The 108,441-nt window shown below is 40.8% G+C and overlaps 2 protein-coding genes and 3 pseudogenes across 2 annotated transcripts; 4 read left to right on the forward strand and 1 right to left on the reverse strand.

The window, feature by feature from the left end:
- Positions 1-1,312, forward strand: part of LOC137216480 (serine/arginine-rich splicing factor 3 pseudogene) — a 1,382-nt pseudogene extending 70 nt beyond the window's left edge.
- Positions 1,313-36,804: 35,492 nt separating this feature from the next.
- LOC137217578 (small ribosomal subunit protein eS4-like) lies at positions 36,805-37,603 on the forward strand (annotated as a pseudogene).
- A 4,016-nt stretch (positions 37,604-41,619) lies between these two features.
- On the forward strand, positions 41,620-43,012 carry LOC137216673 (ubiquilin-1 pseudogene; annotated as a pseudogene).
- Positions 43,013-52,886: 9,874 nt separating this feature from the next.
- Positions 52,887-78,958, reverse strand: GNL3L (G protein nucleolar 3 like). The gene is made up of 16 exons (XM_067724602.1): positions 78,839-78,958; positions 76,539-76,607; positions 70,063-70,103; positions 69,125-69,232; positions 68,274-68,390; positions 67,451-67,534; positions 66,785-66,920; positions 65,759-65,862; positions 63,881-64,025; positions 61,759-61,846; positions 61,099-61,273; positions 60,870-61,012; positions 60,425-60,561; positions 58,546-58,673; positions 54,808-55,027; positions 52,887-53,193 (listed from the first exon to the last, which is right to left on the reverse strand). Exons 2-16 carry the CDS (start codon positions 76,555-76,557, stop codon positions 53,111-53,113), a joined length of 1,728 nt encoding a protein of 575 aa, XP_067580703.1. The 5' UTR covers positions 76,558-76,607; positions 78,839-78,958; the 3' UTR covers positions 52,887-53,110.
- On the forward strand, positions 78,922-104,830 carry LOC137217580 (uncharacterized). Its single transcript, XM_067724605.1, has 7 exons — positions 78,922-79,040; positions 80,077-80,180; positions 81,302-81,395; positions 88,892-89,615; positions 94,346-94,413; positions 100,928-100,973; positions 102,221-104,830. The coding sequence occupies exons 3-6, from the start codon at positions 81,336-81,338 to the stop codon at positions 100,931-100,933; spliced, it is 858 nt and encodes a 285-aa protein (XP_067580706.1). The 5' UTR covers positions 78,922-79,040; positions 80,077-80,180; positions 81,302-81,335; the 3' UTR covers positions 100,934-100,973; positions 102,221-104,830.
- The last annotated feature ends 3,611 nt before the right edge of the window (positions 104,831-108,441 follow it).

Consider the following 108,441-nt stretch of genomic DNA (forward strand, 5'->3'; position numbering starts at 1 on the left):
GGTGTGTGGATTTGAGCCTACGCGTTTCTAACCCGAGATCTCGAAATGCATCGTGATTCCTGTCCGTTGGACTGTAAAGTTTATGTAGGTAATCTTGGAAACAATGGTAACAAGACTGAATTGGAACGAGTTTTTGGCTATTATGGACCACTCCGAAGTGTGTGGGTTGCTAGAAACCCTCCCAGCTTCGCTTTTGTGGAATTTGAAGATCCTCGAGATGCAGCCGATGATGTCCGAGAGCTAGATGGGAGAACACTATGTGGCTGCCGAGTAAGAGTGGAACTGTCGAATGGTGAAAAGAGAAGTCGAAATCGTGGCCCACCTCCTTCTTGGGGTCGTCGCCCTCGAGATGATTATCGGAGGAGGAGTCCTCCACCTTGCCGCAGATCTCCAAGATGGAGAAGTTTCTCCCGCAGCCAGAGCAGGTCCCTTACTAGAGATAGGAGAAGAGAGAGATCACTGTCCCAGGAGAGAAATCACAAGCCGTCCCCATCTTTCTCTAGGTCTCGTAGCCGATCTAGGTGAAATGAAAGGAAATAGAAGACCAGTTTGCAAGAGGAGTGGTGTACAGGAAGTAACTTCATTTGACAGGAGTATGTACAGAAAATTCAAGTTTTGTTTGAGACTTCATAAGCTTGGTGCATTTTAAAAATATTTTAGCTGTTCACATTTGTTTGTCTCTTGGAACAGTGACACAAAAAGATGTAATTCTCTATGGTTTGAAATGGATCATATGAGGCATGTAATATCAAGAATTGTTACTTTACAATGTTCCCTTAAGCAAAATTGAATTTGCTTTGAATTTTTAGTCTTGCATAGATTGATAATAAACCTCTAACTCCTGCCCAGCTAAAGTGTGATGTTTAATATTACGGAAACAAAACTGGTAAAAATTGAAAAGACTCTGTAGCTGGGATATGGTATGCAGCTGTAGTTAAGCGGTCTTTAAAAGCTGCTGTGAACACAAGCCAGCAGGTAAAAATTAAAGTTGCACCCTTAAACTAGATTAGAGGTTTAAAAATTCCACTAGTCTTCACACTGGACAAGAGGTTGTCCAGTGGGTTTAGAATCTAAGAAGTTTCAAGAAAGTTAGTTTACCTTCTGTGATTGCTGAATATGGATACATAGCTCTTTGTAATATTATTTGGAAATTTGACACTATTCAAGATACCCATGTCCTGCCAGTTTAAGGGTACATTGTAGAGCTGAACTATGAGTTACTGTGCAAGATTTTTTTTTCATGCTGTCATTTGTAATATGTTTTGTGAGAATCCTTGGGATTAAAGTTTTGGTTACAAAAAAAAAAAAAAAACCTAAATGAAGTGAAGAAAGAAACCTTCCAGAAAAAGAATTCACAATAATGGTAGTGAAGAACATCCAGGACCTCGGAAAAAGAATGGAGGAAAAGATCGAGAAGATGCAATGTTTAACAAAGACCTAGAAGAATTAAAGAACAAACAAACAGAGATGAACAATAACTGAAATGAAAATTACACTAGAAGGAATCAATAGCAGAATAACTGAGGCAGAAGAATGGATAAATGACCTGGAAGACAGAAGTGTGGAATTAACTGCTGTGGAACAGAATAAAGAAAAACGAATGAAAAGAAATGACAGCCAAAGAGACCTCTGGGAAAACATTAAATGCAACAACATTCGTGTTACAGGGGTCCCAGAGGGAGGAGAGAGAGAGAAAGGACCCGAGAAAATATTTGAAGAGATTATAGTTGAAAACTTCCCTAATATGAGAAAGCAAATAGCCACCCAAGTCCAGGAAGCATGGAGAGTCCCATACATGATAAACCCAAGGAGAAACATGCCGAGACACATAGTAATCAAACTGACAAAAATTAAAGACAAAGAAAAATTATTGAAAGCAGCAAGGGAAAAACGACAAATAACATACAAGGGAACACCCATAAGGTTAACAACTGATTTCTCAGCAGAAACTCTACAAGCCAGAAGGGAGAGGCATGACATACTTAAAGTAATGAAAGGGAAGAACCTACAACAAAGATTATTTTACCCAGCAAGGATCTCATTCATATTCGATGGAGAAATCAAAACCTTTAAAGACAAGCAAAACCTAAGAGAATTCAGCACCATCAAACCAGCTGTACAACAAATGCTAAAGGAACTTCTCTAAGTGGGAAACATAAGAGGGGAAAAGGACCTACAAAAACAAACCCATAAGAATTAAGAAAATGGTAATAGGAACATACATATTGATTATTACCTTAAAGGTAAATGGAATAAATGTTCCAAACCAAAAGACACAGGCTCCCTGAATGGATTGCAAAATAAGACCCATATATATGCTGTCTACAAGAGACCCACCTCAGACGTAGGGACACATACAGACTGAAAGTGAGGGGAAGGAAAAAGATATTCCATGCAAATGGAAATCAAAAGAAAGCTGGAGTAGCAATTCTCACATCAGATAAAACAGACTGTAAAATAAAGAATGTTACAAGAGACATGTAAGGACACTACATAATGATCACCCTTGATCAATCCAAGAAGAAGATATAACAGTTATAAATATATGTGCACCCAAAACAGGAGCACCTCAATACATAAGGTAACCGCTAACAGCTATAAAAGAGGGAATCGACAGTAACACAATAATAGTGTGGGACTTTAACACCTCACTTACACCAATGGACAGATCATCCAAACAGATAATTATTAAGGAAACACAAGCTTTAAATGACACAATAGACCAGATAGATTTAATTGATATTTAGAGAACATTCCATCCAAAAACAGCAGATTACACTTTCTTTTCAAGTGCACACAGAACATTCTCCAGGATAGATCACATCTTGAGTCACAAATCAAGCCTCAGTAAATTTATAAATGTTGAAATTATATCAAGCATCGTTTCTGACAACAATGCTATGAGATTAGAAATCAATTACAGGGGAAAAAACGTCAAAAACACAAACATATGGAGGCTAAACAATACATTACTAAATAAGCAAAAGTTCACTGAAGAAATCAAAGAGGAAATCAAAAAATACCTAGAGAAAAATGGCAATGAAAACACGATGGGATCCAACTCTATGCCACTAAAACGGACAACCTGGAAGAAATGGACACATTCTTAGAAAGGTATAACCTTCCAAGACTGAACCAGGAAGAAATAGAAAATATGAACAGGCCAATCATAAGCAATGAAATTGAAACTGTGACTAAACATCTTCCAACAAACAAAAGTCCAGGACCAGATGGCTTCACAGGTGAATTCTATCAAATATTTAGAGAAGAGCTAACACCCATCCTTGTCAAACGCTTCCAAAAGATTGCAGAGTAAAGAAAACTCCCAAACACATTCTATGAGGCCACCATCACCCTGATACCAAAACCAGACAAAGATACTACAAAAAAAGAAAATTAAAGACCAATATTACTGATGAATATAGATGCAAAAATCCTCAACAAAATACTAGCAAACAGAATCCAACAACACATTAAAAGGATCATACACCATGATCAGGTGGGATATTTCCCAGGGATGCAAGGATTCTTCAATATAGGCAAATCAATCCATGTGATACACCACATCAACAAATTGAAGAATAAAAACCATATGATCATCTCAATAGATGCCGAAAAAGCTTTTGACAAAATTCAACACCATTTATGATAAAAACTCTCCAGAAAGTGGGCATAGAGGGAACATACCTCAACATAATAAAGGCCACATATGACAAACCCACAGCAAGCATCATTCTCAATGGTGAAAACCTGAAAGCATTTCCTCTAAGATCAGGAACAAGACAAGGATGTCCACTCTCGCCACTATTATTCAACATAGTTTTGGAAGTCCTAGCCACAGCAATGAGAGAAGAAAAAGAAATAAAAGGAATGCAAATCAAAAAAGAAGAAGTAAAACTGTCACTGTTTGCAGATGACATGATAGTATACATAGAGAATCCTAAATGTGCTACCAGAAAACTACTAGAGCTAATCTATATATTTGGTAAATAGCAGGATACAAAATTAATGCACAGAAATCTCTTGCATTCCTATACACTAATGATAAAACATCTGAAAGAGAAATTAGGGAAACACTCCCATTTACCATTGCAACAGAAAGAATAAAATACCTAGTGATAAACCTACCTAGGGAGACGAAAGACCTGTATGCAGAAAACTATAAGACACTGATGAAAAAAATTAAAGATGATACCAACAGATGGAGAGATATACCATGTTCTTGGATTGGAAGAATCAATATTGTGAAAATGACTATAGTACCCAAAGCAATCTACAGATTCAATGCAATCCCTATCAAATTACCAATGGCAGTTTTTACAGAAGTAGAACAAAAAATCTTAAAATTTGTATGGAAACGCAAAGGACCCCGAATAGCCAAAGCAGTCTTGAGGGAAAAAAATGGAGTTGGAGGAATCAAAATCACTGACTTCAGACTATACTACAAAGCTACAGTAATCAAGACAATATGGTACTGGCACAAAAAAAGAAATATAGATCAATGGAAACGGATAGAAAGCCCAAAGATAAACCCACGCACCTATGGTCAACTAATCTATGACAAAGGAGGCAAGGATATACAATGTTGAAAAGACAGTCTTCAATAAGACCACCATTCAATAAGTGGTGCTGGGAAAACTGGACAGCTACATGTAAAAGAATGAAATTAGAACGCTCCCTAACATCATACACAAAAATAAACTCAAAATGGATTAGAGGCCTAAATGTAAGACCGGACGCTATAAAACTGTTAGAGGAAAACATAGGAAGAACACTCTTTGACATAAATCACAGCACCATCTTTTTTGATCCACCTCCTAGAGTAATGGAAATAAAAACAAAAATAAACAAATGAGACCTAATGAAACTTAAAAGCTTTTGCAAAGCAATGGAAACTACAAACAAGACGAAAAGACAACCCTCAGAATGGGAGAAAATATTTGCAAACGAATCAACGGACAAAGGATTAATCTTCAAAATATATAAACAGCTCATGCCGCTCAATATTAAAAAAACAAACAACCCAGTCCGAAACTGGGCAGAAGACCTGAATAGACATTTGTCCAAAGAAGACATACAGATGGCCAATAAGCACATGAAATGATGCTCAACATCACTATCAGAGAAATGCAAATCAAAACTACAATGAGGTATCACTTCACACCAGTCAGAATGGCCATCATCAAAAAATCTACAAACAATAAATGCTGGAGAGGGTGTAGAGAAAAAGGAACCCTCCTACACTATTGGTGGGACTGTAAATTGATACAGCCACTATGGAGAACAGTATGGAGGTTCACTAAAAAACCAAAATTAGAGCTACTGCATGATCCAGCAATCCCCCTCCTGGGCATATATCCAGAGAAAACAATAATTTGAAAATATACATGTACCCAAATGTTCATTGCAGCACTGTTTACAATAGCCATGACATGAAAGCAACCTAAACGTCCATCGACAGAGGAATGGATAAAGAAGATGTGGTACATATAGATAATGGAATATTACTCAGCCATTAAAAAGAATGAAATAATGCCATTTGCAGCAACATGGATGGACCTAGAGATTGTCATACTGAGTGAAGTAAGTTAAACAGAGAAAGGGAATCTCTTATATGCAGAACCTAGAAAAAATTATACCAATGAACTTATTTACCAAACAGAAACAGACTCACTGACTTAGAGAACAAACTTATGGTTAGCAGCGGGGGAAGGGTTGGGGCAGGGATAGTTAGGGAGTTTGGGATTGACATGTACACACTGCTATATTTAAAATGGATAACCAACAACGACCTGCTGTATATCACAGGGAACTCTGTTCAATATTATGTAACAACCTAAATGGGAAAAGAATTTGAAAAAGAATAGATACATGTATATGTATAACTGAATCACTTTGCTGTACACCTGAAACTAATACAACATTGTTAATCTACTATACTCCAATATAAAATAAAAAGTTAAAAGAAAGAGGGGCCTTAGTTAAATAAATTCTGTTATATCCATACAATTTAATACTATGAATTTGGGCTTTTTTAATGAAGTAGTTAAGTACTGACATGGAAAGGTGTTAATGATAATTTGTCATGTGAAAAAGCAGGTTGCAGAACTTCCATTGCCGTTAAAAAGGAATATATGCACATTTATTTTTATATAAGAGAGGTATATGTTTGTATATGCACAGAAAATATCTGGGAAGATGTAGAACTGTTGAGTTACTGTCTCTGGGAATTGGTATTGGGGAAAAGAGGGTTGGATAAAGGTTTCTTTCTTTAGTTTATACATTCATTCATTCACTCATTCAACAAATACTGAGTGAACTTCTATTATATGGCAGCACTGTTTTAGGTTCTGGGACTACAGATGAGGCCTCTGCTCTGTGTTGAAGGAGAGACAGACGATAAGCAATGACATAAATGAATAGCACAATTTCAGACACAATATCAACACAATAAGGTCTGTGGAGAAAAAAACGGGGTGATATGATGGAGAGAAGTAGGGGGAAAGGGTTGGGTGGGCTATTTCACATTGCATGGCTGGGCAGGGCCTCTCTGAGGAAGTGACAATTGAGCTGAGACCTAAATGACAAGTAGGAGCCAGCCACCAGAAAATCAAGAAGAAAAGCATTCCAAGGAGAAGGAAGATTCGGTGCAAAGGCCCAAAGGCAAGAACAACCTTGATGTGTTCCAGAAACGGAGGCCAGTATAGCTGGAGCTTAGTAAATGTAGGGGAGAGTTGGAGAAGCTGACTGAGAATCAGACACATAATCTCTGTATTGATTATTTTTCTTTTATCTTTTTTTGTAACAAATTTGTGGTAATTTTTAAAAATAACAATAACACCTTAACACTTTTAAAAGAGAATAAGAGAATCACATAGACTAGCTCCATCACCTACTGGCTAGGTTACCTTAGTCAAGTTAATCTCATTAAGCCTCAGTTTGTTCATTTGTAAAATGAGGAAAAATACACTCACCTCAGAGGGCCAAACCTATGTAATGGGTTGTTTTGGTTAGGGCTCTTTTGGACACAAGGAAGAGAAACTCAGTCAAGCTAGATCAAGAATCAGAAATCCAAAATCAGGAAGTTGAGCACAGTTAGAGCTCATTAAGCCTGGAGCTGTAGGAAAGTTCTGGATGAGGCATGGGCCTCTGCTCTAGAGCTTTGCTATTAACATGACTCATCTACATTACATGTCTGCTTCTTTCTGCACATTTCCCCCATGCATCGTGCTCAACTCAGAAATGCAGCTGAGGGACTTCTCTGGTGGTGCAGTGGGTAAGACTCCGTGCTCCCAATGCAGGGGGCTCGGGTTCAATCCCTGGTTGGGGAACTAGATCCTGCATGCACGCCGCAACTAAGAGTTTGCATGGCACAACTAAGAAGTCCACATGCCACAACTAGGAGCCCACATGATGCAACTAAAAGATCCCACACACCACAACTAAAGAGCCCGCACGCCACAGTGAAGATCCCGCATGCCACAACTAAGACCCGGTGCAGCCTAAATAAATAAATAATAAATAAATATTTTTTAAAAAAAAAGAAATGCAGCTGACACTTGACTTGTTCCATAATGCCCACCCCCCCACCAGCATCCTGGTCTGCTAGACCTGCCCGCTCAACAACTAACTGGCAACTCCCCTCTGCATCTCTTATTTCACTTTCCCAAAAGTGCAATCTGATTGGTCCACATCATCTTGTCAAGCAGGGCCATAAAACTCTCAGGTTGTCTGGCTGGGCTTGGATCAGATGCAATCAGCTGTACCTTAAGGGAAGGGAGGATACAGTACATAGTCAGGCCTGGCTTGCCCATTCAGCAGGAGCTGTAAGTAGAACAGATTCTCCCAGAACGGAGGTGTAAAGATGGCAGGCAAGAAGTGGCTTTTCTGATGCATGTGTGTAGCAGAGTGACTGCCATACAGTAGGTGTTCAAAAATGGTCACAATTATTAACAGTAACATTATGCCACCTCTTACAGGAAGCCTTCTCAGAACTCTCAAGCTTCTCAAATTTTCCCCCCAGAAGAGAAATCCTACTGCAGGAATTGTCCAGTTAAGAAATCATTGAAATTCCTTCATCTAGGGCAGACTTTTAAAGGCTCGTAGGTGTAATGCACTGGGAGGAGGGATATACAAATGAATCAGGCCCTTATCCTGGCCTCAAAGAGCTCCCAGGGTAGTGCAAGGGAAAAGGAAGGCTAAGCCATGAGAGATCCACAGATAGGAAACTCTAGGAGTTCAGAGAAGGGCAAATATTGCTGTTTATCCGTATGTATGCATGTCTCCTGGATACATCCCCTTAGATGTCCCAAAGGCACCTCATACTAAATGTATTTAAAACTGATCTCATCTGCCCCCACCCCCAAACCTGTTCCTCTTCTCAGATTCCCTGTCTCCGTGAGGCAAGTTCATCCACACCTGTTGCCCAAGCTTGAAAGCTGAGCTGCACCCTCTCTCAATGTCAGCTGTTGTAGTTGCTAAAGTTGTCCCTGAGCCTTTAGTGTGTGTTTGTCTTGCCCCAAAGGGCAGAACTAATAATAAACTTGAGAGTTGCTTCAGGAGGGAGAATTTTAAACCAGCCTGGAACAATACCTGGAGTTCACTAGGGTTGATTTCGGATTTGGCCTCTGGCATCAATGGGTACAATCCCTTTCAGGAAAGTGGGTCAATAAGAGCCTAAAACATTCATGCCATTTTCCCACTAATTCTGCTCCTCAATATCCACCCAACCCTACTCCGAAACAAGAAAAGCTCTAAGCACAAAATTATTCCTAACAAGGCTATTTTCTGATGGTCAAACAGAGAAGTAGTCTTAATATCCAACAAGAGGGGAAGGGTTAAGTGATTCGTGGCACAGCTGTCTGATGGAACATTCTATAACCATTACCGATGGATGATGGCTGTGGAGATTCTATAGCAACAGGGGAAAATTATTATGCTGTAACTAAGGACACAGGGTTATGTGTACACTCCGACTGCAACAACGTAAAAGCTGCGTAGGCTCAGGGTCTGCTGGTGAACATTTAAAATGTCTCATCTACAGGGGGAAAAAATGTCCTAAACTTAAGTAAACCATGAACATCTCTGAGGTTTTTCCTCTCTTTTTCCCCCTTTTCATTCAATCAGTCAACCATCTTAATTACGTGCCTTTTTTGTTACCGGGCCTCCCATTAGGTGCTGGAGATTCAACGAATCACCCATGATTCTTTTTCTCAGGGACATTAGGGCAGAAGAAGAAAGAGATACAAAAATAAACCGTTTCAAAATATATAGGCCAGTCTGTGCGGAACCATTTGTGGATGTGTGCAGGCACGGTCACCCCCTGGCGGCCACCCGACTGTCTTCGGTGGCTCTAACCTCCTCCTGGGCAGTGGCTTCCACCCTCGGGAGTCCAGCCCCAGCCTAGCTGCCTCCAAGACTCCTTCCTCTCCCCCGTTCTGGGGATCTCGACCTCTTAGTAGGTGCTTCAGCCTGAAGTTGGCCCGGACTGATCCCACCCTGCTACTCTCACCCGAGCTCCTCCCTCGCCCAAAGCCTCTCTCCGCTGGGATCTACAATATGATGTCATTCTCACTGGTTCGCATGCGCTCCCACCACTGGCCAATTGGTGCGCCGCTGCCGCAGGTGGGGCCGAGCTTCAGGTTCCTGAGTTCTCTCTTTTCTTTATTCCAATACTTTAAAAAGTGGCAACACCCTACTCGTAAGAAATGCAGGCAAACTCTTGGTTCTAAGAGCCGGATCCAAGAAAAGCTGCGAACCCTAAACTTCACTACTCCCTACTCTGCCTTTGTCGCACCCACTCCAGAGATAGATATCGCCCCTTTCTGACTCCTTCCACCTCCTTTCTCCAAGCGTGGGAATTGAAGCCCAGACCTGTGTGCGGCTCACACTTCTGAGATACTCTAACTGCGCCTGCGTCTGTTCGTAGCCGGCGGGGCTAGCGGGAGGCTGATGCAAGAAAGTCAGGGCGGGGCGCGTCAGATGAGATGGGAGCGGGATTGGAGAGGCCTGTTCCAGCCTTCCAAGTGGAAGTTGCCGTGGGGGCGGGGGGTGAGGGGGTGTTGGAGGGCTATTTGACAGTGTCTGTTAAAACTTTTAAGTGCGGGACTTTCATGGTGGTGTGGTGGTTAAGACTGCAGGAGGCCCGGGTTCCGTCCCTGGTCTGGGAACTAGATCCCACATGCATGCTGCAATTAAGAGTTCACACTAAGGAGCCGTTGAGCGGCAACTAAGGAGCCCCCTGCCGCAACTAAGACCAGACGCAACCAGATAAATATTTTTTAAAAAAACTTTTAAATTCATGTATCCTATTGGCTCAGCAATCCCATTTCCATGTATACACCCAAGAGTCCTAGAGCAGTGCAACAGAATCACCTAGTGGGCCTGCTAAAACGCAGGTTGTCAAGGTTCACCTACTATCAGAGTTTCTGATTCAGTAGGTGTGGAATGGGGCCTGAGAATTTGCATTTCTAACAAGTTGTGAGTAATGCTGATGCTAACTGATTCAGTGACCACACTTCAAGAACCTTTGCTCTAAAGGGAAAAATACTTTGCAAGGACCCATGCGTGAACAAGTATAAGCCTTACTCATTTGTTTGCAATAATGAAAATTGAAAGCGTCACTAGGGGGGTGATTTTATCTGTTAAAAATGGGCTATATCTTTATAAACTGACAGGGAAAGATACTGATGATGGTGGTGGTGGTGGTGGTGATGGTGATGATTATAGTTAACATTCATTGAGTGCTTACACTGTCCTAGGCACTATACTAAGGACTTTTATAGTCATTTAATTTTACAGCAACGCTCAATGATATGGACCATGTCTAACTCACCCTATATGTCCAGTCCAGAACAGGTTCTGGGACCAAGGATCTTGTCTGTAAATTTTTGTGGCTTCATATAGTCAGACTTACCCCCTGTCTGGTGGAGGAGACAAAAATACAAGTAAAGGAAGGCTGTAGGAGCCCAGAGGAATGGATCAGGCAGAGTTTCAGGAAGAGGTAGAACCTGAAATGTGGGTAAGTGTTTGCCAAAAGGGAGGAAAAGGCTGTCTCAGACAAAATGAGTGTGTGGCAAAACATCCCATTCCCAAACCATAGGACTTCAAAGGCCAAACAACATTTCAAAACATTATGAGGTGACAACAAATGCTGGTGAGGATGTAGAGCAACATGAACTCATGCACTGCTGGTAGGAATGCAAATTGGTACAGCCACTTTGGAAGACAGTTTGGTGGTTCATGCCAAACTAAATATACTCTTACTATATGATCCAGTGAACACATTCCTTGGTATTTACCCAACGGATTTGAAAACTCATGTCCACTGACAAAGATTCTTTGCTTGACCAAACTTTAGTCAGGCTTCCCTGAACCTTCTCCCCAGTAAGGCCCATCCATGTACTTACTTCCTTGTAGAATTCAGTTCTAGCTAGAATCCTACTAGGTCAGTTTAGTGAGAATTCCCCACCCTTGATATCTGATCAAACTGCTCATCCACACTATCCCCCAGGTGATACCTGATCACCTAGCCTATCGTCAGCAAGAATCCTGTTAGGTCAGTTCAGCCAGAATTCTCCCAGACTTCATGGCTCCTGTTACTAATTTTCCATCCACCAATGCTCCCCCTCAACTTGCTCCTTAGCTATAAATCCCCAGTTTTTCTGGTTGTATTCAGAATTGAGCCCAGTTCTATACTGGAGTCTCTCTTCTGCTGTTGCAATAATTTATTGAATAAAATCTATCTTCACCACTGTAACTTCTGTCCAACTTTGGTTCTCTTTAACAGTTTTTGGTGCCGCAACTCAGATCTGGATCAGAACCACCATCAGACCCTCAACTCGGACAACCAAGCTTCCCATCTCCCACCAAAAATTTTGTCTCCAGTCTGCTTGCTCATTTGGGTGTCCACTGTTGAGTCTGACTCCAACCAAAACCCGGTGCTCCAGATAAATGTCCACTGAAACACGGTGAGGATAGACTTTGATTCTTAAGATTCTGAGTATATTCTAGAAGCCAGGTTAGAGTCCCAGACAAGCAGAGGCTAGTTAGAGTCCTAGGTTTCTCTGTTTGTAACAAGCTGGGTTAGAATCCCAGGCAAGCATCTGTTTCTAAGTTGCTGGGTTTCTCTTTCTGACCCACATTCTGGATAATTTCTTTGGATCTATCTTCTAGTTCACTAATTTACTGTTCATCAAGGTTTAATTTGCTGTCTGATCTATCCACTGACTTTCTGTTTTCAATTGTTATATTTTTTCATATATAGTAGTCCTATTTGGTTCTTTTTCAAATCTACTTGGTCATTTGTTATTATCTTCCATTCTCTGTACATATTTTCAATCTCCTGTTTTATTTCTTTAAAACTATTATAGTTTTATAATATTCTGTGTTTGAAAAATTTAATATCTTTATATGTCCTATGTTTTGTATGTAACCAATATCCTCAGACAAAGGGCTGCCACCCTGCTCTTCTCCCTTCCTCAATCAGGCCCCAATCCCTACTGGGCCATGAACTCATCGTTTTTTTCTTTGCTGGGGCCCCAATGCCTGCTGAGCTGCCAACCCATTCTTCAGCCTTCTGTGCTTGTGCCCTGACCTCCAATAGGCCACTGTTTATCTCTCATTAATATTTCTTGAAAGAATGAATAAATAAATAAAGTGAATTAATGAATAAACAATATTCTCCTTGCTGCCTCTGCCACCCAAGTGCCAACTCCATTTCATTCTAGCTCTGCCAACAGCTCCTCTCCATCTTTGCAGCCTAGTTTAGGTCCCATCACTTCCAACCTAGGTTACTGTCCACCCCCAACCTTTATACTTCCTAACCATTCTGTCTACAAAATCAAGTCCAAATGTTAGGTCTGATCATACCCCACTCCTCTGCTATAGAATATTCAGCAGCTCACCAAGGCCCACTAGAGAAAGATGGAGCCTTCAATCATTGCATTAAACCCTTCTGAAACTGGCACTCCTGTCATCCTCCTCTACTTTTCCTATGCTCGGTTTACAGTGTTTAACACATCAAAAATAGAAGTCATCAGAAGAAAACTCCCAAAATCTCTAACCACCTTTGCCCACCTACTCCCATCTGTGCCAACACAGTCTCCCTGTAACTGTGGATAGCAGGTCACTGCTCCTATCTAAGACCAATTCTTCCACTTGGGCACCTGATCCCACTGCATCTTGCTTCATCAGAGAGAGAATTACTGCAATTCTCCCATCTCTTCCTAAATCCAGCAATATATAAAAATAGCAAAGCTCTGCAACCAAGTTAGGTTTGTGTTGGGAATACAGAGCTGGATCAATATTTGAAAATCCATCAATGTAATCCTCCAAATTAACAGGCTTATGAGGAAAACCCACATAATCATATCGATTGATGCAGAAAATCAACTGAAAAAATTCAACACCATTCATGATTTAAAAAAAAACTCAGCAAATAGGAGTAGAGGGGAATCTCCTCAACTTGATAAAGAGCAACTATGAAAAACCTACAGCCTACATCATACTTAACAGTGAAAGACTAGATGTTTTCCCCTAAGATTAGGAACAAGATAAGGATGTTCAATCTCACTACACTTTTTCAACATCTAACTGGAAGTCCTAACTAGTGCAATAAGGCAAGAAAAGTAAACAAAAGGCATGTATATTGGAAATAAAGAAATAACACTATACCTATCCACAGATGATATGATGGCTTATGTGAAAAAATATCACATGGAATCTACAAAAAAAAAAGCTATTAAGACTGCTATGTGAGGGATACAGCAACATCAGCAAGATACAGGGCTAGGAGGTCCCAATGTTCATCACCCCCATAAACAACAAATAAATAACTACAAATCAACAAAAATAGGGATTGCATTGAATCTGTAGATCACTTTGGGTAGTATGGATATTTTAACAATTTTAATTCTTCCAACCCATGAACATGAGATATCTTTCCATTTATTTGTGTCCTTTCCAATTTCTTTCATCAATGTCTTATAGTTTTCAGTGCAAAGATCTTTCACTTCCTTGATTAAATTTATTCACAAGTATTTTATTCTTTCTCATCGTACTGTGAATGGGATTGTTTCTTTAATTTCTCTTTCTAATAGTTCATTATTGGTGTATAGAAATGAAACTTATTTTTGTAAATTGATTTTGTATCCTGCAACTTTATTGAAATTGTTTATTAATACAATAGTTTTCTAATGGAGTCTTTAAGGTTTTCTATATATAATATCATGTCATCTACAAATAGAGACAATTTTACTTCTTCCCACTCCAAAACTATGCCTTTTATTTATTTTTCTTACCTAATTGTTCTGGCTAGGGCTTCCAGTACTTTGTTGAATAAAAGGTGTAAGAATGGTAATTCTTGTCTTACTCCTGATCTGATAAAAAGTGTTCAGCTCTTCACCATTCTTTCTGGTATTAGTTGTGGGCTTGTCCTATATGGCCTTTATTATGTTGAGGTATAGTCCCTCTATATCCAGTTTGTTGAGAGTTTCTATACTAAAAGGATGTTGAATTTTGTCAAATGATTTTTCTGCATCTATTGAGAAGATCATATGACTTTTATCCTTTATTGTGTTAATGTGGTGTATCACATTTACTGATTTGTGAATGTTGAACCATCACAGCATCCCTGAAATAAATTGTGCTTGATCGTGTTGTATAATCCCTTTAATGTATTATTGAATTTGGTTGGCTAATATTTTGTTGAGGATTTTTGCATCCATGTTCATCAGGGATATTGATCTATAGCTTTTTTTCTTGTAGTGCCCTTGTCTGGATTTGATATCAAGGTAATGTTGGCTTTGTAAAATGAACTGGGAAGTGTTCTCTCATTTTCTATATTTTGGAGGAGTTTGGGAAGATTTGGTCTTAATTCTTCTTTAAATGTTTGGTAGAATTCACCCAAGAAACCATCTACTGTTGGCCTTTTCTTGTTAAGAGATTTTTTACTGTTTATTCAATTTTCTTCCTAGTAATTGCACTGTTCAGATTTTCTATTTCTTCCTGATTCAGTCATGGTAGGTTTTATGTTTCTAGTAATGTATCCATTTCTTCTAGGTTGTCTAATTTGTTAGCATATAATTGTTCATAGTAATCTCTCATGAGCCTTTGTATTTTTGTGATATCAACTGTAATTTCTCCTCTCTCATTTCTGATTTTATTTATTTGAGTCCTCTCTCGTTTTTCCTTGGTAAGTCTAACTAATGATTTTTCAGTTGTTTATCTTTTTTAGAAAAAGTAGCACTTAGTTTTATTGATCTTTTCTATTTTCTTTTTAGTCTCTGTTTCATTCTTCTCTGATCTTTGTTATTCCCTTCTTTCTGCTAACTTGGGGCTTATTTTGTTCTTCTACTTCTAATACATTGGGTGTAAAGTTAAGTGTTTATTTGAGATTTTTCTTATTTCTTTTTTTTTTTTTTTTTTTTTGCGGTACGCGGGCCTCTCACTGTTATGGCCTCTCCCGTTGCGGAGCGCAGGCTCAGCGGCCGTGGCTCACGGGCCCAGCCGCTCCGCAGCATGTGGGATCCTCCCGGACCGGGGCACGAACCCGTGTCCCCTGCATTGGTAGGCGGACTCCCAACCACTGTGCCACCAGGGAAGCCAAGATTTTTCTTATTTCTTAATGAAGGCTTTTTTCACTAGAAACTTCCCTCTTAGAACTGCTTTTGCTACATCCCATAAGTTTCAGTATGTTTTGTTTTCATTTTCATCTATCTCAAGGTATTATTTTTATTTCTCTTTTGATTTCTTCTTTAACATGTTGGATTTTCCAAAGCATGTTATTTAATCTCCACTTATTTGTGATTTTTTTCCATTTTCTTGTAAATGATTTCTAGTTTCAGATCATTGTGATCAGAAATGATACTTGATATGATTTCAATCTTCTTAAATTTATTAAGACTTGATTTGTCACCCAACATATGATCTATCCTGGATAATGTTCCGTGTGAGCTTGAGAAGAATGTGTACTCTGCTGTTCTTGCATGAAATGTTCTATATATACATGTTTGTTCCATCTGTCCTAACATGTAGATTAAATCCAATGTTTTCTTATTGACTTTCTGTCTGGATAGTCTATTGCCAAAAGCAGGGTATTGATGTACCCTGCTTTTATTGTATTGATGTATATTTCTCTCTTCAGATCCGCTAATATTTGCTTTATATATTTAGGTGCTCCTATGCTTGGTGTATAAATATTTAAAATTGTTATACCTTCTAGATGAACTGACCCTTTTATTATTATATAATGACATTCTTTCTCTTTTTACAATCTTTGTAAAGTCTATTTTGTCTGATATAAATGTAGCTTCTCCTGCTTTCCTTTAGTTTTCATCTGATGGAATACTGTTTTCCATCTCTTCACTTTCACTTTATGTGTGTCCTTAAAGCTGTGGGGAGTCTCTTGTAGGCAACATAAACTTCATATACTTGGAACTTTCTAAAATTCTTAAATTCTTATTGATATTTCTTTCAAGATAGTCTTTTTTTTTTTTTTTTTTTTTTGGCCTCACTCTTCAGCTTCTGGGATCTTAGTTCCCTGACCAGGGATTGAACCTGGGCCCTCGGAAGTGAAAGCACAGAGTCCTAAAAACTGGACCACCAGGGAATTCCCCAGTTGGAACTTCTTTTTAAGCCATTAAGCCATTTTATGCCTTTTGACTGGAGAATTTATTCTATTTATATTTAAAGTGGTTATTCATATTATGGACTTACTGTTTCCATTTCATTCATTATTTTCAGGTTATTTTTTAATTCCTCTGTGCCTTTATTCCTTTCTTGTTCTCTTCATTTGTTATTTGATGTACTGTACTGGTATGCTTAGATTCCTTTCTATATACTGTAGGCATTTGCTTTATAGTTACCTTGAGGCTTACATAAAACATTACACTTATAACAGTCTACTTTAATCTGATAACTAACTTTTAACACGTACCAAACTCCTCCACCCCCAAATTGTATATTTTTGATGTCAAAATTCCACCTTTTTACACTGTGTATCCATTAAAAAATTATGTTACAGTTATTTTTAACACTTTGGTCTTTTAACCTTCATACTAGAGTTATATGTGATTGACCTAACAGCATTACATTAGAATATTTTTAATTTAATTATATATTTAACTTTACCAGTGAGCATTTTAGTTTCATATGTTTTCCTGTTACTAATTAGCATCTTTTTGTTTCAGCTTGAAGAACTCCTTTAATATCTCTTTTAAGGCAGATCTGGTGATGATTAAACCCTTCAGCTTTTATGTGTCTGGAAAACTTTTAATCTCTCTTTCAGTTCTGAAGGACAACTTTGTTGAGTAGAGTATTTTTGGCTGGCAGGATTTTTTTTTCTTTCAACACTTTGAATATATCATCTCACTCTCTTCTGGCCTGCAAAGGATTCTTCTGAAAAATTGGCTGATAGTCTTATGTTGGTTCCCTTCTAGGTAACAAGTTCTTCTTCTCTCGCTGCTTTTAAGATCCTCTACTTGTTTTTAACATTTGACAATTAATATGTGGATTATTATCCACATATTGTATTATTATATTATCTTTTTTTTGATGATAGAGAAATGGTTTATTCTTTTTTTTTTTACAATGGTGTGTTAGTTTCTGCTTTATAACAAAGTGAATCAGTTATACATATATATATGTGTTCCCATATCTCTTCCCTCTTGCATCTCCCTCCCTCCCACCCTCCCTATCCCACCCCTCTAGGTGGTCACAAAGCACCGAGCTGATCTCCCTGTGCTATGCGGCTGCTTCCCACTAGCTATCTATTTTATATTTGGTAGTGTATATATGTCCATGCCACTCTCTCACTTTATCACAGCTTACCCTTCCCCCTCCCCATATCCTCAAGTCCATTCTTTAGTAGGTCTGTGTCTTTATTCCCATCTTACCCCTAGGTTCTTCATGACCTTTTTTTTTTTCTCTTAGATTCCATATATATGTGTTAGCATGCGGTATTTGTTTTTCTCTTTCTGACTTACTTCACTCTGTGTGACAGACTCTAGGTCAATCCACCTCACTACGAATAACTCAATTTCGTTTCTTTTTATGGCTGAGTAATATTCCATTGTATATATGTGCCACATCTTCTTTATCCATTCATCTGATGATGGACACTTAGGTTGCTTCCATCTCCTGGCTATTGTAAATAGAGCTGCAATGAACATTTTGGTACTGACTCTTTTTGAATTATGGTTTTCTCAGGGTATATGCCCAGTAGTGGGATTGCTGGGTCATATGGTAGTTCTATTTTTAGTGTTTTAAGGAACCTCCATACTGTTCTCCATAGTGGCTGTATCAATTTACATTCCCACCAACAGTGAAAGAGGGTTCCCTTTTCTGCACACCCTCTCCAGCATTTATTGTTTGTAGATTTTTTGATGATGGCCATTCTGACCAATGTGAGGTGACACCTCATTGTAGTTCTTTTTTTTTAACACCTTTATTGGAGTATAATTGCTTTACAATGGTGTGTTAGTTTCTTCTCTATAACAAAGTTAATCAGCTAAACATACATACATCCCCATATCTCCTCCCTCTTGTGTCTAAGACCTGGCACTCCCAAAATACATAAATAAATAAATATCTTTTAAAAATAAAAGCAAAACTAACAAAAACAGAAAACAAAAATCAAAACAGGGACTTCCCTGGTGGCAGAGTGGTTAAGTTCTGCCTGCTGGAGCAGGGCACATGGGTTCGAGCCCTGATCCGGGAGGATCCCACATGCTGCAGAGCAGCTAGGTCCATGTGCCACAACTACTGAGCCTGTGCTCTAGAGCCTGCAAACCACAACTACTGGGCCCACGTGCCTAGAGCCCATGCTCCACAATGAGGGAAGCCACCACAGTGAGAAACCCTCACATTGCAATGAAAAGTAGCCCCTGCTCACTGCAACTAGAGAAAGCCCTTGCACAGCAACAAAGACCTAACACAGCCAAAATAAATAAATAAATAGATAGATAGATAAATAAATAAATAAATTTTTAAAAAATCAAAACAAAAACAGAAAGCAAACTAAGAAAAAAAGCAAAGAATACATAAAACAAACACAAAAAAACAGTGGAAAAAAGATAAAAACAAAACAAAAGAAAACAAAGAGAAAAACAAAAAAATGAAAGAACAAAATCGTAAAATAAAAATAGAAAAATAAAAAATATCTTACACAAATTTTTAAAAAAGAAAAGAAAAAAAATTTAAAAAGTAAAAGAATAACAGGAGAGCAAAACAAAAAAAAATTTCCTGGGGTCTCAGCTGTCAGTGTTCTTGCCCCCACAGTGAGGCACTGCCAACCCCCACCTCCCCAGGAGGCCCTCCAATACCTTTAGGTAGGTCTCTGGACCCACTGTGGGCACTGTGGGGGCAGTTCAGCCTCTGACCTGCCCCAACTCCTGCATGTACTTGCCCCCAAAGTCCATGGCTGCTAAAGCTAGACTGGTCTCAGTTGTGGGAGCACTCATTGTCTATTCAGATATTCCACAGATGCAGGGTTTACCAAGCTGATCATGGGGATTTAACCCACAGCTTGTGCAGCTGTACAGAGAGATTTCTGTTCCTCTCCCTTGTGCAGCTGTACAGCCCCTGGGGCTCAGCTTTGGTTTTGGTCCCACTTCTACGTGTGGGCCACCCTCAGGCATCTGTTCCAGGTGAGACAGGGTAAAAGGAACAGCTGACTGGGGCACACTTGCTTGCTCAGGGCAGGGATGGATCAGGTGGTCACAACTGGGGCACTCACACTCACTCTGATGGGATCCCCCTCTAGTGCATGCAGCTGCAGAGACCAGCAGGAAGTTGCAACAGTCTGAGGCACTCTGGTGGGCAGTTCCCGCAGAAGCAGGGGCTGGCGTGTGGGGAGAGAGTCCACGATGACAGCCCAGCCCCTTGCGCACCACTCAACAATGGCACCTCGTTTCCAAGGCAGACCACGCTTCCTCCAGGAGGATTCCCAACCACAGAACCCCTCACTCCTGTCCCCTCAGGTTGTCTCCGCGCACCTGAGCTCCTCATTCCCATCCCTTCAGGCCATCTCCATGCAGCCAACAGGAGCCTTCTCCCCAGGTCCACTCTCCTAACCCCACACTTTAGCACTCAGCCCCCGCCAGCACTGGCAGATTCCCGTCTCAGGTTGGGGCACCCAGGGCTGGTTCCCTGGAGGCTTTGGTTGGGGCAGCGCTCAGGACCCCGGACCCTGCGTGGGCAGAGGAGGCCTAGGCTTGAGGTGCAGGCCAACCTTCTCAGACGGGTGCCCCTCCACTGCATGCAGAGTCAGGGGCTGGAGGGTAGGGAACAGCATTGCAATGGTGGCCCCGCCCCTTGTGCACCACTCAACAGTGGTGCCTTGTTTCTATGGTGGCCTGGGCTTCTTCCACAAACATTCCTGGTTGTGGATCTCCTTACTCCCATTCCTTCAGGCTGTCTCTTCACAGCCAACAGCTGTCCCCTCCCTGGGTCCACTCTCCGAACCCCACTTTCCAGTACCCAGCCCCCCTCCACACCAAGAGACACACAACTCAAGGTGGGGTGCACAGGGCTGCAGCAAGGACCATGTGCATAGATCTTACTCTGTCCTGCTTTCCACAGACCTGTTGCTGTGTTATCCTCTGATCTCGCAATCCCCCAAAGGTCTCTCTCTGTCCCAGCTGATTTCTCCACCATGAGGGGGCTTCTCTGAGTGCAGGAAGCTCTCCTCACCTTCATCTCCCTGTCAGCGGTGCTAGTCCCTTCCTGTTTCCTCTTTTCTTTTTTCTCTTTCTTTCATCTTACCCAGTTGCTGGGGGGTTTTCATGTCCTTTTAGGTGTCCAAGGTCTTCCACTAGTATTCAGCAGGTGGTCTGTGAGAACTGTTCCATTTGTAGATGTATTCTTGAGGTACTTGTGAGGAGAGGCGAATTCCATGTCCTCCTATTTCACCATCTTGACTCCTAGAGTCAGCAATGATTTTTTAAATATGACACCCAAAGTATAAGCAACAAGAGCAAAATGAAGCAAGTGGGTTACATCAAACTAAAAACCTTCTTCACACCAAAAAAAAAAATGTAAAGGCAACCTATGGAATGGGAAAGAATGTTTGCAAATTATATATCTGATAAGGGGTTAATATCCAAAAATATATAAAGAATGCATACAACTCAATAGCAACAAAAACCAACAACCCAATTTAAAAACAGGCAGAGGAAATGAATAGACATTTTTCCAAAAAAGATATACATATGACCAAAAGGTACATGAAAGGGTGCTCAACATCACTAATCATCAGTGAAATGCAAATCAAAACCACAATGAGAGGGACTTCCCTGGTGGCACAGTGGTTAAGAATCCGCCTGCCAATGCAGGGGACACGGGTTTGAACCCTGGTCCAGGAAGATCCCACATGCTGCAGAGCTACTAAGCCTGTGCGCCACAACTACTGAGCCTATGCTCTAGAGCCCATGGGCCACAACTACTGAGCCCACATGCCACAACTACTGAAGCCCATGCACCTATAGCCTGTGCTCCACAACAAGAAAAATCACTGCAATGAGAAGCCCATGCACCACAATGAAGAGTAACCCCTGTTCACCACAACTAGAGAAAGCCCACACACAGCAACAAAAACCCAATGCAGCCAAAAATAAATAAATAAAAATAAATAAATTTACTTTTAAAAACACAATGAAATATCACCTCATACCTATTAGAACTGCTATTGTTAAAAAGACAAATGATAACAAGTGTTGGCAAAAATGTGTAGAAAACCAAACCTTTGTGCACTATTGATGGAAATGTAAATTGGTATAATCACTACATATAATAGAATGAAGTTTCCTCAAAAAATTAAAAATAGAACTCTCATATGATCCAGCAATCCCACTTTTAGGTCTATGTCCAAAGAAATGACATCACCATCTCAAGAAGATATCTGCATCCCAACGTTCATTGCAGAATTATTCACAATAACCAAGAGACTGAAACAACCTAAGTGTCCACTGATGTATGAATGGATTTTTAAAATGTGAATTTATATACATATGTGTGTATGTATACATATATAACACTCACAAATAATGGAATATTATTCAGCCATGAAAAAGAAGGAAGTCTTACCATTTGCAACAATATGGATGGACCTTGGGGGCATTTATGCTAAGTGAAATAAGTTAGACAGAAAAACACAAATACTTATGATCTCACTTATATGTAGAATCTAAAAAAGCCAATGTCATAGAAACATAGTAGAATAATGGTTGCCAAGGAATGGAGAGTGGGGGAAATGGAGACATGTTGGACAAAGGATACAAACTTCCAGTTAAGATGATTGAGTTTTGGGGATCTAATGTAGAGCAAGGTGAATATAGTTAATAATACTGTATTGAATACTTGAAAGTTGTGAAGAGAGTAAATATGAAATGTTCTCACCACAACAAAAGGCAATTATGTAACATAATGGAGGTGTTAACTAACCTTATTTGGTAACCATTTTGCAATATATACATGTATCAAATCATCATGTTGTACACCTTAAACTTAGACAATGTTACATGTCAAATATATCTCAAGATAGCTCAGGAAAAAATCAATTGTATTTCTGTGCGCTACCAAAATTCAACTGGAAAATGGAATTTTAAAAATTACCACTTATAGTAGCTCCACAAAAATGAAATATGTAAAAACCTAAAAACATGTACAGGATATGCAGGCTGAAAACTAAAAAATACTGATGAAAAATCAAAGAACACCTAAATTAACTGAGAACCATACCATGTTCATGGATTAAAAGACTTGTGGAGGTGCAGGAAATTTTTCAGCTCTCTCCAAATTGACCTAAGGATTAAACATAATTCCAATCAAAACTCCAGTGGATTAGTTGTAGATACAGACAAACTGATTTTAAACTTTATATGGAAAGGCAAAAGAACTAGAAGAAAAGAATATTAAAAAGAAGAAATTTGGAATAATCACACTAATTCAAGACTTACTATGAAGCTATAGTAATTAAGACAACATGAAATTTGCATTGATAAAGACATAAATCAACATAAGAGTCCAGAAATAGACCCATGTGAATATAGTCACTTGATTTTTTTTTTACAAAGATACAAAGGCATCTTGATGGTGGGAGAATAGTAATTCTTTTAATGGTTTTGAGAAAATTGGGTATCCATATTTTTTAAATGAACCTCAACTTAAACTCCACACCTTATATAAATATTAAGTCAAAATGGATCATAGATCCAAATGTAAAATTACAAAACATTCAGAAGAATACAAAGGAGAAAATCTTAATGGCATTGGTATAGGCAAATAGTAGACATGACACTAGAGATACAATCCATTAAGATATAATTGATAAATTAGAATTCATTAAAATTTAAAATATTTGCTCTGATATAGTCACTGTTAAAAGAAGGAAAACGTAAACCACTGACTGGGAAATAATATTTGCAAATTACATATCCAATGACGACTTGTAGCCAGAACTCACAAAACTCAATGCTAAGAAAATAAGTGACACAATTCATATGTGGGCAAAAGACATGAGCAGACACTTCACAAAAGAGGATTATAGGATGACAGATAAGCAGATAAAAAGATGTTCACCATCATTAGCCATTAGAGAACTAAAAGCTAAAACTATGAGTACCACTACACACCTTTTACAATATCTAAAGTAAACAATTATAACAACACCAAGTGCTGGTGAGGATGGAGCAGAACTATAGTTAGCAGAACTATAACTCTCATACCTGCATAGTGGGTGGGCAAAATGGTAGAGCCACTCTGAAACACAGTTTGTCAGTTTCTTACAAATATAATTCGTATCACAAAAAAAAGGATGAAAGGAAACTTTTAGAGGTGATGGGTAAGTTTATTACCTGATCGTGGTGATCATGGGTGTATGAATATGTCCAAACTCATCAAATTGTATACATTAAATGTGTGCCCTTTTAATATCAATTATAGCTCAATAAAGCTGTAAAAAGTTAAACATAAATGTACCATAAGGACCAGCAATCCTAAACCAAGTATTTGCTCCACAAAAATAACAATTCTGTACCTGCAAAAATCTGTACACAAATGTTTGTAAAAGCTCCATTCATAATCCCCATATATTGGGAACAACCCAAATAGCCTTCAATGAGGGAATGTATAAACAAACTGTGGTATATCCATACAATGGAGTACCACTCCAGAATTAAAAGGAATAAAGCATTGTTACATGGAACAAAATTAACTAATCTCAAAGCTGAGTGAAAATAATAGCTGTTCTCAAAAGTCCTATATTCTATTCTGTGATTCCATTTATATACTGACAGAAAACAGACCAGTGGTTGTCAGGATTTAGGAATAGAGGGGAAACATGAAAACAAAGGGATAACACAGGCAGTTTAAGGGGTAATAGAACTGTTCTGTATTCTGATTGTGTTTGTTTTTAACCAATCTATACATTTGAAAATTAATAAAGGAAACCTCAACTAAAATTAAAGTTGGGAATGACTCTCATGCATGCATTATCACTGGCCATCCTTTGCATGCACTGACCTTGATTTGCATGCCCAACAGGAAGAAGCATAAGTTGCACTCCCAAACAGAAAGTACAACTACTTTAGTATCCTGAAGGAAGAATTTTCCTTGCTCAGCAACAGCCCAACCAATAAGGAATGGGTGCAGCTCAGCCAATGAGAAACCATCACCACCATGAACTCCTACTTTTCTCCAATGAACTTTTATTTAGAGCTGTCCCTCTCAACTACGCCTGCTTCCCTATAAAAGCAGCCTCTTTTCCTTTGTTCTCTGGACATGTCTGTGGTTTGACGTAGATTGCATGTCTTAAAGTGCAATTAATTGCTGTTTCCCAAATAAAACCCATTTTGCTGGTAAAATAACTTCTGTTTTATTAGTTTTCAGTTAATACATGTTAAAATTCATATGACAGACAAATCTGAAATCCATGAGGTAGTATGCAAAAAATATATTTTAAGGTAAGTCTTTAAATATTGTACTTTATTATTTTACAGCAGTTTTAGGTTCACAGCAAAATTGAGAGGAAGGTACAAAGATTTCACATTCACCTCCTGTCCCCACACATGCGTAGCTTCCCCCACTTTCAACATCACTCACCCGAATTGTACAGTTGTTATAATTGATTAATCTACATTGACACATTATAATCACCCAAAGTCCATAGTTTACCTTTGGGTTCACCCTTGGTGTCATACAATCTATGAGTTTGGGCAAATGTATAATGCCATGTATCTATTATTATAATATCATACAAAGTATTTTTACTTTCCTAAAAATTCTCTTTGTTCCACCTCTTCATTCCTCCTGCCACCCCAACCCCTGGCATACACTGATCTTTTTACTGTCTTCACAGTAAAAATGGAGACAAATGTTGTCTTTTCCAGAATGTCATAAAATTGGAATCATACAGTATGTAGCCTTTTCAGATTGGCTTCTTTCACTTAGCAATATGCATTTGTTTCCTCCATGTCCTTTTATGATTTGATAGCTCATTTCTTTTTATCATTGAATAATTTCCCACTGTCTGAATGTACCACAGTTTATTTATCCATTCACTTACCAAAGGACATCTTGGTTGCTTCCAAGTTTGGATAATTATGAATAAAGCTGCTATAAACATCCATGTGCGGGCTTTTGTGTGGACAAAATTTTCAACTCCTTTTGGGTAAAAACCAAGGAATGTGATTGCTGGATTATATGGTAAGAGTATGTTTAGTTTTGTAAGAAACTGCCAATCTGTGTTCCAGATTTGGTCGTCCTAATAGGTGGGAAGTGGTATCTCACTGTTGTTTGAATTTGCATTTTCCTGATGACATAGAATGTAAAGCATCATTTCACATGTTTATTCACTATCTGTGTATCTTCTTTGGTAAAGTATCTGTTAAGGTTTGGGGCCCATTTTTAATCAGGTTGTATGTTTTCTTATAGGCGAGTTTTAAGAATTATTGGTATATTTAGGATAACAGTCCTTTATCAGTGGTGTTTTTGTAAATATTTTCTCTGTCTGTGGCTTGCCTCCTATTTTTCTTGGCATCTTTCGCAGAAGATTTTAATTTTAATAAAGTCTTGTTTATTATTTCTTTCATAGATCATTCCTTTAGTGTTTTATCTAAAAAGTCATCACCATACCAAGGTCATCTAGGTTTTCTACTATGTTATGTTCTAAGAGTTTTATAGGTTTACATTATACAATTCGGTCTATGATCCATGTTGAGTTGATTTTTTTTGAACTGTGTAAGGTCTGTGTCTAGATTCATTTTTATGCATGTGGATATCCAGTTTTTCCAGCACCATTTATTGAAGAGACTCTCTTTGCTCTATTTTATTGCATTTGCTCCTTTGTCAAAGATCAGTTGACTATATTTATGCAGGTCTATTTACGGACTCTCTATTCTGTTCCATTTATCTATTTGTCAGTTCTTTCCCTAATATCTCACTCTTGATGACTGTAGCTTTATTGTAGTTCTTGGAGTCAGATGATGTCAATCCTATAATTTTGTTCTCTCCTTCAATATGTGTTGGCTATCCTGGGTCTTTTAACTCTCCATATAAACTTTTTTTTTCCTTTGGCCAGTGGCTTGCAGGATCTTAGTTCCCCAACCAATATTTGAACCCCAAGTCCTAACCACTGGGCCACCAGGGAATTCCCTATAAACTTTTGAATCAGTTTGTCAATATCCATAAAAAAACGTGCTGGGGGCTTCCCTGGTTGCACAGTGGTTGAGAGTCCGCCTGCCGATGCAGGGGATGTGGGTTCATGCCCCAGTCCAGGAGGATCCCACATGCCGCAGAGTGGCTGGGCCCATGAGCCATGGCTGCTGGGACTGCACGTCCAGAGCCTGTGTTCCGCAATGGGAGAGGCCACAGCAGTGAGAGGCCCGCGTACTGGGGAAAAAAAAAAAAAGTGCTGGGATTTTGATTGGGATTGCATTGAATCTATAGATCAATTTCAGAAGCACTGACATCTTGACAATATTAAATATTCCTACCCATGAACATGGACTCTCTCATCATTTATTTAGTTCTCTTTTGATTTCATTAATCAGCATTTTATAATTTTTCTCATATAGATCTTGTACATGTTTTGTTAGATTTATATCTAAATATTTAATTTTGGGGAAGCTAATGTAAATGATATTACATTTCTAATTTCAAATTCAACTTATTTGTTGCTGATATGTAGAAAAGAAATTGATTTTTGTACATTAAAATCTTATTCTGCAACCTTACTATAATCAATTATTAGTCCCAAGAGTTTTTTGTTGATTCTTTCAATTATCTACAAAGACTATCATGTTATCTGAAAACACAATTTTATTTCTTCCTTCCCAATCTGTATACATTTTGTTTCCTTTTCTTGTCTTATTGCATTAGCAAAGACTTTCAGAAATGGAATGGTGAGAGAGGAAATCTTTTCCCTGTACCTGATCATAGTGGGAAAGCTTCAAGTTTCTCACCATTAAGTAGGATGTTAGTGATAGAATTTTTCATAGATAGTCCTTATCAAGTTGATAAAGTTCCCCTCTGTTCCTAATTTACTGAGAGTTTATCAGGAATGAGTGCTGGATTTTGTCAAATGTGTTTTCTGCATCTATTGATATGAACATGTGATTTTCTTTTTTAGTTTGTTGATGTGATGGATTTCATTTATCAATTTTCAAACGTTGAACCAGCCTTGCATACCTGGAATAATTTACACATGGTTGCAGTGTATAATTCTTTTTATACCTTGCCGGATTTGATTTGCTAGTATTTTATTGAGAATTTTTGCATCTGTTAAGCCAATATTAAAAATAAAAGTTAAGATAATAGGGTTCAAAATGGCAGCATAAAAAGAGCCTGAACTTACCTCCTCCCAAGGATACAATAAATATACAGCTATATAAGGATCATTCCACCTGAAAAGAATGTGAGAATTGACTTGAGATGTGGGGGCGAGCAGTCACAGCACTATCCCACCACCTTGCTGAAACTAGGGAATGTCTGTTGTTGCAGCACACACACACACACACACACACACACACACACACACACACACACACACACACACACACCGTTCCCTGGCTGGGGAAGGCGAGTATGACAAGTTGCAGTATTATTCCTCTCCCAGCCTAAAGCCAGCTCAACACTTCCCTGCCACCAGGCTGGGTCTTGCAAATATGAGCAGTTGCAGCATTCTCCTACACCTGGCCTAAAGCTGACATGCACTCAGACAAGGCACTCTACTGCTGTGTTGCTGAAGCCTGCAACTGTATGCAGTCATTTTCCCACTGCCTTTATGAAAAAAGGGAACAAGCCCTGCACCATACACTCTCCAGCTTCCTAGCCAAAGTTGTTGGGCATGTACAATTCACAAAAGGGACAGCACTTGATTGCCTGGCCCTGTTGACCAAGAGGGCTGGCATTCCAGAGCTCCATGGGACTGTAACAATCAGAAAGACAGTTCTCAGCAGGCCACCAACACCAGGGTACTGCACAGACAGCAGACTGAAACACAATCTCAGTCTTCCTGTGAAAAAGGCCTATTTACTTAGCCTGGAACTTCACCCTGAAGTAGAGGCTTCAGGTTTCCCACACATCTAGAGGTTAAGGAGGTGCTCCCAGGGTACATAAGCAGGGAGACACCATCCTTGCCCACCCTCTTGGCCTCACTAATGCTCAACAAGGCTCCCCAGAGTGCAACTTATATACTAGTCAGGAGCCCCAATGTTTGTAGCTGTTACCCAGAGGACACCTCCAGGTCTCCTCATCTGGAAGCCAGCAGAGAATACAATTATGGCTCCACTGGAATGTATATATCTGTGTACTTTAAAAGTACTGCCTGAGGGTCTGGCTTCCAATCAGACTGACACTGGGGTTAAATGAGATTCCTCCCCTTGGAACACTGAGAGGTCTCAGTACATCCTCAACATCAGGGGCATATCAAGAATAAATCAGGTGGTATAGACAACTGCAAAGATTTGTGAGACAACCAAGAGCTAGGACGAGGTTGAATGAGAAGGATCATCACCTACACAAGGTCACTCCTTCAAGAATGAGAGAGGTAGCAATATTGCCTAATACATGGAAATAAACATAGAGATCAAAGCAAAGTGAGGAAACAGAAAAATATGTTCAAAATGAAAGAACGAGACAAAACCCTCAGAAATAGATCTTAATGATATGGGAATAAGTAATATAATTTATAAAGAATAAAAATGGGCTTCCCTCGTGGCACAGTGGTTGAGAATATGCCTGCCAATGCAGGGGACATGGGTTTGAACGCTGGTCCAGGAAGATCCCACATACTGTGGAGTAACTAAGACCGTGAGCCACAACTACTGAGCCTGCATTCTAGAGCCCATGCACCACAACTACTGAAGCCTGCGTGCCTAGAACCTATGTTCTGCAACAAGAGAAGCCACCACAATGAGAAACCCATGCACCACAAAGAAGAGTAACCCCTGCTCATGGCAACTAGAGAAAGCCTGTGCACAGCAATGAAGACCCAATGCAGCCAAAAATAAATAAATAATAATAATAATAAAGAAGTGGTGGCCCCTTAAAAAAAAGAATTCAGGGCTTCCCTGGTGGCGCAGTGGTTGGGTGTCCACCTGCTGATGCAGGGGACATGGGTTCATGCCCCGGTCTGGGGGGGTCCCGCATGCCGAGGAGCGGCTGGGCCTGCGGGCCATGGCTGCTGGGCCTGCGCATCCGGGACCTGTGCTCTGTGGCGGGAGGGGCCATGGCAGTGAGAAGCCCACGTACCGCAAAAAAAAAAAAAAAAAAATTCAAAGTGATGGTCATAAAGATTCTCATTGAACTTGGAGAAGAATGGATGAACACAGTGAGAACTTCAAAAAAATTTATAAAATATAAAAAAGAACCAATCAGAGGTGAAAAACACATAACTGAAATGAAAAATACATTAGAGGGAATCAATGGAAGGTTAGATAATACAGAAGAACAGACCAATGATCTGGAAGACAGGGTAGTGGAAATCATCCAATCAGAACAGCAAAAAGAAAACAGAATTCTGTGGAATGAGGATAGTTTAAGGGAACTCTGGGCAACCTCAGGCATACTAACATTTGCATTATAGGGACCTCCAGAAGGAAAAGAAAGAAAGGGGCAGAAAACTTCTTTGTAGAAATAATGGCTGAAAACTTCCCTAACCTGGGGAAAGAAACAGACATCCAAGTATGGAGAGTCCTAAACAAGATGAACCCAAAGAGATCCACACCAAGACACATTACAATTAAAATGCCAAAAGTTAAAAATAAAGAGAATTTTTAAAGCAACAAGTGTAAAACAACTAGTTACATATAAGTGAACCCCCTTAAGATTATCAGTGAATTTTTCAGCAGAAACTTTGCAGGCCAGGAAGAAGTGGCATGATACATTCAAAGTGCTGAAAGGACAAAACTTACACCAAGACTATTCTATTCAGCAAGGTTATCATTCAGAATTGAAGGAGAAATAGTTTGCCAGACAGGCAAAAACTAAACGAATTCATCACCACTAAACCAGCCTTACAAGAAATGATAAAGGGACTTCTTTAAGCAGAATGGAAGAGTCCATAAATAGAAATAAGAAAATATGCAAAAGAGAAAATCTTGGTAAAAACAAATATATAACAAAGCCACTTATAAAGCTAGCATGAAAGGTAAAAAACAAAAGTAGTAATATCAACTAAAAGTACAATAAGTAGTTGAGGGATACACAAAATAAAAAGATTTAAAATAGGCTGTCAAAAATATTAAAAGGGGGAGTAAGTTAAAATATAGTGCTTTTAGAATGCATTTGAATTTAAGCAACTATCAACTTGAAATAATCTGCTTTATATACAGATTGTTAGATATGAACCTCATGGTAACCAAAAACAAAAAACTTATAATAGATACACAAAAAATAAAGAGAAAGGAATCCAAATATAACACTAAAGAAAATCATCAAACCACAAGGGAAGAGAACAAGAGAAATAGAAAAGAACAGAGAAGAACTGCAAAAAAAACAACCAGAAAACAATGAACAAAACGGCAAAAAGTATATACCTCTCAAAAATTAACTTAAATGTAAATGGACTAAATTATCCAACCAAAAGACATGAAGTGGCTAAATGGATTAAAAAACAAGACCCATATATATGCTGCCTACAAGACACTTACTTCAGATGAAAGGACACACACAGATTGAAAGTTAAAGAATGTAAAAAGATCTTCCATGTAAATGGAAACCAAAAGAAAGCTGGAGTAGCTATACTTATATCAGAGAAAATAGACTTTAAGACAAAGACTGCAATAATATACAAATTAGGTCATTAGATAATGATAAAGGAGTCAATCCAACAGGAGGATACACAGGCATACCTCATTTTATTGCCCTTTGTTTATTGTGCTTTACAGACATTGCATTTTTTACAAATCAAAGTTTCGTGACAACCCTGCATTGTCTGATGATGGTCAGCATTTTTTAGTACTTTTTCAAAGATATAATGCTGTTGCACACAGTAGACTACAGTGTAGTGTAAACATGACATTTATATGCACTAGAAAACCAAAAAATTCATGTGACTCACTTTATTGCAATATTCACTTTATTGAAGTGATCTGGAACCAAGCTCACAGTATTTCCAAGGTATGCCTATAATAATTTTAGATATTTATGCACCCAACATAGGAGCACCTATATACAAAGAAATATTAATAGACCTAAAGGGAGAATAAAAAGCAATACATAATTGTAGAGGGCTTTAATACCCCACTTTTATCAATGGATATATCATCCAGACAGAAAATCAACAAGGAAACATTGACCTTAAATGACAAGATGAATTTAACAAAATATACACAACATTCCATCCAAAAGAAACAGAATACACATTCTTCTCAAGAACACATGGAACATTCTCCAGGATACATCATATGTTAGTGCACAAAACCAGTCTTAATAAATTTAAGGGACTTCCCTGGTGGCATAGTGGTTAAGAATCCACCTGCCAATGCAGGGGCACGGGTTTGATCCCTGGTCCAGGAAGATCCCACATGCTGCGGAGAACCTAAGCCCATGTGCCACAACTGCTGAGCCTGCGCATCACAACTACTGAAGCCTGCATGCTCTAGAGCCCGCGTGCCACAACTACTGAGCCCACGTGCCTAGAGCCCATGCTCTGCAACAAGAGAAGCCACTGCAATAAGAAGCCTGCGCACCAAAACAAAGAATAGCCCCCTCTCGCCACAACTAGAGAAAGCCCATACGCAGCAATGAAGACCCCACGTAGCCCAAAAAAATAGATAAATAAAATAACTTAAAAAAATAAATTTAAGAAAATTGAAATCATATCAAGCATCTTTTTGGACTATAGAAATCAATTAGAAGAAGAAAAGTGGAAAATTCACAAATAAGTGGAGATTAAACATGTTACTGAAAAACCAATGAATAAAAGAAAAATTCAATAGAGAAATAAAAAATGCCTTGAGTCAATGAAAATGGAAATACAACATACCAAAACATATGGGCTACAGCAAAAGGAGTTGCAAGAGGGAAATTCATAGAGATAAATGCCTACATCATAAAATAATAAAAAGCTCAAATAAACAACTTAACTTTATACCTCAAGGAACTAGAAAAAAGAAGAACAAATGAAGCCCAAAGTCAGTAGAAGGAAGGAAATAATAAAGATCAGAGTGGAAATAAATGAAATAGAGACTAAAAGGACAATCAAAAAAATCAATAAAATTAAGAGCTCATTCCTTGAAAAGAAAAATAAAATTGACAAAATGTTAGCTGCATTCACCAAGAAAAAAAGAGCAAGTCTCAAATAAAATCAGAAATTATAGAGATGTTACAATTGATACCACAGAAATACAAAGGATGATAAGAGACTACTATGAAGAATTATATACCAACAAATTGGACAACCTATAGGAAACTGATAAATTCCTAGAAACATACAACCTACCAAGACTGATTTAGGAAGAAACAGAAAATATAAATAGACCAACCACTCCCAAAACATTAAAAGCCCTGGATTAGATGGCTTCGATGGTGAATTCTACCAAACATTTAAATAATAAATACCAATACTTCTCAAACTCTTCTAAAATATAGGAAATGGAGGGGGCAACACATCTAAATGCATTTTTTGAGACCAACATTACCTTAATCTCAAAATTAGACAAGGACACCAAGAAAAGAAAATTACAGTCCAACATTCCTGAGAGACATAGAATCAAAAATCCTCAAAAAAGTATTTGCAAACAAAATTCAGCAACACAATAAAAGAATTGTAACCATAATCAAGTGGAATTTTTCCAGAGATCAGTAATGGTTCAACATCCACAAATCAAACAGTATGCCATACCACAGTAACAAAATGAGTGACAAAAATCATATGATCATCTCAAAAGACAGAAAAGACATTTGACAAATTTCAACATACATTTATGATAAAAACTCTCTCTCAACAAGGTGAGTATAGAGGGAATATATCACAACATAATAAAGGCCATAGAAGACAAGTCCATGGCTAACTTCATGCTCAGTGGTGAAAAACTGAAAGCATTTCCTCTAAGGTCAGAAACAAGACAAAGATGCCCACTCTCTTCACTTTTATTCAACATAATATTGGAAGTCCTAACCACAGCAGTCAGACAAGGAAAAGAAATAAATGGAATCAATACTGAAAATGAATAAGTAGAATTGTCACTGTTTGCAGATGAAATGATACTACATAGGGAAAATCCTAAAGACACCACCTAAAAGGGGTGGGATGAACTGGGAAACTGGGATTGACACATATACAATAATATGTATAAAATAGATAACTAATAAGAACCTGCTGTATAGCACAGGGAACTCTACTCAGTGCTCTGTGGTGACCTAAATGAGAAAGAAATCCCCAAGGAGATATATGTATACATATAGCTGATTCACTTCACTGTACAGCAGAAACTAACACAACATTGTAAAGCAACTATACCCCAATTAAAAAAAAAACACCTAAAAGTTATTAGAAATAATAAATGAATTCAGTAACGTTGCAGGATACACAATTAATACATAGAAGTCAGTTGCCTTTCTATACAATAATAATGAATTATCAGAAAGAGAAATTAATAAAACAAGCCTATTTACAACTGAATCAAAAAGAATTAAATACCTAGGAATAAACCTAACCAAGAAAGTAAAAGACTCATACTTGGAAAACGAATAGGTATTGATGAAAGAAATTGAAGATGACACAAACGGATGGAAAGATATACCATGTTCATGGATTGGAAGAATTAATATTGTTAGGCAGAACACTCTATGACATAAATCACAGCAAGATCCTTTTTGACCCACCTCCTAGAGAAATGGAAATAAAAACAAAAATAAACAAATGGGACCTAATGAAACTTCAAAGCTTTTGCACAGCAAAGGAAACCATAAACAAGACCAAAAGACAACCCTCAGAATGGGAGAAAAGATTTGCAAATGAAGCAACTGAAAAAGGATTAAGCTCCAAAATTTACAAGCAGCTCATGCAGCTCAAGCAGCTCAGTATCAAAAAAAAACAAACAACCCAATCCAAAAATGGGCAGAAAACCTAAATAGACATTTCTCTAAAGAAGATATACAGATTTCCAACAAACACATGAAAGAATGCTCAACATCATTAATCATTAGAGAAATGCAAATCAAAACTAAAATGAGATATCATCTCACACCAGTCAGAATGGCCATCATCAAAAAATCTAGAAACAATAAATGCTGGAGAGGGTGTGGAGAAAAGGGAACACTCTTGTACTGTTGGTGGGAATGTAAATTGATACAGCCACTATGGAGAACAGTATGGAGGTTCCTTAAAACACTAAAAATAGAATTACTATACGACCCAGCAATCCCACTACTAGGCATATACCCTGAGAAAACCATAATACAAAAAGAGTCATGTACCAAAATGTTCATTGCAGCTCTATTTACAATAGCCAGGACATGGAAGCAACCTAAATGTCCATCAACAGATGAATGGATAAAGAAGACGTGGCACATATATACAATGGAATATTACTCAGCCATAAAAAGAAACGAAATTGAGTTATTTGTAGTGAGGTGGATGGACCTAGAGTCTGTCACACAGAGTGAAGTAAGTCAGAAAGAGAAAGACAAATACCATATGCTAACACATATATATTGAATCCAAAAAAAACAAAGGTCATGAAGAACCTAGGGGCAAGATGGGAATAAAGATGCAGACCTACTAGAGAATGGACTTGAGGATATGGGGAGGGGGTAGGGTAAGCTGGGACAAAGTGAGAGAGTGGCATGGACATATATACACTACCAAACGTAAAATAGATAGCTAGTGGGAAGCAGCCACATAGCACAGGGAGATCAGCTTGGTGCTTTGTGACCACCTAGAGGGGTGGTATAGGGAGGGTGGGAGGTAGGGAGATGCAAGAGGGAAGAGATATGGGGATATATGTATATGTATAACTGATTCACTTTGTTATAAAGCAGAAACGAACACACCATTGTAAAGCAATTATACTCCAATAAAGATGTTAAAAAAATAAAATAAAGATAATACACCTAATTTTCAGAGGTGAAGAAAGGATTAAATAAGATAATTCATTAAACATTTTTAGTTTTGTGACTATAAAATAAATAATCCATTAAAAAAACTTTCTGTTATAAATAAATAAAGTGGCAGAGCCCGGAGGTTGGCGGGGGGAAGAATTAATATTGTTAAAATGACCATACTACCCAAGATGATCTACAGATTTGATGCAATCCTTATCAAAGTACCAATGAAATATTTCACTGAACTGGAACAAAGGATCCTACAATTTGTATGGCATCACACACAAACTAAAACCCAAGTAGCCAAAACAGTCTGAGAAAGAAGAAAATGCTGGAGGTATCATGCTCCCTGATTTCAAACTATACTAAAAAGCTACACTAATCAAAACAGTATGGTACTGGCACAAAAACAGACACATATATCAATGGAACAGAATAGGGAGCCCAGAAATAAACCCACATTTATATGGTTAATTAGTCTATGACAAAGGAGGCACAAATATGCAATATGAGAAAGACAGCTTCTTCAATAAATGATATAGTTGGAAAAACTATACAGCCATATGCCAAGAAAAAAAAATCAAACTGGAGTACTTTTTCATACCATGTATAAAAGTAAACTCAAAATGGATTAAAGACTTAAATGTAACCCCTGAAACCATAAAATTCATAGAAGAATCACAGGCAATACATTCTCTGACATTAATCTTAGCAACGTGTTTTTGGATAGGTCTCCTCAGGCAAAGGAAACAATATGGGACTACATCAAAATAAAAAGCTTTTGCACGGTGAAGGAAACTATCAACAAAATGAAACGGAAATGAGAGATTTTGCAAATGATATATCCAACAAGAGGTTAATATGCAAAATATGAAAAGAACTCATACAACTCAACATCAAAAAAACAAACAACCCAAGTAAAAAATGGGCATGGGGGCTTCCCTGGTGGCGCAGTGGTTGAGAATCTGCCTGCTAATGCAGGGGACACGGGTTTGAGCCCTGGTCTGGGAGGATCCCACATGCCGTGGAGCAACTAGGCCCGTGAGCCAAAACTACTGAGCCTGCGCGTCTGGAGCCTGTGCTCCGCAACAAGAGAGGCCGCGATAGTGAGAGGCCCGCACACCACGATGAAGAGTGGCCCCCGCTTGCCACAACTAGAGAAAGCCCTCGCACAGAAACTAAGACCCAACACAGCAAAAATAAATAAATTAATTTTTAAAAAATGGGCATAGGGCTCTTTACGTGCCTAGTGCAGCCATGGCTCATGGTCCCAAGAAGCACCTGAAGCGTGTAGCAGCTCCAAAGCATTGAATGCTGGATAAACTGACTGGTGTGTTTGCTCCTCGTCCATCTACCAGTCCCCACAAGCTAAGGGAATGTCGCCCCCAATCACCTTCCTAAGGAACAGACTTAAGTATGCCCTAACAGGAGATGAAATAAAGAAGATCTGCATGCAGCGTTTCATTTGGATTGATGGCAAGGTCCGCACTGATATAACCTACTGCTGGTTTTATGGATGTCATCAGCATTGACAAGACTGGAGAGAATTTTCGTCTGATCTATGGCACCAAGAGTCGCTTTGCTGTTCATTGTATTACACTTGAGGAGGCCAAGTATAAGCTGTGTAAAGTGAGAAAGATCTTTGTGGGGACAACAGGAATCCCTCATCGGGTGACCCATGATGCTCCCACCATCCACTACCCTGATCCCCTCATCAAGATGAATGACACCATTCAAATTGATTTGGAGACTGTCAAGATTACTGATTTCATCAAATTTGACACTGGTTACCTGTGCATGGTGACTGGAGGTGCTAACCTGGGAAGAATTGGTGTAATCACTAACCGGGCGAGACATCCTGGTTCTTTAGGTGTAGTTCGTGTGAAAGATGCCAGTGGCAACAGCTTTGCCACCCGGCTCTCCAACATTTTCGTTATTGGCAAAGGCAACAAACCATGGATCTCTCTTCCTCATAGAAAGGGTATCCGCCTTACCATTGCTGAGGAGAGAAACGAGACTGGCGGCCAAACACAGCAGTGAATAAAATGAACTCTAAGTGACATGATTGGAAAAGTCTTTGTACTTAAAGATAATACCACATAAAAAAATGGGCATAGGACCTAAATTGATATTTTTCCAAAGAAGACATACATATGGCCAACAGACACATGAGAAGATGCTCAACATCACTAATCATCAGAGAAATGCAAATCAAAATCACAATGAGATACCACCTCACACATGTCAAAATGGCTATTACCAAAAAGACAACAAAATACAAGTGTTGGTGAAGATGTGGAGAAAAGTGAACACTCCAGCACTGTTGGTAGAAATACAAATTGGTGCAGCCAGTGTGGAAAACAGTATGGAAGTTCCTTGAAATTTAAAAATAGAACTGTCATATAATTCAGCAATTCCACTTCAGGGTATTTACCCAAAGAAAACAAAAATACTAATTCAAAAAGTTATGTGCACTTCATGTTTATTGCAGCATTATTTACAATAGCCAAGATAGTAAAGCAACCTAGGTGTCCATCAATGGACAAATGGATAAAGAAGATATGGTATCTCAATAATTAAAAAAGATTTTTTAATACATTGAATTGGATTGAGTTGGATGGAAATGAAAATAAATCATATCGGGCTTCCCTGGTGGTGCAGTGGTTGAGAGTCCGCCTGCCGATGCAGGGGACGCGGGTACATGCCCCTGTCCAGGAAGATCCCACATGCCGCGGAGCGGCTGGGCCCGTGAGCCATGGCTGCTGAGCCTGCGCGTCCGGAGCCTGTGCTCCACAATGGAAGACGCCACAACAGTGAGAGGCCCGCGTATCGCAAAAAGAAAATAATAAAATAAATCATATCAAAATTTGAAGAATAAAGCTAACGCAGTGCTAACATGGCTGTTTCCACATTTGTAATCAACCAGTGTAATCCATCACATCAACAGACTAAACAAGAAACATCAAATAATCATATCAATTGATACGGAAAAGTTTTTGATAAAAATTCAACATCCATTCATGATAAAAAAATAATGCTCAGAATAATAGTGATAGACAGAAATTTTCTTAATTTGACATAGAGAATGTAAAAAAGAAACTATAATGTTACACAAAATGGTGAAAGACAATGTTTTCCCCTAAGATATGGAATAAGGCAAGAATTCCACTTTCACCACTTCAACATTATACTGGAAGTTCTCACCAGTACAATGGGCAAGAAAACAAAATAAAAATCATATATACTGAAAATATAGAAATAAAACTGTCTAAATTTGCAGAAGGCAAAGTAATCTACATAGAAAATCCCAAGATATTCACATATACAAAACCTAGTACAAATAAGTGAGTTCAGCAAGGTAACAGTATACAAGAAAAACATACAGAAATCAAACATATTTCTACATGCTAGCAATGAACATGTGGAACCTAAAATTAAAAATACAATCCCTAAATTCCTATTACAATTGTTCAAAAAATTAAATAGATGTTAACCTAACAAAACACACACAATACTTGTATGCTGAAAACTACAAAACACTGAAGAAAGAAATCAAAGACTTAATTATGTGGGGACATACCATGTTTAAGCTTTAGAAAGCCTATTATAGTAAAAATGTCAATTATCTCCAATTAATACACAGGGTGAATGGAATTCCTATCAAAACCCCAATGCCCAGAAAGATTTTTTAAATATTGAAAAGAAAATTTAAAATTTTATATGAAAAGCTGGGAAATGAGATGTCCAAAGCTCCAATGTATTCCTGGGAATCAGAGTGCCACATACATATGCAGGTCTGTGTTTATGACTAAGGTTGTGTGTACACTGGGGAAATACCTGAGAAAGCCTTAGGCTCTCACCTCTGCCTGTTAATGAGGCTCTGTACTAGTAGGAAGTTAAGGTTAAGACAGAGTTGTAAACTGCCTGATGAGCTGATAAAAGCATGTCCCCAATAAAGACACAGAGCCCCTCAGAAAAGACAAGGAGTGTTACTATTTCCAGACATTTAAAGAATCTCTGTTGGGGGCTTCCCTGCTGGCACAGTGGTTAAGAATCTGCCTGCCAATGCAGGGGACATGGGTTCGAGCCCTGATCCAGGAAAATCCCACATGCCGCAGAGCAACTAAGTCCATGGGCCACAACTACTGAGCCTGCCCTCTAGAGCCCATGAGCCACAACTACTGAAGCTCGCATGCCTAGAGCCCATGCTCCGCAACAAGAGAAGCCACCACAATGAGAAGCCGAGGTACCGCAATGAAGAGTAGCCCCCACTCGCTGCAACTAGAGAAAGCCCGCGAGCAGCAACAAAGACCTAACTCAGCCAAAAATAAATAAATAAATTTATTTTTTTAAAAAACAGGAATCTCTTTTGGTCATTAGCTAACCACTTTGCTCACCAAGCAGAGACTTCAGTGGTCACAGATGACAAAGAATACAGGCTTTACAAAATTAATTCAGAAAAGACACTAAATTAAAAAAAAACAACAAAGAGCAACAAAACACAGGAAAATGAAAGAATCTGACTTCCAGAGTTGCCACATTTTATATATACATACATACACACACATATATGTTACTGAGGTAACATTGATTTATAACATTATATAAGTTTCATGTGTACATTATATTTCTAATTCTGTATAGCCTACATGCTCACCACCAAAAATTTATTTTCCATCCGGCACCATACAGTTGAACCCCCTTACCCATTTTGCACTACCCCCCCGATACCACCCCCTCTGATAACCACTACTCTGTTTTCTGTATCTATGTATTTGTTTTTGTGTGGTTTGGTTTGTTCATTTATATACACATTGTATTATTGCAAATGTCCAGTTTTCAACAACAACAAAAAAATGAGGCATGCCAAAAACCAAGAAACTATGGTTCATATACAGGAAAAAAGCAATCAGTTGAAACTGTTCCTAGGGAAGCCCAGAGGGTAGACATAAAGATAAATATATTAAATCAACTGTCTTAAATATGTTCAAAGAGCTTAAGGAAGTTATGTGAATAATGTCTAAATACATAAAGAATATCAATAAAGAGATAAAAATTAAACAAAGGAACAAAATTAAAATTCTGGAGCTGTAACGTTAAATACTGAAATACAAAATTCACTAGAGGGATTCAATAGTAGATTTTGGCAGGAACAAAAAAGAATCATCAAAAAAAGATCAATTAGAGTATCCAATCTGAAGAGCAGAAAGAAAAAAGAATGAAGAAAAATGATCCAGACCTAGGAGACCTGTGGGACAGTAATAAACATATCGACATGTGCATAATGGAAGTTTAAGCAAAAGAGGAGGGAAATGGAGAAAAAGAATATTTGAAAAAATAATAGGGGCTTCCCTGGTTGCACAGTGGTTAAGAATCCACCTGCCAATGCAGGACATAGGTTTGAGCCCTGGTCCAGGAAGATCCCACATGCCGTGGAGCAACTAAGCCCATGCGCCACAACTACTGAGCCTACACTCTAGAGCCTGTGAGCCACAACTACTGAGCCCACGTGCTACAACTACTGAAGCCCATGCGCTTAGACCCTGTGCTCCACAACAAGAGAAGCCACTGCAATGAGAAGCCCACGCACCGCAATGAAGAGTAGCCTCCACTCGCCGCAACTAGAGAAAGCCCACACAGAAACGAAGATCCAACACAGCCAAAAATAAATTAAATAAATAAGTTTTTTTAAAAATAGCTAAAATTTCACAAATTTAATCAAATACATGAATCCATACATCCAAGAACCTCAAGGAACTCCAATGAGTTAAACTCAGAGATCCACACCAAGACATTATAATCACATCACTAAAAGATAAAGACAAGAAGAAAATCTTGAAAGCAATAGGAGATAAATGACTCATCATATATAAGGGGTTCTCAATAAAAATTAACAGCCGATTTCTTATCAGATGCAAAGGTGATTACATGTTTAAAGTGCTGAGGGCCTGCACTGGAACCCACATCGAGCTCTGTGCCCCCTAGCCTGCCAGGGCGTCCCTGCGCCCAGTTGTCACTGAGGCAGTGTGCCCCACATTCTTTGCTGCCCCGGCCGACCAGCTCAGGTGTTGCCTGGCTCCCCTTGGCTCGCCCACTCCCTCCTGCACACCTGAGGCACTGCTGTCCCATGGCCAAGAATGGTGAAAGTCTCAGCCCCCCAAGCTCCCAGGACAGTGCCACCACTGCCAAAGGTGCCAGCCCCCCTGCCACCGCTGCCTCCACAGAACCCAACATCACAAAAGTCACCCTGAAGACCCTGAAGAAGAAGGAGTACTTCACAGTGTCCAAGAATAGCTCCACCCCCACAGTTCAAGGAAGAAATCTCTAAATGTTTCAAATCACATACCAACCAACTTGTGTTGATATTTGCTGGAAACGTTTTAAAAGATCAAGATACTTTAAGTCAGCATGGAATTCACAATGGACTTATTGTTCACCTCGTCATCAAAACACAAAACAGACCTCAGGATCATTCAGCTCAGCAAAAACACACCAGTGGAAGCAGTGCTACCACATCATCGGCTCCTAATAGTAACTCCACATTTGGTTCTGCTGCTAGCAACCTTTTTGGTTTAGGTGGCCTTAGAGGACTTGCAGGTCTGAGTAGCTTGGGTTTGAATAGTACCAACTTCTTTGAACTACAAAGCCAGGTGCAGCAGCAACTTGTGTCCAGTCCTGAAATAATGGTCCAGATCATGGAGAATCCCTCTGTCCAGAGCATGCTTTCAAATCCTGACCTGATGAGGCAGTTAATTATGGCCAATCCACAAATGCAGCAGTTGATACAGAGAAATCCAGAAAGTAATTATATGTTGAATAATCCAGATATTATGAGACAAACATTGGAACTTGCCAAGAATCCAGCAATGATGCAGGAAATAATGAGAAACCAGGACCGAGCCTTAACCAACCTAGGAAGCATCCCAGAGGATACTACAATGCTTTATGGTGCATGTACCCAGATATTCAGGAACTAATGCTGAGTGCTGCACAAGAACAGTTTGGTGGTAATCCATTTGCTTCCTTAGTGAGCAATATATCCTCAGGTGAAGGTAGTTAACCTTCCCGTACAGAATATAGAGATCGATTACCCAAAACGTGGGCTCCACAGGCTTCTCAGAATTCATCAGCTTCTGAGGGAGGCACTCAGAAGTGCCTGGGAAGCACTAGTGGTAGTGCTGTCAGTGGCACTGCTGCGCAGAGTTCTGTGCCAAATTTGGGGCCTGGAGTAAGAGCTAGTATGTTCAACACACCAGGAATGCAGAGCTTGTTGCAACAAATAACTGAAAACTCACAACTTATGCAAAATATGTTGTCTGCCCCCTACATGAGAAGCATGATGCAGTCACTAAGCCAGAACCCTAATCTTGCTGCACAGATGCAGACTGCTGATAAGTTATTGGCAATGTCAAACCCTAGAGCAACGCAGGCCTTGTTACAGATTCAGCAGGGTTTATGTCTCTAACAATAGGAAACATCAATGAAATTAAAAGCTGGTTCTTTGAAAAGATAAACAAAATTGATAAACCTTTAGCCAGACTCATCAAGAAAAAAAAAGAGAGAGGGCTCAAATCAAAATTAGAAATGAAAAAGGAGAAATTACAACAGACACCACAGAAATACAAAGGATCATAAGAGACTACTATAAGCAACTATATGCCAATAAAATGGACAACCTAGAAGAAATGGACAAATTCTTAGAAAGGTACAATCTCCCAAGACTGAACCAGGAAGAAGTAGAAAATATGAACAGACCAATCACAAGTACTGAAATTGAAACTGATTTTAAAACTCCCAACAAACAAAAGTCCAGGACCAGATGGCTTCACAGGCAAATTCTATCAAATATTTTGAGAAGAGTTAACACCTATCTTCTGGAACTATTCCAAAAAAACTGCAGAGGAATACTCCCAAGCTCATTCTATGAGGTCGCCATCACCCTGATACCAAAACCAGACAAAGATACCACAGAAAAAGAAAATTACAGGCCAATATCACTAACGAACATAGACATAAAAATCCTCATCAAAATACTAGCAAACCAAATTCAACGATACATTAAAAGGATCAGACAACATGATCAAGTGGGATTTATCCCAGGGATGCAAGAATTTTTCAATATATGCAAATCAATCAGTGTGATACACCATATTAAAAAACCGAATACTAAAAACCATATATGATCATCTCAATAGATACAGAAAAAGATTTTGACAATATTCAACACCCATTTATGATAAAAACTCTGCAGAAAGTGGGCATAGAGAGAACACACCTCAACATAATAAAGGCCATATATGACAAAACTACAGCTAACATCATTCTCAATAGTGAAAAGCTGAAACCATTTCCACTAAGATGAGGAACAAGACAAGGATGTCCACTCTCACCACTTTTATTCAACGTAGTTTTGGAAGTTCTAGTGATGGCAATCAGAGAAGAAAAAGAAATAAAAGGAATTCAAATTGGAAAAGAAGAAGTAAAACTGTCACTGCTTGCAGATGACATGATACTATACATAGAAAATCCTAAAGATGCTATCAGAAAACTACAAGAGCTCATCAATGAATTTGGTAAAGTTGCAGGATACAAAATTAATACACAGAAATCTCTTGCATTTCTATACAATAACAGCAAAAGATCAGAAACAGAACTTAAAGAAACGATCCCATTTACCATTGCATCAAAAAGAATAAAATACCTAGGAATAAACCTACCTAAGGAGACAAAAGACCTGTACTCTGAAAACTATAAGAAGCTGATAAAAGAAATAGAAGATGACACAAACAGATGGAAAGATTGTGTTCTTGGATTGGAAGAATCAATATTGTCAAAATGACTATATTACCCAAAGCAATCTACAGATTCAGTGCAATCCCTATCAAATTACCAATGGCATTTTTCACAGAACTAGATCAAAAAATCTTAAAATTTGTATGGAGACACAAAAGACCCCATATAGCCAAAGCAATCTTGATCTGGAGGAATCCTGCTCCCTGACCTCAGACTATACTACAAAGTTACAGTCATCAAAAGAGTATGGTACTGGCACAAAAATAGAAATATAGATCAATGGAACAGGATAGAAAGCCCAAAGATAAACCCACACACCTATGGTCACCTAATCTAGGACAAAGGAGGCAAAAATATACAATGGAGAAAAGACAGCCTCTTCAATAAATGGTGCTGGGAAAACTGGACAGCTACATGTAAAAGAATGAAATTAGAACACTTCCTAACACCATACACAAAAATAAACTCAAAATGAATTAAGGACTTAAGTCTAAGACCAGATACTATAAACTCTAGAGGAAAAACATAGGCTGGACACTCTTTGACATAAATTGCAGCAATATTTTTTTGGAATCATCTCCTAGAGTAATGGAAACAAAAACGAAAATAAACAAATGAGACCTAATTAAATTTAAAAGCTTTTGCACAGCAAAGGAAACCATAAACAAAGCAAAAAGACAACATATGGAATGGGAGAAAATATTTGAAAACAATACAACCAGCAAGGGATTAATCTTTAAAATATACAAACAGTTCATACAGCTTAATATCAAAAAAACAATCCAATCAAATAATGGACAGAAAACCTAAATAGACATTTCTCAAAAAAAGACACACAGATAGCCAAGAAGCACATGAAAAGATGCTCAACATCGCTAATTATTAGAGAAAAGCAAATCAAAACCACAGTGAGGTATCACCTCACACCAGTCAGAATAGCCATCATCAAAAAGTCTACAAACAATAAATGCTGGAGAGGGTGGAGAAAAAGGAACCCTCCTACACTCTTGGCGGGAACGTAAATTGGTACAGCCACTATGGAGAATAGTATGGAAGTTCCTTAAAAGATTAAAAATAGAGTTACCATATGATCCTGCAATCCCACTCCTGGGCATATATCTGGTGAAAATTCTAACTCGAAAAGATACATGCACCCCTATGTAGCACTATTTACAATAACCAAGACGTAGAAGTAATGTAAATGTGTATCAACAGATGAATGGATAAAGAAGATGTGGTATATATATACAATGGAATATTACTCCACCATTAAAATAATAAAATAGGGACTTCCCTGGTGGCGCAGTGGTTAAGAATCCACCTGCCAATGCAGGGGACACGGGTTCAATGCCTGGTCCGGGAAGATCCCACATACCGCAGAGCAACTAAGCCTGTGTGCCACAACTACTGAGCCTGCGCTCTAGAGCCCATGAGCCACAACTACTGAGCCCGTGTGCCACAACTACTGAAGCCCACGCACCTAAAGCCCACGCTCCGCAACAAGAGAAGCCACCACAATGAGAAGCCCGCACACTGCAATGAAGAGTAGCCCCCACTCACCACAACTAGAGAAAGCCCATGAACAGCAATGAAGACCCAACGCAGCCAAAAAAATAAATAAATAAATTTTTTAAAAAAGAATAATGCCATTTGCAGCAACATGGATGGACCTAGAGATTATTATATTAAGTGAAGTAAGTCAGTCAGAGTAAGACAAATATCATGTGATATCAGTTATCTGTGGAATCTAAAGAAATCATACAAACTTATTTATAAAACAGAAATAGATGTAGGAAACAAACTTATGGTTACCAGAGGGGATAGCGGGGCGGGGGAGATAAATTAGGAGTTTGGGATTAACATATACACAGTACTATATAAAATAGGTAAACAAGGACCTACTGTATAGCACAGGGAACTATATTGAATACCTGTAATAACCCACGATGGAACAGAATCTGAAAAAGAATATATATATATATATATATATATATATATATATATGTATATGTATAACTGAATCACTTTGCCGTACACCTAAAACTAACACAACATTGTAAATTAACTGTATTTAAATTTTAAAAAAAAGAAAAGAAGGGCTTCCCTGGTGGCGCAGTGGTTGAGGGTCTGCCTGCCGATGCAGGGGACACGGGTTCATGCCCCGGTCTGGGAAGATCCCACATGCTGCGGAGCGGCTGGGCCCATGAGCCATGGCCGCTGAGCCTGCGCGTCCAGAGCCTGTGCTCCGCAACGGGAGAGGCCACAACAGTGAGAGACCCGCGTACCACAAAAAAAAAAAAAAAAAAAAGAAAGAAAGAAAACCTTTAAAAAAATCTTGAAGATAGGAACAAATTTAAAAAGAGAACAAAAAAGAAAAATTAAAACAATCTTTATTCACAGAGAACATGATTATCTATGTAGAAAGTATAATGAAATCTAGAAAAAAGCTACTAGAACTAAGTAGGTTTAGCAAGGTTTCAGGATATAGTGTCTATATACAGAAACCAATTGTATATGTATATACAATTTTGGCCGTGCCGTGAGGCATGGTATCTTAGTTCCCCAACCAGGGATTGAACCCGTGTCCTCTCTGCATTGGGAGTGCACAGTCTTAACCAATGGACCGCCAGGGAAGTCCCACAATTGTATCTTTATATACTAACAGTGAATGACTGGAAATTCACTGCTACAATTGTATTTTTATATACTAGCCGTGAATGACTGGGAATTGAAAATTTTAAAATACCATTTATAATAGCATCCAAAAATATGAAATAAGTGGGGATAAATCTGAAAAAATATGATAGACCTGTACACTGAAAACTATAAAAAAATATTGCTGAGAAAAATTAAAGGCCTAAATAAATGGAGAAATACATCTTGTTCATGAGCCAAAGACTCAATATTGTTAAGAGGTCAATTCTTCCCCCACTTTAATCTATAGATTCAATGCAATCCCAACCAAATCCCAGCAGACTCTTTTGTAGAAATAGACAAGCTGATTCTAAAATTCATGTGGAAATTCAAAAGACCCCCAAAGAGCCAAAACAATCCTGAGAAACAACAAAATTGAAGGCCTAAGACTATCTGATCTCCCAAATTATTATACAGCTACAGTAATCAAAACAGTGTAATACTGGCATAAAGGTAGACAAATACATCAATGGAACATAACAGAGGGTCCAGAAATAAACCCACGCATATATAGACAATTGATTTTTGACAAAAGCAATGCAATGGAGAAAGGATAGCCTTCTCAACACACACTGCTAGAAAAACTGGGTAACTATATGCTAAAAAAAAAAAAAAAAGAACGTGGTGCCATATACAAAAATTAACCGCAAATGGCTCATGGACCTAAATGTAAAGCCTAAAACTATAAAACTCATAAAAGGGAACATAGGAGAAAACCTTTGTAATCTTATGTTAGACGAAGATTCCTTAGATATGACACCAAAAGCATATTCCATAGAAGAATAAAATAATAAATTAAACTTCATCAAAGGGAAGGGGGGATGGGATGAACTGGGGGCTTGGGATTCACATATATACACTACTATGTATAAAATAGATAACTAATGAGAACCTACTGTATAGCACAGGGAACTCTATTCAATGCTCTGCGGTGAACTAAACGGGAAGGAAATCTAAAAAAGAGTGGATATATGTATACATATAACTGATTCGCTTTGCTGTACCTCAGAAACTAACACAACATTGTAAAGAAACTATACGCCAATAAAAAAATTTTTTAAGCTTCATCAAAATTTAAAATGTCTTCTCTTCAAAAGACACTGTTTAGATAAAGAATAGAGTTGAGAAAACTGGATATCCACATGCAAAAGAATGAAGTTGGACACTTTCCTTATACCATACATAAAAACTCAAAATAGATCAAAGATCGAAATGTAAGAGCAAAAAAACTACAACACTCTTAGAAATAAACATAGGCAGAAAGCTTCATGACATTGGATTTGGCAATGATTTTTTGTGTATGACACCAAAAGTACAGGCAACAAAAGAAAAAACTTAACTATATCCAAATTTAAAACTATGCATTGAAGGACACAATCAACAGAATGAAAAGGCAATCCAGGAGATGGGAGTAAATATTTGCAAATCATATCTGATAAGGAGTTAATATGCAGAATATATAAAGAACTTCTACAACTCAACAATAAGAAAATTTTTTAATGGGTGAAGAAGATATACAGATGACCAATAAGCACAAGAAAAGATGCTCAACATCACTAATCATTAGGGAAATGCAAATCAAAATCACATATCACTTCACACCCTTTAGGATGATGAAAGAAAAAGAAGGAAGGGAGGGAAGGAGGGAGGAAAGGAAGGGAAAGAAAGAGAAAGGAAGGGAAGAAAAAGTGTTGGTGAGGATGTGGGGAAACCGGAATCCTAGAGCACTCTTGTTGGGAACATAAGATGGTGCAGTCTCTACAGAAAATAGTATGGCAGTTCCTCAAAAAATTAAAAATGAGTTACCATATGATCCAGCAATCCCATTCTTGGGTATATACCCTAAAGAATTAAAAGCAGGGACTCAAATAGATATTTGTTTACCCATACTTAAAGCAGCATTATTCACAATAGCCAAAAGGTAAAAGCAACCCAAGTGTCCATCAATGGGTAAATGGATAAACAAAATATGGTGTACACTACAATGGAATATTATTTAGCCTTAAAAAGGAAATTCTGCCACATGCTACAACATGTATGAACCTTGAAGACATTATGCTAAGTGAAATAAGCTAGTCACAGAAGGAGAGATACTGTATGATTCCACTTATATGAGGTACCAAGAGTAATCAAATTCAGAGGCAGAAAGTAGAATGGTGGTTGTCAGGGGCTGCGGGGAGGATGAATTAGTGTTTAGATGGTAGACTTTCAGTTATGCAAGATGAAAGGAGTTCTGAAGATGGATTGTGGTGATGGTTGCACAAATGTGAATAAATTTAATGCCACTCTATACTTAAAAATGGTTAAGATGGTAAATTTTATATGTATTTTACCACAATATTTTTTTAAATTTTAAATGTTTTAAAAGCTTTTTCAGGGGACTTCCCTGATAGTCCAGTGGTTAAGACTCTGGGCTTCCACTGCAGGGGGCACGGGTTCAATCCCTGGTTGGGGAGCTAAGATCCCGCATGCTGTGTGGCCATAAATGAAAAGCTTTTTCAGAATGAAAAAAGACACTTTTTAAAGAATGAAAAGACAAGCCACAGACTGGAGAAAAAATGTTACAAAACATACATATATCTGATAAAGAATTTTTATCCAATTATATGTAGAATTCTCAAAACTCAATAATAAAATGAGCAACCCAATACAAAATGTGCGAGAGTTGAACATTTTACCAAAGAAGATATTTGGATGGCACATGAAAATACTCTCAAATCATTAGTCAGTAGAAAAATGCAAATCAAAACTACAATGAGATACCACTACATCCTACTAGATTAGCTAATGTCAAAAAACTGACAATGCCAGCTGCTGGAAAATGTGTGGAGAATTTTCACACACTGATGGGAATGCCAAATGGTAGAGCTACTTTGAGAAAGTTTAGCAGTTTCTGAGCCTGTTAAACATATACTTACCATATATCCCAGCAAACCAACTCTAAGTATTTAAAGAAATGAAAACACAAAAAAATCCATGCAAATGTTTACAGCAGGTTTATTTGTAATCACCCAAACCTGCAAACAACCCAATGTCCCTTCAACTGGGGAATGGATAAACTAATGGTGGTACATCCATACAATGGAGTGTAACTCAGATAAGGAACTACTGATAAACCCAATAATGTAGATGAATCTCAAATGTGCTTAGTGAAAGAAGCCAGTCTCAAAAGGCTACATATTGTATAATTCCATCTATATGACATTCTCCAAAAGATAAAACTATAGGGACAAAGAACAAATCAGGGTTGCCAGGAGTTAAGAGGTAGGGAGGTTTTTACTATAAAGTAGCAGGGATGAATTTGACGGGGGAGAGCAGAGGGTAATAGAACTGTTCTATACCTTGATTGTGTTGGTTACACAACTCTATGCATTTTTCAAAGCTTATAGAACTGTACACCAGAGGTTATCTTATTCTAAGTACACCAGAGGTTATTTTATTCTATACCTATAGGCATAAAATAAGCCTACATGCTGTATGATTCTTTTTACATGACATTCACACGAAGGCAAAACTATAGGGACAGAAAAAAGATCGGGGGCTCCCAGAATCTGAGGGTGGGGGTAGGGGTTGACTACAAAGAGTTCCAAGAGTTTTGGGGGTGATGTAAACTATACCTTGATAGTGATGGTAGTTCACTACTGTATACATTTGTCCAAACTCACAGAACTTACACTATAAAGGGTGAACTTTATTGTATATAAATTATACTTAAAAAAAAAAAGCAAGAGGGAAAAGACTCGAAAAATAGCATTGTAAAAAACTTGTGATAGGGCTTCCCTGGTGGCGCAGTGGTTAAGAATCCGCCTGCCAATGCAGGGGACACGGGTTCGAGCCCTGGTCCAGGAAGGTCCCACATGTCGCGGAGCAACTAAGCCTGTGCACCGCAACTACTGAGTCTGTGCTCTAGAGCCCGTGGGCCACAACTACTGAGCCCGCATGCCACAACTACTGAAGCCCGTACACCTGCAGCCTGTGCTCTGCAACAAGAGAAGCCACTGCAAGGAGAAGCCCACACACAACGAAGAGTAGCCCCCGCTCACCGCAACTAGAGAAAGCCCACACGCAGCAACAAAGACCCAACTCAGCCATAAATAAATAAATAAATAAATGATTTTTTTAAAAAAAGCAGGAAAAAAACTTGTGATATGCTGTAGAAAATCTGGAATCCCAAATTCTTATCCTGACATGACTACTTTAATTCTTCTGTTTGACTTGGGCCAAATTTTGTTCCCATGATGTTTCTTACTCAACGAGATACCTCTTATTCCTAGTATTTAGTTACCAGTATCTCTTAGGAGTATTAGAAAATATTTTTAAAGTTAAATTATGAATTGCCATATGGTTATAAAATGGCATTAGCTGTCCTGGTATGCAATTTTTCATTGTAGCACTATTATCTATCAGGAGATTTTGATACGATAGTGTAAAGTAAGTTGGACCCCATTAAAGAGTATTTGGAGTGGCATTTTATCAAGGCCCTATTTTTTAAAGCCAAAAAAAGAGAGAATGTATTTAAAAGACTTGATAACAGAGGTTGGCACACCGTAGGTACTTAATGTTAAGGAGGCAGTACAATGCAGAGGAAAGGGACTGCATAATGTTTTTATCACACCTGGGTTCCAATCCTGGCACCACCACTTAATATGTTGTTTTGGGTACTTCCTGACAACTTTGAGCCTATTTATCTTTCATATGGGGAGACTAACCTCTTACTGGCAGAGCTGTATTGAAGGCTAAAGAAGGTAACAGGTTTTCAGGGTCTGGTTCAGTTTGTGCTCAAGCAGTATGTAATTCTCTCCTCTGGCTGCCCCAGAATGCAGAAGTGGTCTGCACTTCCCTGCCAACCATCCTGCAACCAAGGGCCTATCAGGCCATCACACGGTTCCAGTCTCAGGATTTGAATAGGGTGACAGCAAGAGAGGCAAGGCTAAGATGTGGCTGTGGATCCACAGATGATGTGGAAGTTTGGGGTGGGGGGCAAAGCCTGCAATCTAACACCCATTCCCTTCAAACATGTCCAGTCTCAGGTAGACTGCTAGGAACTGAGGTCCTATGCATAACCCAAACAACCCCTGGTAAAGTAAGATACTGTGTTTCTGTTGCCATCATTTACCCTAGTCCCTTTCTGAGGGGCCCTGACACTGCCTGGGTCTTTTTCTGATGGAGTATGCTCCCCCAGAAGAGGTGGCTAATATTTTTATGGGGTATAATGTCTTCTAGACACCAGAAAAGGAGTTTGCTGGTATACCCCTGATATAGCAGCTCTTGAGGATGCAGCCTATGAATAAATGATACCGGAACTCTTTTGAATCATGGAATTCAAATGCTGGTGCTGGGTGAGACGGGGTCACACAATGACGGGTCCCAGCCAGAGTGCTTCAGTTCAAGCAATTCCAACTCACAGTCTGCCCAGAAATGCCCCACAGCAGCAACCTACCAAGAGGTACCTTTCTTCCCCTTTGTGTAAACAGGCAGTGCTTACCACACCTCAGCACCAGCCAGGCTTGTGTGTTGTCTTCTTTCCTCTATTCTATCCCTAAACCCTTCCAGAGACTCAGAAGGCTCATCACTGTTCCCCCTACTCCTGCTGCCACCCAAGCGAGGATCTGTGGGCTTGGGTGGGAGGAAGATGTGTGACCTGCAGCCCATTGCAGGGATGGCGTGCTGCTGAGCTTTGTTGTAGACTGGTAAAGAAATCATCACCCCCACCACCACCGAGGAAGCCCCAGATCTACGAGCAGCCTAGCCTCCAGTTGCATGTTTAGCTCTCCAAGAGGGTTTTGTGAGGGGTCGGCCCTCCAACCAGCCCAACCTATAAGGTGGGGGATAAATTGTTAGCATAAGGGATCTGCTGATAATTTTTTTTTAATTTCTCTTGAAAACAGAGTACAGATTAAATAAGGGTATTGGGTTTGTCAGTTTCAGACACTTGGGACTTTTTTTTCCCAGAGAATGGAGGGAAGGGGGGTTGGGGGAAGGGGCTCTTTTAATTTCAGGGAGAAGCAAACCATTTCATCTGTTATTTCCACTGGAACTGATGCTTGGAGTGGGAGAAGGAGGTGAGATCAGTGGATCAGTCACCAGCACTGTCATCAGCATTGCCAGAGAGGTCAAGGGCGGACATCATGGAATCAGACAGCTTGCTGGCGAGTTTATCTGCAGATGGAGAAAAATGGGCAGTCACTTGGTGGCTGGCTTGCCAACAGGAGGCCTGCAGGAGCTAGCCTACATTTACCTTGGTCTGCACCAAACTCCCAAACTGGCTCCTTAACCGCCCCCTCCCTACCCAACACTAAACAAAACAACTGGTGAGCTAATGGCAGCCACTGCTCAGCCTCACAGGAAGACCCATTTGTCTACCTATGAAATGATCACCCCAAAATAGCTTGTATCTCAGAGTGTCAGAGTACTGAGCTTCAAGTATTTTTCTCTTCCTAGTATCAAAACAGCTGTTTTCTTTTACTGTGTTGAACTTACTAGCACTCTGCCATGACCCTCAAAGCTCTCACGGCAAAGGGGCAGGATGGCAGTAGGGGCTTTGAGCCTGAATGCTCACCTCCATCCTCCAGCCACACCTTATTGTTCCTCAGGATTCCCCTCAGACATCACCTCCTTCTGGAAGCCTTCTCTGATCACCCCTACCCCACCACGACCTCCAGGCTGGGTTAGGTTCCCGCACTGTGCTTTCTATGTCTTCACAGTGATCACTTTGTGTTGCCAATGTCTGTTTTCTCGTCTCCTCCCCACTCCCCAATAAGACCAGCAGTTCAAGAGCAATTCATCTCTGTATTCCCAGGACTCAGCGTGGAATCAGGCCAAGAGCGAATGGTTATGAACATAGTCTAGTTCAAAGAACAGGGCTCATGGGATCAGTCAAATCTAGGTTTGCATTTTGGCCCCATCAAATACCTTGAGTGTGTCACTTAATGTCTCTGGGCCCCAGTTTCCTCACTTAACAAATGAGAATAAGACTTTTGCAATGAGTTAGTGAAAATTAGTATAGCATGAAGACCTAAATGGACCAGCCATACAGCAGACCACCATTGAAATGAAGGGAGAAGTTCTTTTGTGAATTGATGGGGAAATATCTATAATATATATTGAGTGGAAAAATGATGTGGCAAAACTATATGTTCAGGAGACTAGCCTCTGTCTACAAAAAGAGAACAAAGAATATACAGATATTTGCCTGTGTACCTATCTCAGGAATGAGATACAAGAAATTAACTGGTTGCCTCTGGAGGGATGCCTGAAAGACTGCGGGATTGGAAGGAGACATTTTATTGTATATTCTTTTGTACCCTTTGGATTTTGAATATATCGCCTATTGATAAAGTAAACATATATAGCCTGAAAGCTTCTTAACACATAGAAAGCAGGTGATAAATAAATGGTGGGTATTTGATACATAAAACTAGGCCAGTGGTTCTCCAAGTGTGGTTCCCAGAGGAGCAACATCACCACTAACTGGCAACAAGTTAGAAACACAAATTCTCAGCGCCCTGCCACCCACCCACCCAAGGTCCAACTACTCAGTTAGAAACTCTGGGGGTGGGTCCCAGAAACCTGTGTTTTAATAAGCCCTCCAGGCAATTCTAATACAAGCTAAAGTTTGAGAACCACTGTGCTAGCAGGTAAGCCTCCTAACCCCTCCCTGCCCCCTAACCCTGGCCCGGGGCTGGACACGTGGAGATGCTCATTCAGGAGCCCCTAATTAAGGCCTCAGGTAGGTTCTTTTTGGAGCACAGGGGTGTGGTCAAGTGCCCCTACCTGTACGCTTCTGGAGCTTCTTTTTATTCTTCAGGGCAGATGCCAGAGCCTGGCCCTGCTGCAGGGGGTCTGTCTCCATGATCCTCTGTAGCATGGGGCGGTGGTCCACTGGGCAGACATCCACTGAGCTGTTGTTCCTGGGGTGAAGGTCCACATTGCGCTTAGCCCACCCCATCTGATGACGGTTTGGATTGGTGCAATACCCAGTGAGATCTCCGATCTGGGGAAAGAAAGGACAACAGTGAGGTCTGGGCCCCCAGAGTACCTCCAAAGACTTCTGCAGAGGAGGCAAGGACAGGCTTGCATAAGAACAGGAGCCTTGGAGCCACACAGAACTAATAAGCTTCAAGTCTGGCTCCACCACAGACTAGCAGGTGCTTAGTTATCCTTTCAGCCACAATTTGCTCATCTGTCAAATAAGGGTGGACAGTAGGTAGCTTGCATGGCTTTTACAAGAATAAAATGAAAAAGCAGAATTACTTGTCAATGACAATTGGTATTCAATGATTCTTTGTTCAAGTGACCCTTCAAGGTCTTACTCAATTTAACAAATATGTTCTGACACCAATTTTGTGCCTAGCTCTGTATGGGGAAATGTTGGAGAAATGGCTCGGATGCAGTCCCACCTTCAGGAAGCAACCAGGCTAAAGAGGAAAAAACCCAACCACACCTCAAGTTAGAATGTAGTAAGTGCCCACCAAAGAAATGCAGCGTAAGTGACAGAGGCTGAGGGGATGGTGGTGGTCAACATACTTCTGCTAATGGAAGGGTCATTCCTGACTGAACACTGGAAAAGCAGAGAGCATACCTGGGCACCCAAAAGGGTGTCTATTTGGCTGTAACAGAAGGTACATGTGGTCAGTAAAAGGTAATATTGACAGGAAGCTCACTATGTGCCACGTACCTTTCTAAGCATACACATATATGTGTGTGTTATACATATACATACATATGTATATGTATACATGTACTCACACACACCTGTGTATTAACTCATTTAATCCTTGCAACAATGTCTTTGACAAACAAGGCACATAAGGTCACACAGCTAGTAAGCAGTAGAATAAATGAGAACCCAAGCAGTCAGGATTCTGTATGTATGGCTACCTGCTACACTACAGTGGGTAAAAGGCAAGGCTACCACACTGTACAACTATGGGGTTGCGGGGGTGGGAGGGGGCACCATTTACAACATAGCACTCCTAAATGGAGTTGTGCAATTGAGTGGCCCTACTCAGGGCCCTGAACCTGAGCCTAGAATTTGCAGTATGGAGTAGGGAACTACTGCTGGTCCTTGAGGAAAAATGGTATGTTCTGGGGCTTATGGGCTCAGTGAGAAATATCAGGGGATGGCCTTAAACTCACAACTTTAAACTGATTTTCCTGTAAGCACTGGGGGGACTTTCGAAACTATGTGAAGATGGGAATGGCGTGATTCCTACCACTGCCCCAATGCAGGCCTCATCATTTCTTACAGAGCTCAGGCAACAGTTTCCTTCCTGGACTTCTTACCTCCACTCTGGCTCCTTTCTTTCCAACTTGATTTTTACCCCAGCCACTGGAGTGATAGTTCTAATACATAAACTTGACCATGTTGCTTCCCTGCTTAAGAAACCCTTCCAGATATTATATAGCCATCAAAAATGAACGACAGAGGATTTCCCTGGTGGTCCAGTGGTTGAGAATCCGCCTTCCAATGCAGGGGACGTGGGTTCAATCCCTGGTCGGGGAACTGAGATCTCACATGCCACGGAGCAACTAAGCCCACGTGCCACAACTACTTAGCCCCCGCATGCCACAACTAGAGAGAAGCCCTCGTGCTGCAACGAAGAACCCACATACCACAGTGAGGATCCCGTGTGCCACAACTAAGACCCGATGCAGCCAAATAAATAATTTTCTTTTTTAAAAATGAAGGACTGTTCTTTAAGTAATCATGTGGAACAATCTACAAGATGAATTTGTAAGTGAAATAAGCAATGTGCAGAACAATAAAAACAGCATACGACTATTTGAATTGAAATAGATCTGTTGGGACTCCCCTGGTGGCTCAGTGGTTAAGAATCCGCCTGCCAATGCAGGGGGCATGGGTTGGAGCCCTGGTCCGGGAAGATCCCACATGCCACGGAGCAACTAAGCCTGTGTGCCACAACTACTGAGCCTGCGCTCTACAGCCCGCAAGACAAATACTGAAGCCTGCACACTTAGAGCCCATGCTCCACAACAAGAGAAACCACTACAGTGAGAAGCCCATGTACTGCAACGAAGAGTAGTCCTCACTCACCACAACTAGAGAAAGCCCACACACAGCAATGAAGACCCAACACAGACATAAATTAATAAATAAATAAAATTTTTTAAAAAAGCATTGAAATAGATCTGTTATCTGCTTTTATATATATATGTGTGTATAAAGATGGAGTAGCTCTGAAAGGACACTCAGGAGGGGGCAGGGTGTCTGGGAGAGAGAAGCAGGAGAGAGATTTACTTTTACTGTATACCCTTTACCTTTCCTTTTTTTTTTTGGCCACGCCACACAGCTTGTGGGATCTTAGTTCCCCGACCAGAGATTGAACCCAGGCCCTCAGCAGTGAAAGCGTGGAGTCCTAACCACTGGACCGCCAGGGAATATCCTACCTTTTCAATTTTATACCATGTACCTAATCAAAAAAATATCTTAAATAAACAAAATGGGAAAAAAATTTTAAACCCTTTGCCTCCCCTCCCCCACAAAACATAAACAACTTTCAGTGTTTACCTATTACCCATGGTTTAAAGTCAAACTCAAGGCCTTCAATGATCTGACACCAGATTCATCTTTCCCTGCCTCTACCCTCACTCCAGTCACCTCAGACCACTAGTGATTTCTGCAAAATAACACGCTCTCACCCTTTTGGGTCTTGGCACGCGCACTGGCTGAGCCCCTGACCACAGGTTGCTGCCCCCCTTGCCCAGAGAATTCCTCAACCTTCAAGACGTGGCACAAGCATCAAGGCCCCCTGGAATACTTCCCTGACCCACAAGTAGTATAGGTTAGTTAGGGCCCTTAGATCCATGCTTTTCCAACCTCTGCCCCCAACCCCAGCCTGTGTGTCTCCCATCACAGTGTAGATATCCGTGGTTGAAACCACTAAACTGTGACCTCTCGAAGGGCAGCGATGGGGGACTGGCAGACATAGAGGCTGAAAAAGCCTCCAGAGATCATAGCAGAGCATATCTACTTGATCCTGGGGAGCCATGAAAGGGCAGGTGACCTTTGGGACCTGCCATATGGAACAAATGTCCAGGTGGGAGACAACTGGAAGGTTAGGCTAGGGTTACAGGAATGGTAGGAATAGAAAGAGGCCAAGAGCATCTCTTAAGACTTAGGCAGGAGAAGCCACAGACTTGGTGACTGACTGTATATAGGATCCAGGATACTAGTTAGAAGGAAGGAAGAATCAGGGTTGCCCAGGTTTGTAACTTGAAGAAGCGGGTGGATAGACAGGGATCCTGCTCTCTAGGCTAGAGCTGGGCTGGGAAAGCTACTTGAGAGAGCATGCCTCCTCCTCGGACCTGCCATTGCTTGGCAAAGGATGCACCCTGCCTAGCACCCAGGGAGCCCACAAGGTATGAATGAACAACCCGCATCTCCCCAGTATTATAGGCGGACCTTGTGGGAGCCAGGTGGAAGGGACTGACCATTTCCCAGAGCCCGGGGTAGAGGAGAGTGTTCCCATGAAGAAAGAGAACAGGTACCTTATACACCGTGGTTTTATTTTCCATGGCATCTGCTATTTTCACCATAGGAGAATGGAGCCACTTGATCTCCATTTCGAGCGGGTCCATGTCACCCAACAGCTCATCAGGTTCTCCAGTGGCCAAGCCTTTAACACAATAAATACCACTGTCAGGGCCCTGGCTCCTCCCTGCTACTAGCCCCCTGGTCAGGCCTCAGTGGAAAGGATATGTGGACGCTGCCCAGGGTAGTCAGGAGGGAAGTCTCTTTTATTCCTGCTGGGAGGCCACATGACAAAGGATTCAAGATGTGGGTTTTGCAGTAGGGTACTCGCCTGCTGGGAGCTGGTCTTGGAGCCTCAGCTTCCTCATCTGGAAAATGAGAATGCCACAAGCCCTATAACAAAGGGCTGCTGTGAATTACAGCAGAGGGTACCTGAAATGCACTGGCCTGAGACACTGCTCTGTAAATGGCAGCTACTGGGATTCCCTCCCCAGGACCGGGCCTCTCTCCCTCTCTCTCTGGTGCCTTGCCTAGAGCTGGCCTCCAGTGCAAACCACAAATGTGTCCATTGCCCTGGGCCTCTAATCCCTAATCTTCAAGATTCAACACTAGGGCAACTAGGAAATTCTCGCTATTAACCACTCCCTCTTCTCAATTTCCGGGACCTCTATCTTTTGCCAAAGTACATTCTCACTGCCAGAGCCCTGCTTGCCCTCACACACAGCCAGAGTCAAGCATCATCATAAAAATGTGAGCACTAATTCCTCCCAGCTACCCACTTAATAGAAAAGCAAAGTTCAGAAAAAGGGCTGACTTGCCCAAAGCCACATGGGGGTAGGCAAGCCTCTTGTCCTCATTTGTAATCCAAGCACACTAAAAGGCCCAGAGAAGGAAAGCTACTGGCCCTCAAGAGAAACAGGGTAACTAGAAGCCAGGCCAGCCAAGGCTTTCTCCACTACCCCAGAGTGTCCACAGACAGGCCCAGAGATCACCGGGTACCTTCCTTGGGTGGGATAGAGAAGAAAGGAGCCATCAACCAGAGCTGCAGATGGTAGAGTATCTGAAGAGAACAAACTTCCTACAGGAGTTTCTGAAAGTCATACCTCTATACCTCAACAAATAACCATCTTAATAACAGCTAATATTTACCAAGCGTGTACTATATGCCAGGCAGTGTTTTTACATATCAAATAAGTCTTCACAACTATCTTATCAGGTGGGTGCTACTGTCCCCATTTTACAGATGACATCATTGGACATGGAGAGCTTAAGAACTTGTACAGCACCACACAACACTCAAATTTTAATCCAGGCAGTCCATTCTTTTAACCACTTAGATACTGAGTTGGGAGAATCTTCAAAACAAGGCAAGAGAGCTAGTTTGAATGCCACGTCTGCCTGTCAATGACCATGCATCATTTAGCAAATATCACCTTTCTGTGTCTCAGATGCCTCACCTGCCAATGTGGATAAAAGTAAAAATCTAGAAATGGACATGCAATGGCTGTGACAAAACCTGGAGCAAAATGAGAGAAGGGGTTTTTGAGAGGAGTATCTCAGTCCACTCCAGGCCTCAAGAGATGGGGAAAGGAACCTCACACTTCGTAAATACCTCACCATGTTCCAGGTACTTTGCTGATTTTTTTCCTATCTACCAAGAGCCCACAACCAGCTGCCTCCCTACCCCACCCCACCCCCATATTCCCATGACCCAGATTACAATTCTCCACCTTGTGGGAAAAGACATTAAGGTTAAAGCTAGTTAAACAGTTTTCCCCAAGTCAGAGTAGAGCCAGAGCAGGGGGAGGTCAAATGTAGGACCTGTTGTCAGGTCTGTGTGGCTCTACTAGGGCAGGACCAGGTGCCAGGCAGGCCAACCTACTCGCCCTTACTTACATTCCATGGTGTCCTCATTGGCCTGCTCAGTATCCTCAATGTCGAAGACCTCAGTCATCTCCTTAACGATCTCAGCACTGAGATGGGCAGGCAGAGTGTGGGTGGAGGGTGGGAGTGTATAGAAGCTGATCTTCCCGCTGAATTGGGAGGTGGGAAGAAATTGGTGATCTCATTAAGACAACAAATGACCAATCAAAGAGAGAATGAGTTCTCAGGTCAGAAACAGTGAGGGTCAACTAGAAAACCCAGACAGTTGCTTCTGAACAAGAGGTTGAGCTGCTGGATAATCACTGGGCATAAGTTGCCAAGCAGGATGTGACCTGGTGCCTTGGACTTCCCTACCCAAGAAGTTAGGCTGCCCCGCCGCTGCAGTGAACACAGATGATCCCCTTCGTGGAGCCTGACTCCCAGCAGGCTTCACCCTTACACCTAGCCCCCTCCTCACCTCACCCAGTCAGCCAGGACAGCTTTGGCTGCCTGCTCCTGACTGTATATGCCCCCCTTCTTCTTCTTCCCCAAGCGGTGGGCCACTGCAGTCAGAAAGTGCTCAGTGGTCTGGAACCCAGAGACACCGTAATAGCTGGAAATCTGGTGAAGAGAGGAAGAAGAGAAATCATGAGGAAGAACGAAGGGCCCTTGGAGCAGGGTAGGGCATAAGCAAGAGGCCCGCGTACCTCCTCCAGGTTGCAGCGCTGAAGAATGGTCTCCACTGGGGTCACAGGATCCGCCAGCTTCTGCACATGAATGCAGTTGCACAGGATGGTGCCCACCTCCGAGTTGGGTCCTGGGACAATGCCCGGGGCATCCAGCAGCCTGATGAATTTGTCCAGGTAGACCTCCTGCATGAACCTGGGGTGGGAGAGGGGAGATATGAGGACACAGGACGGTGATAAGCCCAGATGTGCCTGGCATCCTCTAGGCTCCAAGCACCCAGTTGAGAGAAGGGGTGGGACAGATGGCACACAGGTGAAGGCGGAGAGATATGGGGTCTGATTCCAGTCTAGCCTCCACCACCGGGGACTGAGCTGCAGGACCACAGGCAAGCTTCTGACTCTCTGAGCCTGTTGCTTCACCGAGGAAGTGGAGCTGCTTATTCAGAGCCCAATCTTGCATGGTGTCGGGAGGCTTCAAGGAGCTAAGTGGGGGAAACACCCAGCTGGGTGCCTGACCCACAGCCAGGGTGTGCCAGGTAAATGAGGGCTATTAGTGAGACTCCCATGCCCAGGGAAGAATCAAAGGCTGGTCCAAGATAAGGGACAGGGGCTGAAGGCGTGGGAGTTGGGGGAATGGTAGGGTGAAGGATCTGTGAAGTGGGGGAGCAGGCAGGTGCTTACTTGGTGACCCCAGGAACGGCTCCCACACTGCATGCACGGCTGCGCTTCAGGCTATTGATCAGGCTGCTCTTCCCAACATTGGGAAGGCCTACAAAGGAGCAGCAGATGGCTCAGGGCAGGAAGGGTCCTCAAGAATATCTGGGACAGCCTGTGTGTGGGAGGCCCAGGCAGGGGCAGTGTGACCAGGCCATGGGGGAGCCAAAAACAGAGCCTGGCCTCCTGCCTTCCCATCCAAGGCCCTGACCAACCCCCTCCATGGTCTTTCTACCCCTCTCCTCCATATGTGAGCAACCTGGCTAGACGTGTCCCTCTTTCTAGATGTGGCACTCACCTCCTACCTACAAACAGCCTGGGAAAGACGCTCAAAGCAAGGCCTCTGTGACAAAATCCAGTGGAGGGTGGACACTGGGAAATGTTGTAAGACAGAATCATCCATCCTGATATATAATTCACCTGGCAGGGGGTGGGGGGAGCTCATCTCCAGATGTCAGTCTCTGAGCAGCTTTCTGCCCGTGGTGCGTGTTTTTTTGTTTGGGCATCTGTGAGCACCTCTCAGCCTATGGATGTCCTTGTCTATTTCTTCCTCACTGGGTCTCTCATTCCCACCATTCTCTTTCTCTGTGTGCTAGAACTTACACATGTACTGCTCCCTCACAGATGTGCCTGTGTATATATCCCTCATGTATAGAAGTCTCTGTATATCTTCTGTCTCTTGGTTGTTCTCATTCTAAATACCACTGCTTTTCCCATTTCTGTCTTTCTCACTCCATCTTTTTCTCTATCACATCTTTCTTTGTCTGTGTATCTCTGTGTATCTAAGCACCTCTTTCTCTGCCGGTTTGTCTCACTGTATCTCATTCTGGCCATTGTCCTTTCTCTCTAATTCTCCCCACCCCACCAATTCTACCTCTTTGTAATTCCCTCTATGTCAGCTCCTCTCAGCTCTTTCTGTACATGTTCCTTCTCTCCATGGGCTTGTCTCTCTACATGTATGTCCTTCCGTACGTGTTCCACTGTGTCTCTTTTTCTCTGTGCCTCCCTAATGCCCTCTGTATCTCTATTTCTCTATATATACATATATATCCGTCTCATCATAGACGTGTATCTGGTCTCTGTGACTCTGGGGCGTGACTATGTCTGAGGGTCGAGTGTATCCGGGCACGTGTCTCTCCGTGGCTCTATTTCATTGGGGAGGGGAAGCGGAGTTGGGTGAGTGTATGGGAAGAGCTTGGTCTGCATGTATTTTGCCTCTGGGTCTGTACATGTCTCCATACATGTGGATGTGTACATGTGTTTGTGGATCTGTATGTGTGCATAGGTCTGGGGGTGCATTCCTCTGTGTCTGCATCTTTGTTCCTGCCTCTATGTGTATCTCCCTCTGAATCTCTCTCTATCCCTGTGTTTGACTCACTCATTCTTTCCTTGGGTATACATGTCTGCCTCTCTACTTACATGGGAGGGTCTCTAGCCCTCTTATGTTTCTCTGCAAGTCTCTGCGCACACTTCTTTGTGATCATATCTCCCTCTCTCTGCATGCCTCTGTCATTCACATCTGTCTTCCCTTTCCACTCCCCACCAATCCCACCATTTGGCTTCTCAAATCTTCTGTGTCTACTCAGGTATGCAAATCTATACCTTTTTCTCAGTGTCCACCTTCACTTCCTCTCCCTGCGGGTCTATCTCTGCCTCTCTCAATTTCCCTGTTCCCTTCCCACCAGCCTTCCCTCAGTACCCTGGGTTCCAGGTTTGAGCCTCAGCTCTGCCTTGTCTCACCCAGGGCTGAGCCCTACAAGTCCCTTTCCCTCCTCTGAGCCCCAGTGTTCTTATCTATGAAAGGGAGGTGTTCACCCCTCCCTCCCACAGCTCTGGTAGAATGAGATGAGGCCAACTCCAAGCCCGGCCCCGCACTTTTGGTCCATGGTTCTAACACTCAAACCATGGTGGTGATCCTGAGTATGCCTTCCCACGTCCACCTATCCAAATTACAAATCACAAGACCCTTCCTGAACAGTTCCTCTCCTCCCCCCACAAAAGTAACATGAAGTTCCCAGAATCCTTTGCCCCAATGAAGCCCCTGCACAAGGAAGAAGCCTGGGTCCCATGACCTCCCCCAAGGCCTTACCCACAACGCCCACACGGATATGGGTGCGCACTTCACCCAGGCGGCAATAGTTCCCCAGAACCCTCATGAGATTTTCAGCTCCAAAGCAGGCTTTGCTTTTCAGCAGTGACTCAGAGGCTTGATCCACTGGCACACTGCAGCGATTCTGGAAAATGAGGGGTATTATAGAAGAGGCATCAGGTGGGAGATGTGGTCTCAGCTCAGATTTCCAACTTTCAGGGCCGCCTCCCTGTGATCACTGAAACCCCCAGCCTGAAGCAGAGGGCTTCTCACATAGGCCCTGAATACCTGCCATTTCCCTGCTTCCACAAGGCCTATTTTTCCACTGTCTTTGTACCTCCAGTCTTCTCTGTCCCTGCCTGTCTCTTGCCTCCCTCAGCAGGGGCAGGATAGCATCCTTGCCTCTAGGCAGGCCAGGTTTGAGTTCAGCTCTGCCTCTCACAGGCGTGTGCCTGGCAAATTCTGATTTCATTCTCTGGGCCTCAGTGAACCTCGCCTACACAGTGGGGACGTTTGCCTCCCTGTCTGTGGAGAGAAGAGATGGTGCCTGGCCCACATAAAGTCTACCTTCCCTTGATTCCTCACACAGGTCAAGGTCATTTCGGCCTCCATCTCCTTACTCCTGATGCTACCTCCTCTGCCTACAATGCCCTTTCGGCTCTTCTTCTGTCCTTACTTACCTACCACAGTACTTCAAAATAGGAATTGACTTAAATATCTATTAATAAGAAACAGATTAAGGAGCTATATCCTTGAAGTGGAACACAAATGAAAGAAAACTGTTAAAAAAGGATGCTTATCACATTTTTGCCATGAAAAAGGCCAAAAAATTATAAAGGAGATATCATGTTTCTCCCAGATGAATAAAGATTTAAATGTTTAATGATATCAAATGTTGGCAAGGGTGTAGGGAAATAAGCCCTCTCACACATTCATCTATCCCATTAGTGGGAAGATAAATTGGTACAGCCACTGAGGGGTGGGGGTGGAGGAGGTGGGGTGCTGGGGAGCAATTTGTCAGTGACTAGGAAAATGTAAAATGCAAAAAGCCTATGACCCAGCCACTCTACCTCTCAGTGCCCAACCTACACAAACACTTGCCCACTAGCCAAGACGTGTAAGAGTACATGTTGTAGTACTGGTTATAATGATAAAAAAAAATTGGAAACTAATTTTATTTAGCATCAAAAAGGTAGAACTCTATAGAAAGATCTTCAAGGAAAAAAAAAACAAAATGCAGGATGACATATATGATACTCGTTAACACTATTTTCTCTTTATAAACACATCCACATATAATATAAAGCACAGAAAAACATCTGGAAGGATACACACCAAACTAACAATGGTGGTTACTTCTGGATATGGATAAAAGAGTTTGGAATTAGAGGTACCAGCGTAAGGATATTCAAGCTTCCATCTATACAGTTGACCCTTAAACAACACGGGTTTGAACAGCACAGGTCCATTTATACGCAAATTTTTTCACTAGTAAATACTATAGTACTACATGATTCGCAGTTGGTTGAATCTGCAGATACAGAACTGCAGATATGAAGGGCCAACTATAAGTTATACACAGATTTTCCATTGTGCAGAAGGTGGATGTCCCTAACCCCTGTTTAGTTCAAGGGTCAACTGTAATTGTTTTTATTTTTTCTACTTTATTTTTTTAAATAAATAAGTTTTATACCTGGTACAAAATTGAAAAAACAAATGTCCCCCAGGACCCAGTTTCTCTCCATCAAAGCAACAAATGTTTCTGTATACTTTAATATCTTACATTGAAAACACATTTCTATGTTAATGATATAATTAGAAAACAGTGTAGCCCCAGGCTACCCTGAAAGAGGCTAGATGTCCCTGGCCCCAGCTTACCAGGTTTTTGACCTGATGCTGGGTGCTAGCCTTGAAAGCCACAATTGGCAGCTCATTCCGAAGGTATTCCAGCCACTTCTCCACAACCTCCTTGGGGACCAGGTCTGGGGAAAATAGGAACAGAGAGGACTGGAAAGGAGAACATCACCTCGATGGCTCACTCTAAAGATGCAGCCACCCACATCCAAGACTTGGCCCACCTCCTGCCAACAGATATCTCCCTAGCACTGACAGTCCCTGTCCAGTCCCCAGGTTAGAGTTAGAAAGGACAGTCTAGTCTAGGGGACCAGTTGGCCCTCCCTGAGGAGACCTGTTTCCTCAAGGAGAATGGGTAAACAGCTCTATGGTCCTAGATGCCTTCCTTCCAGACCAGGGGGCCCAGGGTACCAGAGGCCTCCCAAAGACAGTGCTTCCCACCCCTCCCTGGATCATTCTAGGTTGGGCCAAATGTCAAGAATAACCTTGACAAAAATGGCTACCATTTATGAAGAACTGAACATGTATGTACCAAGCACTTTATCATTAATTCTCCAACAATCCTATGAGATTGGGACAATCACAGCCCATTTTACACCTAGAGAAACAGAAGCTCTCAGGTGACATGACTTGTCCAAGATCCCAGAGAAAACAGACAGCAAAACTGGGATGAGACCCAGACCTGAGTGACTCGTGAGCCGATGTGCTCTTCTGCCCCAGTGTCCAGGTTCCAGCTTGGGAGAAAAGAGGAACTCTCCAGGGTTGGCCAGTCACAGATAAAGCTCAAAATGGCAAAAACAGGGGACTGAAAGGCAGACAGGCTTTAACTCCATTCCCAACTTGTGCTGTACTGTGTGTGTGGTGTGTGTGTGTTTAGACAAGTGACTTCACCTCTCAAATCCCTGGCTTTAAAAACTCAAACAAGAATTCCTACCTTGCACAACTGTTATGGATACCACTGAGTTGCTGGGTGTCAGGGTCTGGTCCAAGCTAGTTTTTCAACAAGTCCTGGTCCCTGCCTTGCCTTACCCAATACTGCCCAATACCCACCAATCTTGTTCAAGACCAGGACCAGCTTCTTGTTGCCTTCTGCCCGCAGGACAGTCTCCTCCATTTGGAAGCAGCGGCAGCCCAATGGGTCCCTGGCATCCAGGACTTCTAGAATCACATCAGAGTATTCCACCACCTGCAGGGCAGGGAATGAGGGATGAAGGCAGGGAAAGAACTGGGTAGCAATCAACAGGCCCATGAAAGAAGAGGTCTCCATCTTAGGAAAAACAGAAGCAGAGAGGAGACAGCACTGGATTGATGCCCTCCCTAAAGGGCCTTAAGAAATGCGCCCCCGGGACTTCCCTGGTGGTGCAGTGGTTAAGAATCTGCCTGCCAATGCAGGGGACACGGGTTCAAGCCCTGGTCCAGGAAGATCACACATGCCGCAGAGCAACTAAGCCTGAGCGCCACAACTACTGAGCCTGCACTCTAGAGCCCACAAGCCACAACTACTGAGCCCGTGTGCCACAACTACTGAAGCCCACATGCCTAGAGCCTGTGCTCTGCAATAAGAGAAGCCACCACAATGAGAAGCCCACGCACTGCAACCAAGAGCAGTCCCCGCTCGCTACAACTAGAGAAAGCCCACGCACAGCAACAAAGACCCAATGCAGTCAAAAAATAAATAAATGAATAAAAATTTTTTAAAAAAATGGGCCTCCATACCTTACGGAACTCCTTGTAATAAGCCTTCCTTGTGGCCTCATCATCCAACTGAGGAAACATATTTAATTCCTCCAAAACTTCCTCCTAAAGGGAAAAAAAGACAATGGTCCAGGGGAGGAAAGAGAGTGAGAGCTGTCTTTGGCAACCATGGGAGGCTGGGAGAGCCATGTGAGTCCCAGCCCACCAAAGAGCAGCTTGTATCAGCCAACAAAGCCAGGAACTAGAAGAAGAAAGGATAGACCCACATGGTCCATGTGTGTGCCTATTTGTAAGTGTGTGTTTGAGCACCAGCTAGAGGCCTGGGATTGCACCTGAGTGTATAAGGGAGGAATGTAAGAGGGAGGTATAAGTGAGAAAAACAATCTATGGGGAATGTGGGATGGAGGAAGCAAAATGTGTACTTTATATTAGAAAAGGAACTTTAAGTTGGAAAGTATATATTCTGTGAGATGAGACTATATGCCAGAAAGGCAGTAAGAGGTCCTAGAAAGAAGACTCTTCTCTTAACTTTCCCCTCACGTTCTCATTCCTTCTCTCCCCCTGTTCCCTAGTCCAACGCCTCCCCACTCCCAGACCCCAGTCTTTGGGTTCCAGCTTGGGAGAAAGGACCTAACCAGGGTTGTCCAGTCACAGATAAGGCTCTTCACCTCCCTCTCACCCTCCCTCCATGTCCCTACTGTTTCCCGTCTTCTCTGAACTGATTCTCTACTCCCCCTCCAACAATCTCACACCCTTCCTCTTTCCTTTTCACAGATCAATGGCAAAAGATGCTTTTGAGCAAACCCACACCAGTCCTACCCAGAGGCAAAGACTGCTCTCTTACCTTGTGCTCAAACTCCTCCTGGCGTCGCAGGACATCCTGACAATAGCTTTCAATGGTCCTGCGTCGGTGTCTCTCTTGCTCCCGGGCAGCCTGCTGCTTCTCCCTCATCTCCTCAACCTAACAAGTGAACGCACACCAGGGCTGTAGCTGACTAGGTCTGCAGTCTAAGGGAGGGATGGAAGACCAAGAGTAACAGGGAGCAGGTGACAGAGGGAGAAAACAGTGTGACATGGCACAGGTGGGAGGAGCAGGGATACAGGAAGGGAGAAGATATGACAGCAAGAGATAAGGGGTTTGAGAGAAAGAAAAAGACAAAGAGATGAAGGAAGGGAAAGTATGGCAGACACTAATACAAGGAAGATATGTGAAGCTGAGAGAGAATGTGTTCTAAGTAGCGGGAAGCACTTAAGACCAGAGAGGAAAAGAAAACAAGGTCCTGGGATGCTCCATCATTTACAGAGCAGCAAGAGACAGCAGAAAAGAAAGGACATCCAGGAGAGTGAGATGACAGGAAAGCCAAAGTGAGAGTGTTTCAAAAAAAAAATCATGGTCTCAAATGCTGAGAATTTGAATAACATGAGGGAAGAAAGTTATCCATGAGTCTGATACCAGAGAACATGCTGGTGAGGCTGGCAGGGGTCATTCCAGTGGAGCAATGAGAACATAAACCAGACAGCCATGGACTGGCAGGTGAGCAAATGGACACTAAATCAAGTATCAAGGCAACTGCCCTCTCTTCCCCTTTCCACAAACAGCCTCAACAACCCTAACAGTTCTGGCCTTTGCCTTTCAACATTTCTGTAGACCTGGCAGTCAAGCCAGGCCCTCTCTCTCCAAGGGAAAGGGCTTACCCTCTTCTTCTTTAATTCAGCCTCCCGATTGGCATGATCATTGGAGTGAACAAACTGGGGAGCGGAGGCCACTTTGGTGGCTGCTTTCTTCCCATTCTGCTTTGCAGGCTGGTCACCACACAACAGGGAAAAAATGAACAGACTTAATGAACACATGGAAATCACCCTTCCCAGCGGGTGTTAAAGCTGCTCAGAAGTGTAGTTGTTGGGGGAAAGAGGAGAGAAGCAAACAAAAAGGGCTCTGTCCCCAGAGGTCTGCCCATCTGACTAGAAAAAGACCCTTCTTCCCCTAGCCAGGCAGGGACGTGCAGCCCTTGGAACAACAGTAACAGCATCACCTAGGCACTAGAAATACCAATTATCAGATGCCAAGACAGATCTACCAAATCAGAAACTCAAGGGTAGAGCCCAGCAATCTGTGTTTTAACCAGCCCTCCAGGTGATTCTGGAGGGCTAGTTAAAGTTGGAGAACCGCTGCTCTGACCCAAGTCCTACGTGTCCACAACTTTCCCAGCAGGACCAGAAGATCCAGGAGCTGGGGCCAAAGACTGTTTGAACCTCCCTCCTCTCCATGAGCAATAGGGACTTGGGAATTAGACAGACTCAAGTCCTAGCTGTGCTACCTTGAACCTAAGAACTTTCTCACTGAGGCTCAGTTTCTTCATCTAAAAAATAGGATGATGACAATCCCTAACCAAGGTAAACCAAGCACAAAGCAGTACATGGCTTGTGGTGGGAACTTAATAAATGCTGCTGCTTCTCTGCTGAAGCCACCCAGAGAGGGAGGGAAAGCCAGATCTACTGATTCCAATGCAGTGCTCTGTTTGGAGTCACCCAATATCTACCTGGTTTTGTGGGCCTCTTCTAGGGTGGGTAACCTGTTCCTGACCTTGTCGTCAACAATGGGTATACCTTACCTGAGCGTGGAACCAACTTACCTTCTTGCAGCCTTTGGAACTTTTACCTGGCTTTTTATTTTCTAAAGAAAGAAAAAAAAGCCATCATCCACCTACCCAACATTTGTTGAACCTTAATGGAGGTCAGGCCACACTGGGAACCTAAGGAAGCCTCAGACACCATGTCTGTCTAGGCGCACAAGACAGACACGGAGCTGGCACCAACAGTGTCAGAGGAGGTACTGGATATAAATGTTCGGGGTATTCAGTGCAAACTGAAACAATTCTTAAGGGAATCCTGTGAAGAGAGCAACTTGAAGGTGCGCTTCTGACTCCTTTCTCTCTTCCAACTTCTAGCTGGGGCAGCTCAACAATTTTGGCACCAGGCTGAGGTGGGGGGCTGGTAGCATGGGAAAGTGATCTGAGGGTTAGGGTTAGAGTTAGGGACCCTGGTTAGTCCCTGGTTAGGGACTCTGAGGAGTCCCAGCCAGCTAAGCCAGAGTAGATGCCCTCAGCACATGGGGAGAGAACTGTCCCTTCCTGCTGACCCTGCTCATGTCATTGCCTCCAAAGGGAATTGCGCTACACAGCTAAACTGCAACCTCCCTTTGATTTAAGGAGGAGAGAGTTCACCTTCTACAATCACGCCTTAACAAAGCCCAGCAACTTAAGGGGCCTCTTCCCACTTCAATGAGGAGTCCCGTCTGTCATCTCCTTCACAGCTGGCCTCTCAGAAAGAATGGCTTCCCTTAATTCTCACCATTTGCAAGGGGGCTAAAGGAATTCTTACAGGGGGAGGTTCTGGAAGGTCAGGATATATGCTACAAACAAATATAGGAGCAGCTTGAGATTTTCAGAGAACAGGCTCCCCAATCACACTAGGTGGTTCACGCCAAAGCAGAGTTAATGTAGGAAACAGAGGAGTTAAATACTACTGCAGGACTTCCCTGGTGGCACAGTGGTTAAGAATCTGCCTGCCAACGCAGGGGACACAGGTTCGAGCCCTGGTCTGGGAAGATCCCACATGCTGCAGAGCAACTGAGGCCGTGTGCCACAACTACTAAGCCTGTGCCCTAGAGCCCATGCTCTGCAACAAGAAGCCCCTGCAATGAGAAGCCCGCACACCACAACGAAGAGTAGCCCCCACTTGCTGCAACCAGAGAGTAGCCCCCACTTGCCGCAACCAGAGGAAAGCCCATGCGAGGCAACAAAGACGCAACACAGCCAAAAAAAAATTTTTTTAATAAATTAATTAAATAAATAAATACTACTGCAAGTTCTTAAAGAGATTCAAGAAGATACTTCAAATGAACTGTGTGAGAAAAAGATTCCCAAAATTTGATATTGAATAAAAATTCAATTGATGTAGTGAAAAACAGAACAGACATCACTAATAACCAAATTAATAAGCTAGAAGGCCAAGGGAAGAGCTTGCTTAAAACAGGACAAAAATCCAAAGAAAAGTAAAAACAGGGGCTTCCCTGGTGGCGCAGTGGTTGGGAGTCCTCCTGCCGGTGTGGGGTACTCGGGTTCGGGCCCTGGTCCGGGAGGATCCCACATGCCCCGGAGCGGCTGAGCCCGCGAGCCACAACTGCTGGGCCCGCGCGCCACAACTTAAAAAAAAAAAATGTAAAAACAGAAAATGGAGAATGGACTCAGGAGAGCTAGTATCTAAATTAACAGGAGTTCCAGAAAGAGAAAAGATACAAATGGAGAAGCAATTATTTTTTAAAATAATAGGTGAAAGTTTCCCAAGTTGAAAACAGGACTGAGGCTTCAGACTAGAAAGGCGCATGGAGCATCAAGATTAACAAAAGACATATGCCCTAGGCATACACTGATGAAATTTCTGAACTCCAAGGATAAAGAGAAAATCTTGTAAACTTCCAAACAGAAGGCATTCCCAACAAATGTGAGAGAAGCAGACAGCCTTCTCAAATCCACAATTCTGAACACTTAAGACAGAAGAATAACCATTACAAAGTACTGAGACAAGGGACCGTGTTCCAAGCTAAATTCCTATAACTGATCAATATTTCACTCTTACGTGAAGGTAAAAGACAGACATGTGCAAAGATTACCACCTGTGTTCCCTTTCTGGTAAAACTACTTGAGGAAGTATACCAGCAAAAATAAGTATAAAATCATGCTAAAGGTCTCACTTTGGAAGAGTAGGGCAAAAATAGTTATTTAACTTTGGTAAAGTGATAAAAAAAATTTAGTTATGCTTGATATAAATATGAATGCAATTACCAACGTAATTTTAAGTCCTGGTGGAGGATTTCTTTTTAACTTGTTAAACTTTTTAAAAGTAATAAGGGAATAAGAAGAAACAAACAAAAAAATATAAAATAAGATGGTAAAAATCAGACCAAACATATTAGTTATCATAATGAATGTGAATGGGCCTAATTTCCCCATAACAAAAAAAAAATCAGATCCCAAGTCTCCTTTTCTTCCAAAGTACTCATGTTACAATGAAAAGAATGTGAGGTTTGGAAGGAACCAGGTCTGGCCATTTTACTCAACAATTTCCATCGGCCTAACTTCCCTGGAAAATGAGGGCCTGCACTGGATACAGGCACACGATGAAAGAAAATACATCACTTAAAGTGGCGAAAAACGTCTGCTTCAGAGAGGAGAAGGAGAGGGGAGGAGAAGCGAGGAAGAGGGTAGGGGTGCAGTCACCACTCACAACACTGCAACACCCAGGAGCCGCTGTTACTGTTTTTTAATAGCTTCAGAGAGAAAACAGCTACCATTTTTTAGCCAGCCATACCTAGGTTCCTGTTCTGGCTCAATAACTACCTAGCTACATGACCTTGAAGAATTTCCTTAAATCTCTCTGACCACCAATATCTCCATCCACCAACTCTCATATCAATACTCAAAGGTGGATCTCTCCATTCATCCATCATCTCCCATACTCTCACCCCACTACATCCCTGTATCCCCAGCCTGGCAGTGACTCTGCCCCCATCCTCCATCTACCCCTGCATCCGACTTCCCACTATGCCCTCTGAAACTCCCACTTAGGAGATCAGCACTCCCCTAATTCTTCCATCTTTTCTTGGGAACAATTCCTCAACCTCCTGCCTTAATAGAGACTCAGCTCTCCCCTGAGGACACTGCTTCACCTGCAGGCTTGAAAGGTGGCTATTAGTTTATATTAACATGAATACCTTGGAGCCAGTAGGTGCAGGAGGTATCTTGCAGACTCACCACTGCCAAACCAATTTCTCCCTCTTGTTAAAAAAGAGGGGGGAGGGGGGAATCCTACTTTTTTTTGAGACTGCTGCTATGCCTGTCACCTATGAGTCACTTTTCCTCTTTTACTGAAGCACCTAGCTCATAGCTTTTTTTTTCTTAATTATCTTTTTTTAATTTTTGGCTGCATTGGGTCTTCGTTGCTGCACGTGGGCTTTCTCTAGTTGCAGCGAGCGGAGGCTACTCTTCACTGTGGTGCACAGGCTTCTCATTGCGGTGGCTCCTCTTGTTGCAGAATACAGGCTCTAGGTGCACAGGCTTCAGTAGTTGCAGCATGTGGGCTCAGCAGTTGGGGCACGCAGGCCCTAGAGTGCACAGGCTTCGGTAGTTGTGGCACGCGGGCTCTAGAGTGCAGGCTCAGTAGTTGTGGTGCACGGGCTTAGTTGCTCCGCGGCATGTGGGAATCTTCCTGGACCAGGGATTGAACCCGTGTCCCCTGCACTGGCAGGCAGATTCTTAACCACTGCACCACCAGGGAAGTCCATAGCTTTACTTTCAACTGAACTCCTGCCATCATCAACCTGGGCAACTTTGGTGATCACTGGGCCCCTTCCAATGCTCAGGTTTCCCACTTCCTTGACATCCCCATTCCATATAGCCACCTGCCCACGCATTGCATTGGTGACATCTATGATCATCATCTATAACTGCTTGTACTTCAGAAAGCAATCTCAGACACCCCTCTCAACTATCTTCAAGCACATTTGTTCAACCTCCTAGAGACTTCCAAAACACTGGCGCCACTCGGTTCTTTATTCAACGGCCACCCTATTTCCCTCCCTGTGCAGCTTACATTCCAGTCTGTCATTACGATGGATTACATACCTGTGCCACCAATCATTGATGGTTGTAAATCTTTTAAATGATAAAACGTACCCTCCTTTTTAATAGCCATTCAAAAACGTACAACAATTGAAACTGTATGTGAACACTCTTTCTAGGGCTTCTCAATAACCTTCCCAGATTTAATCATTATCATTACCATTTGGGTCCAAGGTATCTCTAGCCCAGGGTGCAGGGAGCTGCACCATGAAGCACCTCCCCCATCTTCCGCTGCAATCATCCTAGTTAGTCTGATCAAGACTTCAGTTGCAATTTAACAGTGAAAGTCTTTGTTTTGTGTGCACATGTAAAGTTTTTCTATTTAATTTAATGTTCACCATTTTCCCACTAATGCAGATATGTATGATTGTTCTTTAACAGGTAATACAGTCAGATGGTTCCAAAGTAAAACCATGTCAGATGTAGAAAACAAACTTATGGTCACCAGTGGGGAAAGCGGGGGAGATAAACTGGGAGATTGGGACTGACATATACACACTACTATATATAAAATAGATAACTAATAACGACCTACTGTATAGCATAGAGAACTCTACTCAATACTCTGTAATGGCCTATGTTGGAAAAGAATCTAGAAAAGAGTGGATATATGTATAAGTATAACTGATTTCCTTTGCCGTACACCTGAAAGTAACACAACATTGTAAATCAACTACACTCCAATAAAAATTATGAAAAATAAATAAAAATAAAACCATGTATTCTGAGAGATCTCCCTCCCACACTTGTCCCTAGCCACTGCAGTCCCCTCACCACAAGAAACCACTTTATTAGTTTGTGATGCATCATTCAGTTTCTTTATGCAAATACAAATTTATATTCTTATTTCCCTCCATTTTCTCCCAGGGAAGGTAACATACTATGTACTCCTGTCAGCAACTTGCTTTTTTCACTTAACAAATCCTGGAGATCTTTCCATCTAACAGTTTTTCCATATAATAGTCTTTCCATATACTAATTCCTCATTTTTTTAAACTGCCAGGGTTCCTTTGTATGCATACACTCTATTTCACCAGGTAATTATTGTTTTTCATCACTATTAATAATTCTATTACCAATAAAAATTAATTAAAAAATAATACTTCTATTATTATCTTGTATTTGATATTCTTAAATAGAGTATAACTACTTTTGTTCACTTTTCTTGTGTTACGTGAAAAAATGATTATTTGCTTTTGGTATTAACATAACCAAAGTCTGATTCTTGATGAAATTTTTATGATTATATAAAGTAAGTGAATTTTTTTTCACCAAGCCCTACATAGGCAGGGCCACAATTCACACAGAATACAAGGCCACTGGGTTGCACAATCCTCATCCAGTCTATCCAGTGTGCTATCCAAATGTTATCATTTTCTGCTTGGGCCATAGCAGGATAAAGGCAGGGAAGCACAGAACCAGACCTGTCCTACTGCCTTTGCCTTCCCTCTTTTAAGGAAGAGTCCATGTATCACATTTGTCTTCTCCCTCTAGGCTGTAAGCATCATGGTGGGAGGAGGGGGGGATTGAGTTAGCACTATTAATTGAGACATTCTAGTGCCTGGCATACAGTAAGTGCCAAATAGCTATGCCTGGTCATGCTGGGCCCTTGGGACACAAAGATGAACCAGATGTCAGTGAGAAGTTAACAGTGTTGTGAAAGAGACAGACCCAATCATAGAGTCAACAGCCCTGGTTCCTGTGGGTACACAGACAAGTAGAAACCAAGGGAGGAGGTTAACAGGAGGGATTCCCAGAGGAAATGATGTATAAGTTGAAATCTGAAAAACAAGCAAGAGTTATCCCATTAAAGGATGAGAAGGAAAGGGAAAGAGTCCTGAAGGCAGAAAGAACAGCAATGTATCCACACTGTCTGTTTCATAGGTAAGAAAAATCCAAAGCTCAAGAGAGATCAGACAATAATTCAGTGGCAGACAGTGTATGCATCCTCTGAGGGGCTAAACTCCAAAGAGAAATGAAGGCTGAATCTTTAAAGCTAATACTTACAGACCACTTATTATGTGCCAGGCACTGTTCTAAGTGTTCTACCTATTTTAATTCATTAAATCCTCACAACAACACTGGTAGGCAAATACTATTACTGACTGGACAATTTACAAATACTGTGCGTCTGGACAATTTTTTTTTTCTTTTTTTTTGCGGTACACGGGCCTCTCGCTGTTGTGGCCTCTCCCGTTGTGGAGTACAGGCTCCGGACGCGCAGGCTCAGCGGCCATGGCTCACGGGCCCAGCCGCTCCACAGCATGTGGGATCTTCCCGGACCGGGGCACGAACCCGTGTCCCCTGCATCGGCAGGAGGACTCTCAACCACTGCGCCACCAGGGAAGCCCCATTCTGGGAAATTTTTTAAAATACTATGAATATTCATTAAAGCTTAGGATTGGGAAGAAGTGGTAAAAGAAACTCACTGTGTCTAAGTTTCACCATGATGACTAGCTTGAAAGCAGGTAGATTCAAATCTGCAGGCTTTTTTTTTCCTGTTGGAATGAGAGAAGAACCAATTTGAAGACAGAGAGAGGAACCACAATGCTATAAGCCCCTTCTGAGCCCCCTGAAGGCAAAATAAAATGTTAAAGAACATGATAAGGAAGCCCTAACAATTAGAGGAATCTGAGAGAAGGGGTTATACTGGAGCTGGCACCTGGTATGGCTGAGTATAATTAATTATAATAATAATATTACAGGGAAGGTAGTGTCACACTACCCAATGGGAAATTAGGTCTAAACCTCTCTTCCTGGGTGGAGTCAGTGCCTCAGTGCATCAGATATAGGATACCCCAGGTAAGGGACTAGCACTAAACCTCTCTAAGGGGAGAGTGGTATGCAAGGACAATCTGTTTCTACAAAGGGTATTAACTGCACCTCTTTTCCCCAAATAGGGGGTTCTCATTTACCCTGGAAGTGGGAGGAAAAGACATATCCCAGGAATCTACCCTGGAGAAAAGGGACCTCAGAATAGGGCTTTTTATCTGTATGTCTATGTGGACTGAGGTCAGTGCAAAATCTTGGGGGAGGGGGGAAAAATGTGCACCTGTATGTATGGCTGGGGTCTGTTCCTTGGTGACGGGGGGAGGAGGGCAGGATGCCTTTTGTCACTCTACTCCAGGATACAGAGGAACTAGATAAACCGGCACAGTGGCTGTGTGCATCTCCGCTGCATGGGAGAGGAGCACAAGTCTACATCTGTAAGTTGTGCAGGGACCGGGGCTGGGGGGTACTTTGAATCACTTTATCCTAGGGAGGGCCATGAGATGGGACTGATATACCAATCTCCACTACAAGGTGACATTAGTGCCATGCTAACAAAGGGGGGAATTATGCAGCTTTGCATGAATGGGGTCTGCACCTTGCCCGCAGTGGGTTACTCTAGCCCCTTCCATGGGAGATGGGATGGGGCACGATCTGTTTATCTCGTGTACGGGTTGAAGTCAGCAGCGTGTTAATATTGAAGGAAAAGGACCTCTGGTTCTCTGCATGGGGGAGGGGGGAATGCAGCTATACATTCAATGGAACGGCCCTTACAGTAGGTGGGGGGGGGGGGGTCCTGTGGGTTTTTTTCCTGGATAGGGAGAAAAAGATCTGAGCTCCTCTACCTCGGATAAGGGGGTAGCCCATATGCACGCACTATGGGGTGATCAGTGATGTCACTGCTTCTCAACATTGGAGGGCACCTCTCTGCTCCCTTGGGGTCTCTCCTTTCCTACAGTTGGTGATTCTAAATCCTTGGGGAAGGGGGGAGAGGAGGGATGATCTGTGTCTACCTAAAAAAGAGAATAAATCTGAGCCCTTCTTCCCCGGGTACCCCAGGAGAGGCAGTTCTGACTGTCTCTTCATGGGTTAAGGTCTGCTGTTGTTTGCTGCAGGGCATTTTTGGGTCAAGCCTTTACAAATTCAGTATGCCAGCACCTGGGGAGGAGGTGGTGAGATCTGATTTTCCATAATGGGGACTCACTCTAGCCTAGAAGGGGTAAATCTGCGTGCTTCTCTGTGGGATGAGACTTGTGCCTCCAAACACATAGGGAGGGGTGGTCTACCGCCTCTGCAGGAGCGGGGGCGAGACATCGGTCAATTAGTTACACGGGGGCGAGGTAGGGAGGTCTCTAGGTCTTGACGCTAAGGGAAGGAGGCTCACTCCTCTGTATATTAAAATTTCGGAGCTCCTCTCTTCTGGTCGTCAGGCGGGGGTGGGGGTAAATACATCAAAGCCTCTGCCTAAGGGAAAAGGTGTGCGCTGAGGTGGATCTGTGTGCCTTAGCGCCAGTAGAAATCTGCGCCGTTCAGCCTCGTGAGGAGGGAGATGTGTCTCTTTACGGGTGGGGTCGATGTCGCCACACCTTCGGGGTGTCCACGCCTGTCTACACCGGGAAAATACGGAATGGAACCTCACTACCCTAAAAGGAGGAGGGCACTCGACGCTTCTCCACACAAGTGGGGTCTGTAACTCTCCATACAGTGTGTCCAGGGGTCTATACCTGTCCAGATGAGGTGCGTCCGTGCCCCTCTACCCCGCAAGAATGTGTTTGGGCGCATGTCCACAGGCGAGCAATCCCTGCCTCTCATCCGGGCCCTTCTACCCTGGAAGGAGCCCGACTCTTCACCTCTCTATTCCAGGGCAGAGGGCGCCTCGGGTTTCACCTGAAATAGTTGATCCTTTCGGCGCGGCGGGCTGGGTGAGCGCTCACCACGAAAAAAGAGAGTCGTGCCTTACCTCCACTTCCGGCGAAGATCTGAGAAGAGAAGACAGTACAACACTGTCAGCCCACAGACTGCGCTCGCAGCATTAGACTTCGACTTCCGGATCCCAGCCTCGCTGTGAGCGTACCCGGGGGCGGGGCTTAGGATTGACAGCTCGCTCCCTCCCGTCCCTTCCCCGGGGCCGCGCTGGCCCCGCCTCCCGGACGCTCCGTAAGGTAAGGAAATAGCCGAGCAGGGGAGGCGGCGAGGCGGCGAGGGGGGGAGGCGGGGAGGCGGCAGCGGTTTCTTGGCTGGTGTGGGCATATAACCTACTTGTAAGACAAGTTCTTGTCTGCGGGCCTCTGCCTGGCCCTAAATATGTATGTTCTCGAATCTTAGTGACCAAGTGATCGCCAAGGCCGCATCAGACAAGGGTGGGGGGGTCGGTGCCTTTGTCTACAACGGAAGATGGCGACGGGCAGGGTGTGAGAAAATGGCCGCCAGGGTCACATGTTTTGCTGAGTATACCCACCTGAAATGACTAGGTTAGCTGCTCCCAGCAACCGTCCCGGCTTGCGGGGTCCCAGAGGAACCCTGAGGGAGTCACTCAGAGCTCTTTCTGCTGCAGCGCAGATCCACGGCCAGGCCTACAGACGGAAGAACTGGAAGCCTCTCCCACCCATTTGCCTTCTTCCCCTCCTCCTCCCTCCCTCCCTCCCTCAGGCCCCAGAGCAGAGTCCGCTGGAGGGAATGGATTTACCTCTGGAGTGGGGGCAAGTAAGAGTTTCTTCAGAAGCCATCTCAGGGAGCTCCTGACCTGGCTGGAGAATGAGGTCTCCCCCTTAAAAAAATAATTATTAGTCTGAAAATGTCTTCTTCCTGATAACTTAGTTCCAGCCACTCCTCTTCCTCTAGCCTAAACTTTGGGGTGAGGCCGAGCCCCTGTACCCCAAGGATATCAACCTCTAGCATATCCAGGCAGAAAATGACTCCCTCTGCCTACTCCTACCTCTTACGTACGAAGGACTCACTGCCCCTACATTCATGGAAGGCTTCTAAACTCTTACCCTAGAGAAACACAACTCCTCTGGACCCCAAACCAGCCCTAGCCACCTTCACCTTCCCCCCTGCATTAGCAAATTTTTCCTTTTTCTTTAAGACCTAACTCTTGTCGCTTCTATGAACTTTCCCAGCTGAGAGAGAAACTCAGAGCACCTTGTTGCATTTATCACTTAGTATTATAATCATTTATGTGGCTGTATCTCCTCACAGGAGAGTGAACTCCCTGAGACTAGGAGCCATCTATCTTCGCGCCCTCAGCAGGACCCAGCACAAGACTGGTACAAGGCACGCTTCAGCAAATGTTTGTTAAACGGGTAAGTTTACGGGCCTACACCACAAATCAATGGGAAATGGACATTTTAGTAGATAGTGCTGGGAAATTTGGCTCACCATAACGAGAAAAATAAAACTGGATCCCTATTTATTTCCACATGAGAGGGTGGAGAATATCTTTGTGACCTAGGACTGTGGAAGGACTTTTTAAACAAAGTCCGAAATGCACAAACCATGAGGAAAAAATTTGTGATGAAGTCTTTGATAGGAATGAAAATTGGTATTACTACTTTGGAAAACAATTAAGAATAGTTAAGCAATCAGAATAGTTAAAGATGGCCCTGGGACCCAGCAATTCTGTTAGAGATGTGTGTGTGTGTGTGTGTGTGTGTGTGTGTGTGTGTGTATATGTATGTTAAGTCCTAGAGAAATTCTTAAACATATGCACAAGGAGGCATGTGCAAGAATATTCATTGCAAAATAAAGATAAAAGGAAAACAATCAAGAAAAGAATATTCATCACAGAACTGTTAGTAATAGAGAAAAAAATCTCAACAATCTAAAAGTTCACCAAAAGGAGAATAAATAAATAGTGGTGTAGCCACACAACAGACTACTATATACAACAGTAAAAAAAAAATGAACCAGAATTGGTTATATCAATCCAGATTAATTTCAGAAACATACTGCTGTGATAAAATGCAAGTTGTGGAAGGATACATGATGTGTGAGACCATTTATATAGATTTTTTAAAACTAGAAAACAGTGCACTATGTTGTTTATCAATTACATAGCTATGTAAACAATATTTTTTAAACAAAGGAATTAAACACCAAATGCAGAATGGTGATTACCTCTGGGGAACAAAATGAGAGAAAAATACACAGGGGACTTTGACTGTCTAATATTTTATCTGGGTAATAGGTACATGGGTGTGTGCTATATTATTCTTCATACTTATTTGTATGCCTGAAGTATTTCATATTTTTTTAGAAAGACTGTGAGGATCTATAACAAAATTAATGGTGTCTAAATCTAGATCAGTGGTTCTCAAACCTGGGCTGCAGCAGAATCACTTGGGAGAGCTTGTTAAAATACCAGATGCTGGGCCCCACACCCAGAATTGTGTTTTAGTTAAGTGTGTATTGCATTTCTAACAAGTTCTCAGGTGGTGGTGGTGGTGGTGGTGGTGGTGATGAAGAAGAAGAAGAAGAAAATGATGATGACGATGAAGCTGCTGCTGCTGCTAGTCCAGGTACCACATTTTGAGAACTGCTGACAGAGAAAATGAAATTATCAATGAATTTAGTTTTCTTCATTGTGCTTTTCTTTGTTTTCCATGTATTCAATGAGGGAGTGTTACTTTAGGGAGAGGTCTTTGTTGTTTTTTAAATTCTCTTTCATCTCTACTTCCCACTCTCATTTCCTTCATGTAGGCAAGCATTTTAAAGTGTTTTATGCATATCTTTTTGTTTATATGTGTTCTTGCAAAATATGTATTGTTGTTTTACATGCATGTATTTCCCCAAAATTTTCATTTTTCCATTTTTCAAAATTCAGAACAGTTGAAAAAATAGTACAATGAAAGCCCATACACTCTTAATATTTTGCCAAATTTGTTCTACTTCTCTTTATATGTATATGTGTACATCTTCTTGCAGGCAGTATAACAGCTCACCCCTAAAAACTTCAGCACTCATCTACTAGAATAAGGACATTCTCCTGCATAACCACAATACTGTTATCACACCTAAGAAAACTTACTAATTCAATAATACCATCAAAGATACCCTATATACAAATTTTCCAATTGAGCCCAAAATGTTCTTAGACCTGCTCTGATTTTTTGATCCCAGTATCTAATTAAGGTTTGTGTATTACGTTTGGTTGTTTTAGCACTTTAACCTCTTTTAATCTAAAATAGTACCCCTAGATTTTTTGTGTGTTTGAGATTACACCAATACTTTTCAAGAGTCCAGGCCAGTTTCTTATAGAATATCCCACAGAATATCTGGATTCATCTGCTCTTTCCACATGAAAGGTTAAATTATTAATTATATAAACTTATTAATTATATAATTGTATATAATTATATGTAATTATGTATATTATATATATTATATATAATATATATCTAATTATATAATTATATTATTAAATATATAATTATATATAATTATATAATTATGATTATATAAATTATTAATTATATAAATTATATAAACCATTATTCAGGTTAAATAATTTCAGCAATAACAGGACATAGAGGATACCGCTTACTTCATATTGTATCTTCTCAGGAGGCACTTAATACCAGGTTGGCCCACGGTGGAGAATATTTTGTGTCTGTGCATTTTTTTTTATATCTTTATTGGATTGCTTTACAATGGTGTGTTAGTTTCTGCTTTATAACAAACTGAATCAGTTGTACATATACATATGTTCCCATATCTCTTCCCTCTTGCATCTCCCTCCCTCCCACCCTCCCTATCCCACCTCTCTAGGTGGTCAAAAAGCACCGAGCTGATCTCCCTGTGCTATGCAGCTGCTTCCCACTAGCTATCTATTTTACATTTGGTAGTGTATATATGTCCATGCCACTCTCTTGCTTTATCACAGCTTACCCTTCCCCCTCCCCATATCCTCAAGTCCATTCTCTAGTAGGCCTGTGGCTTTATTCCTGTCTTACCCCTAGGTTCTTTTTTTTTTTTTTTTTTTTTTTAAACATCTTTATTGGAGCATAATTGCTTTACAATGGTATGTTAGTTTCAGCTTCACAACAAAATGAATCAGTTATATATATACATATGTTCCCATATCTCTTCCCGCTTGCGTCACCCTCCCTCCCACCCTCCCTATCCCACCCCTCCAGGCGGTCACACAGCACCGAGCTGATCTCCCTGTGCTATGCGGCTGCTTCCCACTAGCTATCTACCTTACGTTTGGTAGTGACCCCTAGGTTCTTCATGACCTTTTTTTCCCTTAAATTCCATATATATGTGTTAGCATACGGTATTTGTCTTTCTCTTTCTGACTTACTTCACTCTGTGTGACAGACTCTAGGTCCATACACCTCATTACAAATACGTCAGTCTTGTTTCTTTTTATGGCTGAGTAATATTCCATTGTATATATGTGCCACATCTTCTTTATCCATTCATCCGATGATGGACACTTAGGTTGTTTCCATGTCCTGGCTATTGTAAATAGAGCTGCAATGAACATTTTGGTACATGACTCTTTCTGAATTTTGGTTTCTCAGGGTATATGCCCAGTAGTGGGATTGCTGGGTCATATGGTAGTTCTATTTGTAGTTTTTTAAGGAACCTCCATACTGTTCTCCATAGGGGCTGTACCAATTCACATTCCCACCAGCAGTGCAAGAGTGTTCTCTTTTCTCCACACCCTCTCCAGCATTTATTGTTTCTAGATTTTTTGATGATGGCCATTCTGACTGGTGTGAGATGATATTTCATTGTAGCTTTGATTTGCATTTCTCTAATGATTAATGATGTTGAGCATTCTTTCATGTGTTTGTTGGCAGTCTGTATATCTTCTTTGGAGAAATGTCTATTTAGGTCTTCTGCCCATCTTTGGATTGAGTTGTTTGTTTTTTTGTTATTGAGCTGCATGAGCTCCTTGTAAATTTTGGAGATTAATCCTTTGTCAGTTGCTTCCTTTGCAAATATTTTCTCCCATTCTGAGGGTTGTCTTTTGGTCTTGTTTATGGCTTCCTTTGCTGTGCAAAAGCTTTGAAGTTTCATTAGGTCCCATTTGTTTATTTTTGTTTTTATTTCCATTTCTCTAGGAGGTGGGTCAAAAAGGATCTTGCTGTGATTCATGTCTTAGAGTGTTCTGCCTATGTTTTCCTCTAAGAGTTTGATAGTTTCTGGCCTTACATTTAGGTCTTTAATCCATTTTGAGCTTATTTTTGTGTATGGTGTTAGAGAGTGATCTAATCTCATACTTTTAAATGTACCTGTCCAGTTTTCCCAGCACCACTTATTGAAGAGGCTGTCCTTTCTCCACTGTACATTCCTGCCTACTTTATCAAAGACAAGGTGGCCATATGTGCGTGGGTTTATCTCTGGGCTTTGTATCCTGTTCCATTGATCTATCTTTCTGTTTTTGTGCCAGTACCATACTGTCTTGATTGCTGTAGCTTTGTAGTATAGCCTGAAGTCAGGGAGCCTGATTCCACCAGCTCCGTTTTTCGTTCTCAAGATTGCTTTGGCTATTCGGGGTCTTTTGTGTTTCCATACGAATTGTGATTTTTTTTGTTCTAGTTCTGTGAAAAATGCCAGTAGTAGTTTGATAGGGATTGCACTGAATCTGTAGATTGCTTTGGGTAGTAGAGTCATTTTCACAATGTTGATTCTTCCAATGCAAGAACATGGTATATCTCTCCATCTATTTGTATCATCTTTAATTTCTTTCACCAGTGTTTTATAATTTTCTGCATACAGGTCTTTTGTCTCCTTAGGTAGGTTTATTCCTAGATATTTTATTCTTTTTGTTGCAATGGTAAATGGAAATGTTTTCTTGATTTCACTTTCAGATTTTTCATCATTAGTGTATAGGAATGTCAGAGATTTCTGTGCATTAATTTTGTATCCGGCTACTTTACCAAATTCATTGATTAGCTCTAGTAGTTTTCTGGTAGCATCTTTAGGATTCTCTATGTAGAGTATCATGTCATCTGCAAACAGTGACAGCTTTACCACTTCTTTTCCGATTTGGATTCCTTTTATTTCCTTTCCTTCTCTGATTGCTGTGGCCAAAACTTCCAAAACTATGTTGAATAAGAGTGGTGAGAGTGGGCAACCTTGTATTGTTCCTGATCTTAGTGGAAATGCTTTCAGTTTTTCACCATTGAGGACGATGTTGGCTGTGGGTTTGTCATATATGGCCTTTATTATGTTGAGGAAAGTTCCCTCTATGCCTACTTTCTCCAGGGATTTTATCATAAATGGGTGTTGAATTTTGTCAAAAGCTTTCTCTGCATCTATTGAGATGATCATATGGTTTTTCTCCTTCAATTTGTTAATATGGTGTATCATGTTGATTGATTTGCATATATTGAATCCTTGCATTCCTGGAATAAACCCCACTTCACCATGGTGTGTGATCCTTTTAATGTGCTGTTGGATTCTGTTTGCTAGTATTTTGTTGAGGATTTTTGCATCTATGTTCATCAGTGATATTGGCCTGTAGTTTTCCTTCTTGGTGACATCCTTGTCTGGTTTTCGTATCAAGGTGATGATGACCATGTAGAATGAGTTTCAGAGTGTTCCTCCCTCTGCTATATTTTGGAAGAGTTTGAGAAGGATACATGTGAGCTCTTCTCTAAATGTTTGATAGAATTCGCCTGTGAAGCCATCTGGTCCTAGGCTTTTGTTTGTTGGAAGATTTTTTTTTTTAACATCTTTATTGGGGTATAATTGCTTTACAATGGTGTGTTAGTTTCTGCTTTATAACAAAGTGAATCAGTCATACATAAACATATGTTCCCATATGTCTTCCCTCTTGCATCTCCCTCCCTCCCACCCTCCCTATGTTGGAAGATTTTTAATCACAGTTTCAATTTCAGTGTTTGTGATTGGTCTGTTCATATTTTGTATTTCTTCCTGATTCAGTCTTGGCAGGTTATGCATTTCTAAGAATCTGTCCATTTCTTCCAGGTTGTCCATTTTATTGGCATAGAGTTGCTTGTAGTAATCTCTCATGATCTTTTTTATTTCTGCAGTGTCTGTTGTTACTTCTCCTTTTTCATTTCTAATTCTATTGATTTGAGTCTTCTCCCTTTTTTTCTTGATGAGTCTGGCTAATGGTTTATAAATTTTGTTTATCTTCTCAAAGAACCAGCTTTTAGTTTTATTCATCTTTGCTATCATTTCCTTCATTTCTTTTTCATTTATTTCTGATCGGATTTTTAGGATTTCTTTCCTTCTGCTAACTTTGAGGTTTTTCTGTTCTTCTCTAATTGCTTTAGGTGCAAGGTTAGGTTGTTTATTCGAGATGTTTCCTGTTTCTTAAGGTAGGATTGTATCGCTATAAACTTCCCTCTTAGAACTGCTTTTGCTGCATCCCATAGGTTTTGGGCTGTCGTGTCTCCATTGTCGTTTGTTTTTAGGTATTTTTTTATTTCCTCTTTGATTTCTTCAGTGATCACTTCATTATTAAGTAGTGTATTGTTTACCCTCCATGTGTTTGTATTTTTTACAGATCTTTTCCTGTAATTGATATCTAGTCTCATTGCGTTGTGGTTGGAAAAGATACTTGATACAATTTCAATTTTCTTAAGTTTACCAAGGCTTTATTTCTGACCCAAGGTATGATCTATCCTGGAGAATGTTCCTTGAGCACTTGAGAAAAATGTGTATTCTGTTGTTTTTGGATGTAATGTCCTATAAATATCAATTAAATCCATCTTGTTTAATGTATCATTTAAAGCTTGTGTTTCCTTATTTATTTTCATTTTGGATGATGTGTCCATTGGTGAAAGTGGGGTGTTAAAGTCCCCTACTATGAATGTGTTACTGTCGATTTCCCCTTTGATGGCTGTTAGTATTTGCCTTATGTATTGAGATGCTCCTATGTTGGGTGCATAAATATTTACAATTGTTATATCTTCTTCTTGGATCGATCCCTTGATCATTATCCTTCTTTGGCTCTTGTAATAGTCTTTATTTTAAAGTCTATTTTGTATGATATGAGAATTGCTACTCCAGCTTTCTTTTGGTTTCCATTTGCATGGAATATCTTTTTCCATCCCCTCACTTTCAGTCTGTATGTGTCTCTAGGTCTGAAGTGGGTCTCTTGTAGAGAGCATATATATGGGTCTTGTTTTTGTATCCATTCAGCCAATCTGTGTCTTTTGGTGGGAGTATTTAGTCCATTTACATTTAAGGTAATTATCGATATGTATGTTCCTATTCCCATTTTCTAAATTGTTTTTGGTTCGTTATTGTAGGTAGGTCTTTTGCTTTTCTTGTGTTTCTTGCCTAGAGAAGTTCCTTTAGCATTCGTTGTAAAGCTGGTTTGGTGGTGCTGAACTCTCTCAGCTTTTGTTTGTCTGTAAAGGTTTAATTTCTCCATCAAATCTGAATGAGATCCTTGCTGGGTAGAGTCATCTTGGTTGCAGGTTTTTCTCATCACTTTAAATATGTCCTGCCAGTCCTTTCTGGCTTGCAGAGTTTCTGCTGAAAGATCAGCTGTTAACCTTATGGGCATTCCCTTGTGTGTTATTTGTTGTTTTTCCCTTGCTGCTTTTAATATGTTTTCTTTGTATTTCATTTATGACAGTTTGATTAATATGTGTCTTGGCGTATTTCTCCTTGGATTTATCCTGTATGGGACTCTCTGTGCTTCCTGGACTTAACTGTTTCCTTTCCCATATTAGGGAAGTTTCAACTATAATCTCTTCAAATATTTTCTCAGTCCCTTTCTTTTTCTCTTCTTCTTCTGGAACCCTTATAATTCGAATGTTGGTGCGTTTAATGTTGTCCCAGAGGTCTCTGAGACTGTCCTCAGTTCTTTTCATTCTTTTTTCTTTATTCTGCTCTGCAGTAGTTATTTCCACTATTTTATCTTCCAGGTCACTTATCCGTTCTTCTGCCTCAGTTATTCTGCTATTGATCCCATCTCGAGTATTTTTCATTTCATTTTTACTGTGTTGTTCATCGTTGCTTGTTTCATCTTTAGTTCTTCTAGGTCCTTGTTAAATGTTTCTTGCATTTTGTCTATTCTATTTCCAAGATTTTGGATCATCTTTACTATCATTATTCTGAATTCTTTTTCAGGTAGACTGCCTATTTCCTCTTCATTTGTTAGGTCTGGTGGGTTTTTATCTTGCTCCTTCATCTGCTGTGTGTTTTTCTGTCTTTTCATTTTGCTTATCTTACTGTGTTTGGGGTCTCATTTTTTCAGGCTGCAGGTTCGTAGTTCCCGTCGTTTTTGGTGTCTGTTCCCAGTGGCTAAAGTTGGTTCAGTGGGTAGTGTAGGCTTCCTGGTGGAGGGGACTAGTTCCTGTGTTGTGGTGGATGAGGCTGGATCTTTTCTTTCTGGTGGGCAGGTCCACGTCTGGTGGTGTGTTTTGGGGTGTCTGTGGACTTACTATGATTTTAGGCAGCCTCTCTGCTAATGGGTGGGGTTGTGTTCCTGTCTTTCTAGTTGTTTGGCATAGGGTGTCCAGCACTGTAGCTTGCTGGTCATTCAGTGAAGCTGGGTGCTCATGTTGAGATGGAGATCTCTGGGAGATTTTCACCGTTCGATAATATTTGGAGCTGGGAAGTCTCTTGTGGACCAGTGTCCTGAAGTTGGCTCTCCCACCTCAGAGGTACAGCACTGACTCCTGGCTGCAGCACCAAGAGCCTTTCATCCACGTGGCTCAGAATAAAAGGGAGAAAAAGAAGAAAAGAAAGAGAGAGAGAAAGAGAGGGAGAGAGAGAAAGAAAGAAAGGAAGGAAGGAAGGAAGGAAGGAAGGAGGGAACGGAGGAAGGAAGGGGGTAAAATAAAATAAAGTAAGATAAAATAAAATAAAATAAATTTTTTTAAAAAGTAAATAAAAAAACAAAAAGAAAAGAGACCGACAGAACCCCAAATGGTGACAGCAAAGCTATACAGACAAAATCTCACACAGAAGCATACACACTCGCAAAAAGAGGAAAAGGGGAAAAATAATAAATCTTGCTCTCAAGGTCCACCTCCTCAATTTGGGATGATTTGTTGTCTATTCATATATTCCACAGATGCAGGGTACATCACGTTGCTGGTGGAGATTTAATCCGCTGCTGCTGAGGCTGCTGGGAGAGATTTTCCTTTCCTTTCTTGGTTCGCACAGCTCCTGGGGCTCAGCTTTGGATTTGGCCCCGCCTCTTCGTGTAGGTCGCTGGAGGCTGTCTGTTCTTCACTCAGACAGGACGGGGTTAAAGAAGCTACTGACTTGGGAGCTCTGGCTCACTCAGGCCGGGGGGAGGGAGGGGTACGGAGTGCGGGGTGAGCCTGCAGCAGCAAAGGCCAACGGGACGTTGCACCAGCCTGAGGCCCGCCGTGCATTCTCCCAGGGAAGTTGGCCCTGGATCCCGGGACCCTGGCAGTGGCGGGCTGCACAGGCTCCCCAGAAGGGAGGTATGGATAGTGACCTGTGCTTGCACACAGGCTTCTTGGTGGCGGCAGCAGCAGCAGCCTTAGCTTCTCATGCCCATCTCTGGGGTCCGCGCTGTTATCCGCGGCTCGCCCCCGTCTCTGGAGCTCTTTTAAGCAGCGCTCTTAATCCCCTCTCCTCGCGCACCAGGAAACAAAGAGGGAAGAAAAAGTCTCTTGCCTCTTTGGCAGGTCCAGACTTTTCCCCGGACTCCCTCCTGGCTAACCATGTTGCACTAACCCCTTCAGGCTGTGTTCACGCCGCCAGTCCTCTCCCTGGGCTCCGACTGAAGCCGGAGCCTCAGCTCCCAGCCCCACTCGCCCCGGCAGGTGAGCAGACAAGCTTTACGGGCTGGTGAGTTCCGGTCGGCACCTATCCTCTGTGCGGGAATCTCTCTGCTTTGCCCTCCGCACCTCTGTTGCTGTGCTCTCCTCCGTGGCTCCAATGCTTCCCCCCTCCGCCACCTGCAGTCTCCGCCCGCGAAGGGGCTTCCTAGTGTGTGGAAACCTTTCCTCCTTCACAGCTCCCTCGCACTGGTGCAGGTCCCGTCCCTGTTCTTTTGTCTCTGTTTATTCTTTTTTCTTTTGTCCTACTCAGGTATGTGGGGAGTTTCTTGCCTTTTGGGAGGTCTGAGGTCTTCTGCCAGCATTCAGTAGGTGTTCTGTAGGAGTTGTCCCACGTGTAGATGTATTTCCGGTGTATCTGTGGGGAGGAAGGTGATCTCCATGCCTTATTCTTCCCCCATCTTCCTCCGACCCCCTCACCTTTAGGTTTTAATCCATTTAGAATCCACGCTCATTTGTGGTGATAGGTAGGTATGCAATTTTATTTTTTCCACATAGTGAGCCACATTTCCCACCACCAAATACTAAACAATCCTTCCTTTTTCATTGATTTACCATGCCACCTTTGTCGTATATTATGAAACATACACACATAGGTCTGTTTCTGTTCTTGTACTAATACCACCTATTTTTTTAATATTTTGTAACGTATCTTAAATCTGATAGGGCAAGTCCCCTCCTCTTTAGTCTTCTTTTGGGTTGTCTTAACTATAACTCTGCATAAATCTTCAAAAGATTTTATCAAGCTCTTCAAAAAAACAACTGTAATTTTGATTAGAATTGCACTGAATTTATAGATTAATTTGGGAGAGTTGACACTATCAAAATATTAACTTGTCCCATCCAAGATCATGGAATATCTCCTCATTTGTTCAGTTCACCTTCTACCTGTGCTCTTTATTAAGAGTTTAAAGTTTTCTCTTTAGAATTTTTGTGTTTTTACTAATTTAATTCCTAGTGACTTTACAGTTTTAGTTACTATTCTGAATATTTTTATTTTTTGAATAGATAATATACACGCATTTTGAATAGCAAAACATATAAAAATTATACTTTGAGAATTGTCACTCATCTTTGTCCATTCTACCCAGTTGCCACCATACACACCACCCACAGTTACCAGTTTTATTCATTTATTTTTTTATTCTTCCAGTGTCTCTTTATGCAGATACAAACAAGTATAAATGTATATCGTATTCCATCTCCCTCTTTCTTACACAAAAGGTGACATACTATACATACAGTTATACATGTTGCTTTTTTCACGTGATACATCCTGCAGGTCCTTGCATATCAGAGCATTAGAAAGTTTCCACTACATAGAAAATCATGTAGTATGACTTGAAACTGTTGAGAGCTGAGAAACCGTTACATTATGTGGATGTGTAATAGTTTATTTAATGACTGCAATACCCTACTGATGGATGTTCAGGGTATTTTCAGTCCTTTGGTATTACAAATGGTGCCATGATGAATAGACATTTCATATGTATGCAGATATTTCTATAGGATAAATTCTAAGAATCACATTTATAACTTTGGTAGATATTGCCAAAGTTTCCCTCCGTAGGTGTACCATTTTGCACTTACCACCCATGTATGAGTTTATGTGTTTCACCACCACCTCGCTCAGAAAGTGTATCATTAAAGACTTTCGGATTTTTGCTAATGTGATAGGTGAGAAACAGTATCTCACTGTAGTTTTAATTGACATTTCTTTTATGATGAGTGAGGTTGAGCATCTTTTCATATGTTTAAGGGTCATTTTTGGCTTTTCCTGTGAGTTGTCTATTTATATGCTCTGTTTATTTTCTCGATTTCTACAAGCTTGTTATATAATTAGAGAAATTAGACCTTTGTGAATGATATCAGTTGTCAGTATTTTTTTCCCAGTTTGTTGTTCTTTTGACTTTGCTAATGGATATTTTCCAAACAAATTTTACTTTATTTTTATGTAAACAAGTTTATGTTTTCTTTTATGGATTCTAGATTTTGATTTGTACTTTTGTGATAGATTGCATTAATGGCCCCAATTTTTTATGTGTCTTCACACCCTTTGGTAGTGCCCTCCCATAGTGACTGAGTTTGGCCATATAATTTACTTCAACCAACAGGATAGTAGCAAATTTGATATAAGCAGAGACTTGAGAAAGCTCTTGCATATTCTGCTTCCTCTCTTGGACCCGTGCCACTGCTGTGAGAACATACCCAGGCTAGTCTGCTGGAGGGATGTGAGAGACATATAGAAATGAGCCTGGTCCTCCCAGCCAAGGCATCCTATAGCAGCCAACCTCCAGCCAAGCCACCAACTTAGTGCAGATACATGAGCTGGCAGAGTTGAGATCAACAGAGCCTGATCCAGTGCATAGAACCTCTCAGCTGACCATAGACTCTGTCTAAGTTTGGGTATCTAAATATTCATTTTGGTTTTTTATAGAGAATTATTGTAGCAATAGTCCCCCATCATTGTTCTTCCTTTTCAGAGATATTCTGGCTGTGCTTGTTCGTTATTTTTCCATTTGATCTTTAATTCAGCTTGTCTAGTTTCAGAAAAAGAAAAAATATGGTATTTTTAATTAGCTTATACTAAATTTATAAATTAATTTTACATCTTTATGATTTTGAGTCTTCCTATTTAAGAAAATGGGGTGCCTTTCTATTTGTTTCTTCAGAGTGTTACAAATGTTTTCTCTTGAAGGATTTAGACATTTCTTGTTAAGTTTGTTTCTAGGTATTTGCTGTAGACTGAATGTTTGTGTCTGCCCCCACCCCCCGAATTTTACGTTGAAACCTAACCCCCAATGTGATAGTGTTTGGAGGTAGGACCTTTGGCAGGTGATTAGATCATGAGATTGGAGCCCTCATGACTGGGATTAGTGCCCTTATAAAAGAGACCCAAGAGAGCTCCCTTTCCACTCCTGCCATGTGAGGACACAGCAAGAAGATGGCTGTCTATAAACCAGGAAGTGGGCCCTCCCCAGACATAAAATCTTTGAGTGTCTTGATCTTGGACTTCCCAGCCTCTAGAACTGTGAATAATAAATTTCAGTTGTTTATAAGCCAACCAGTCTGTGGTATTCTGTTATAGCAGCCGCAACAGACTAAGACATTATTTTGTCTTTTTTGTTGCTATGATAAATGAAGCCTTCTCTTCCATATGTCTTCTAACTGAATGATTTCTATATATGAATTTTATATCCTGCTACCTTGCTGAGTTCTCTTGTTTGTAATAGTTTTCTATTGGTTTGCTTGGGTTTTCTGGCTCTACAGTCTTATCTATAAGGAATGATAGCTTTACCTCCTCCATTCCAATTGTAATTTCTAATTTCTTTTTCTTTTCTAATCACAATGCTTTTGCTACCTCCAATATAATGTTAAATTGTAGTGGAGAGAGTAGATACCCTTGTGAGTTTAGCATATAAATGCTACTAGTATTTCCTGGTTAAGTGAAGTGCAGGATTGCTGGATTTGGGGATGGATGGATGGATAGATAGATAGAGAAAGAGGCAGACATAATTATATTAAGGAAGAAATTTTTATAAAGAATTTTTTGTAAAGAATGGGTATTGAATTTTGTCAAATGGTTCTTTGGCATCTCTGGAAATGATGATATGATTTTTCTCCTTAGATTCAACAATATGTTAGATTGTATTAATGGATTTCCTAATATTGAATGATTTTTGCATTCTTGAAAATAAACTCCACATAGTCAGGGATTCTGTTTGCTAATATTTAGGATTTTGCATCGATATTCGTAAGTGAAGATTGGTTTATATCATTTTCTTTTTCTTGTGAAATCTTTGTTAGATCTTGATATCAATGTTATACTCACTTCATAAAAAGAATATGAAGGTGTTCCTTCTTTATCTAGGATCAGGAAAATAAAAATAGCATTCAAATGATCTGCTTTTCAGTGTTAGCAGACTTCCCCTGTGAAATCATCATGGCCCAGTGCTTTGGGGGGAAAGTAGCTCTTTATAACTTTTTCTGTTTCTTCCATGGAAATTGGTCTATATGGACTTTTCTCTTTTAGAGTTTTGGTAAATTATATTTTCCTAGGATGTTTTCCATTTCTTCAAGGTCTTTAAAACGATTTGCATAGAGTTGCATGAGGAAGTCCTTCATAATGTTTAAAATGTCCTCTTGCTATGGTTATGTCCAACTTTTCATTTCCTGGTTTGTGTCTTTGTGCTTTCTCCTTTTTTTTGATTATTATTTAATGGCTTATTTATTTCTTTTTAACAGAATTGGTTAATCTATTTATTTATTAGTTCTACTGTTACCTGTTTTCTAACTCCTTTATTTGAGCTTTTCTCTTTGTTAATTCTTTCCTTCTGTTCCCCGTAAGTTTATTCTGTTTCTCTTTTCAGTAACTTTCTGAGTTGGGTTCATTTAATTTTTTCCCTTGTTTTTAGTATAAGTATTTTGAGGCAATGAACTTTTCTCTGACTGCTGCTTTATCTGTACCCATAGATTCTGATATGTAATGTTTTCATTATTATTATTGTCTAGAAATTCAGCAATTTTGGTTTGAATTTGCCCTTTGACCCAAGAATTGTTTGACAGAGAGTTTTTATATATTCAGATGGAAGATCTTTTTTACATTGATTTCTGCCTTTATCCAGTTGTGATCAGAGAACATTGTCAGTATTAGTTCTACCTTTTGGAATTTATTGAGATTTTCTTCTTGGCCTAATATTGATTTTGTTGTTTAGGTTTTCTGTATTCTTACTGGGTTTTTGTTGCTGTTGTTGTTCATTTGATCTGTCCTGGAATGAGAAAGGTGAGTTAAATTTCTCCTTAGTTTGTTTCAATCTATTATCTATTTCTCCTTGTATCTCTTAATATTTCAGCTTTGTGAAAGTTGCTATGTTATTTGATACAAAAATACTCATAACTTTATATTTTCATTGTGAATTGTGGCCTTTTTTGTCTCAATTCTTTTTTGTAATAAGCTTTTTATTTCAGAATAATTTTAGTTTTATAGAACCCTTCATCTAGTTGCCTCTCATGTTAATATCTTATATGACTACATCTGAGAAAACTAAGAGATTAGCATTAGTACATTGCTATTAACTAAACTCCTGACTATTCAGATTTCACCAGTTTTTCCACTAATATCCTTTTTCTGTTCCAGGCTCCAAACCAGAATCCCACATTGCATTTAGTCATCATATCTCCTCCAACCTGTGGACAGTTCCTTAGTCTTTCCTTTTCATGACATTGACAGTCAATTAATGCCTTTCATTCTGACTTTCTAACTTGGCTGATAATTAAGATTACAACCTCTGCTTTCTTTATTTGCATTTGACTGGTATACCTTTGCCCTTCTTCTATTTTTAACCTCTCTGAATCTGTTTTAGTTGACTCTCTTGAATACAGTAGTTGAGTTTTGCTCAGGGATCCAATACAAAAATGTTTTTCTTTAAATAGATGAGCTAAGACCATTTATATTTATCGATACAAAAGATGTTTGGTGTTAATATTATCACATTAAGTTTTATTTTCTTTTTTAGCTATATTTTTATATATTAAATTCATGTTACTATGTAGTCTATTTTGTTTGTTTTTTATCAGTTAACACTCAATTTTTTTGTTTTCTTTTATTTTTTGAATTTATGAATTTTATTTATTTTTTTATACAGCAGGTTCTTATTAGTTATCCATTTTATACATACTAGTGTATATATGTCAATCCCAATCTCCCTATTCATCACAACACCACCATGCCCCTGCCACTTTCCCGCCTTGGTGTCCATATGTTTGTTCTCTACATCTGTGTCTCTATTTCTGCCCTGCAAACTGGTTCATCTGTACCATTTTTCTACATTCCACACATATGTGTTAATATATGATATTTGTTTTTCTCTTTCTGACCTACTTCACTCTATATGACAGTCTGTAGATCCATCCACGTCTCTACAAGTGACCCAATGTTGTTCCTTTTTATGGCTCAGTAATATTCCCTTGTATATATGCACCACATCTTCTTTATCCATTCGTCTGTCGATGGGCATTTAGGTTGCTTCCATGACTTGGCTATTGTAAATAGTGCTGCAGTGAACATTGGGGTGCATGTGTCTTTTTGAATTATGCTTTTCTCTGGGTATATGCCTAGTATGCCTAGTATATATATGCTGCTGTATCATATGGTAATTCTATTTTGAGTTTTTTAAGGAACCTCCATACTGTTCTCCATACTGGCTATATCAATTTACATTCCCACAGCAGTGCAAGAGGGTTCCCTTTTCTCCACACCCTCTCCAGCATTTGTTGTTTGTAGATTTTCTGATGATGCCCATGCTAACTGGTGTGAGATGATACCTCATTGTAGTTTTGATTTGCATTTCTCTAATAATTAGTGATGTTGAGCAGCTTTTCATGTGCTTCTTGGCCATCTGTATGTCTTCTTTAGAGAAATGTCTATTCAGGTCTTCTGCCCAGTTTCAGACTGGGTTGTTTGTTTTTTTAATATTGAGCGGCATGAGCTGTTTATATATTTTGAAGATTAATCCTTTGTCCGTTGATTCGTTTGCAAATATTTTCTCCCATTCTGAGGGTTGTCTTTTCGTCTTGTTTGTAGTTTCCATTGCTTTGCAAAAGCTTTTAAGTTTCATTAGGTCCCATTTGTTTATTTTTGTTTTTATTTCCATTACTATAGGAGGTGGATCAAAAAAGATGGTGCTGTGATTTATGTCAAAGAGTGTTCTTCCTATGTTTTCCTCTAACAGTTTTATAGCGTCCGGTCTTACATTTAGGCCTCTAATCCATTTTGAGTTTATTTTTGTGTATGATGTTAGGGAGCGTTCTAATTTCATTCTTTTACATGTAGCTGTCCAGTTTTCCCAGCACCACTTATTGAATGGTGGTCTTATTGAAGACTGTCTTTTCAACATTGTATATCCTTGCCTCCTTTGTCATAGATTAGTTGACCATAGGTTCATGGGTTGATCTTTGGGCTTTCTATCCTGTTCCATGGATCTATATTTCTGTTTTTGTGCCAGTACCATATTATCTTGATTACTGTAGCTTTGTAGTATGGTCTGAAGTCAAGGAGTCTGATTCCTCCAGCTCCATTGTTTTTCCTCAAGACTGCTTTGGCTAGGGCTTCCCTGGTGGCTCAGTGGTTAAGAATCCACCTGCCAATACAGGGGACATGGGTTTGAGCCCTGGTCCGGGAAGATCCCACATGCCACAGAGCAACTAAGCCCATGCACCACAACTACCGAGCCTGCGCTCTAGAGCTGCGAGCCACAACTACTGAGCCTGCGTGCTGCAACTACTGAAGCCTGCACGCCTAGAGCCCGTGCTCCGCAACAGGAGACGCCACCACAATGAGAAACCTGTGCACCGCAAGGAAGAGTAACCCCCACTTGCTACAACAGGAGAAAAGCCCACACGCAGCAACAAAGACCCAACGCAGCCAAAAATTAAATAAATTAATTTAAAAAAAAAAGACTGCTTTGGCTATTCGGGGTCTTTTGTGTCTCCATACAAATTTTAAGATTTTTTGTTCTAGTTCTGTAAAAACTGCCATTGGTAATTTGATAGGGATTGCATTGAATCTATAGATTGCTTTGGGTAGTATAGTCATTTTCACAGTATTAATTCTTCCAATCCAAGAGCATGGTATATCTCTCCATCTGTTGGTATCATCTTTAATTTCTTTCATCAGTGTCTTATAGTTTTCTGCATACAGGTCTTTTGTCTCCCTAGGTAGGTTTATTCCTAGGTATTTTATTCTTTTTGTTGCAGTAGTAAATGGGAAGTTTCCTTAATTTCGCTTTCAGATTTTTCATCATTAGTGTACAGGAATGCAAGAGATTTCTGTGCATTAATTTTGTATCCTGCAACTTTACCAGATTCATTGATTAACTCTAGTAGTTTTCTGGTGGCATCTTTATGATTCTCTATGTATATAGTATCATGTCATCTGCAAACAGTGACAGTTTTATTTCTTCTTTTCCAATTTGTATTCCTTTTATTTCTTTTTCTTCTCTGATTGCCATGGCTAGGACTTCCAAAACTATGTTGAATAATAGTGGCGAGAGTGGACATCCTTGTCTTGTTCCTGATCTTAGAGGAAATGCTTTCACTTTTTCACCATTGAGAATGATGTCTGCTGTGGGTTTGTCATATATGGCCTTTATTATGTTGAGGTATGTTCCCTCTATGCCCACTGTCTGGTGAGTTTTTACCATAAATTGGTGTTGAATTTTGTCAAAAGCTTTTTCTGCGTCTGTTGAGATGATCATATGGTTTTTTTCCTTCAATTTGTTAATATGGTGTTTCACATAGATTGATTTGCATATATTGAAGAATCCTTGCATCCCTGGGGTAAATCCCACCTGATCATGGTGTATGATCCTTTTAATGTGTTGTTGGATTCTGTTTGCTAGCTTTTTGTTGAGGATTTTTGCATCTGTATTCATCAGTGATATTGGTCTGTAATTTTTTGTTTGGTAGTGTCTTTGTCTAGTTTTGGTATCAGGGTGATGGTGGCCTCGTAGAATGAGTTTTGGAGTGTTCCTTCCTCTGCACTTTTTTTGGAAGAGTTTGAGAAGGATGGGTGTTAGCTCTTCTCTAAATGTTTGATAGACTTCTCCCGTGAAGCCATCTGGTTCTAGACTTTTGTTTGTTGGAAGATTTTTAATCACAGTTTCAATTTCATTACTTGTGATTGGTGCATTCATATTTTCTATTTCTTCCTGGTTCGGTCTTGGAAGGTTATACCTTTCTAAGAATTTCTCCATTTCTTCCAGGTTGTCCATTTTATTGGCATAGAGTTGCTTGTAGTAGTCTCTTAGGATGCTTTGTATTTCTGCAGTGTCTGTTGTAACTTCTTTTTAATTTCTAATTTTATTGATTTGAGTCCTCTCCCTTTTTTTCTTGATGAGTCTGGCTAATGGTGTATCAATTTTGTTTATCTTCTCAAAAAACCAGCTTTTAGTTTTATTGATCTTTGCTATTGTTTTCTTTGTTTTTATTTCATTTATTTCTGCTCTGTTCTTTATTACTTCTTTCCTTCTACTAACTTTGGGTTTTGTTTGTTCTTCTTTCTCTAGTTCCTTTAGGTGTGATGTTAGGTTGTTTATTTGAGATTTTTCTTGTTTCTTGAGGTAGGCTTGTATTGCCATAAACTTCCCTCTTAGAACTGCTTTTGCTGCATCCCATAGGTTTTGGATCGTCATGTTTTCATTGTCATTTGTTTCTAGGTATTTTTTGATTTCCTCTTTGATTTCTTCAGTGATCTCTTGGTTGTTTAGTAATGTATTATTTATCCTTCATGTGTTTGTGTTTTTTACGTTTTTTTCCCCTGTAATTCATTTCTAATCTCATAGCATTGTGGTCAGAAAAGATGCTTGATATGATTTCAATTTTCTTATATTGACTGAGGCTTGATTCGTGACCCAAGATGTGATCTATCCTGGAGAATGTTCCATGTGCACTTGAAAAGAAAGTGTAATCTGCTGTTTTTGGATGGAATGTCCTATAAATATCAATTAAATCTATCTGGTCTATTGTGTCATTTCAAGCTTGTGTTTCCTTATTAATTTTCTGTTTGGATGATCTGTCCATTGGTGTAAGTGAGGTGTTAAAGTCCCCCACTCTTATTGTGTTACTTTTGATTTCCTCTTTTAGAGCTGTTAGCAGTTGCCTTATGTATTGAGGTGCTCCTATGTTGGGTGCATATATATTTATAATTGTTATATCTTTTCCTTGGATTGATCCCTTGATCATTATGTAGTGTCCTTCCTTGTCTCTTATAACATTTTTATTTTAAAGTCTATTTTGTCTGATATGAGTATTGCTACTCCAGCTTTCTTTTGATTTCCATTTGCATGGAATATCTTTCTCCATCCCCTCACTTGCAGTCTGTATGTGTCCCTAGGTCTGATGTGGGTCTCTTGTAGACAGCATATATATGGGTCTTGTTTTTGTATCCATTCAGTTAGCCTGTGTCTTTTGGTTGGAGCATTTAATCCATTCATGTTTAAGGTAATTTTATGTATGTTCCTGTGACCATTTTCTTAATTGTTATGGGTTTGTTTTTGTAGGTCCTTTTCTTCTCTTGTGTTTCCCACTTAGAAAAGTTCCTTTAGCATTTGTTGTAGAGCTGGTTTGGTGGTGCTGAATTCTCTTAGCTTTTGCTTGTCTGTAAAGCTTTTCATTTCTCCATCGAATCTGAATGAGATTCTTGCCAGGTAGAGTAATCTTGGTTGAAGATTCTTCCCTTTCATTACGTTAAATATATAATGCCACTCCCTTCTGACTTGTAGTTTCTGCTGAGAAATCAGCTGTTAACCTTATGGGAGTTCCCTTGTATGTTATTTGTCATTTTTCCCTTGCTGCTTTGAATAATTTTTCTTTGTCTTTAATTTTTGCCAATTTGATTACTATGTGTCTCGGTGTGTATCTCCTTGGATTTATTCTGTATGTTACCTGCTGAGCTTCCTGGACTTGGGTGGCTATTTGCTTTCCCATGTTAGGGAACTTTTCGACTATAATCTCTTCAAATATTTTCTCGGTTCCTTTCTCTCTCTCTTCTCCTTCTGGGACCCCTATAATGCGAATGTTGTTGTGTTTAATGTTGTCCCAGAGGTCTCTTAGGCTGTCTTGATTTCTTTTCATTCTTTTTTCTTTATTCTGTTCCATGGCAGTGAGTTCCACCATTCTGTCTTCTAGGTCACTTATCTGTTCTTCTGCCTCATTTATTCTGCTATTGATTCCTTCTAGTGTATTTTTTATTTCAGTTATTGTATTGTTCATCTCTGTTTGTTTGTTCTTTAATTCTTCTAGGTGTTTTTTCTTTAGTTCTTCTAGGTCTTTGTTAAACATTTCTTGCATCTTCTCTCTCTTTACCTCCGTTCTTTTTCCAAGTTCCTCGATCATCTTCACTATCATTATTCTGAATTCTTTTCCTGGAAGGTTTCCTACCTCCACTTCATTTAGTTGTTTTTCTGAGGTTTTATCTTGTTCCTTCATCTGGTACATAGCCCTCTGCCTTTTCATCTTGTCTATCTTTCTGTGAATGTGGTTTTTTTCTCATTTTTTTTTAGTTGTCCTGACATTTAGAAAAGTTTATACTTTGGTCTAGTGATTAATTTTAGGTATCTTATTTTTTCTAGTTGTTTATTGCTAATGTAAAGAAATGTTATTGATTTTTATAAGTTGATTTTGTACCTGGCAACCTTGCTGAAATCTTTTTAATTCTAATAGTATGTCAGTTGAATCTGTTGGTTTTAGCTCTTCTCTTCCAGTCCTTACACGTCTCATTTCTTTTTCTCCCTTTATAGTATTAAACAAGACTTCCAGTTCTATGTTAAACAGTAGTTGGTGAGGGTAAGTATCTAGTCTTATTCTTAATCTTCAAGGAAATGCATCTTAAGTTTCTCCATTTTCTGCAAAGTATGCTGTAAAATTTTGGTATGTAACCTTCACCAAGTTAAGAAATTTGCCTTCTATTCATATTTTTTAAAGAGTTTTCATCGTAAGTAGGCATGTAACATAATTTTCCTATATTAATTGAGATACTCATATGATTATTATCCCTTAGTCTATTCATGTGGTAAATTACATTGATAGATTTTTCTGAGTTTGAATGCATTCTCCTTGCATTCTTGGAATTAACTCCATTTGATTGTGATGTATTTTTTAAATACTGTTGGATTCGATTAGCTAATATTTAATTTATGATTTATGCATCTATATTCATAAGTGAAATGAGCCTATAATTTTCTTTAATTGTCCTTATCTGTTTTTAAAATCAAGACTTCAAGATTTTACTAGACAAATAAAATGAACTAGGCAGCTTTCTCTCCTTTTCTATTTTCTGGAATAACTTGTATAAGAAGAGAAGTAACTCCTGAGAGTCCCGCACACTATACCTGTAAATCCATCTGGGCCTGGATTTGGGGGGAAGCGATGTCCTTACCTACCATTTCAGTTTCATTAATGCCTAGTGGTCTATTCACGTTCTCTACTTCCTATGCCATTTTTATCACTTTATATTTTTCTAGGAAAAAAACTTTATCTAGATGTTTTCAATTATTTCTGTCTAGTACCTAGCAGTCAGGTTTCTGGCTTGAGTACTTGGTGGTGCCTTCACAGAGAGGGGGGCACAAGAGGAGCGGCATGTCTGTTATTTGGGGGCCAGAGGAAGTTTGGCTACCTCTACACTTTCAGCAAAGCAATGGCTATATGTGATTCTCTGTTGCTTTGGATATTTGTGATTATGTATGAATGTGCACACTTCTATAAAGGTGTGTTTTTTATACATGATGCACTGGTGTGTTTCTGTTTATATGAAAATGTCAGGCTGAAAAAGAACAATTTTTCTATGTAATTATTTTTCTGTATCTGTTTGCATGGGTCCGTGAGCTGTGATGGGGGTATTTCCATGGTTCTCTCAATGTCCCTGTGTACATCAGCATCTCTGCCAGCTGGTAATTCATTCTGTGTGCTTTTCCATGTCTTGGAGTGTCTGCAACTGTGAGGGTTCTTGATTCTATGTGTATCTATATGTCTCTGCACATGTCTGCATCTCTGAGGGTGGGGGATTATGTATGCATCTCTGTGTTTTACTGTAGAAATATATGTATGCAGTGCACATGCTACGTGGCAAGTTCAGACTCTCCAAGTCTGGAAGAAACATTACAACAGGAAATGCTCTGGATTCCAGCTTCCGGATGGAATTTCACTCAGAAAAATACCCCTTCCTGGTCCTCCCAATAACTGCAGCATTCTTTGTCTTTCTTGAAGAGGCTGAGTTGAGGGGGTTTATGCTAACCTTGACCTCAGAGGCCACGTCGTTCAGGAGGATTTGGCAGAGCCATGAAATTCCACACCCTGCCACTTGCCTCTTGCCAGGCCTACTGCTTCCTCCTAAACCCTTTTATAGCTCCACATTATCTACCAGACCAATTCCAATCTAAATTGTCCAGAGAGGCCAGAAGAAGACACAGGGAGATGAGGAGAAAGAAACAGAATAAGATTTTTATAAAGAAATAGATAAACAAAGATAGATATGGGAACAGGGGGATAGAGAAATGAGAACAAGGATATAAAGAGACAGAGACCAAGAAATAGGGCCTGAATGATAGGAACAGATAGTCAGAATGGTGATAAAGAAGCAAAGAAGTTTGGGGACAGAGAGATATACAGACAGATGGAATGGGCAGGGTAGAAAAAGAGGGACTGACAGAAATGAGGCTGGAATGTAGGGAGAGAGAGAGATGGGGACAGAGACACAGATTGGGGTCAGAAAGGCAGTTACATAAAACATGAGGATAGAGACACAGAGATGATAACAGCCAGGTGGATAGAGAGAGACACAGAGATGATAACAGCCATGTAGATAAAGAGAGTGACTGGGATTAGATAGACAAAGATAGAAACGGAGATGGTGTTGAGGAGGAAGAGGTTGATGATATAGAAGTTAATATTTTTTAAGTGAAGTATAGTTGATTTACAATGTTTCAGGTGTACAGCAAAGTGATTCAATTATATATATATGTAAATATATAGGTATATAAAGTCTTTTTCATATTCTTTTCCATTATAGGTTATTACAAGATATTGAATACAGTTCCCTGTGCTATAGTAGGTCCTTGTTATTTATTTTTAGGAGCTAATATTTTTGAGCATTTCTTATATTTGAGGCATGGTTCTATAAGCTGTACATGTGTTAGTTCATTTAATGCTCTTGGTAACACTGAAGCAGGTACTGTTATCAGCCCTGTTTTACAGATGAGGACACTGAGGCACAGCAAGTCAGCAGCACAACTAGGATTGGAATCCAAACAATCTAACACCAGAGGCCATACTCTTGACTACTCTGTCAGTGACAGAGAGATACAGACAGACAAGGATCTGGGGACAAGATGGCAAACAGATGAAACACACATAGGGACAGAAAGATGGAAACAAGAGACAGGCACATGAGGAGAGCCACCCAGCAAGAGAGATGGTAACAGAGGTAGAAAAGGGGTGATAGATGAGGAGAGACTCAAAGAGGGAAACAAGGGCAAGAAGACCAACATAGGGGTATGTGTGTGAGAGAGAAACAAAGAGAATGTAAATGTTAGTTGTGAGGGGGTGGGAGGCTGGGGTGAAGACAGAGACTGGAACAGAAAGGTGAGAATAGAAATAGAGAAAGATAGGTGGGGAACAGAGACGGATGAATGCAGCAACATAAATACAAAGATGAGAACTGGGAGACAGGCAGAGATAAGATAAATAGGTACAGAGTGTTGGAGACAGGGGGGTGGACAGAAAAGAGGCCAAGGAGCCAAAGGAAATTGAAAGAGAAGCAGAAAAGACAGAAATTTTGGAACACATTCAGAAACAGATGAGGTAGAGTAATATGGTATTATATATGTGAGGATGGAGACACAGACCAAGAGGAGAACCATAAGTTAGATGGGGACAGGATGGAGACAAGGCAACCCCCAACAGAGGCAATGGAGAGAGAGTGAGAGCAAGAGCAAGAAGGGGAGAGATTGAGAGAGAATAGGAGAGATAGGAAAGAGAAACCACCAGAGAGATGTAAACAGAAAGACAAGAGAGAGCAAAATAAGAGAGATGGGAGACATCTGAAAGGTGGTGACAGTGATGGTGAACTGGGGTGACAGTAAAAAATAAAAGAAATAGAGGCACAGAATGAAATAATTTTGATTCAACAACCACTCACAAGTCTTGGATATATCAGGGCTGGCACTGGGCCGTGTGGTACCCAATAGGCTGTGAGCTCAGGAAGGCAGGGCCTGGGCCTTTGTTATGCAATACTGTATCCTCCACCTACAGTATACTCCCAATCATGTGGAGGGCTACCATTTATTAAACATTAGGTACTGGGGACTGTGCATGCGTTTCATGGATTATGTTATTGAATCCTCACAACTCTGATGTAGTAGGTATTATTATCATCCCCAGTTTACAGATGGGGAAACTGAGACTTAGAGCAATGAGTAACTTACCCAGGGTCACACAGAGGAGCTAGGAGTGAAGCCCCAGCCTGGACCAATGGTAGAGTATGTCATGAACCAAGGATTAGGATGAACCCTGTTCTTTCTGTACACCCAAGGTGCAAAAAATCAAATTCCAGTCTGCCTGCCTCCAAGGCCTACATGTTTGACCACCATACCACACTGCTCCAGTGAAGACTCACTCACAGACTGATGGAAGACTGCTGAACCAAGGTAAGTGTGTCCTGACTCCTTACCCTCTGGAGCTCCCTCTATCTAGCGAAGGAGGATGACCTGGCTACCTCAGAGAGAGTGAGAAAAGTCCTGTGAGTGACAGGAATAAAGCCCTGTGGGAGAACCTCGGCCAGGGAAAATCAGAGAATGCTTCCTGGAGGAGAAAGTAGGTCAAAGAGGCCAAAGACAGATTTATAGAGAGGTCAGTGAAGCTTCAGGGTCCCTCATTTGTTTCTTCCAAGACCCTGCTTAACGATCAGCGAAAAATCAAAGAGTACTGAAGATGTGTACTCTTCACTCTATAAGAAAATTGAAATGCCCTGACATCTTACAGCTCATATATGAAAGAAACTAAACAGGTTTTCCCAAATTTGACAATAGTCCTAAAACTACATTATCGTAAAGCTGAAACTTTTCTAAACTATCAATAGTAAAAAATTTCTATCAACCATGCTATTAAGAAAGACTGACTAATATTTCTATTCTCTCTACAGAAAAATGATCTTATCTCATGCTTCAGTGACAAAATAAAAGCCATCAGACATGGGAGAATTGTTCCAGGACCTTCATCTTCCCACCACTGAATCTCTAAACCTCCCAGTATCTGTATTCATCTTTTGTTTCATTCCTTCCTGTTACAATGAAGGGCCTAAGGACCTCTCCTCTCTGAGGCCCAGTGCCTCAGATCCCAGCTCCTCCTTTCCCTTCCATTATTCCCTTTCTCTTCTGTGTTGCCATCCAGTCCCTCTCTATGGTCTCTGGGTCTTTCCCAGCAGCAAACAAGCATAGTCTAGTATCTCCCATCTTAGAAAAATCATTCTTTGCCCCTCCTCCTACCATCACCTTAGCTCTCTGGGCTCTGTTCCCATTCACAGCCATGTTTCACAAGGAAATCGCCTACACACCTAGCTCCACTTCAGCAGGATCGGGGGCAGTGTTTTATTCCCTCTGACCTCAGGGAGGGTCCTGTAACAATCTACCCTCCCACCAGCACTCTATCCAATTATTCCTGCTTTTTAAATTTTATTTATTTTTCATGATAATACATTATAAATTTTATAATATACATATCTGTACAGTTCGAATAAATTATAAAACAAATACCTATGTACCTGTACCCATCACCCAGCTTCAAAAACAAATCATTTCTGAATGACAAAACCCGCCATGTAGCCCTCCCCAGTCACATCTCCTTCCCCTCCCTGAGGTAACCAGTGTCATTTTTCATGCCTTGCTTTTTTGTATGGTTTTACAACATATTACTGCATCCATATATTGTATAATTTTGACTGTTGTTCAACTTTATATAAACATTCTTTCATGACTTTTTTGAATCAGTATTAGGTTTCCTGAGTTTTATCCATGTTGATACATGTAGCTGGAGTTCATTCATTTATTTAATTATAGTATTCCATTGTATAAATATGTCTCAATTTATTCATCTTATTTTCTTGTTTCTGTTTCTTGCTGTTTCAAACAGGCTTTGGTGGGCTTCCCTGGTGGTGCAGTGATTGAGAGTTCGCCTGCTGATGCAGGGGACACGGGTTCATGCCCCAGTCCGGGAAGATCCCACATGCCGCAGAGTGGCTGGGCCCATGAGCCATGGCCGCTGGGCCTGCGCGTCCAGAGCCTGTGCTCCGCAACGGGAGAGGCCACAACAGTGAGAGGCCCGCGCACCGCCAAAAAAATTAAAAATAAAAAATAAAAATAAAAAAAAACAAACAGGCTTTGGTGAACACTCTTGTAGTGTCTCCCAGTATACACATGTGAGGATTTCTCTAGGGGAGCAATTCTCAAACTTTCTGGTCTCAGGACTTGCTTTACATTCTTAAAAATCACTGCAGACCCTAAAAAGCTTTGGTGTATGTGGGTTATACCAATTGATACTTGCTGTATTAGAAATTAAAACTGAGAAAGCTTAAATATATTAATTTTAAAATAATAAGCCAATTACATTTAACAAAAGTAACATTTTTATGAAAAATATATTTTCCAAAACAAAAAGAATATAGTGAGAAGAGTGGCATTGTTTTACATTTTTGCAAATCTCTTTACTGTATGGCTTAATAGAAGACAGCTGGATTCTCATATCTGCTTCTGCATTCAATCTGTGATATTACATGTCATGTAGCCTCTGGAAAACTCCACTCTACGTACTTGAGAGAATGAGAGTAAAAGAAGCAAATAACATCTTTCTAGTATTATGGTTTTGGCTCCCCCACCCCCCATCCCTGCCCTCAGGATCCCCAGACCACATTGTGGGAACTACCGCTCTGGGATAGACACCTAAAATTGCTGGACCTAGAGTATGTGCATAGTTCAGCTTTACTAGAAAATGGCCAACATTTTCTAGAGTGGTTGTATCAGTTTACACTCCTGCCAATGGTGTATCCATCCACTCTTCATCCATTCTGGTTTTCACCCCACCACTCCTCCAAAACTACTTATATCAAGGTCACTACCAACACCCATATTGCCGTATCCAATGGACCCTTTTCAATCCTCATTTTAGTTGACTTCTCAGCACTCTTAAAACATCCCTGACACATCGCTAGTTATGTCCCTATCTCTTTACCTCTTTTGAGTCTCTTTGCCACCTCCTACTCCTTCATTCAACCTCTAAACTTGAAATGAGAATCTCAGAGCTCAGTCATGGATCCTCTTCCTTTCTCTTTGTTCCGTCTCTGACTTCTTCTCTCGTGGTTTTTTAATGCTATCTCTGTACTGCCAACTCTCATTTATATCTGAAACCAGACCTCTCTGGGATGTACAATATATACCACTATCTGCTTGACTTCTTCCTTTGGCTATTTCAAGGGCATGTAAAACTGAACTCTTGATCTTCCCCTGAAAACCTGTTCCTCTTTCTGTCTTCCTCATCTCGATGAATGACCTGGCCTCACATCACCAGGTCCCTGGGAGGTATCCTTGATTCCTCCCTCTCCCTCCCACCCGCAAGCCACCACACCAAGCCCTTTCAATTCTAAATATCTTTCAAATCTACCTCTCTTCATCTCCACCTCTGCCACCTTAGTCCACTCACCGTCATCTCTGATTGCAGTAGACTCCTAATCTTGTCCACCTCCAATCCAATCCACAACAGCCAAAGTAATCTCTTTAAACATTAACTATACCATGTCAATTCCAAGCTTAAAACCTTTCAATGTAGTGTATTTCAGCATTTGGGGGATAGGAAGTATCTACAAAAGAGATACTATTTCATCATGATCATATATGATGCAAACTGAGACATGCTTACCCTTCCTACATAATCCTATGATACGTTCTGATATTTTCTATTTTCTCAAGTTGATTTCAGTACCTTCTGCAGTTTGACCCACATTTAAAAGCACTGCTTCAGTACCTTTTTATTGCTCATAGTATAAGATCTATTCTCCTCACCATGGCCTATAAAGCCCAACATAAGTTGGCTTCTGCCTGCCTACCTCCTCAACCTCACATCCCATACCTCTTGCCCTCAGCTCACTATGCTCCAGCCACACTGGCCTTCCTGCAGTTCCTAAGTATACCCTTTCCCTTTCTTCCCAGGGCCTTCTCACTTGCTGTGGCCTCTGCCTGGGACACTTTTGCCTCCACTCTTCATGGGCTAA

Source organism: Pseudorca crassidens, chromosome X, assembly GCF_039906515.1.
Source record: "Pseudorca crassidens isolate mPseCra1 chromosome X, mPseCra1.hap1, whole genome shotgun sequence".
Taxonomy (NCBI): domain Eukaryota; kingdom Metazoa; phylum Chordata; class Mammalia; order Artiodactyla; family Delphinidae; genus Pseudorca; species Pseudorca crassidens.

What these genes read in the sequence shown, in the direction of transcription:
- GNL3L (XM_067724602.1), bottom strand. An exon ending in CTGAATTAAAGAAGAAGAGG is followed by an intron (nt 68,391 to 69,124) that starts GTAAGCCCTTTC and finishes TTCACTTGTTAG; the next exon opens with GTTGAGGAGATGAGGGAGAA. An exon ending in GCCGTTCCTGGGGTCACCAA is followed by an intron (nt 61,274 to 61,758) that starts GTAAGCACCTGC and finishes CTCCCACCCCAG; the next exon opens with GTTCATGCAGGAGGTCTACC.
- LOC137217580 (XM_067724605.1), top strand. Translation starts at nt 81,336, where the DNA reads ATGAAGAAGAAGAAGAAGAAAATGATGATGACGATGAAGCTGCTGCTG. An exon ending in TGCTGCTGCTGCTAGTCCAG is followed by an intron (nt 81,396 to 88,891) that starts GTACCACATTTT and finishes TATATTCCACAG; the next exon opens with ATGCAGGGTACATCACGTTG. An exon ending in AGCCCCACTCGCCCCGGCAG is followed by an intron (nt 89,616 to 94,345) that starts GTGAGCAGACAA and finishes TTTGTTGTTTAG; the next exon opens with GTTTTCTGTATTCTTACTGG.